At 40.2% G+C, this 144,179-nt stretch overlaps 3 protein-coding genes across 3 annotated transcripts; 1 reads left to right on the forward strand and 2 right to left on the reverse strand.

The window, feature by feature from the left end:
- Window positions 1–22,545: 22,545 nt before the first annotated feature.
- Window positions 22,546–57,657, forward strand: CCDC93 (coiled-coil domain containing 93). Its single transcript, XM_053947811.1, has 23 exons — window positions 22,546–22,658; window positions 23,718–23,831; window positions 25,501–25,595; window positions 28,095–28,206; window positions 30,674–30,772; window positions 31,829–31,885; window positions 35,281–35,381; window positions 36,489–36,528; window positions 37,935–38,027; window positions 38,487–38,537; window positions 39,506–39,592; window positions 42,634–42,750; window positions 44,168–44,230; window positions 44,412–44,485; window positions 45,040–45,121; window positions 46,225–46,296; window positions 47,389–47,460; window positions 47,740–47,848; window positions 50,362–50,444; window positions 53,521–53,558; window positions 54,455–54,539; window positions 55,194–55,307; window positions 56,494–57,657. Exons 1-23 carry the CDS (start codon window positions 22,617–22,619, stop codon window positions 56,545–56,547), a joined length of 1,854 nt encoding a protein of 617 aa, XP_053803786.1. The 5' UTR covers window positions 22,546–22,616; the 3' UTR covers window positions 56,548–57,657.
- Window positions 57,658–61,044: 3,387 nt separating this feature from the next.
- LOC128790663 (5-hydroxytryptamine receptor 5B-like) lies at window positions 61,045–69,516 on the reverse strand. Its single transcript, XM_053947610.1, has 2 exons — window positions 68,638–69,516; window positions 61,045–61,844 (listed from the first exon to the last, which is right to left on the reverse strand). The coding sequence occupies exons 1-2, from the start codon at window positions 69,409–69,411 to the stop codon at window positions 61,512–61,514; spliced, it is 1,107 nt and encodes a 368-aa protein (XP_053803585.1). The 5' UTR covers window positions 69,412–69,516; the 3' UTR covers window positions 61,045–61,511.
- Window positions 69,517–74,159: 4,643 nt separating this feature from the next.
- On the reverse strand, window positions 74,160–84,470 carry DDX18 (DEAD-box helicase 18). The gene is made up of 14 exons (XM_053948043.1): window positions 84,310–84,470; window positions 84,006–84,194; window positions 82,891–83,025; window positions 82,227–82,362; window positions 81,819–81,919; window positions 81,522–81,721; window positions 81,322–81,436; window positions 80,357–80,496; window positions 79,997–80,158; window positions 78,960–79,112; window positions 78,201–78,314; window positions 77,718–77,774; window positions 76,560–76,737; window positions 74,160–75,922 (listed from the first exon to the last, which is right to left on the reverse strand). Exons 1-14 carry the CDS (start codon window positions 84,425–84,427, stop codon window positions 75,780–75,782), a joined length of 1,941 nt encoding a protein of 646 aa, XP_053804018.1. The 5' UTR covers window positions 84,428–84,470; the 3' UTR covers window positions 74,160–75,779.
- Between the last annotated feature and the right edge of the window lie 59,709 nt (window positions 84,471–144,179).

The following is a 144,179-nucleotide window of genomic DNA, read 5'->3' on the forward strand; positions in this document are numbered from 1 at the left end:
AGGCACAGCAAAGCCTTTTCCATCACCACTGGAGAGTGGGATGAATAAAATCACAAAAGCATGGGAATATAATTAGAAAATGAAGGACTGTCTCTCTCTACTTTTTATTTGGATTTACAAATACATTTAGAAATGGTTGTCAGAGTTCAATTTGGCAAGATGCAGTTGAGAACATCTGGAAAAAAATGTATTTTGAGAAGAAATGTATAAAGTAAGTCTCTTAGATGACTCAGTCCCACAAACCTGAGTATGTTTTTGATCTGGCCATGGCAAAGCAGAAGATTTTCAACAGATGACAACAACTAAGAGGATTTTGGATGACAGCAGCAAAGAAACACAAAGGGGTGGTTAATTGTGTGACCCACAGGGAGCACTGGAAGACATTAATGGGTATAAAGAGGCCATATTTCCATAAGTGACCATTAGTCTTCTGCAAATGTTCCTTGAAATATAAAGGGATGATTTTCTCTCTCCAATTAATCATCCTAGAAATCCTCCTTCGTGTAATCTTGAAAACACGGGAGAGGACTTAGTATCAGTAAATGTTGCCAGATGTACAAAATGGCAGAGTAATGTCTTGTATAAAATGATTTTGGGTGGCAGAAACTGGATAGGAAGCCAAGAATACTGCACCAACATTTGAGCTTTTCTGTGAGAGGCATTGCCAGCCTCGGGAGGGAGCACTGGATAATTTATAGGTTAACATTTTCTTTTTATGTGAATAGCATTTTTTCTCATTTATAGTTAATTAGGTTAAGCATGCGTGGGGAGTCAGGGAGGAAAGACTTAGAGAGAGAATCTAAAAGATTAGTAATTTGAATGAAGTAAAAGAATCTGCTAAAGGATGTAGCTCTGGAATTAAATATGTTGCTATAACAAGTGTAAGTATCAGATAGGAATTTTAAAGGTTCTTACATTAATTATAGCAGCAGCATAAAAAGAGGTAGAGCATATTTACAGATTTGGCACATGCATTCTTTTCCCAAGTAGCTGGTGTTTCATTTTACTAGAGGAGGAGAAACTATTTGTCCCACCATTCCCACCATTTCACAGGTTTATATCTTTTGCACACATTTCTTGTCTCGGGGGTTTTGGTTTACATACAAGATCAGTTAAGGTGAATTACAAAGTAAAATGAACATTTCATTAACCACTGAGTTTCTTCAAATCTTTTTTCCTGCATAAAATCCTCTTGACACTTTCTGGTTGGATGAATATTTTTTTGGCAGATTCTGTGTCCATCTCTACTCAGGGACTGGAACAGTTTCATATAGGTCCCTCTAAAAATTTTGCACCACATCTAGTCTGGGACAGACTTTTATGCAGACACTCAAATGGCTCAGGGTATTGAAATCACTTGGGCTGCAGTTTGTTTACTGGTGCAAAGACCTGTCAAATCCAGCATGGTGATGGTGAGGGTTACACTGTGGACTGGTATCTCCCACCACAAGTGGGGTGCAGTTCTCCTTTGCAGCGCTGCGTCACAGGCTCTGCCCCATCCTGATGTCCCATTTCCCTGGAACAGCTGGCTGGTTTCAACCCAAGCCTGGCTTTTTCACCGTCTGCCTCTGTTGAGTGATCCAGAACATAGACGCTGTGGCCAGAGACAGGATTTTGTGTTTCAGGATATCTGTGATGAGCATTTTCACCTGGAACGCCTTCCACTGTGTAATTTTTCAAAATGCTTGAAACAGCTTCTAACCAATTTTCAGTACTCTTAAATGTTGGGTGTAGTTTTTAAATGTAAGCATAGAAGTTCAAATTTAAGCACTTTTATCCAAAGGATCTGATGTACAAAAACTCCCAGCTGAAGAGTGTGCAGTACTTCTGATGACCAGGCAGGACTTTGAGTTAGATACTAAATATAGATTTAACAGTTTATCCCTTGACACCCAAATAATTCAAAAGGTGAATGATTTATGATTTCAAGAAATGAGTGCTTATTTATACTGGAAAACACTGCCATTTTTATTGCACATGAGCAGTTCCACATGGAGAGTTATTCAAAGTAGTTTAATACTTGTGCTGTGTACATAAATGCCAGTTTATTTTTCTAGACAAGGATCTTTAAAATATCCTAAAGGAATTGAATTCTGATCCCCAGTGAAAGTCAGGGAGAGATAAGCACAGAATTCCCTATTATTAAAAGATCCCAGTGTTTATTGGCTTACCCCAGCTGAGACAACATTACTTTAGGATAAATTTTGGCTTCTTCTAACATGACAAGTGTGGTGCAATGAGTTTAAATGCCCTGCCTTGGGTGACCCAGGGAAGCAGAAGCAGACACAGTAGAACAGAGGCACTTGACTCAGAGCCCATTCACCTCCTGAACCTTCTCCAAAGCCAATGGCATTCTTTCACATGTGCAAGGAGAAATGTCAGACAAAATAACAGTTCAGCCAAGCTCATAGTGGGTTTGGATAAATAGGTTTTGGCCAAGCAGCCCATGCTGAGGAGCAGAACCCAAAACTTTAGCGTTTGCTTCCTGGCTAACTGCAGCTGTGCCTCTGGTGGCTCCTGGCAAATCCTTCAGCTGAAAATCTGGGCAGAAACAACTTACTGAGTGGAGAATTAGCTAACTAACACTGTGCAAGAGCTCTGCCCTCAGTGGGAGACCCTGAGACATGTGCTGTCTCCAGCCTCTTGCAGGGTAGGCTTGAATTGCACGAGGGCTCATCTGTTGCTGCTGAGGTCATTGGGAGGTATTTTGTTGCACCCTTTAGCCCCTGTACTTGCCCAGGCAGCCCCATGAGCTGAAGCTGACTGAGACAGGTGCAGTTGAGGCATTTTGAGCATCAACCAATTCCCAATTCCTAATTTGAGGGCAGCTCAAAAAAGAGTTGCAGTGATCACTGCTGCCTGTGGAGCAGCACCAGGTCTGAAGAGCAGCATGAGCTCTGCCACACCTGATTGCTGCACCTCCAAAGCATGTCCATAGCTCCCCATGAAGGAGTTCCAGCACAGTTGGAATGTTAACAGGACTTGTTCCTCTGCCCACATGTTGGGTCCCATATGCAGCAGGAATGGTCACAGCAGCAGGACCCAGAGTAACCACAAGATCTTTATTTCCTGACATCCCTTCTGCTTAGAGAGGTCACTTTGCAGGAAGACAGCTTTGGGGTTAGACAGGTGGACTCTGCAGCTGCTGCTTTATTTGTCCCAACAGAGCATCAAATGTCTCCTCTCTTCATCTGAAAGATGGAAGAGAGGTAGGCATATTTTATCAGTGATAAAAATGGCAATACCCAAGGAGAGGGCTCAAGGAGAGATGAGAAGGTGTGGCATCTCTTCAAGACCTGGATCATACCACTGGCTGGTGAAATGCTTCTCCTTGGACCAGTTGGCTTTCCCATCTCTGGGAATGGCTCCTTCCCTTCCACCTGGGCTTTGTCTCTTCTCCAATTCTATATTTGATCATCAGAGGAGTGAGAGGTGCTGGGTGCACTAACAGTGCCTGGAGAACTGCATAGCTCTGAATGGCTTTTGCTGTTTCCTTGTGGAATCTATCCTGGAGCCTGTGGCAGTGGATGTTCCAAGGCCTGGCTCATAGTAACATTCCTTTGAGAAATAATGGTTTCACTGGTAGAAGTTGCCAGTACATTAAAAATGTAAGAAGAACAGCATTTTTCACACAAACACTTGCTGTCAATATGGATAATGAGCTATGTGCTGCTGGTTTCCTTCTAGAGGTGGGAGACAAAGGAGAGCTGGACTTTGTGCTGAATGGATGCTTGTGAGAATCACTATTCAGTGATTCACGAGCAGCTTGCAGACATCAGGAGTAAAGGTTCGTTACATCTCTAATTTTTTTCTTCCTTTGGGCAGGTGGCCTAACAGCCCAACAGCTGATCCTACGTTTTAAATTTAATTCTAATTGAATGCACTGTTAGAGATGCCTTAAATTGACTCTTTTTGTTTGAATTTCCTAAGGGAGTTTGCCCCAAGACCTCTATCCTAGTGATAACTTATTCTGGCCAATGGAGCCAGTGTGTATTTATTGTACAGCTCTCCGTCCCCTCTCTGGCTCCTGCTCTCATGAACACTGCAGTTGCTGATGACTAGAAAATTACTCAAGTGTGAACTGTTTCACTGTCTGTCACTTTGCTCATTAGGCTAGTGAGAAAATGTATCTATGGCTCTGTCACACACAGCCCTCATTAGGTTAGCAGCACATTGAGATCATTGCCTTTTTTAAAGATGGCTGCAGGAAAATGGCTGGGTAGTTTGATGCTCCTCAGTAATAAGTGGAAGTAGCAAAACCAGGACTCGCTGCATTCCCTTCTGAGATAATTGCATTGTTTGCAGAGCCTGATCAGTAGAATGAAGTGATACTGCAAGGCAAGGCAGCATAATCCCACTTCTTACTCTGAGTGGAGAGGGCAGAAGGTGCTCAAGATAATTCAGTGTGCAAAAGAGATTGAGGATGAGGACACTCCATTTTTTGCATCAGTTTCTCCTTGTGCCTGTTAAGCTGGAGGAGCCCCACTGGGGGTGGTTTGCTATTGTTTGAATTAGCATGAGCAGAGTTTGGGTCTATCAGCTATAGCTCTGACTGGCAATGAGGACTTCCAGGGGTTTCTAGTTCCTACCTCCAGCAATTAGCCAAAGTAGCACTAATCAATATAGAACCATTTTAGCCATTCCTAGAAGACTGCATTTAGACACTCTCACTGGCAAGTGTCTGTGCCGTGCCTCTGCTAGAAAAGATGTGCTAAATGACCATATGCCTTCTCTCTGATTAGTGCTTTCTTTCTAGTTTACTTCTTTTCCTAAGCAAAGAGTGCCACTGACTCCACACAGCATTTCCCCTGAAGCTGATCCATTAACTCTTCTATGCTCTGGAAAAACAGGTCGCTGTTTACTCCAACCACCAGAGCAGTAGTGTGGATATTGTCAGTTCAGTCAGAAATAAAAAGAGAAAGATTTCTGCCAGGCTAAGCCTGGGGAAAAAGTCAGAGAGGAATGTAAACAATCTATTATTGCTTTCCGTTCATATTGTTTATAGATATGTTCTACCACACTGACCTAAGTCCAGTGTACCAATCAGGTGAAATGTTTTTACATTAAGACCAATGGAATTAGTGTTCATAATGTTCTCTGTAAAAGAGAGAGGTGCTTTTGAATAAACATTCATTCGCTTTCTGAAATCATACAAGTCATTTTGCCCATCCCTGGCTCAACAGCATCACAGTAGGACTTGCAGTAGGACCACAGTGTAGGATGGGGCCATTGCATTGATGGGAACTGCTGCTTGCTTTGCTGCAGAGGGCGATTCTGGGAGCTGCAGCACAGCCCTTTCTGCCACAGCTTTGGTGTGGACAAAGTCTAGCTCAGCATTTCACTAGATACTCTTAGCATTGGCAGGTGACGGTTTGCGTGTCACTACAATTGCTCAGAAAAGTAATTTTACATGAGGAATTTCTTCTATGCTTTCATTGTAAAGTATTTCTAGTGGTGGTTTGTTTCTGTGTGGTGATCCCCAAGATCTGAAAAGAAGTTTAGTCATAAACTTTTGCATCAACTGAATCTTTGTAGATGTGTGTGGGGCAGTGTCTGGTCACCCCATTGGACCTGCAGTGCTGATGATCCATCTCTATTCCACCACAGGAATGTTCATTAGGGGATCTGTGGTGTTCTGTAGCTGATTAGGTTCATAGCAGATATGTATCCCCTAGGGATAAGATGATGGAAAAAACTTAAGGCCTTTTTGCTTATTTAAAGTTGATATCCAACTCCAAGTTAAATTGGATATCAAGTACTTGACTTGCTCTGCATATATTCTCTTCAATTCCATATACATAGTATTCTTCTCATTATCTGCATTTACAAATTCAAAGGTAATTAGCCCTGAAATAGCTAGAAATGTAGAGAAAGAAATGTTTGAATTTTTATTTCACATAAAGTTCACATTTTCTTTTTCATTTAACTTTAATTTCTTTTGAAGCACATAAGACAAGTGTAAAAAAAAAAAAAAAGAACGTCCCTCATGGGACAGGAGGCTGAAAAGGACCATTATCATGAAATAGAATATTTGCTTCCTAGGCTGGTGATTCAAATAGTCTTTGAGAGGCTGAGTCTATATCCACATGTTGAGAGTTCTGGTGCTGGGGTGGCTGGGCTCTGGTGTTGTGGTTCTCCTGGCAGCTGAAGCTGGGCTGGGAGCAATGCTGGGTGTTTCTAGAGCTTTGTGTGCTCAGTACCAGCCTACAAGGTCACCACAAAGCACCTGCAGCACCACACCATCTTCTGTGTCCAGCCCGTCCTTGCCATGGCTGGCGTTCAGCTGGCTCCACAGCCCCCAGCAGGAGCTCAAATTGTTATCCAAGCCAAGCTTGGGAGATACCTGTGCAGGAATACCTGTATCCAGTCAGAGGCTGAGTGGGTGTTAAGGAACGTGGGAGCAGAAGAAAGGGCTCAAACTCTCATTTAAGGCATAATCCTGGTGTAGTCTATGTGAAATAGGCCTCTCCAGTTCCAATGCAATTGGTGTCCCCATACTAAGGATGAGCAGACAGAGAAAGCTTGGCTCTCAGGAACCCAGGCCCTGAGCAGCCACAGGACAGGGGCCAATTTCTTGGATTTTTCCTCTGTGTCAGAATGGAAGCAGTCTGGTGAGCAGGAAAGCCTGAGCTGTGGCTGCAGTGCCTGGGTGGGGGGCAGCTCTGGGGACCTGTCCCCACTCTGTGCCATCACTACACTCCCTGCAGACCAGGAACTCCATCCCTGGGCTTGTTTCACAGGGCTTGTCCCACCTGGCCACTGGGAATAACAGGTTCATGCTCTGTATTGATTTAGCAATTGTCTTCAGTTTTATATTAGTATTTATGTTTCCTTCTCATACATAACTTGTCTTCAGAGACACCAGCTTTTCATGAAAGTAATTAATTTACAATATTACTTAGTTCATCCAGCTGGCTAGTTGTGCCTTATTAGTGCTTAGGAACAAGACTGGGTTTTTTCTTCATTCTGACAGGGATTCTTGGAGCCTCAATGAGCAATTAGTTTAAAAACGCTGTCCTGGGGAGACAGAATTAGTACTAAAAAGGCCCAAGACCTAACTTGAAAATCTTTGAGATGTCTGCAATTTTGTTCTTCTTTTTATTTATCAAAGGATACATTATTAACTAACAATCTTGCCCAAATACATATCACCTGTTAAAATTAATAACAACTTTTTTAAGGTTTACAAGTTAATTTTAATAATTTTGATTTTAAGTAAAAATACAACATCATATTCCGAGAGATTAATGAGTGCCCTTCTGAACAGGTGATGCTTCAAGTGTTGTTTGGGGTTTTTGGTAGAATGACATTTTTATAAAGGAACTTCCCAAAGCAGAATTACTGCAGGAGTTGACTTTCAAAGTTGACAGTTGGTGGCATCAGTTTCTTCTTTTTATTTGAGCTGGTGGGACCCAAGACTAGACTGTAGACTTTTTAACTTCTGTAAACTCTTTAATATCTGCTGCAATAGGAAAATAAATAACCAACAGCAATACATGAAGACATTATAGGTAGACATTCAGGACATGGCCTGAACTAGTACCTCACTAATGTGTACATAACCTGCTTTATAAAACCATACCTTATCCAGGCTAAGGACTTAATTATTATTGATTAGTTCTGCCCACTCTTCCAATATCAGTCATTATTGAAATAATCTCCATATCCCTCATTAAACATGCATCTGTTTCCATGGGAATGCATTTTTAAATATGAAATGTTATTTGAATATTATTGGTTTCACTGGTTGTTCAGGCACTTGATACTGTGGTTGCCCAATCTGTCATAGTTAATCAACTCTCATCTCTTAACACTGGCTGCAGTTATCAATGAGTTGAGGATTAATATTCTGGGCGAAGCAGATGATAAATCATTTGTATATAATTAGTGTACAGCAAGGTTACAGCTGACATGAATTTTTATCTTAATTATGAGAGAAATTTGTTCCATTAATTTAATTTAGTTTGCATGAGTGGCTAGACACCTAACAAAGTTAATCTTACACCTGTCATTACAGCAGTAAGGAGAGGCTCATTTTCAAGCTGTAGACACAGAAACTCTGGTATATAAGGATAATGTTGCTCATTCTGATGTGAAAATAGATGATCGTAGACAGAAGATACAGAACCTACTCTCTTTAAAGGCTTCCCAAAGGATTTATGTGTGAATATTACAGGGACTCAAATCTGGTTGCTTCTGTACCGAGCAGACTAATTTTCCTGCATTCTCCTTCTGTACTTCTTCACAAGAGAAGCATGCAGTGCCTACAAACAAAGGCAAAGATTTTCCCTTTATTTTCATTTTAATTACTTGAACTATGTACATATAGTTAATATGTGACAATACCATAAGCCTTGTGTGACATAATATCTGCATTAATAGCTGTGGGTGAGGAAATTGTGCTGCCTGCAATCCAGCCTTCATATTTATGTGAAAAAGAATTATTCATAACTTCATCTACTACACAAATGGCAATTATGCCAGCATTTCTGAGGATTCAGCAGACTGAATAAACCTAAATTCTGTGTTAATTATCCAAGCAATTATCAAGTCTGATAAATCATACATGATTGATAGATAAGGTGGAGCTGTTTGGGTAAGAGGATATGGTGTTAGTTATTTTGCTGATAATTAACCAAGCACCGAAATGAAAGAAGACTATTTGTGGCATCTCTTATAAAAATGTTTATCTTTATAGATTTGTTGATTATAGTTATTTTATTCTGGTAGGATGACATGGAAAAAGAAAAGCCAATACCTGAATCTTTTAACAGCTAATGAGATGAGACTGAATACAGTGGAGAGAGAAATATAAGTGAAAATTTCATTCTGTACTAGCTCAAGTCCAAATACATATTTGTAATACAAGCCACAGTCTCCCTCACATTTGCAGCATAAAAATAACCCTCAAACAGAAACATTAATTGAACAGTAACTCAGATTAATGTTTTGTAATATTAGTTCACAATTATTACTCTCAGCTAAGGTCAAGAAGTATATAGTTGGATATTCACAAAGAAATGACTGATTTAAAAACAAAGAGCTCTAATGGAATTCAATAGTGCTTTTCAGTCATTCCAGTTGGCATCTCTATTACCTGAAATGATTCACAGTCCATTATGGGAGCTTCCATGCTAATAGAATGTCTATCTTCTGTAATACAGACACATCAGGGCACTAACTGAGAATCTGTCACAATGAATTTCATCTAGATTTCACTTCATCTCTTCATGGACTGTAAAATTTGCTCTTGTACAATGCCTAAATTTACTGTGGGTAATTGAGAGAGATCTATAGATGCAGCACACAGTAAAAAGCAGTTTTCCAAAGATCTATTGTAAATTGTGCAGTTTTGGTTCAGTTGGGAAAAGATTATGAAATGCTGGACACCACTGGCTGCTAATTAAATGTTTTTGGTGAGCTCTGAAAATATTTTGAATGGATCACGATGAATAGAAAAGTGAAAACGGCAGCCTGGGTAAAATATCTCTTTTGCAGCTAGAAAGGCAATGAAAAAGCTTTTGAAATCTAAGAAAAAAAGAGAGAGGCAAATGAGTAAAAGGAAGCTCCATTACCCCTTGTAAGACTTATGGATCATATCGAGTAGACCTATGATATTTTTTATCTCTCTTGTGTTTACATAGTGCAAAGTGGGATATTATCCATTTAATCTGACTTCTTCTAGTTCTTTAGAAAATCCTTACATAGGCAGGCAACTCCATTTTATTTTTGCAACTGAGAATATCCATCCTATCTGAAAATGTTGATGTTAAGTTCTATGCATGGATTCTTGATAAAAAATTAAAATAACGTTTAATGCGCGGTTCATTTTTTTCCCAGATGAATACTTGCTCCTCTGCTCATGAAATAGATATTCTGAGCATTTTCAACCATTTTTTTTATTTTACTTATTTCCATTAATAGCTAAACAAAGTTATTGATATCTTTACTGATCACAGACTTTAATATTTGTTAGCCAATTGCAATTGTGATATATTCTATAGCTTTTTTTTCCTAAGCCACAAACAGAATAATAGCATCACGCTTCACTGCAAGTGAAGTGATCTCAGCCTTTACATTAGGAGAAAATCAGAATGGTATGACTGCAGTTCATTACTGAAATAGGTAACTGATGAACTGAAAAGACAAAGGGCATTGTTAAATGAAATGTCATTATTAGAGCTGCTCATGTTTAACAAATGTACTGTAAGTTAATTCAGTGTTTTCTCCAAAGTTCTCTGTAGGACATTCACCATTCATGCTTATGTTTTCACATGTTCAAAGGATTTTTATTTTCTTTGTGGAAATAAACATTAACTAGATCTTAAGTAAACACCAGTTAAACTGTTGCAAAAAATGCTGCATCAATTTCTGTCCAAGGTTTACTTCCAGAGCTGTGGCTCACCCCGTGACCTCTGAAAGACAAAGATTTTTGAATGTTTTTGGAAGTTTATATATATTATGTTTGAATAAATGCCTTATTTTCCTTGAAGAAAAACAGAAGGTAAATTCAGAATTTCATGGGAAAAAGATTTAGTCTTTAGGCTCCCATTCAGCAATTTGTGACTATGCAACAAAGCACTTTGGCACGTGTTTAATGTCAGGACCTGAAGCATCTGTTTTAATATGTTGCTGAATTGGGGCCTTAAAGCACAAGCAGAATCTTGGACCTTGTATTTTAAGAGCTGTGTAAAAGTGGTGTTCTGATATAAAATAAAAAACATATCATACTTTCAGCATCTGTGGGAAGCTGTTTTCATTGCCCCAGAGGTGATAAAAATAATTTATGGACTCGGTATTTTTCACAACAAGGAAATGACCTCAGCTTTGGCAATCTGAGGTAGTTAGTGAAGCTTTTCTGCTACATTTATAGATTTACTTGAGCTACATATTCTTTGACCTGTATTTGAGATTTATTGGCAGATACAGAAGTCACAGTGAATAACCTAAAAAGAAATTGATGCTCTGTGCATTTTGTGCATGGATTGACTGACAGATTATGAAGGGCTGCTTCTTCACAAGTGATTGAGGCCTGTGCCCTTGCTTGTTATAAATATGTCTGCTGGGGTGTCATGTGAATTTTTTAACTAAAAGTTTTAATACAACAGGAAGATTAAAAGCATATTAAGACTATAGCATGCGTGAATATGAGCTTGAAAAAAGAATATGTGTTATGGATGTCACAATAAGGCATCAAACCATCAAACTCCTGGGAGCAGCCCTCCCTTCTCAGAGCAGTCCCACTGGCCTGGCACCTCTCTTAAGAACAGGACTGCGGAGTTCCAGTCTGTATTGCAGAGCATTAGTGATCCAAAAGAAGAGGGCAAGAAATGTTCCTCTGGTTCCTCTCCTCCTGCTGTCCTAGTAGTGACACTCAGGTCAGCACTGAGAACAGCCAAGGCTTCACCCAGAGCTTGCTTTGTCTTGAAGGGGTTTTGAAATGAAGTTCTGGGCCTTTGAGGTACATATTCAAGGCACTCCTCAGTGCTTTGCATGATCCTACAGGATTGAGTGATTACCTTGGTATGTGAGGGAGGGAGAGTTCTCCTGGGTTTCCTCGGGTGGATCGAGCACAAGCAATAAATAAGGGAAGTAGATCCTCTATTTGATGGTCTAGCATCTGACTGGAAATCCCAGACCACACAAGCACCTTTTTTTCATGACACTGCCATGGAACTAAGCTATTAATGACATTATGTAGATATCCCTAATATCTTTTCATCCCTTTTTCACTTTAGGCAAGGAACTTAGAAGCTGCAATCAAATATCTGTACTAACAGTTCCATCATTTGCCTGATGGAAATTGCAAAACAAACAGGCCTCTCTCCCATCCTGCCACCAGAAGTGAGGCTAATTTAAAGTGTAAGGCAAGACTGTAAAAGTTTACTCTCAATCTCTGTTCTTTGCTACACAAATTTTTGGTAGCAAAAAATAATTGGAATGTAAAAGTTTTAAAGCAACCCATATGCTGTATCTTCATTGTCTCGAAGCACAAGACATAATAAAGAATAAAAATTTACTCACTTGAAACTGAGCTTCATCCTCATATGTTCAGCTATGCATAAATTTTAAATGTAGGAAGGAAGGATGTAAGAAAGAAATTATAACAGATTCTCTCTGTTCTACTGTCACCAAAGACATCATAAACAAAATAAACATGACTTGGACTACAAACAGCTATGGATAAATTAATATTTTCTGCCTCCTGAATATGCTACAGGAGATCTCTGCATAGGAAATCAACCTTGCACTGTCTGAAAATGCCCAGAGCTCTCTGAGCTATCTGCAGCAGCACCAGCTACCAGACAAAACATATTTTCTCGACTTATTTCCACTCATTTGTTTAACTTCACTGCCATCTGCTGTTAAGTAAGAGAACCTGGCCTGCAGGCCTGGGAAAGAGCTCTGATGTGCTCAGGTACGGCTTGCCAAAGCCCTTCCAACTCTAACACAATTTTACTGTGTTGTAAAGGACAGAAAGGAAATTTGTGTTCATAAGATTTGTGTCCTGTGCCTCCTTACTTCATCCAAGAGAGCGTTCTATTCCTGTCACACCTTGTGAATACTCCAGCAACACCAAGCTAAATAATGCCACCATTCTTTGGGCACATTTTCCTTCTTCATCTTCCTCCCACTTTTGCTCATGTTCTTTTTGACTATTGCCCTATGTTCCTTCAAACAGATCCTGGAAAATCACATTTTTCCACCCAGCATAAAAGTACATAGAACAAGGGCTTGAAAAGAAATCAGTATTTATGCCATCTCTTATTTTGTGCAAGGGAAGCACCATCACTTTATCAGGCAGAGAGTGCTGGAGCAGATGGATCGTCATCTCCTTTCATTCCATATATCAGGAAGTTCCTTCAACTCTATTTACTTGATCCTGGCATTTTCACTGCATCTAAAAAGTAAGACTCAGTGTGGATAATGGGTTGCATCCTGGAAAAAAAAAAAAAAAGACACTCAACTAACTGAACTGCATCCACTCAAAAAAACCCCAGAAATACATATGTATATTTAGGGTATGAATTAAAAAAATAGTTTGCTTATGGAAAAAGATGTCAAAAGTGGAATATATTCTGCTACTGATGAGTGCAGTTAGAGACAGGAAGTCTGTAAAAGCATGACATTTTCTATTGCTTCCTATGTTTCCAGCTTTGACTCAATGACTTAATTCTTTGGCCTGATTTAATACAAAACAACAAAACTTTCCTTTGACTACAGCAGGCTTTGGCTTGAGAGCACTAGCAAAATTACAGTGGAAGATAAAGTGATACTTGAAGATTAACATAAATGTTGTATTTAGATAATCTAATGGCCTTGAAAGGTAAATGATATTACAGTTATGTATATTTATTACAAACAGTATGTTTTTACTCTACCATGTCAAGAATAGGTTCTTGTCAGTGGCAGTTTACTACTCTGGTATTAAATCTTTCCTCATGGCAATGCTTTCAATCTCCTTGCTTTTCTGATTTTTTTTTTTTAAGTACTAAAAGGGCTGATGATCAGTACAGATGTAGAAAAAGCAAGATATAGTCTATGTCTTCTTAAGTCCAAACAATAAAATTGCTGATATTCTGATCTCAGAATATCTGCTGCTATCAAAGCTAAGTTATGAACTATACAGCTGAAAAAAATGTAGCTCAATTTTCAGATACTGAGTTAAGTGCAGACCAGGCAGTTAGAAAGTTTCATTCTGCTTTATAAATGGGGTGAATTTGATATGGAGGTCAGTGAAGAAGCATCAGAATGGAACATCAATGAGGTGGTTCCTTAGTAGAACAACCTCCCTCAGGGCAACAAGATGTATGTGAAAAAGTCTTGTCCAGCATTTGGGTAGCACAGGAATGTGGTCTGGTGGGCAGAACGTAGTGACAGTCAAACTCATGTCCAGATCTCCTGAAAAACCTCAATATGAGATGTGGAACAAAAGACTCTGAAAATGAAAGAGTTATATAAAACACTTTGCAAAAGAGTTGGGCTAGAGTTGACCATTGTCTAAGGCGAGAGATATTGATTTTTTTTTTCCTTTATGCTTTATTTCTCCATAAAATATTTTAAATACTTGTTCTGAATCTAACCCTTTCCCATGCATTTCTTTGTTTCCTCAGTTTCTCCTATGAAACAAATGGATGCTCTCCTGAGAACATCTACTCTTATGCACAATCACCCAGCATATGTGGAGGAAGACTTCATGAGCTAAAATCTCTTCAAAACTGGTTCAACAATTGAAATTCTGTGTGTTGGCAAGTTCATGGAAAATTACTGGTATTTGGTAGTTCTAACTTACTGCATGGCACAAGAGCCACTGCTGTCCTTCTCACTTTGGAACTCCCAGTTCACTTTGTCTTCCTGAAAGCAGGCTTGACTGTTCTGTCTCTCACAGACCAGCACAGACCTGTTTTCTCTGAGCCACTGTGAAACATGCTGCTTCACTTCATTTCCAGAAATAAAAGCAGGCGAATCCTGATGTGATGTTCTGATAGAGCATATGCACACAATTCATCCTACTTTCTAAATCAAAAAAATTGCAGGATTCTTTTTTGCTATACAAAGGGAAGAGTACAGTCAATGGATTGACTAGATGACAGCCAGTTAAGGAAGAAAAGACTGACAAAAAGGAAAATGCACTGTCAGATTTGTCCTTAAATCTGCAGTAAAAAGGGAACTGGGAGATAGTATCAGCAGAAGAGATGAAGACAGAGAAATAGCTTTAAGCTCAGTATAACAGTAGGCAAGGTAAAAGGTTAATTATTCCTTTGGTGGAAGCGATAGTCCCTGAATTAATGGGAGCAACTTCATCTCCTCCCTAGAAGCAGTTCTTGGATTCAGTCATTTCTGCTCCCCATGGCTCCAGTTATGGCACTGCTCCATGCTCACTGCTCAGCTTCCCACCAGCCCCAGGCTTCCCAAAGTGAAAGGAAGTAATTTCTGTTGAGTCCATCTGTAGGAAATGAAGAGTTTGGCATGGCTTTTTAGTTTACAAAAAGTCTGAGTAAGAGAAGAAACACATCTCTACAGCTGCAGACATCACAGCCTGGAGTATGGGAAGTTGTTAGAGCAAGGCCGAGAGATGGGAAGCTGGAAGAGGTTATTTTCCCTCACAGAGACAGATTTAGGAACCAGGATGTAGCTGCATGTCTATTTCTTATAGTGAGTAAAACTAACATGGATCCCAAGAAAGAAGGCAGCAGCAGTGGGCAGCAGAGCTTGCAGAGTCTGTAAAATTTGCCTTGTGACTGAGCTGTGGCTTTAACAGCCATTCCAAACAAACTGTGCTGGGCAGCACATGGCATACCCCAGGTGTGTGTGTACCTGTAGGAACTTTCCTCCTAATTTCAAAAGTCATGGAAATTACAAGGCATCCTTTTCCACCTTGTTTCTAGAAGGCACAGTTCCAGATAAGAGGGCATGCCTTGGAGATAAGCAGTGTAACTCCAAATGTATTACTTCCAGACTTTCAAAATCATGAGGATATGAACTACTGGAGACAGTGGAGGATTTGCTAGGAGAATTCTACAACAAAAGACTTCATTAGCCTTGAACTACAAAAAAAATCCAACACAGTCACTGGAGTCAGCCATGCTGCTGCTTTTGAGGTGACTGATAAGAAAAATGCTGACAATCTTAGAGGTAGATCTTTCTCCTGAGTGGCCCTGTATAAAGGATGTGAAGTTGCATAATAAGGCATTGACAATTCTTATCGTTATTATGAGCCTTGCAATATTTGATGTTTGTTTATAGCCTAGCTCCCAGAATCAAGGGATTAGGTGAAAGTCTCTGTTTTAATTAAGAAACAAAGGTTTTCTTCAATTTTTCCACCCACTGTTGTGAGATGCTGGGAGGAAGCACAACATATCACTTTTCTTTCATGGTGATCATGAGATGCTCTGTGCTGACTTATTCAGACATGCTATTCAGTTTTATGCTAGGTGACATTCTGAGGACTATCTTTACACTTTGGAGATGTAATGCTGTATTATCTTACTAAATAAAAGATGAAATCAATATTATGTGAACCAGATTCATATGGTAAATTAAAAAATAATTTGGTAATTACATGACCATTTTGTCACGAACTACATACTTAATTACAATTAAGAACTTCCATGGTTTCAACATTTTTTACCTTTACCTAGTTTTTTGGCAAGGTTCCCTGATGTTTAGGGGCTTTGCACAACTTTTGAAGTGTGAGAGAATCAGTCTGCACAAACCCCAGCCTTAGAAAACCAGTTCTTTGCAGACTAAAATTCTAGAAAGTGGTTCCTAAAGTTATTATAAACACTAACTGCTTTTATTAACTCCTGATGAAGCTCACATTAGCCTGCCCTTGAATTTTAATGAAATGGGTGCCATCAGCATTGAGATGAAGAATCCTTTCAGAAAAAATGTTTATTTTATTTGTTAGTGTATTTGGGTTCTATTTGTACTGAAATGAGGCATGATTTGCAAATAATAGTTAGGTTAAGATCCATCCTTTTTCCTTACTTCTGAATAGCTAGAACAGCAAAAGGTAATTCATTTTTCTTAATAATTGCTTCTGTGGAAAAAGAAAATCTTTGAAAAGACAGCTCAGCCAAGTTTCTTGAACACTGTAAGAAAACACTTGGATCACACTGAAAAGCCTTGAACTGTCCACTGCAATAAAACTTGGGGCTGCATTTCATGGTGCCCATAAAACCTGCTCCAAAGCCTCCTAAAAATGTCTCAGAACAATTCAGAAAATACTTGATTCAAATTACAAGAACTCGGTGATTTAAGAGACAGAAGTAAGGTCACTGTCATCCCTGATTTGTTTCCAGGACGCTCACTCTTGTACTCCTTATGTATAACCGAATAATGAATTAAAACTTACTAAATGAACCACATGCAGAGCACCGCCCGTACTGCGGGAAGCATTTCCTGCTGGCAGCAGAACACAGCGGTGTCCCTGCTGTCACCAGAGGGTGCTCTGCCACCATTTGTCAAGTGTCTGCCTGCGTGTAAGCAAGATTTGATTCTTTAAAAGACACGTGGCTCTACTGGCAGTTCTGGATTACGCCAGAATCCCCTGCTTAGAATCCCCTGCTCAGTCTGAAGACTGAGGGAGTGGTAGTGAATAGCAGCAAAGTTTGCTTTTTCATTTAGGGTTAAGTTGCAGTCAGGCTAAAATTCCTAAAAAACATATCTTGGTGGGACTGTTTAATTTCAAAATGCACACATGTATAAATTACTGATGTTAAACTTAAAGGCTGGATGTCTATCCAGATGGTACACAGCCTTTTTTTTTTTTTTCTGCAGGCTATTTTTCTTTTTGCTTAGCTCTGCCCAAGGTTACACTTCCTTCCAGTGCTCACCTCGCATCTCTACAGTTCTGTCTTTTTTATCTTGCTTCTCTTACCACTCATCTGCCTTTTCAATTCTCTTTCAAAAAATCAACATGGAAGAAGACAAGCTAAAAAGACTCCTCTGTCTTAGATCATCATTCTCTTGGGAGTGAGGTGTACCTGTGAGAAGTCTGTTACTGTTTCAGACTCTCTCACTCCATTGGGAAATTAAATTTCATTCTTACAACTATTTTAAGTGAAGGATGTGTCATAGTATTATGGCATGTAGAAGGTAAAGTCTAAATCCATATATTTTGCCTAAGAATGCCACAGTGAAAATATACACCTCTCTGCCCCTTTGTAAGGATTTGTAATTCAGTAATCCAGTGACCTGTAGTCTCTTACTCTTTGAACTTCAAGTAAATCTTACTAGAGATTCTGTTCGGAGAAGTTTTACCTTTCACAAATATATTATAAGTTCCTGGGCATTTTGTTTTCCAACAATTCCATATCAGATTTGCTCAGTCTCAATTAAAAAATGAAGGAAAGCATTTCTTCACAGAGCTGTGATCTGAAATTTAATATCCTGGCCCAAATCAATGAGTCTGTGATGCACTTACAGTGCAAAGGTTCTCATTTTGTTTCTTCCTTCTCAGGTCGAGGCTCAGTGAGTCACATTTAGTTAGTTGTCACATGGATAATATAATATGCGAGTTAGAAAGATCCACTTCATTCTCCTGGAGATTAATTTATTTTGAGCACAACAGCTACAGGTGACCTGAGACTTTCAGGACAGATGTGCAAAGGCACTGTCCCAAACAAACATCTCTGTGGGTGACTACTTTGTGTCAAGGTGTGCTGTGCCTGTCCTTGCCTGGACTTTGCAGTGTGCCCCCACGTAGAAACTGAGAAACTCCTCAGCAGCCTGATTTTCAAAGAGAGCACAGTAGCACTCTCTGAAAATCCAGCCTCTCAAAAGTTGAAATACCCAAAATTATTGGCTACTTGCATATTGTGACTACAGTCTTTGAGTTATATGATCAAAATCATGACAATACAGAAAGAGAAGTCTGGTAAAAACTTTATATTCATCACATATTTAATTATAAAATTCTCATTACTCTCCAGGCAGACTTCTATGTCTGGCACAGATGAAATTGTAGAGAGGACCAGCCACCAGTTCTGTCAAGTTCTGTCATGTAGACTATGAGGGAGCTGTGATTTTGTTTTCTTACTAGAATCTCAATATTTCCATTATTGGATTACCTTTTCCTCTACAAATTCCACATGCCACAAAGTCTTTCCTCTTCCAAGTAAATGAGCTAAAAATGTTTGTGTTCATATTGCCAATCTTACAAAACAATATTAAAAATGACACAAACATAATTTTCAAGAAAAAAAAAGTCTTCCTGTCTGCCTGTATTTTTTAAACTATTAAGTGCTGAAAATAGGAATTTTTCAGAGGAGGGACTAAGCAGGACCTTGACTGGACTGGACCATCTAAATGTCACCCATGGGTACAACAGTGTGCATGTTTAAAACACCACTATTTCCTGTTATATGTGAGTGCTGAAAGGACACAATACCTTACAAAGAATATCAGCTGGTCTGATGGGATGCAATGGTCTGCTGCAGCCCCTAACACAGTGGCCTCTGTAACAGGCCTGTGACTTTTTCATTTCACAGTGCACAGTCTCACTTTCACTGACAATAACTGGGAATTTGCAATTGCCCACTGAATGTTTCTCTATGCCTACGACATCTCAGGAAAGAGATGAAGGGGAACTGAGTAACTGTAAGGAGATGGGATACAACCAAGACAACAAAAGAGGAAATGCATGCAGAGGAACATACTTGTGCTCTAGCCAACAGTACTGCTAATTCCAGAAACCTGGATGAAAACCTTCATCACAGGAATCATTTCATTAGGGATCAGGATGGAAGTGATCTCTGTGCTGGGACTGCTAGGCAACAAAATGAGAAGACAAAGAGCCCACTCAGGATATGAGCCACAGAAAACAATGCAAAATCTGATACTGAGTTTGGAAGGCTTGGGCTTAGTTCCCTACAAGTGGCTTCAGCTTCTCCTGTAAGTAGGAATCTAACTGGGAAGATGCAGTCATGGCAGTATCGAGGTCCATGGCCTGATACAACCACTGAGATCCTTTCCATTTACTCCGAGATTTGTCAGTGACACTTTGTTTTATGGTACCCTTAAAAGAACACTGCACCCTCACGAGAAGATGCTGTACAAAGGACCATTGCACAGGAAGTTATACATGCTTTATTTTATCTATCATGCAGAATGGAAATAAATCTTTTAGGCTTTCTCAGAATAGAGAACATTGGAAAGTCACTGAAGTTACTTTATCTAACTGTGTCTGCTGTACAAACAGTGGGGCCCTTGCTGCTGCTGTTACAACTCCATCTGATGCTTTTATTCTTATTACAAGAAGAAAGAAATATGTGCTAAAAGATACAGTGAGATCTACTGCTACATTTTCAGTGGTGACTGAGTTTAATGTTGTCACAAGTCCAGGCTGAGCAGCAAAATTAATCACATGGCTATATAAAAAATGAAGAAGCTTTTTAGCTCAGCTTTGTGGGATCAAGATTAATGAAATAGAAAAATCAAGACAGGATTGCTGAAAGCAGCTGCACCAAGAACCAGAGCTCACTTACCTTCACAGATCAAAATAAAGTAGGGAAAGGGAAAAGTAAGCCTAAGCTGAATCTGCTAGAGATTTGCAAGCACAAAATCAAAAAATCTGAAGGAATGGAGGTTTTTCTTTTTTTGATGGTACCTCTCTTGGGACTCTTTTTAAAACTAATTGGTATTTAGAAGATTGATTATCCAAATGTCATAGGGGACAACAGCTCTGTCTGGGTAACTGAGTGAATTTGCATCACAATTAGGTGATGGGAAGCAATGCTTTTGCAAAGTATTTTATTGAAGTTCAAGTGATCCAAGATGAGTTGTAATGACCACAGATTTTTGTATTTTCATACCTTTTTCTTTTCTTTCCTAACTACATGAAGGAAAGATGCAGATGAAGGAAAATTCCAGCCTATAAAGGAAAAAAATGTTTCCAGTCCTTGTGGTCTCAAAGACATAGAGCGAGTTAGAAGAACCTATTACATTTCTGTAACTGCATCATTTCAAGTCAGCTTTGTGATTTCGGGGGGCAACTGCATGAGTTTTAAAGTTCATAGGAGTTAACTGCCCCTGTCTCCCTCCTTTGCCTTACTGTGCTTTAAAAAGCCAGAGAAACATCCATTTCCCAGGGTAATTTAGTTCCCTCCCTTGTCTGATACTCAGTTACTACTTAAGCCCCTAATTCATACTACCTTTGGCTTTTTATTTATCATTTTTATTTATTGTGTTTCTTTGAAAATGAATTTTATGACTGCATCATGGTTCAGAAAAAACTTTTTTAAAGTTGATGCTTCTTCTCAGCAGTTACCTTACAACCTGCACTTGCTGCTTCATCTGAAGATCATCTACATCCCTTCCTAACACTCTCCTGTTTCAAGCCTTCTCTTTGTCCCTGCTTTTTGACGGCTTCAGTCTTCCTCTGCATGGCATTCAAATTAGAGCCATACAGTTCTTTGTGAAGAGAAGGCAGACAAAACACAGGAAGCCCGTATTGCTGTGGTGACCACATTAACCTCTGGGGCTGTGGAACAGTGTTTTGCAACTCTAATTAAGATGTGGCCTGTGGTTACACCAGTACATGGCCTGAGCTGGTCTGGCCTATTTCTTCTATTATTAGTAGTAGTAGTAGTAGTAGTAGTACTAGTATTAGTATTATTTTGATCTACTGCCTTCCAAAGGATGGGAATGCTGCACTCCTGTTCCTTCACCCTATTGAGATGCTTCCAGCCACAGCTGAGTGCAAGGTTATTTTTTTTTTTAATATTCTGTGTGTGGCGAAGAGTCTGGAAAGAGAACACCTGTGATAGACTTGAAAAGACACCCCTGTCGGGTATTTCCTAAGCCATCGCCAACAAGAATGCTACCCATGAAATGCTGCCATGGTTTGCTCTCCAGCCGTTCAGCCCATCAAATCGCTGTGCATTGGTGTGATTTTATTCACGAATACAACGTGTGTTGGCAACCAGCCTGGGCACAGCATCCAGGCCCCAGCACACCCATCCTGCTGCAGGGTCTGCCTGATCTGTAGCAGGAGAATGGTGTTTTGGTGCTGCCAAAGCCAGGGTGGGAACCCAGGCTCCAGCACATCCACCTTCCCACCAGGGGATGCTCAGACATGGCCCCGTGACATGCCATGAGCCACAGCCAGCACAGATTGTGGGGTTTCTTGCTGTGGGACTGGAGCACAATCGGATGAGCAGCAGCCGAGGGAGTGGGGGGTGTTTGGCCTGGGGGAGGCCCAGGGTGACCTTGTCTCCCTGCAGCTCCCTGACAGGAGGGTGCAGCCAGGTGGGGGCCGGGCTCTTCTCCCAGGCAACAAGCGACAGGATGGGAGGATGTAATCTTAAGCTGTGCCGGGGTGGTTTAGCTGGGTATTAGCAAAAATTTCTTCACAGAAAGCGTGATTAGATATTGGAATTAATTGCTTAGGGAAGTGGTGGAGACACCGTCCCTGGAAGTGTTTAAGGAAAGCCTGGAAATGGCCCTTGATGCCAAGGTCCAGTTGACATGGTGGTGTTTGATGTTGGACCTGCTGATCTCAGAGGTCTTTTCCAACCTAATGGATTCAGTGATTCTGTGACCTGTGTGCAGGGGAGAAAAACCAGAATTAAATCCCACTTCAGCTGTTAGGTCACCAAAGGAAACACGGCTGGCAATGAGAAGTGTCAGCGCCCAGCGGGGCATGAGCGGCCGTGAGGCGCCTCGCAGTCAGAGCGCTCAGTAACTTGTCCTCCATGCTGGCGGGAGGCCTCAGGACCCCTTGCAAAAGGAAAAAAGGGAGGAAAGAGCGGCGGGCGAAGGGCAGCGCCGCGCAGGGGAAGTGCCCGGGCCCCGCGGGGAGGAGCCGCGCTCCGAGGGGCCACGGGCACGGGGGCACCCGGGGGTGCCCCCAAGGGCTCAGCCCGCGGGCGGGGCCGCGGCCGTTGCGCTCCGCGCAGCCAGTCAGTCACATGAGCCGCCGCCCTCCTTCCCCGGCACCCCTCGGCCGCGAATGGCACGGCCCGGATGCGCTTGTACGCAAGGAGGGTGCGGGCGAACCATTGAGCGGGGGCGGGGGAACCCGGCAGCCGCCGGCCGGGAACACCCCTTCGCCGGGGCGCTGCGGCGGCGGGGAGAGGACGTGACAGCGGCGCGGCCGGCGGCGGAGGGCGATGGGGGTCCCGCGGGGACAGGAGCGCCAGGCCCCGCAGGAGGTACCGGAGCCGCGTTTCTCCCAGCTCCCCGTCCCCCGGGCGCTGCCGAGGCGCGGCCGCTGATGCTCCGGCCCCGCCGCATCGGTGTCCCCGGGATCCCCGCCTGCTCCTTCCCCTGGGTCCCGGCCCTCGCCGGGAGCGCGGGGGTCGGTGCCGCGCAGCGGGCTGGGCGCGGGGGTCGCGGGGAGGCCTGTGGGGCTGCCGGCAGCGCTATGACGGTCACCTTCGGTGCACCATCGCCTTCCCGTGTCCCCGCTGCCAGCCCGGCTCGCCGGGTTCCCGTGGGAGGGAGCGGAGAGAAGGAGGGTGCCCAGAGGGTTGGAGGTGGGGAGGGTGTGCAGGTGGATCCCTGCAGCCCCTCGGGGCAGACCTGGAGCCCTGTTACCGCTCTCCGGCCTAGGGCCGAGGTGCTTGGGAGCTCTGTGCCTCTAGGAAATCACGCGTGTCCCCGGAGCTGTGGGGTTTCGTCCTGTAAGGTGGGGACAAAAGCCCTGGGACGGGCTGGCTGTGCTGGTGAGGCTTCGGAGCACTGTGGCGGTCCGGGCTGCCCGTCACACTTTACTTTTGTTACTGCCGTGCTTTGAAATCGCATTGCCCAAAAAGTGGAATTCTGTGTGAGCGTCTCCTCCTGTTTTTGTAGAAGGATTAGAGAAGCGTGTCCTGGTTTCGGCTGGGATAGAGGTTAAATTGAGGTGTGTGAGTTTATGAACCCTGAAATTGAAAGAAATCTGTGAAATGGAGAATAAATTAACTGGCTTATGGCAATAGGACAATCTTAGTAGCTAGAGGCAAGCAGTGGACCAGGAGTTTGAATAGCAAAAGCAGATTAAAGTATTTAACTGGGTGAAAATATGTGATGTTAAGTCCATGTAGAAATGTGTTACCTGCTTCTTGAAAGTCTTTCAAATGAACAACCAAGGTGCTAATGGAAGGCAGGTTTCCCCTGATATGTGGTCTGTGCCAAGGCTCGGAAAATGCTCATTCTTCAAAATGAATTTAAATTAGAATTCAAAATGAGTTCAGAAAAACTGAATTACTGTTTTGTTGTTTGTTTGTCAGGTTGAAACAAGAGAAGATGAGGAACAAAACATTAAGTTGACTGAAATCTTGGAACTGTTGGTGGCTGCTGGGTATTTTCGAGCAAGAATCAAGGGGTTATCACCATTTGACAAGGTGAGGCCATTACAATATTTCAAACCCCTCTTTTAGGTATAAGAGACTTTATAAAAGACAGTTGCAACCTATGAGGCTTCCCTGTGTGAATAATTCTGCAAATGACCTAATTTCAGACAGACAGGACCTCCTCAGTCTTGAAAGATAATTTTGTGCAGCAAGGCCTGTTTTAGAGGAGACAGTTGGATGCGAACTAACTGCTGTCTGCTTTTTTTGGGTGCCATGGCCTATACTAGAGTTGTGTGCAGGGAATTTTCCTCTCTCTCCCAACAGCAGTTAGAATAGCTAGTCTTTGGATACTTGGAGTCTTTGGACACTTGGAGATAGCATGGTAATTTTAAAAACAGCATTGATGAGAAATGAGGAAGTGTCTGTGTAAGAATGGAACAGCCTGGTGAGATTATTTTGGGGCTGTTTTTACATATCTTTAAAATGTCATATTTGTTAACCTTTCATTGTCCTAGACAGGAAGTGTGTGATGCTAACAGTGAGCAAAGTTCAGGTTGAAGAGAAATTTCTGAATTGCTTTAATGCTGACTCTGTGAGAAATTCCTGAACCAAGCTTTGAAAACACAGAACTACAGCAGCCTTGAAATGGATTCTTCTGTTTTCTGCTCTCTCTTTGATCATAGCACAGCCTCACTTTGCAATTCAATTTTATTTTATTTTATTCAAACTCCTTGGTATTGCTAACAGTCGCTGCTCAGGAGTCTGTGCTCACAGACAGAGAAGTTTCAAGGAGACTGCCTTAGGATGTAACCTTGTTGCATTTATGTGCAGAAAACACTTTTAGTTACTTAAATAAAATTGCAAAGTTACCATTTCCTGACAGTGCCCAACCTCACCGAAATGAGCCTTGCTACTGAAAATGATCACACTACTAATGCAAAAGGGATATGTAGGTTATCATAGAGGGGGGAGTGAGAGGGGGAATATGTCAGAAACCTTGTTAAAAACCAAGGTTCCTAATTTGTTGTGTGATTATGGCATGTTATTCCACATTTTAATCCCTTTTTCTTTTCTTTGCCTTTGCATACGTTTAGGTTATCTTGCACATGTTTATACAAGGTTGTCTTTAAATATTTATGTAAAATTGATGAAAAGGCTCAGGAGTTTAAATATGCCCATGTCAGAATAGGGCCTGAAGTAGAGATTTCTGCAAAGCTGGGGATTTCTTTTGCTGTGCTGATACTGTGTCTAGCACGTTGTGTTGCATGTGTCAGGAAGCAAGATATAATAGTAGCAAAGGTGTGTATAAAAAGGTAAATATAAGACTGCAGTAATTATGATCCTTGATAAAACTTTGATAGGGTCACTTTTTAGAGGTCATGACATTTAACATACTGTTCTGTTTTATCCTTTTGTTTCTTTGGTTTTCTTTTTTCAATCTTACAGCTGTTTCAAAACTAATATATAAAGCTAAGAGAGGACTTTAGATTGTCAATAACTGCTGGATTAGTTTCTGTCTTCTTGTACACGTGTATTGTGTATAGTATTGTATGAAGTTGGTATGGTTATGATATCTGAGTCTGTCTTAGAGCAGAGAGGATACTGAGGATGGTGAGATTACTGAGATGTAGTTTCTAAAATAAATAAAGCCTCAAAGATGTATTTGGGTTTACCTCTTCAGTTTAAAATGGCCCTGACCATTTTGTTGCTCCTTTGCCAGGTGGTGGGAGGCATGACGTGGTGTATCACTACCTGCAGCTTTGATATTGACGTGGATTTATTATTTCAGGAAAACTCTACTATTGGTCAAAAAATGTAAGTTGATTAAATGGCAAGTGTGGGATTTCTCTTCTTTTTCTTAGAAAATAAAAAGTGGGTGGGGAGGTGGAAATTACCTGCTGTGTTTCTAAGAATGAGTTTTAGTTCAAATTTCCTGCTTTTGAGGACTGCCTGTTTACAAAACAGTGCACACGTTTCTGCGTTTCTCAGACTGTAATTCCACAAATTCTAAATCTAGAAAGAAGCTTATTTCAAAAAAGGCAGGGCTATTCCCTTTGGGCTGCCATGTTCTTATATCCCTACTAAGCACTGAGAGCATTTATGTGGCTCCACACTGAACTGAATTGGGAACTGATCCAAATTAAAACCTACCAAAAAAAACCCCAAAAAACCAAAACCCAAAAGAAAAAAAAAAAAGAAAATAGTTTTAACATGAATGAATTCCTGGATCCAGTTCTCTGTGCAGTTGTACAGATGCTTGTGCTGGCACAAGGGGATGATGCAGAGGCCAAAGCAAAGGGCAGAGGGAGACCACGCTGCTGGAAGCTGGAGTGCAACATTACAAGACCTTCCCTGAGTTCCCTGTGTCTGCAGTTCTACTGTGTAAATAACCTCTGACTCCCTTTTGTGGTTCTGGGTTGGAATTGTAGGCATCAGCAAACAGAATTTAAAGCATGTCACTGTTGCCAAAATAGTTACCTGCCCCATACTGAGGAGGAGGATTTCCTTCCTCAGGGTGACCCAGTGAGAACATTTTGTTTTGATTCATTTCTTATGCATGGAATTTGCTCATAAGCTAGCTAATTCCTGTACCAGGGTGGTTATAGACATTGTTTGTGCTGGGAATGGGAACACATTCTAAAGTCCATTATTTCTGTATGCGTATCTGTGATAAAAGAGCCATAATTAGAATTTGCAGGAAATAAGTTTAGCCTGATAAGTTACAGTGGCATGAAGAGACTTATTTACTCAGTGTAGTTAAAAAGAACATCTTTCTGTGTTTTCTTGAAAGTCATAGAACATTGGCAAGGTTTTTCAAAATAAATATTTGTGGGTATTGCAATTGCATTTGGGGACACTCAAATCACCATAGATAACTAATTACATAAAGCATTGCTGAGTGCAAAGAACTAAGTGGAGACTAGGAATGAAAATGGTAGTGGTAGTATTTTATCACTGTTATCCTTAAAAACAACAGGGTAGGAAATAGTTAAGTTGTTCTCAAAATCTTCTGTTATTTTTCCAGCTGACTGAATGCAAAACTGGCACAAAAAAAGCAGGCTTCTCTCCCAAAACAGCAACAATGATTTATTTGTAAATCTAAAGTCTTCAGAATCATAGGAGCATAGGCTGTTTTCATGTCCATGTAATGTTTGTGTTGGTTGAGGCTCAGGGCTTCTGTGGTGATTTCAAGCTAAAAAAAAGTTAAATTGTGTTTTCTTAGTATTATTACAAAGTGATGGTGTTACACCATTGTGATGGTGTCCTGTTATTTAATTGCTGGGCTGAAATAAGCATGGAAGCATACATTAGGAGAGGATCTTGCATCTATTGATAAATAGTTTTTGTTTTAATTGCATTTGCTTTGATTGTGCTTCACTTCCCGTTAGGAAGTAAAACATTTCAGGTTCTATTCCCAGATTTTGGTCACTGTCTCATATCTCTTGATCCCCTTTTGTTCTTCCAGGATCTTAGTTGTCCATTTGGACAGTACTAAATATCAGTGAGGTCAGTACTGGACCAGTTCATTTTTTTCCTTCATGGGGAAATAGCTTTGGTTTTCTAAGTAAAGTTTTCTTTCTCAGTAGTTACACCTGCTTTAAAATTGTACTTGCCAACACTGACAGCAAAAAAAATTCTTGCCTTAAAATTAGGTATTCAGTGGAAACAGGATGAATTCCTTGCAGATGGATCCCTTGTGGCAGGGTAATCCTTTCATTTAATCAGCTCTTATTGAGCTCTAGAATGAGATTGCTGCCAGCAAATTCAGTTTTAGTCACTTGAAAAGTATGTGAAGTGTGTATTTAGCTTTTAAGTGCAGTATGTATTTAAATTCAAAAAGTTTCAGGAGTAACATCAATATTTATTTTGAGAGTTCTGCTAAATAAAGTTTTAAGTCCTTACATTTGCTTCTGGACTCCCTTGGAGTGCACATCTCTTACTTAGTGTAACTGTTCTTAAAGCTACTGTCTCTTCATTTTGGGTGTACCCTATAACATGCAAAGATGTTTTTAGGTGTATTTTATATGGATATTTTATCTGTCCAGACATACAGATCTTGAAATTTTCTGTAGTAGTTAAATGAATTTCCAAGGTAGGAGCCTGTAAGTAGGGCTTAATCACCTCTTCACAGACTGATGATATAAATAGTGCCTATAAAAGCTGTTTTGTAAAGGAGTTTGATTGCTTTTCACTATATATAGTGGAAGTTACTAGAGGGAACCTTTGAACTACTATGTTTGCAAAAATAATCTGTAATTTACAAAAGAAAATTGTAGCAAATATACATCTGTCTTTTTGTTGTTTTTATAATAGTGCCTTAACTGAAAAAATCGTGTCAGTATTACCAAAAATGAAGTGTCCACATCGTTTGGAACCACATCAGATCCAGGGACTGGATTTCATTCATATATTTCCTGTTGTACAGGTAATAATTTCATGGTGTATTGATACTTTGCTGAAAAAGGCCATAAAACGTGCATAAAAAATAGAACAAAGCTTTGAATTATTGTTTGACTCTTTATTTAACTTCAGAATAAATAAGCACAGAGAAGTAGTCTGAATTAATGTTTTTAAAGAATGAAGTAACATTATGGATGATAGAATTTTTAAGTATTGTTTGATCCATGTTTAGAAAGTAAACAAAACAAACTCTCTGAATTCTTTGCAATGGAGTCAGATTGTGCCTATTGTGGAATGCTTGCTTAAAGAAACCTAAGTTTAATCTTGTTGTGGAATCTGATAGTCTGCTTGGGCAGACTAGGAAATAGAGCAAATACCTTACAGTCTGTGTTTAAGCTTATGGAGTAAGTTATGCAGGTAGACCTTGAATCAGAAGGATATGAGTAAGGCAAAAGCCACTGGGGTCATTTCTTTAAGCATAATTCTTCCTTATTTCCTGTAACTTAAAAACTGTGCTCTGTCAAGTGATCCTCTTACTGTGTATTTGTGGAGCACCACTAACTGACCATGTGCCTCGTTCTCAAGTTTATTAAGATTGTAGCTAACACTTGATGTATTCCAGTTACATGTGGTATTTTGAGAATCTTTGGCATGTTGTTACCATTTTTTGATTTTCCTTTCATCTACACACAGAGAGGTATCTTTGACAGATAGGGAAAATTAAGATTGTTAAGCAAGTTTCTTTTCCATTAAATATCTCCTTACCTCATGCTTGTAAAGGAATTTAGCAAGTAAGAAGAATCTAAATTTCAGTCTGTAAGAAGTGGGGAAAACTTCCTGGTGCTCTTTCCTGTTATCTTCTAGTTGGAGGCTCCTAAGGAAAACCACACTTAACTGCACTCCCCACAAAACATTCTGTGGTGTGTGCTACTCTTACACAGCTTTCAGGCTCTGATGATGTTGCTTAAAGTGGAAAGTTTGTATCTTGCTAATGTGAGTTTTTTCTTCTGAACCCTTATTTTCTACACAGAAAAAAAAATCAACCTAGGTGAGTTTCTTGCCCTGGTCACTGGATGGCAATGAATGGTTACATTTATCAAACACTAGGCTTCTTTCCTAGGAAATATGTTCCTCCTCCTGTAAAAACAATAGCACTTGGTGTTCTTTTCTCTCACCTGCTTTATCCCAAATCCTGGTTTGGGATATTGCTTCTGGAAAGGAGAAATACTAATTCCAAACAGGGAGGAAATCTACTTCTGGGTTTCTCCAAGAGCAGTATTTGTAGCTGGCCAGTAGGTGGTAGAGATGACCCATACAAGTCTTTTTTGATGTGCTTAGTTTTTGGTATGGAGAGGATCTTGGTTTAAAAATTGTGGCTTTCTGTCAGGTCCCTGTGAAGTTCTGCATGCTCCACATACTGCAGGCTCCTCATTTCATCCCAAACAAGACTTTCAAGAAAACTTGTTTGTGTCACCAGAATACTGTGTTCTGAAAAAGACCATGCGAAATATAAAATGCTGACTACACAATGTAGGAATTATGTATTTGATAGTGGTACTTTATTCAATGCCCTGTTAAAATCAAGATTCCACTTGCTATCTGTAAATCTCAAATCAGTTTTCAAATACTGCAAATGCTTGCTCTTAAGTCTGGCACTGTGTCCCATTAGCTCTTGCACCATGCAAAAATTTAGATGGATCCTTCCCTACAGGAAGAAATTAGGCTGAGTTGGCTCACTGCCATAGACTGCAGCAGAACTTAAAAAAAAAAGGTTTTAAAAAAATCTAACAAATATTCTGTTGGGCAGAAATATTGTTGTTCTTCCTAATAAATTCTGCAGATGATCACAGGCAAAAGTATGTATACAGTCTTGTGTTGAGATGTGCTTGGTAATTAATAGTCTTCATTTTCATCTCTTGTTGTCATCATGTTCCCCTCACTTTCCAGGGGTTCATGGTTATAGCACAGGAAACAGTTGTTGGTTCAAACTTGGATCCCACAATTGATCTCATCTCTTCTGTGACCTCCTGTACAGGCTGTCAACAGCCTGCAAGATTTATCTTCTCCAACATTGTTTAAAATGTACTTCAGTATTTTGTGGCTTTTTGTGTGGTCTTATAAATGTCAGAAGAAGCCTTTTTTCTTGCACAGGCATGGGTTCTTCATGAACACTTCATAGGCTTGAAGATATGTCTGTTCCTGGTGGAGCTGTAGTCTAATTTTAAACCAGTGAGTGATCTATAGTAGGAGGATTTCATAGGAGAAACATATGCACAGGAGAAAAAGAAATGTTTATATAGTAGCAAATACTGACACATTTTGTTAGGATTAGGCCAAAGAGTTGCCATGTTTACAAATAAATCACATGCTCTCATTTCTGTGCTTAAAAATGTGCTTTTAGCTTTTATCATGTATTAAAAAATTAGGCAGTAGTTTGGTGCTTGCTGCTATTATTCTTTTGTTTTCAGCTAATACAGTTTTTTTTTTTTCAGTGGCTGGTGAAACGTGCAATAGAAACAAGGGAAGAAATGGGAGATTATGTCCGTTCTTACTCTATATCACAGTTTCAAAAAACTCACAGACTGCCAGAGGTAAGATCAAGGCAGTTCTTCTTTCTGTTATAATATGTCAGATGTTCAGTTGCAGTACCAGCCTCACAGCTCTGAAATCTGCACACTTCACCACAGTTGCTCTTGCCATTGTTTTATGAATTAGTCCTAGAGGAATCCCCTACAAATTTATCTGGGAAAAAAAATGAGGCATTATTGTGACAGAAATTTTGTAGATTCTGGCTAACTTTTGCCTAATGATTGCCTTAGTTTTCTGCAGTATTTGGTATTTTTGTGTCTTTCTAGCTGTTCAGAAACACCCAACATGCTGTGGAGAGGCTAATGTAGTTAATGGAGAACTAATTTGCTGTTAATATTCCATAATTTGGGGTTTCTTTCAAAGTGCTGAAAGAGAGCTCTTGTCTTCCTATATCCAAACTCCAAAATTTGTTCTTGAAAACTAGATTTGTAAAAAACTTCATTCAATAACTGTTCTTCAGCAATGATATGAAGTTTCATTGGTAGAGGAGGAGAGATTAAATGAGCTTGGATATGTGCCTGTAGTGCAAAGCCATCAGTTCTGTTCATACATATCAAAAGGCAATTCCATTTTTAACATCTAGAACCCAAGTTTTGTCCCTTAGTAACACAATTAAAGGCAGATGTCCATTGTATTGGGATGCATCGATTTTATTAACTTGGGGTAGTTTTGATTTTAATTTTTTTTAAATTATTATCTTTAATGCTTAGAAACTAAACAGTAGAGGAAACTTCTCTTTTCCATATCAAGTCTATCTCAGCTTCATTTCTTAATAGTGTATTAAAGATTGGAGATCCCAGTAGTGGGCTGGGACTGCTTTTGTGTCTGCCTGAGCAGAGAGCAGCCAGGCTGCTGATCTGGACACAGTTTTGATGATCTATCTCCCATCTGAAGGCAGAAGCAAGTACTTTTCTTGTTACAGCAAATCACTAACATTTCACCAAATCATTGGGCAACTCAGAAATTGTTTGACAGCTTTGTTTCACAGGATCGTTAGAATGTTTGACATTTAGTCTCCATACCTGGTATTTTTAATTATCACCACTAATGTCTTTCAGGATGATGAATTCATGCAAAGAAAAGAGAAGGCACTCAAAACGGTTACTGATATCTTTGTAAGTATGTTAGATTTCTTTTTTTATGGCCAGTGAGTTGTTTTAGTAATGAAATGGAGGTGGTTAATTCTGGGTTAATTGGGTTTTCTCATGAGATCCCAATTAAGTTACATGTTGATCTTCATTCTTGAGTCAGGTCTCAAATGCCAGTATATCAGATTGAGGTGTGCAGTGTATGAGGAGATAAACCATATCCACTGCCTGCATGGGCTGCGTGGAACCCTACACTATGAAACAAAAGTCACAGTGTAGCTTGCAGACTATTAAACCTTCAGCAGACTTAAATGTGTGTTTGAAGCTATCAGCAGTTGTGCTGTTTGTCTTGAAATCAATTAATATGGTGATGATCTCAATTATCTGCATTTCAGAACTTGACTTTTTCACTTCTTGTAATTAGCAGTGAAAGTACACACCCTATTTCAGAAATGTTTCTTCAAGTAGCAGATGTTGATTGGGAAAGTGGTCTCACCTGTGTTCTCCCTGTTCACTTGCAAATCTTCTAACTCTTGGATAAACTGTTTGTATTTATTTTTTGAAAGCTTGTTCATGAATGCTACAGAGAGGTAAAATAGTAAAATACCTAGGCTCTCTCACACCTGAATTCAGCTGTCTGGCTGGCAACTGGAGTTTCTGTTCTTGCTTTCTAATTTCCCTCTTTGCTTGGGACCATCAATTCACCATTTCTGACTCACAGTAGTTTGCTGCTGCTTTGGGGATTTTTGGACCATCTTGATAAATTCCAGGCCCGCATTTGACAAGAGAGGAGAAATCTGGGTTTGCTTTGAATGGGACGTTTTCAAGGCTCTTCAATAGAAAGTGAAACCCTGCTCTCCTGAGAAAATCAGTTTTTTCAGACAGCTCTAGCCAGGCACCCTGAGCTCTTCATGCATAGATGGAGGTGCTCAGTGCTGGTCTAAGGAGCCACATGAGAGGTTGTGTAATGGGCCAGACGAGTCACCTTACTCTTTCGTCAGGTTTTGGAGGGAGGTAGTTGTTGTTCTGTACAAATGTCCTGAGTGCTGCTGAACCTGCTGTATGTGGTTGAATTACAGCATGTGTTTGTAGAATAACATTGCAATGAAAGTCTCCAGGTGATGACCAATGTAATGCCTTTGTTAATCTATTTGAATAATTGTCCTTGCTTTGGAAATTTCAATTACAGTTTCTAAAGAGTTGTTCCCCATTACTTGATTGGATTTTTTAATTATTAGCAGACTTACAATGAGTCTTTAACTAGAAACACTTGCCTTTCCAGTGAGACATGTATTCTGTTTTACATATTAACTCACCCTCTACACAGGTATCATTGCATCATTTATGCACCTGTATAGCCCTGCAAAGTGAGAGACAATGCAAACCTGTGTGAGAAAGCAAATTCCAAATGTATGTTCTATCAAGTAGTACCTGAAACTCATCTGCTTATTTTCAATTTTCAGAATAATTGTCCTGATTTTTCAAGTCTGCCTTTTACCTGCATTGTCTTTAAGTTGCACTAAAGAGTCTGTATCCAAGTGGCTGATCTTGACCTTGTCACTGAAGAGGCAGAAACAAAATAATCACAATACTGTTACGGGACACCAGTACCTAAAATTTTCAGCGTAGTTTATAAAAATAAAGAGGATATTTAATTAACAGTGATGAAGAGTTGCCTTTGGTTACTGAGAACCAGAAGTGTTTGCAGGGTTTAGTGTTTATATTCTATTAATTTGTATTCTGTCTTCTACGCTGTCTCACAGACCTCTAGTTTGCAGGTGCAACTTCATGATACACAAATTTTTTACTTTCGTTCATCATTACTTGGAGTGTTATTAGCCAAACACCTTTTCCTTAAGTAGATGAGCTCTCTCAGGATCATGTCTTCTAGAGCTGGCACCTGATCTTCTTAATGAAAGATTAGATCACGAGATCTCCTAAGGCATTTAGGCATGAGTGCAGTCTAGAACACACAGGATGAATTTTTCAAGGCAGAATGTGCACAAGCTTTCCTATCTATCCATAGGAACTGGAAGGAGGAGAAGGTGGCCATTAGATGAAGGTTCTTTTGCAGGTCACCTTTGAATCATTGTGCACTGGAATTGGAAGAGAAATCCACTCTCCTAAAGGAGGATCAGCAGGTGTGAAAGATTAGTCAGTTGTGTGAATTCATTATTGTAACTGAGCTAAGGACCGACCCTTTTTCCTCAAGGGGGGAAAGATTCTACACTAAGATTCAAGGTCATGATCTAAAGGTAGGAAAAGGGCATGTTAAATATCAGTGATGGTCATTGGAATAAGGACTACTGCTGCTGAAAGGTGACTTGCTGGTGAATTGAGGTTGTCTTGCAGTGGTTTTCTTCAACCACTCAATTACCTGCTGCCAAGACTATTGTTTATGGTGTGATGCCTACACTTCATGTAGCACAGGTATAAAATAGAATGTCATCATAAAGCTGTAATTATTTTTATGACTTACATTGCATTTTTTAGATGTGTACATTTAGTGGGAAATCCTTGGTCATAAAAAGCTTTTTCTTGTGACAGTCAAAAGTGTAGCAAGATTGAATAGCTGCAAGCAAAGATACATTATAAATGAACTAAAAATTGTAAAGGGCAACTGACAAATTCAGGAGATGCTTGCCAAGGAATATTGTCAATTTGTACTTGTTTGAAATCTCCACTTTGGGATTACATCTTTGAAAAAGATGGAAAGTCATTTCAGCAGTGTTATGGTGCAGGAATTGTTTGTTGAAAATAATAGTTTGTGTGGTATGGAAAGCCAGATAAAAAAATAAATGTTCTCCCTTTTGTTTTTAAATTGGAACAGCTCTATTGGTACAAAATAGTAATTGTGAATTTTTGTTTTATTTGATGGGCTGTTGTTGAGCTATTGGATTACACTTGGATAACAGGAGATTAAAGTCATTTTACTACCAAACTTCTTGAGACATTTTTTCCCTTAAATTGTAATAAAATCTGCTTTACTTCCATTGTAACCTGTGATCATTGATTATCAATGTAATCATAATAATTGCATTTAATTATCTAATATGAGTTTAAAAGTAGAATTAACTCACAAAGAAGGTAACATTTCTAGACAGTGGCATTAGCCAAATCATTTTAATAGATGTTGAGTGTGTTACTTTTTACTCTTCTCTCAAACATGACAGAGGAGATGGTTGAGACATTGTTTCATGTTAAATAGTAATTTATAATTTTTATTTAAACTTAGACAATTTCTAGAGGAAATTGCTTAGAAATTAATTCAGTAAGGTTGTATAATGTAATTCCAAAAAGAGAAACTGAAGGATGTTTATGGGTAAGTATATTGACTTGGAAAACAAGCCCTTTAGATGACAATTCCTCATTTATTTTAGAAAACCCTTTTGCAAACTCTGAACTCATTCACTGTCTTGCAGGAGGTTTACAAACCCCAGAGAAAATACAAACGTCAGACAGGAGCTGAGGAGCTGCTGGATGAGGAATCAAAGGTTCATGCTACACTTCTGGAATATGGCAGGTGAAAAGCTTCATTTAGCTCTCTCTGGGTTTTATAGTGTGTATTACAAGCAGTACAGATAAAATTTGGATTGTGGTAGAGCTTTTCCTACTACTTCAGAATTGAGCTATTTCAGATTTACTCCTGTTTGGTTTCAGATTTTGTTTCCTTACCCTGTAAATTCTCTGGGGACTGGACAGTCCTCATATTTGTGAACCATATTTTGTACAATGGGAGACCTGGTTTTATGCTCCTTCTAGGGTGTGTTTTTTTAACATACCAGTTTTTTATAAAAATGGCTTAAATACATCATCCTTCCAGGTAGTGTGTGTCAAGCAATATTAGGTTTTTGCAAGCAATCCACTGAAAATTTGGTGAAAAAGGACCTGCAGTTGCTGTTGCTTCTTTTTCTCATTCTCATGTGGTTGCTGCATGAGGAGGCTGCGTCATGGTTGAATGTTTTGTCTTCTCACTTTCCTGCAAACTTTCATTTGGAGACAAAGTTACCAAGGTATTCACTTTTCCATTATCTCTGAAAGTCCCTCTGGTTTACTGAGATCTCCAAACACATAAAAATGAAGTTATAGAGCTTCTATTTCTAGTTTCTATTTCCAGTTTTCTTTTCACAGTTTAGTGGTAAGGACATCTTGTCTGCTGTCTGAGCTCTTAATACTTAACAAGTTCAGATTACATCTGAATTCCATTTTGTATCTTCTGGGGCTTCTTTTCCCACAAAGCCATAGATTTTTTGATTTTTTTTGTCTTACTGTTTTGAGTACTTTCCTTTTAACAGTAACATGGACTGTAGTGTAATAGCTCAGGATTAATTTTCAAATGGGAAGAGGGCATTGCTTTTTCCTCTCGTGAACTTTCCATGACAGTATTTTATGGAAAGTCAAGATTTGCAAATGTTGATGGAAGGAATATGGAATGTTCGGATGATGGATCTGAAACCATTCTATAAATATGCTCCAGTACTTGCTTATTTAGTTTACTTGAAACATTTCAAAACTAAATTGATCCTGGCCCTTGTTGCATATCTTATGTTGAAAATTGATAAAAACTTAATGTATTTGTGGAAGTCATAAACAACAGTATTTTTCCTTTATATTACTATTGTTCTTTTAGGAGATACGGATTTAGCAGACAAGCAGGCAAAACAGAACAGGTAAAAATATACTAATTTAAAATATTCAAATTGTGGGAAGAACTGCATTGTTGAAATGTTGGTTACTGTTAAATCTTAAAAGAATACAGCAGAATGAACAGCTATAACATCCACTATTAACAGATTTTAAAAATGGCTAACTGGAACTAAAAATCTGCATGCCATGAAAGGTGGAATTGATTATACTTTTTAAAGGATTTCCTTCATCTCTGCTCACAGATCATATTTTACAAACTTATTTTTTGTTTAGAAGAAAGAGGGTTTGGGCGTTGTGTTTGTTTTGGTTTGACTTTTAGTGTTAGGTAGTGACATATTTTGTCTGTTCAGTATCTTTTAACTGAATGTTCCATAATGTGATCATTAAAGGGTCTTTCTTTTCAAAAAACCATTAAACTTGGTAAGAAATATTGTAGACATTTATTACAAAACACTTTGTTTAATGTGATAGAGAAACCTATAAATAAATAAAATTATAAATAAAACATTATCCTTCTTGAAAATTAGTATCCTTTCTATGCTTTTGATGATTATGGGATCTTAAAATGTCCATAAAATGCAGGGTGCCTGCAGTTTTGTGATTTCAGTGCAGATATTAATTTGGCTACAAGCTTTTATTACAGACAGAGATAATGAAGATAATGCATTAAACACATCATGGACCCAGCAATACATTGAGTAGATTAAAGTTGCTCTTCTTCATTATCTCAATATTCCACATACAAATGTCACATTTAAGTTTTTATAAATAGAGATATTTTGCAATCTAGGCATGCCTGTTTTCACCTCAGAGTAACCACTAGTCATGCTTATAGAGTTCATTTTGTTTCTTCAAAAATTCTGTTGCCTTTGGGTTATTGCATATTAGATGTTCATCGTGACTGCTGTGGCAGCTGAGCTTCAGTAAGGCAGAAGTGGACAGTGAAATATGTTAGTGGTGTGGTAGGGTAACCTAGAAATTGAGTCTGGCTGTCCCCAGCTCTCTTTGTCAGTGGTACAAATTCTTCTAACTGAACCAGGCATGTTTGCAATTTTTATGTTTATGTTTGTTACTCCAATATTAAGTTACAAAAATGATTTATTAAAAAAAAAAAATCAGTCTTGTCCTGTGTAGTAGGCATCATAATCTGGGTTGTCTCCTGAGGCTGGCAGCTCTCAGAAGGCTGTGGAATAAGGAATCTTCAGACCAGATAAGTCCATAGGAAGTCAGAGACAAAGTCGGAATACTTGTGAGAAATCAGGAAGGCTTACATTTCAATTGGCATGATTTGGAGGGTGAGGATGTTCCAGTAGCTGAAATGTATTCTTATAAACAGAACAGCTACATTCCAGTTTTCTCCTTGACGTCTTTCTTAACACCTTAGAATATTGGAACTAGGTATAATAATGTCTTAATTTTTCTTTAAAAGGCTGAAGATAAAAAAGCAGTGCTACCTCCTGGGCTTGCCGCAGCAGGGAAAGCTGAGCCTTGTGATGAAGATGACCTTCAGGCTGCTGAAGAGGTGAGCCCCAGACACAGTAGGCATGGGAGTTAATAACCTGGGGGAGAGACCAGCAATTTTCACTGCCCAGTCGTTCTCCAAAAGAAGGAAAATTTCCTTGGTTAGTTGAAGTGAGAGTTGCTTCCCACAGGAGAATACAGAGCCTGAAACTGATGCACAAAATTAATGCTTGTTTAACACTCAAAACCTCTTTTTTTTTTCCCTTGAATCTGAGCATTTGTTTAAAAGATTGAGTTTTGGTTGGCAGTAGGAGCTGAATAGTCTGAGTGAAAGTTTACTTTAAATTGGTAACTTCAAATTTGGTAGCTTTAGCTGCCTCTTCTTTTCACAGATTTAGTGCCCTATTACATGTTTTAAAATACCCATTATATGATACTAATTATATGTATGTGTCCCTGGCAGAAACATAGCTAAATTATAGCAGTTAAATTGTGTATAATTCTTCATATTTTGCTGTAGCTTCGCATTAAAACTCTGATGACTGGAATGGCTGCAATGGCAACAGAAGAGGTCAGTAGCATTTAAAACTGATACAGCTTTGTTTAAATTATGGTTGATTGTGGCAATTATTCTTAAAATCAGACTGCTGATTCGGGTCTGAAGTCATGGAATGACTGTGTTTAAATTTTCATAAGGAGAGTGCATAAAAATGGTTGAATTAGGAAGACAGTAAATTTTACAAGGCTAATTAGTTCATCATTTGCCTTGAAATTATAATGACAGTATAAACAAATGCCTCTTCCAAGTGGTTTTCACAAGAATTTCAGGGGAAAGATATCACTCTGCAGCTACCCAAGATGCACTATCTTTATTCAGCTTGTGAAATTATTCAGAGAATTACTGAGGAGATTGCTGGAAAACTGTGCCTTTCAAGGTTCTTTTCAAAGCACTTATAAATACAACAACATTAGTCTAAGACAAAGAAAATACTGGATATGTATTTTCTTTTCTTAATTAATTGTATTTAATGATATAGTGGAACTTGTAGTCTGTTCTTTGATTTCTGGGTGAAAGGACTGGATATCATTTCAGTTGTTAAACATAGTTTCTGTTTATGCTGGAGTTGTGAAAGAAAAGGTAATAATTAGTCTTGTCTCAGAGTTGACTGACATGCTTTCTGCTGAAATCCATTGTGGAATTCAGGTCTGTTTGAAAACTGGTTTTATACATGCATTCAATTTAAAGGTGAATTCTTGCACATGCCTGCATGCTTAGCGGTTTATTAAGCAAATGCAAAATTCAGTATAAAGAATAAAAAGTTTCTGAAATATGAATAAAAATTTGCTGAAAAGATTTAAGTGAGAAATTTCTATCAGCAAAATTATGTTTGGAGGTAGAAGGTTTCCTGGACTTTTCTTATGATTAGAGATTTTTACTCATTGTGCAAATTTGTCTTCAAAATTAGAACTTATTGGATATTGTCATGTAAAAGTACAGGCAATTCCAAAGCTTCAAGCATTTTCTTGATACAATTGCAGGGCAAACTGACAGCCAGCACAGTTGGCCAGATTGTTGGGCTCCAGTCAGATGAGATCAAGCAAATTGTGTCTGAATATGCTGAGAAGGTAAGTGTGTTACCTAAGTGGGTTTAACCATGGGCGTGTTTGATAGCTTTTTAATTTAGGCTTTAACCTGCCAACTTCATTGCCACGATTCTCTTGAAACACACTTTAATACATGCTGTGGGCAGCAGCACAGCCAGAGTTCAGGAAAGTACTTTAAAGAGGCTTAAACATACCGAGGCTTTTGGTGTGATAGTACATATCCCTAAATTGCATTTGGACTAATTTGGGTTTAAGCACCTGCCTGAATGCTTTCATGGAGGAAGAGGGGCCTAAGTTCTATCTATTCAAACTAGAGGCCTAAACTCTTGATATGCTTTTAAATGTTCAGAAAAACATGTTCTGTGCTAAAAAGCACAGAAATACAGTTCTGTGGACCTGCTCAGAGAAAAGTCTAGGCCTCCTTCACTCAGATTTCCAGATGTTTGCAGTGGACTCCAGTTCTCAGTCATGCCCTGCATCTCAACTTTTGAATCTCATCTCATCAAACCCAAACCTTTGTTGCTTTGAGAAGTCAAAGCAATTAAATGTGTGTGTTTGCTCCAGTTACTGTGTTCAGCTGTGATTGTTTTTTTGCAGTAATGTGAAAAGAAAATCTGGCTCCTCAAGCAATTAATGCATCCAATACATCACTGCCAGATATGAGTTATAGGTCGCTCTTACTTGTCCAATAGTCTTCTCATATTTCTTCCTCTTTGTTGACACATTTGAGGTATGGAGCTTTCCCATTTTGGAGATAAACCCTATAGCTCAACAGCAAATTCTTGGCCTTTCTTTATTATAAAAGATTGGAGGAACAGAAGCCCAAGGGTCATATTTCAATGTTACATTTCTTCTGTTCTGAGAGGAGAGAGCAGGACCTTGACTATTATAGTAGAGCAGTGATTAATACTCTGCAAAGTAAGAACTGATTCAAGTCAAACCAAAAATAGATCACTTTTCAAATCTATGGGATGTGATAAAAAAAAAAATAGAATTTCTGTGCACGTATGCATGCACCAGGAAAAGAATTAAGGATGTTATCAAAGAGTTTATCCAAGCATCAGCAATGTTTGGATATAATTCTAATAGTCTTAGCCCCTGGTAACTGAACATAGCCTGAGAAACACAATAGTGCCTATTTGTTTACCAGAGTCTTAATAGAATCCACAAGCCCAGTAAAGATACCTGACAAGGCAAATTCTAGGTCTGATGTTGCCATGGGCCAGGGCCTTTCTTGTAAGAGGCATTTTTGCAGAAGATCAATGCTTAGAATTTTCTGCATTTACCCCTCCATTCTGCTGCCATGTTAACCTGCTGAGTGAACTGGAAGAAGGATTGTAGTGTCATTCCTCACCTTCTGAAAATACTGACAGAAAATTATTAATGAGTAGCAAATTGATCGTCTTTAAACAGTCAGAGACATGAGTGATGATTCTTTCCCATTTTCAAAAAGCAAGACATAAAGTTCACTTCTTGAAATATGATCCACCTTTTTGTGCCAAAGCTGTACTACATGAATTTTTACTATTTCTGCAAACATTAGTCTCAGACTGGTTTAGCTCATGTTTCTTTCTCTCACTTTTCCATTTTTCTCCATTTGTATCTTATGCTTGTGAGAGGCTAAATGTGGTGGTGAGAAGGATAAGGTTTTGGAATGCATAACAAGATGAAGGAATGTAATTTGACTAAATAATTAGAGGAATAAATAAGACTGAGTGTGTATTTGTTGAGTAGTTCAGGGTCACAGGTGTTGCTTAGAGGCATTTCTTCCTTTCCTAACAACAAAAGCAAAGAAAGCCTCTGAATTGTTGGGTTAAGCCATCAGAATTGGTCTTTTCTTGCTGTGGATGTAAAAACATAACAGATCATTAAGCTGCTCTTCAATAAATTACATAGAAAATGTAGAGGAGGAAGACAGGCTTTGCCTCTTATTTTCATTTAAAATTAAGCTGCTTACCCATCTGCCTGGAGTGGAACCAGGAGCAAATATGAGTGAAGAGTATATCACACTTCTTGTAGCATTTTAGCTGATTATGCATTGTAGCAGTTGTCAACATTTGGTAATTATTCAAAAAGCACTTAGTATTGAAGTCTTTGACAGACTATAAATTAGCACTTGAGGTACTTGAAAATTAACTGGTTTTCTAGTGAAATATTGGAAAATGGATTAAGTGAAAAAAAGAAGTCTGAATGCATGAAGCAAATTACAAAAACAGATGGATATAAGTATCAAAGTAAAGACTTCCAAAAGGTAAAAATAATTTTTAGGCAAATAATCCCTTACAGATCAAGATCTCACTGCTTTTTAATGATTCTTTTGTCTACTGCAAATATACAATTTCTATTCCAAATGTTATGTTTGATAAAGAATGTTTCTGTCAGCTTTGCTTTCACAATTCAGAGAGAAGAGGAGACTGGATCCAGATTGCTGTCTCTGTTATGCATTTATGAGACACTCTTGGCAGTGCATGCTGGGTGGAGTAGTTCTCAAAGGCTGGTGTCAGCAGTACACGTGCACACACAAAAACCCTCCAGAGTGGTAAATGCATCTACCACTGAGTATATCATTGTCATTCAGCATGGAGATGCATCCAAGCCTCTATTTCAGAATACACTATTGTTCAAGGCTTCTGAAAATTCTGGAGCTACTTGTTGGGGTGTGGAACATCTCTGATTCAACAAGTTCAGTGAATACCACAGCTTAAGGTGTTTTAGTATGCTTGTATTTTTTCCATTGAAGAACTCTACCAGGTTTAACCATAATGCTGATGCAAAAAAAAAAAAATTGTCAGTCTTCTAGTGTACTGTAGTATTTTCCACCTGTCCCAGGGCACCTGATTCTTTTAGTTTCCTTTATTTGTAAATTTTGGAATATAATTCAGTTGTTCAGCTGTTTCCATATTTTGCTGTGAGGTAAGTCAGTAAGTCATTCTTTTGGACAGTGGGACACAGTTCTTAATAAGGAATATCATAAGTGTGTCCCACTTTGGTATTTCCTGAGCTTCTGAAGAAGCAGAAAACAATGCTGTGAGGTCCAAAGGCTGTTGTTATGGTTTTTTCAGCAATCTGAGCTTTCTGCTGAGGAGCGACCAGAAAGGCTTGGAGCTGCCCAGCAACACAGAAGGAAGGTGGCATCCCTCAACAAGCAGATTCTGCAAAAAACCAAACTCCTCGAAGAGGTAAGTATTGTGTGTGTAGTAAAGAAGAAAACATTGATTAAAGTGGTTGATCATAAAGTTTTTGCCATCCAGAACATACCTGCAAACTATCTTCTGCACCAGCAATTTGTCATGCTGAACAATGATTTCTCTGCTTGCATTGCCCTTGGATTGTGAGAACAGATTGTGTTCCTGGGGGCAGTTAGCTCAGCCTTAATTTTAGTGAGGACCATGCCTTTGCCATTTTAACAGTTGAGGGCCCTTTAATTCTCTGCAGCTTGTTTTCAGTACATAACAATCTCAGTGCTGTTTTTATATGGGGAAAAAATGTACTGACAGCTGTAAGCCAAATATAATCCTTTTATCACTTTACTAAAGTAAGAATTTCCTGGCTGAATTTTATTTACCACTTGCCAAAAGCAGCTTTGAAATCAGTGACAGTCAAGAGCTCTGTCTTTTAAAAAATATTTATGGAGTTCTGGCTTCAATACTGCAGTAAATTTTGGCAAGATTTCTCAAAACTAACAATTCATGTCAGTTTTCCTGAGATGTGGACTGCAGACATAATTTTTTTTTAGTTACTTAGAATAAAATTTATTGGTGAAAAATTATGAAAAACAATGAAAAAGCTTTATTTTTATAAATCTGTCTGTGGAAAGGGAAGAGTGGAGCATTAAGTCACAGCCCTGTGTTGTGAACAGCAAACTAAAGCAACGTGAAAGGAAGTGGAACTGAGCTACATGTGCATTTTTTGTTTGCTCACTTTTGCTCCACTTTTGTAAACCATGTCCTATTTTTGTTGTTACTATTTGCAATGTTACCTTAAATCATAGGGAATTTAAAGAAGGATGTTCTTCTAAAATTAGCCTCTGTAAATTAATTGACAAATGAAAGATCTGATATTTGTTTATAATGTTTTGCTCACTTATTAGACTTTTCATAGTGACACAGAAGAAAACAATAAAGCAGCTTGGTTATTTGGTGTGGAAGTGTCTGTGGTTTGGTGCCATGGTGCTTCTGTGCAAGTCTTGAAATGCCCTGACTTATTTGGAGAAGTATAAAATGGGACTCATTCTTAGCCTGGTGTGAAACTAGGCCAGTACAACCAGACTAGAAAAGTTTGAGCAGTTTAGAAGAGATTCTGTCCAATAAGTCACCCTTCTGTTGGCCTCGATTTTGTAAAAGCTGTTGTTTATTCTGGGACTTTATACACCTAAGGGATCAGGTGGTAAATGATTGCTATTAGTAATTAAATATTCAGTCAGAATTCTTGCACTCAGATGCAGGAGTAGCTGACAGGAAAAGACAGTGTTTGTTATGCTTGGCCTGCTGTTTGACAGACAACCATTATGAACAGCTCAAATATTCTCTGTTCTCCATTACAGGTGTAATTAGTGTGAATATAGAATCCAACTCTTTTTTTATTCTTTTGTAACAGTTGCAAGCTAAATGTGCTGATCTGCAGGCAAAATGTACCAAAGCAAAAAAGACATTAACAGAGGTAATATTTGTTTTTTTCTGTGCTGTTTGTAGCTGAAACTTTTTTGAGAAATTCTGTTTGTGAAGGAATGTATTAAACAGTGAAGATGTTTGCCAGCTTAAGTCACTGATCTCATGGTGTGGGACAGTCAATTTATTATTAATCTATTTAGTATCAATTTGTTATTAATTGTAACCTTTAGGTTAAGAGTTACAGTGAAAAGCTGGACAAGGAATTGGCAGCCTTAGAAACAATAGAATCCCAAGCAGATTCTAGGTAAGTTTCTTCCTTTGTTACCTTTGAAATTCTGAAAATAATGGTTTTTAAATGAATCATTCAACGTTTCTTGGTTTGTCAACCTTAACAACTAACTAAAATTAAAAAATTAAATTATTCTCCAGCTTGCTTTCCAGAGACTGGGAAATATTGCAATAGGATTCAGTCAGAATGAAAAGTGTCAGTCTGTAGTTCAAAATAATTGTAGGTTTTTAAAGCAGGAGAACCCTAGACACATCTGACAAGTAGATGAGGCCTTCTTGATTTATTTTGTTCATATTTGAAGCCTTCATCTCACATAAATTAAACAGAAGTCTCTAAAAACTTTCACAGTAATGAGGTTAAAACATAACAAAGCCATCAGAATATTCAGTGTAACACTCCATCTTTATTTTGACCTTGGTATATCAGTGCTGATATTTGGGGTTTTAATTTACCCAGGTTTTTATTATAAATTTATTTAGAACTAAGTTCATTTTAATATATATTAATTCTCGATCTGTTTAAATTAGAAACTAAAAATATAACATAATTTACTGGATCTTCAAATTTAGTATATTACAGAGTCTGCGAGCACTGGTGGCCATGAATGAAAACCTAAAAAGCCAGGAGCAGGAGTTCAAAGCACATTGTAGGGTAAGTTCCAGTGTCTCCTAGAAGGAGTCATCTAAAACTTGGTAAATAAGGACTTTCATGGTCTGTTGTTGTGCTGTGTGTCCTTGTCTGTCATCTGTCCCACACCCCCAGGTACTGCTGACTCCAGGTTTATAGTGAGTATTAGCACCCCTGGAGCAGGGAGGAGTGAGGAAGGAGCTGAGCTGGTGTGGCCTTCCTTAGTACAGGGCAGGTCCTAGACACCACACCTGCCTTAACCTGGTCAGAGCTGTGGCTCTTGTGGCTCCTCTCCCTCCCATTCCCATTCTGCTAAAACCAACATGTGGGGCTGGGCTGTGCTGGACACCCAGCTGTGCTGTCACAGCCTGGCATGGGTCATCTCTGCCTGGCTCATGCAGCCAGCAGTGACCTGAGGGGGCCAAAGAGGAGGGGTCAGCAAGGCCCCACCTTTGGAGCAAGCCACCAGAAGAGACAAGAACAGGATGGAGCTATTGCAGTTTTCAGAGCACATTTGAGTTTCACTGCTTAAGTGCTGTGTTTGGTGTCCTGCTACTGCTGTGTTTATGGATTGCCCAGAGATTGGATCAGAGAGAAGTGTTTTCATCTCCTTCTGTTCAAACAGTAGTGGATGGAATTTAATAGAATGAAAAGAAGTAAATAGTGTTCTAAGGCCTACACTGAGTATAGAACCTTGTTTTCCCATATGTACTTCTTGGGAAAGCTCTCAAGGATTGTACTGGACGCTTCCTTGCAAGGAACTTTTTGTTCATTCATTTCTCCAAATGCCATACATCACTTTTCCATGTCACACTGTTGTAATGTTGCTTTGCTTCTTCTGTTTCATTCTCCATGTCACTCATTAGTTGTCTTAGCTGGATCTGGTATATTTGCAAGTAAGGAATGAATCTGTTCCCATGTTTGATAAAAGCAGACAGTTTAATGTAATCAATATTAATGGATACCTTACCCTTAAGCAGGGAATGCTATTTAATCTTCCAAATTTAAATATTATGTGTGTGGTCAGCTCTGAAATTTTGTTAGAAATTGTGTTGTCAAGATCCTTCCCTACTCTCTTAAGAGAAGAGGTCTTAGTTAAAAAAAATCAGCTTTTGTTTCTTTTAAAGGAAGAAATGGAGAGACTACAACAAAATATTGAGAATTTGAAAGCCGAAGCAGCGGAAGATGGGGAGGAACAGGTAATAGCAAAAGTGTAATTTCTTATTTTCAAATTGCATTTTGGAATGTATGTTTAAGTCTTTCTGACTTCTGGGACATTCTTCTAAGCCTTAAAGTATCTGCTGGAATATTTAAAAAGCTCTGTAAAGCCACAGTTCAGGCTAATAATCCTAGAAATAGAGGAGTCTGCAAACAGTAACAGCATTATCTGTTCTTTTCCATGGGGCTCTGCTCATAGATGCTTTTGTGCCTTTTACTTTTTTCTTTGTAGTACCAGAGAAGAATCTCTGAGTGTTGTGCTAAAAGCATATCTCTGACAGAAACACGTCTTCCTCAGAAAGAATGTCTGGTTGGGTTGTTTTTTTCTTAGAAGTGGGGTTATCTGAAGGATGAAAGCACGAGCTTTCAGTGGCTCAGTGCACTGCATGCAGTGAGCAGCTGTCAGAAGTTAGACTTTAACACAAGTGCATCCAGACTGATGGCAATGAATAATGAATGAACAGAAAAGGAAATGCTTCAATTACTTTATTTTCAGTGGATAAACATTTGATGCATTCATGTCTCTGGAACAAGGCAGATTACAACTTCCATGATGCTGCTGTCCTCCTCAACAAAGCATGAAAAAAATTAAAGTGCAGACCGAAATCTTAAATTTTTTAGCAAGAAAAAAGTTACCTTGAAGCCCACACTGCAAGAAGTTTAGAACACTTGTCATAGGGTTTATGTTCTGTTCAGGTGCCTTGTTTATTCTTAACTCCTCCACTGAATCAAAGTATAAGCACTCAGACAAGGGGTACTGACAATCTTTGAATTTGTATCTTCATTTAAAGTGTGACTGTTGTAAAACAGTGCAAAAGCTATTGATAACTCTTAAAAACTAAAATATCAAAAGTTAAAAACCATCTAAACATCCTTGTTTAGAGTAAATTATGTCAGGCTTTTAATACACATAAAGAATTATTATTTTAAAAAAACCCAAAGAATGAATGGTGGTGTTATTGTGGGAGTCAAAGATAGGCAAAACCAGAAAACAAACCCAATGTGCCCATTTTTGCACTGAAGCTCTCATATGCTACTGTAATACACAATTGGTTTGGGTTCTCATCTTCCAGGAGCCAAATAAGATTATAGAAGAGCAGTACAAAGTTGAGAAAGAGAAACTTCAGAAGATCCGCCTGCTACTGGTGAGTTACTCTTTGTGTCCTTACTTGTACAAAATTGTTGATGTTTGTCTTATCTTGTAACTTCTAATACTTGGTTTTGTTGTTCTAATTTTAACAAGTCTTCCTGTCACAAATCAATTGCAAAAAAAAAAAAAAAAAAAAAAAATTGATCCTCAGCCAAACCTTTTTGTTTTTAAAATCAGTTATTTAATAACAAAGTATCGCTGGGGGGGGCTTCATCCATTTTAAGAAGAGAACAAGAAGAGGCTTTGTTTTCTCCCCTCCTAACTTTCTATTCAGGCACGAAGAAACAGAGAAATAGCCATTTTACAACGCAAGATTGATGAAGTACCCAGCCGAGCTGAGCTCACACAGTATCAGAAGAGATTTATTGAACTTTACAGTCAGGGTATGTATATCAAGCAGGACCATCCTGCTGAAGGCTAAAGCCCTGAAAGGAGGGCAATTGCATTTTAAGCATATGGCATGTAACAACAGCACCTACTAATTTGGTGGTATTTTAAAGGTTTTTGGTATTCATGTTACACATCACATTTTCAAGGTTTTGTAAGCTGGGCTTTAAGAATACTCCTGAGGGTGAAACTCAGTGCACAAGATCTCTGGACAAAATTTTGTCTGCAGCAGGTTCTGTCATTTAGGTTAATGGCCAGTATGTTCTGAAGTCCTTAATTCACCATTTACAAATGAGATTGCTGTAAGTTTGAATCGTGTTTAATTAATTTGCCTTACCATTAGACTGCTTTTATTGTTTCCACTGACATGACATAACTGGTTGTGAACAAAACTATGTCGAGAACTACAAAGTAAAAAAAGTCTCTTGAGGGGATTGGTTTCTTTCATCTTATATTAACACAGTCCTGCAATATCTTGGTAGGAGCAGAATACAAATTGTCATTAGCTGTTATGGTCAGAAATTATAAAATTGGAAAAGGTGTAAATGGAATAAAATTTCAAAGTTGTTCCACTAAACTGATAACAGACCAGTATGCTTGCTGGTGTATCTTTAACTAACTTGTGTGGTAGCATAAGAAAACCTGGCTAATGATTCAGAGGTATTCTGCATTTATTAAATATATGTGTGAAGCAAGCTCTGGAAGGGTGAGCAGTTCCAAACTGGTTATCTGAGTGGGATCCAAATCCCCTGCCCTGGTGAGACATCTCCAGTGGCACAGTTCTGTGCTGTCCTCCACGTGTATTGTCTAAATACATGAAATAGATGTGAGTACAATTCCAGTACTTCTTCCCCCCTCTTTGCTGTGCCATGCAGTTTATTTAATCAAGTCCAGCTATAAAGAGCTTTGTTGTTTTTCCTTAAATTTTCTGCACATTCTCTGTCATGTCTAATTGTCATGTCTGGTCAGAGCTACCTGCTCAAAAGATGGAGCTTCCTTTGTATCTGAAGAACAGAGACTAGCATCAAAGAGAGTTGTGCAGATTTGGGTGCAGATTTAAGATGCTTTGAATTTTATGGGACTTTGTTTTCTAAAGTACAAAGTGTGAGTAGTATCTCAGGATAACACACTGTTCAGTCATGGTTGGGAACCTGCATTGCACAGGCTAAGCTTCTAGAGAAATGAGCTGGAAATCTCTACCCAGTTTTTCTGTGAACTGTTGTGTTTTTAGAGGTACTTAGAGGCTTTTCATTTAGCTGGATTCAGGTGATCTTCAGTTGCCAAAACATGTTTTTTTTGAACTTTGCTTCAAGGGGTTAGACAGGACAATCTTCAGTACTAATTTCAAACCTTAGTGATTTTGTGGTTTTTGTACCAGAATCCTTTTCAGTTACAATATTCAGTGTTTTGGTTTTGACCTAACTGAGCCTCTTCCATTGAAAATGTTTAAGAGAATCAATGAACCAATTGGTTCCCTCTTCCCTCCATGGGTTCTGGTGTGTGCCCATAAGGCTCCATAAGTTGGCACAACTTTCCAACACAGGTGAAATCTTGAAAGGTTTTCTGAGTTGTTTTGTGGAATCCACTCATGAAAGACATGTGATCAGAACTGCTGGAAAAGCAGAAGGAGTTGCATGAAGGAAATGGTTTGGGAAAGGCCTCTTTCATTTGGCAGCAGTTCTGCAAATCCCAGACTAATGAGTAAACTTTCACCGAGGTTTATCATTTTTAACCCGTACATTTTTTCCAGCTTGTGGTTTCTAGCCAGAATTACTTTTGTTGCCTGTTGAACTCTTTCCTCGGGAGTCACAAATATATTGGATTTCCTTAGGCGTGGAAGAACTAAAGACTAGAGTAAGACTCAGCAGCTTTGAGTATCATCTTGTAGGCCCAAAGGGAAGGCATGTCTGAGCCTTGCCTTAACAGCTGAGCTCTGACCAACATCTGCTGTAACCACCTAAACGAGAAAGTATTATTTAATTCTATCACCACACATAGATTATAAGAAGATAAAAATACTTTAAAACAGGAAAAGCTTTGTTGGGGATCTTGAACATGTGTAGCTTGACATTTATAGTCTAATGCACTTTTTTTCCACACAGTATTACCAAAATTATCTGTTCTTCCCTGTTCCTGCTGAGCCTGTGCCCCTCCAACACCACAGGCAAGGCCACTGTGAGCAGCACAGCTGCCTGGGTGGTGTCAGGGTAAAGCTTGGGAAGGAAGCACAGACAGGCAGCTGACGGTGCCAACATGGGTTGGCAGAAAGAGCTGTCAGCAGCTGGGGCTTAATTTAGACACTGAGCTCTGTTGTTTTTACAAGAGATGATAGCTGGAAATCCTGCTGAGAGAAACTCTGAAAGGATGTTCCCTCTGCCTGTGTGTTAGCAAGTGTGTTCCATTATTGATAGTGGAAAATATGTTATATAAAGCCTACAGAGTATTTTTACAGATTCCATTTTACCTCATCTTCTTTTATTATTCTACCCCCTTTTTTTTTTGTTTGCAGTCTCAGCAACTCACAAAGAAACAAAGCAGTTTTTTACTCTTTATAATACACTGGATGATAAGAAAGTATATTTGGAAAAGGAGGTAAGAAAATGTTATTACTATTTTCTAAGTATTCAGTCTGTGGGAAAGGAAATGAAAAGTTTTTGCTTGGCTTTCACCATATTCAGTCCTGTCAGAGCAGACTTACTGGTCTTTGTCAACAAAGATGGAACAACTCAACTGATTCATAAGAATATTTGTAATCTTGGAAGGGCAATGGTCTGTGTTGTAAAAGAATTGCTCTTAGTACAGCATGTTTAAACACTCACTGTGCTCTCAAAACTTAAGTAGCATTTGATCAGCAAATATCTGTAATCATAGTACCAAATTACCCTTTTCTCTCTTTTTAGTCAATACCTTGTATTATCAACCCAGACCACAGTCAGTGACTTTGGAGAGCAAATTTAAGCTGCTGTCAGCAACATCAGATTTAGTTCTCAGGGTCTGAGCTCCCTATACTTAATTTGCTGGTGATTTTACTTGGTCAGAAGAGTAGTTTTCATGAAAGAATGTTTTTTCCCCCTCCTCTTTCCCATCTAGGTAGAGTTCACTTCTTTCTTGGACAAAACTGAGTGATTTCAGTCTTCTTTTTTTGCAATCACAAGTGTCTGATTTCAGTAAAGATGGAAAAACAGGAGGAAACAAGAGGAAATAAAAATTACAACTTTACTTCTAAAATACAAAATGTTTTGATACCTCAGATTTCTGTTTATTCTAATAAAACAAGAACAGATTAGTGAGTTTTGCATTATTTAGATATATTTCTTTAGTTTGTGAGACAAGCAGTGGTCAAATTTCTGACTATGTAAAGACACTTTTTCAGTGCCCTTTCACATCCTGTTTTGGAGATCGTGAGCAACCATTTCCTTCCCTTAAGCAGCTGATTCTAATGCATGTTAGGTAGTTTTCATTCTTTCCATTCAGAAAAGTCATATACCATATTTAAAAAACTGCATGAAGTACAAGCTATACTACTTAACATTACTATAACTTCTCCCCTACATTAGCATTTAATACAGATTTATTTGTTGGGGGATTTGTTTTATTTTTGGCTTGGTTTTTTTTGAGGGCAAACCTGAAATTTTAAAAATTATAGATAGACTGATTTTGAAATGGGGCATAAAAAGCAGATTATAGAGAATATAGAAACAGAATTTAGAACAGATTTACTTCACTGTTGTATAAACTGGGAGTACTCTGGCCAAAATAATTCAGTGCCTTTGGGGGGCTCACAGAGGGAATTCTGAATATCTTCTGATGCCATCTTAACTTGGTTAAATGTATAATATTTTTGTGTTCTCCTTGAGATGCATTTAAAATTAGAATCAAGGTTTCAGCAAGTAAATATTGTCTAATAGTGTATAAAACATGTCTTTGGCTTCTGTGCTTCACAAAGATTTCTGGAATATACTTGCACTTTGTCTTGTTCCTGGGTTTTGGGGAGATTTTTTCCCCCCTTTTACCTCCCCAAACCAGTCCTTTTGTAAAGCACACTGAGCATCATTGCTTTAAAACAACAATAGTAAGAATTGTTGTACATTGAAGGTTTGTACATTGTTTGTACATTGAAGGCTATGAAGGTTTTACTTCTGACATGAAAGGTCTCTGTGATCATGGCTCATATTTAAGCCTATTTTGAGAAAGATGCGTTTTTTTTAAAGGCTTTAAAAAGAATTTTTTTTCATAATGTCTTTCAATTTTGGGGTGTGTATGCTGATTTCACTGTAGTGTAACACATCCACACTCTTCCTATGCCATGGTTGTGCAGCACTGCTGGACAGGGTTACTTTTCCTGGCATGAATGTATATAAATATGTATAAACTGTAATTATGTTCTCAAGCACAGGCTTAGTGAAAGTATCTTGAGGCAGGGATGTGAACATGGCAAATATTGATGAGTAATGCAATAATTTCACTGCTGTAAATTACAGGAATTCTTAAGCACCTTGGCTGCTTGGGAGTCCGTTCAGAATGTGTTTGAATTTTCCAAGGGAAAGTCAGGAACACCTACAGATTCTGCCATGCCTGCTTATTGCTATCTTATTCAGGTGGAGGATTTTAGATTTAGGAGAGATGAGTTCAGCTTTCTGTGGCAGTGGGGCAGGTGATTCTGTTTGCAGCCCTTGGGTTTGCTTAGTGCAGAACTCTTCAAGTACTCATCAAAAGGAGAAACTGCTTGGAAGGCTTAACCACAGGAGACTTGCAAGATGTATTCAAAGCTGAGAGAAAGGATCACATTAATTTCCAATTGTTGAATTTTAATGCTCTCAGCAATATGTAAAAAACAGGAAAAAAATCAAAGGCAGTTACATAGGATGTATTCCATACAGTTTTTTATTAGTTGGGGGAATTTATACAAGCAGCAAAATATTCCTGGGATGCTGTTATAAATGTCTATTTTTGTCTTCATTCAGTGCAATGTTATGGTCTTGTAAGAGAAGCCACAGTTCTGAAATGCCATTCTGTACTTTCCATGAGTTCACCTTTTAGCACCCAGTAAGATACACATAAGCAAAGTAATGATGCATGGCTGGGTAGGGAATCTGTAGACCTCATCTGCACAATAAAGCAGTGCAGGAATTCACCTGCTGCTCCTGCACTGCTTGGAGTCTCCAGAGCCCTTGTGTGGAAACAGAATCTGTTGAGTGGTTCCCATCTCAAAGGCAAAAGTGGTTTTTTCCTGTTTATTTGTGATGTGCTTGTGCACATGTCAACAGTTTCTGGAACACTGGACCAGCATCTGCTTTTATGTCAAATTCCAACACATGTTGAACACATGTACAGGCCATTTTAAATTATTGCTTTAGTTTGGGAAGGCATCATGCTGGAAAACTCTCAGTGGTATAATTGAGTGTCAGTAAAATTAAAAATATCAGTTGTGGTCCAACACTTCTGCTTCTGTCATTCAACCAGTAGGATAGATTTTACTAAATCAAAAGGATTGTGGTTTACCTTCTGAAAGAAAACTCATGGTGATTTTTGTACATCTGTCTACTTTTGAGGGCATTATCTATATAGTAACATTTTTTAAAAATAAAATTAATCTTATTGTCTGTGAAAACTCATACCAGAAAAGACAAATATGTATTTTCATCATTTTTTTTTTTCCAACTCACAGGTTAACTTACTGAATTCTATCCATGACAACTTCCACCAGTAAGTTATGGTTCTTTATCTCATAATAGTTGCAAAGAGTGGTAGAGTTGGTTGGACAAATGGGAGTGGGCACCAGTTATAGAGACTAAAAAAATTCTTAGAAGATTTTATAGTCATAAACTGACTTACAGAATAGTTACTAACTCTGTTTAAGCCAGTTTGGAGACTCATGGACTTGGAATTACATAACTTTTATAGCCAACATATGTTTTTAATATCTGACTCTTTAGATGTGGAAATTCAGTCATAATTTTCCTGGAGTTAATTTAAATATTTTCCTCCTTTTTGTGGAGTTGTGGTTATTACATTATGTACTAAACATAAGACTGGGACATATTTTAGACATGTTTATTATAAACTACCTCTGTATTTGGAGATTTTGATATATTGTGGAATCTATGTAAAATTGTGGTTGCCTTGGAAGTTCATGGTCAAAGATCAGTCTGTGAATCAGCCAGTGTTTGTTTTTCTCTAATGATTTTGAGGTCTAAAATGACTTCTAGGCTTTCCCTGTTATAGTGTGAAATTGTACATTTGCTGTTCTCCTAGACCTCTAGTCACCTTCTTACTATTCACAACAGAGGCTTTTCTTAAAAAAATATGTTTTTATTTAGTTATTAGCAGTTGATTTCTGTACAGCACATGAGAGCAAGGAACAGACTTGAGCTGATAGGAGCACACCTGTGATGGGCTCTGAGCTCTCTCTGTGCCCATCTCTTTGGTAGCTTACACAGCTGAAGAGCTGCACTGTCAGTGGTACCAGTGATTAAAAGGATGGATTTTTACACAAAACACTAAGCAATTAGAACTTTGGACATGGGTAGATGTGCAAGACAGCAGCAGCTGGGACACAGTGTCCCACATCCCTGTCAGGTGTTCCATTTTCTTCTTTCCAGAGCCATGGCATCGTCCGGATCTCGGGAGCAGTTTTTGCGGCAGATGGAGCAGATTGTAGAAGGCATCAAACAGAATCGAATGAAGGTCTGACTCCTCTCACTTTCTTTGCTAGAACCTGGGAATTATCTCAGTAAAGCCTCTTGGAACTTTCTATGCACAATTATTGTCCATTACATGAGGTGCAAATTAGGCAAGCAACTAAAAAGTATTATTTCTTTTCACATTCGTCAGAAACTTCTCACCACTAAATGTCAATGAGTAGAGTAAGAGAGAGGTGTTATAACATCTCTGTCCTGACAGGAATCTTATACCCCTCTACTTCATTACTGGCAGTGTAGTGATTTAAATGCCTGAGACAGCTGAATGCCACTGAAATCAGTGAGAACTCTTCCATTTGGACTGTGTGGGTGCAATCAGACCTGCACTCAGGCACAGTTTCTCAGACTGTGGGAGCTGACTGAAGCTGCTTTCTGCTGCTGAAGAGGGTCAGCAGCACCTCAGAGTCCCAACCATCATGTGCCCTTGTCTCAGTTGCACCTATAGTGCCACTGCTACTGAGACTTCAGCATTAGGCTTTTAAGAGCTGACCTAAATGTTCATTGCGTTTCAAGCACGAGCCAGGGGTATCATTTATGGAGTATCTGTCTCCCCTTGTGTGTTATAGAGAGCTGTTCCTTATGCAGTATGTCCATGTGTATCCCATTCATATGATCTCTTACCCTTCCTGTATACCAACAGATGGAAAAGAAGAAGCAAGAAAACAAAATGAGAAGAGACCAGTTGAATGATGAATACTTAGAGCTTCTAGAGAAACAGAGGCTTTACTTCAAAACAGTGAAAGAATTTAAAGAGGTAAGAATGCTTTTGCTATGTTCAACTGTCCTGTTCAGTGACCCATTTTGATGTGACTTGTGCATTAATATATGCACAAGATTTCCTGATATGATGCTTATCACACCATGTTCATGATGTACCTTGGTTGTTTTCTCCATGTGAATCTTGGACTCTGAATTTGATTCTGGGAGTTCTTTCACTGCTAGATTGGCACCTCTCCATGTTACAGGGAGAGGTTATCAAGCAAGTGGTGTATTTAGGCTTTCAAGTGGAATCTCTTGAAGGTCTGTGAGCAGTTAGTTATTGGAGCAAAGACGGGTGTGGAAATGTGTGTGAATAAGGAGGAAATGCAGAGTCTTGGTCATTAATCTTCAGGAACCAGCCTCGTCGCCTAACGACTGTGAAAGCTCTGTATAACACTTCATTGATTTAGCCTTTCCCAAGCTTTTAATCATCATGGGCTTCTGTTACTTGCTGTCTCCATGAGAATGAATGAATGAGAAGGAATGCTGCAGGCAAAATTGTCATTTGGCTTCATATGTTCGAGGAAAAACATCTTTGTGTAATTATTCCCGCTTTGTTCTGAGACAGTTCCTTCCTGTTTCAGACAGCGTACTCTGGCAGAATGACAGGGGATGTTCAGCCACTTGTCTGACAGGCAGAATTTTACATCCTACTTGCAGAATTTAGGTAGATTTATTGTTAGGTTTTTTTACCTATTTTTCTTCCCTTGCCATATGAGGGAACTTCTGCTCAACTCTGCTACCCTTAAAAATAAAAAAGTCATGGTTGTGGTACTGAACACAGGTGTACCTATATTTCCTGACTGAGAGTTGTTCCCTGAGCACTGACTCTTTTGCAAAGCGTCCTGTGAAGTTCCAGATCACCTACAAGTAATCTCCATTTCAGATTTATTCTACTTATAAGTAAAAAGCTAAATTTGCTTTAACTACATGTAAAAGCTTCAGATGGGTGGTCAAGCAGTGTTCCTTCTGGCTTGCATGTCATAATGTTTAATTAATATTGCCATTGGAATAACATTACGGATGAATCAGAATTATCTTCAACTCATCACTCACTCTAGGCTGCTTTGGATTTTGGAGATGTTTCAAAATGAAAGAAAGGGTTTGGTTCTGTTGATGTGGAGATGCAGGTAGCAGAGTTAAGAGCAATTCCTGCTTACATGTTTGCTCTCTGTTAACAGGAATGCCGTAAGAATGAAATGCTGCTGTCCAAGCTGAAAGCCAGTTCTTCCTGAAGAGCTCCAGCTGGGGAAATTTATAGAAGATTGTTCAGTCCATTGAATCTCTCTTGTGAGGTGACAGTTATAACTGCAATGTAGATGTATATATATAGATATATATAAAAAATATATATACACACAGCTGTAAAAGTCTGTTTTTTCCAGTATGTGTTCAGTTTACATTCCCTTATCACATGGCTGTATTATTCATTATTGCCTCCACTACACAGCAAAGAGTTAACACAGTACAGCAAAATAGAAATACTAATTTTATTTATTTGGGTTTGGTTGGTTTGTTGTTTTTTTTTTTCCTACCATAAGGACAGTGGGAATATTTTTATTTGGGTTTTAGCACTGAATTAGGTGAAAATTCTCTAGTAAGTTTACATGTACTGTGTAGTATGTCCACCACCCCACAGGATGAGCACTGCAGAATGCAGTAGTTTGTTAATTTTGGCCCAAAAAAACCCCAGAGAATAAGATTCTTCAAACTCACTTTTCCAGCCAATAACTTCACATTATTTTATACTCTAGCCGTATATAGGATTACAAAGGATAACAATTAATTTCTAATGGCTAAGAAAATGAAAACTTACCTTGGATAATTCCTGGTGTAAAATTACAGATCTATATTTTTATAAAGTCTAGCTGTTGTATAAATTTCTTGGAAATTTCATTTTTATATATAGAGAGTGTGCTTGTTAAATTAATAGCTCCAGGAAAAAAACACCTTAATACTAGGATCACCATGTTATCCCTGGCTGTGATGAAAATCAGAGTCTGTGACCTGTAATATAGGAAGATAAAGATTGAGATATTCTGCTCTAATGAACTGATGCTCACCTTTGAAGACAACAACCTACTTACCCTGCTGAAGATTTGCTCTTGAAAGTTCAGAAACTTTGTGGGACACTTTCTGAGACATTTTTATATCTGTATATACAGTATTTTATAATTCAAACAGTTGCTTTTTGTACTTAACACCAGGATTTTGGACTGACTTCTTAATGTACATGACATCTTCAGGAGAAGACCCCTGTTCCTTTTTCCCACTGACACTGATGACAGCGCTGTTCGATTACTGTCTGTGGCAGCAGATATAAAATAAAGAATGTTTGGAATCCAGTGACATTCTGATATTGTGTTTTTTAAGGTGGAACTTGCCTCAGAAGCTTTCCCAGGCTCCTGCATTACAAGTGCTTAAAAGATGAATTGTGTCCATAGTCAAATGAGTCACTGTGTTTGTGATGTCCTGTTCCTTCAGCACAAGCAGAAAGAAATCCTTCCCACTGAGCCAGCTGGAACCCTGCTCCCCCACACTGGTTAGTGAGGGAATAGATCTGGGCTGCTCCTCTTGCTTCTGTTCAAAAAGTCAATCTGCCCAGGGCTAGCAAAATAATGAAGGCAAAATCAGATTCCAAGTCCCTTCAAAGAAGGAAAAATTTAGATTCAGCATTCCTTCAAAGAAGGAAACCTGCATCGAGTGCTGCTTGCAGACTTTCTGTAGTCAGCTTTGATGTTAGGAGGCATTATTTCTGTCCACAAACTTTGCCCTCTATAAAAACTCTAAATTGAATAACTAAACTTTGGCACCAAGGAGACCTGCTTGTGCTGTGTTTGTGTACCATGCAACTCTGAAAGAATAACTTGAATGGGCATTTCAGTTTGGGATTTATCATTTTAATCATTTTGGGATTTATCATTTTTAGCATCAAGCAAAATTTCCTAGGTAGGATAAATAATGAACTTGCATGTAAGAATAAGTGATGTGATTATTTGTTCAGTATAATGTTAAAATGTATGTTTACCTGCTACAAACACAGTAACCTGGAAACTTCCATGAGGAATATAAAAATGTGAGGCCCATTGCTCTGACTAGGAGCTTGTGATTTTGACTAAGGTAGATATAAATCTGAGGTTTGTAGAATAAAGTTGTTGCTCACAAATTATATATCAGAGTCCAGATGATAACTGACTGTCTGCTGTAGATAGAACCCAGGGCAGATGGCCACTACCTTCGGTGTGAGGCCCATGTGAAAAGAAGAAAGGAGGCTGGTGAGGGTGTGAAAACAGTTCCTTGCTTTCTGGCACAGGCTCTTGGGTGCCATTTCTCCTCATACCTGGGGAGGAACCAACAGCAAGGAAAATCTGCCTTAATTCTGCATCTCAGGTGGTTGCAAGTGAGGAACTGAGACTTTCTCAGATTTTTTCTTCGGTATTGCTGGATTTCCTTGTTGAAAGAGAAAGGTCTTGCCCTGAACTCATTTGGTGTTACCTTGTAAGGTTTGTTGTTTGTTTTCTGTTTGGATAGTCAAGATACTGTGTCATTAATCCTAGTAAATATAGGAGCATCCAGCAGCTTAGGCAACAACCACCAACAATATATTTTCTTTGCCCCACAGTAAGCTGTTAAAAAACAGAATTTAAAATCAGAATTTTAAATCCCAAATATGTGCTGCTGCTTTTCTAAATGCAGTCTGCATTTAGAGCTAGTGTGGGAAGCTGATTTTGTTGAGAGCTTTCTAAAGCCACTGCAATGAAATGAAAGCTCTGCTTGCCTCTCGTTGCCTCTGTGTGGCCGCTGTGTGAGCCCGTCACTGTAACACTCACTGCTGGCACAGATGCTTGTGTGGGCAGAGCACTGGCTGCTTATTTTCAGAACTCCTCACAACAAAATTCCGGAGGCCCAGCCTCGCCTCCTAAGGGAGCTAAATTCATCCTTGAGGAGGAGGAGAGCTGTGTCAGGGCCCTGCTGCTGCTCTCCTGCTTGCTGAAGGCACTCTGCTGCAGGTCAGTGTCTGCAGCGATGCCCTGCACATGTGCAGCTGCAGGAACTGCACAGGGGCCTTGCAGCTCTGTGGTGTTCTCCCAAGTTCCAGAGGCCAAGCTGTAGTAGAAGGTGCCTGCACAGCCTGTGTTGCTCCTGGAACTGGAGCCAGGTGCTGCTCCAGTCAGTTGGAATGTGCAGCTGGAGATCACTGCAGCTCCTGCAGCCAGACCGGGATGGGCCAGGGCACCAGCGTTGGCACTGGATTTGTGTGAGAGTAATGGCTTGGCTTAGCAGGCTGAGGGAGTACAGGCACTAAAATCTGTCCAAAACATGATTATTAGAAACTTCAGGGTGCCACATGCAGAAGATTTGTATGCTTTTCAACACCAGCTTAAGATGACCTCTGCATTTCCTCCTTCCATGTCATCTATTTGGATTTTAAAGGTTTTACAGCAGTGACTCTCTTACATGAAAAAAAATCAATTGACTTGAAAAATTTGTCAGTGGTTCTGAATGAGGCTGCAGGTTTTAGTAACATTCAGTCTCTTACATATGTGCCTTCCTTCTGGTTTAATTAAGCCTCCAAAGCCTGGTTTGAATGGTAGCTATTCCATGTGCAGGCAAGTTGAGAGTCACAAGGGAAAGTTATTTAAATCAGCATTTAAGTCTGAGTCACTGTCTAACAACTCTTTGAAATTCTAGGTTATTAAAACTTCTGAATTCCCACTGAAATTGAGGGAAGCATCCTCTGCAGGAATGCAAGACACACAGGTGGCTGTGGCTGTGGGCACAGCAGGTCACACTGGACTGTCACAGCACTGCAGGTGTGAGGTACAGCACTGCCTGACCTCACCATACACTGTGCTCCTGAGACGCAGCCAAGCTCCCTTAAGCTTCCCAGGACTCTGTGTCAGTAAAAAGCTGCCATGCTAGAAATACTCAGAGATGCTGTCAGCTCTGCCACTCAGAGGAGAGGAGGAAGTAAAACCCACCAGAGAAACAAATATGGAGCAAGATGGACTTGGCAGTATGCAAGGAAAGGAAACAGATTATTTATGTATATATTGTTGGGTCAAGGATGTTTGTAAGATCTTGGGAAAATTATTTAAGGCTTGGGTTTGAGTCTCTTTGGGTTTTGGGGAGTCACTTAGACCTGATGCATCAACACCTTTGTTACAGTAGGAGGAAGTTGATGCTGACATATTGTGGACTTTACGCAGACTGGGTGATGAGCACATTTATAGTGCAAGGGCCCCAGACACGGTACAGGCACTCACCTACCACTGCCAAGCAGCCACATGTTGCTGCCAGCACACCTGGTGTGACTGAACATCCTGTTTGGTGTTTGTAACACAGATGCCTGCTCAGTTTTATGGTAGCATGAAATAACCATGCACAAGTTCCCCTTCACTTGGAGGTGTTGGTGTCTATCTTGAGCTCACCTAGGTTTCATAAAACAGGGTGAGTCTGAGCCTGGCAGAGTGAGAGAGGACAACACAAGTGAAAAATCCTCACTAGATCCTCCTGTGCAAGCAGTGAGAACACATTCTCAGGGGCTCTGAATAATTCTATACTTGCCTCTTAAGTTTCACCTAACCCCAGGGGACACAGTTGTTTGACCAAGCCTGCCCATCAAGCCCTGCTGCTTGCAGAACACACAGCCCCTCAGTCCTGGCAGGGTGTGTTTCTGAGCTGCTTGGTCATCCACTTTAATTTCATATCAACTCAAGGACTGACTGACTACAGCATGTTTATTCCCTTCCAAATAAATCTCAAACCCGAAGCCACCATCCTGCCCATATCACAAACATGTCAGTATTGCTCAATTAGCAGCTCCCACTGGTGCCTTTGCTGATGAGGAGAGCTCCAGCACGGCCCCGGGGCTGGCTGGGCGGGATCAGCCGTGCTGGGTGTGACAGCCGCGGCACCGGACACACACAGCGCTTCGCTGGCAGACCTCAGCCTGCGATGATTGAAGAGCAGACGGGAGGCGTTCCCTGCTTCCACCTTCTTTGCCAAACACTGGCGTAGCACGTATGTATTTCTAAAGGGGAAGTGTAAACTCTCAGTAGGTTTATATCCAGACATCTTCCATCTTCTTTTTCACTGCTCCTAAATCCTCTCAAGTAGCTCTTGTGCATGGAAACTGTAACACAGCACAGGCACGTTTCCTATTATGCAATAATAATTTTCTCCTCTGTGTCCCCTTTTATCTTTGTTTTACAAAAAGGTTCTTGAAGGCATTGTTGTAATTTTTGTTAAATGCTGTATAAATTAGAGGATTAAAGAAAGAATTTGAGTAGCCAAGCCAAAGAAAGATGCTTTTCCAGATGGGTGGGATGTTGCAGGAACAGAGGGGACTTATTAATTCCGTGATGAAGAAAGGGATCCAGCACAGTACAAAAACTCCAATTAAGATGCCAACCATCAGAGCTGCCCTTTTCTCTTTCTGTTCTCTCCATGTTTCTCCATCTGTCTGGAAAGTGATAGCTGCACGACGAGCTGTAAACACCATCTGTGGTTCCTGAGAAGCTTCCTTCACCTCAAACAAAAGCAAACAGTTTCTTACCAAGACAGTTTGTTTGAGTGAAGTATTACTTTTAAATGACAGCACAACATCTGTGCACCTACCACAAAAGACCTGAACTTCATTCCTTCCATGCTAAAAGAAAGAAAATGCCCCAGAGTGCCAAACTCATTACACTGGAAAAGCTGCCAAGTGTAACTGACAAACAGAGCTAAATAAAGAGTACCTGGTGCCATGTGTGTTGTGGGACTCTTTTTCAGTTTATTGTACTGGATGCCTTCATACCTAGGGGGAAATGAGGTTGTTGAGGCAGGCTAACAAAGGCCTGTGTCTGCTGCCTATCCCTGCACCAGACTCGTGCTGCGACATGGCCTTTAGACCCGCTCTAGCTGAACTGCTTCAGCAGGGCTTTGACTAGATGATCGCCAGAGGTCCCTTCCAAGTCCAACCATTCTGTGATTCTGTACTTTCTCAAAAAGTACACCATTGCCAGAAAAACACCACTTCAATTGACCTTCAGTTCAAATTCTGGCTTCAGTAGAGGTTATACGAGAGAAGAAAAAATTTCAGCTACTCCAGGCTGTCAACAGTGCTGTTTGTCTCCTCTCACTAAGGGCAAGACATTCACCTCTGCAGTGAGTACAGCACAGTGCTCTGAGACAAACAGCTTCTGGGCAGAAGTTATCTGTGTGCTTTGAGTCTGACCAGATGAAGACACTCCCTAGAGATTTTAATCTGAAGATTGAAGTGTCTGTGATATTAAAGTTCTTCTAGGCACTACAGTTATGACGAGAGTGCAATAAAAGCAAGAGTTTAAGGCTGCAAAATTTGCCTGAGTGATAATTCACAGGCACTCCAAATATGGGCCATTGTTAAATTAGCTACATATTGCACATTCATGTGCTACCTTGTAATAGAAGGAGGGCCTCTATTCAGTATGAGCACAGCAATTCAGACAGTGAAGCACTGGCAGTGGCTGAACAATCACTCTTCAGGATGGATATCCCTGTCTGCACCTTCAGACACGAGATGGGGCTGCAGAATGTAAGAGCAGCAGATTATGGGCACAGGCAAATAACAGAGGAAAATGAAAATCACATCTGTTCTGACAATTAAAATGGGACACCCCTCATGTAGCAAGGATCACACCATTTGTCTGCAGAAGGACTTGCTCTGCACGTCCTTAATCACACTCTACCAAAAGGGATGAATGTATGACACGAGGACAAATCTGTGACAAGCAACCCTGAACGATTATGTCTTGGCCCTGAGGAACAGTTATGTAAGTGTCTCTTGGGAACAGGCATACAAAGGACTTCCTCACGAGCATCAGACGCAGTTTGGTACTCTATTTAACCTTCAACTCTTGCTCAGAAGATAGAGCTTGCTGTGTGCCATCATCAAATCACAAAATCAAATCAGAGCCTTCTCACTACTTCTGACTGCAAATTTACTAGCAGTGACCCTTTTATCACTTAATTACATATTGTGAGAAAAGGTTATTTCATTTCCTTTGCTAGAAGATACCTCAGTCCTCAGGTGTTTTCCACAATGAAGCCTGCATTTACAACCTGGTCAAGCTCCTACTGAAGTAAAAGGAGTTTTTACAAACTTCCCTGGTTGTTAGGTCAGGCTTCTGAAAACAAAACAGCAAGTGAAACTAGATCATGGTATGTTTTGTAAATTACTTGCTAGAACTAAACGCAGCTCTAACCGTATCAAATCTGCAGTTCCCAGTGCCAGCCCCAGAGGCTTTTCATGACTTCAGTTTCCAGTGTAAGTCATAACAGCTGACCTTTATCCCCATGCCACACAGAACAAAGGACAAGTATAGTACCTTTGTCCCCATTTTGGGCTTACTGATGAGCACTGGCAAGCAGGCTGTGACAGAAGAGGTGGTCACAGACTGTAAATTAGAGCAGTCCATGGAGATGCCTTGGGAGCCATCTCTGCAGTGCTGCACACTGCTCTCACTCAGCATATAGCAGCACACTCTGCCTCGGGCACTGATTTTCTTCCATCTGCCCAGGCACTGCTCCAGGAGCTGTGAGTCAGGAGCACTGGGGAAATAGCTGGCATGAAAAGACTGCTCCTCTGAGGCCAGAATTTGGTTCTGAAGTCATGAAATCAGCTATTTCCAGGACAATGGGCTGTGAGAACTGCAGAGATGATTGCTGTTCTGTGAGACTAATAAAAAGTAAATGAAGGAAATGAGCTCAAGTACAAATCCTTCTACAGTCACAAAGGAGCTTGGTTTTAGTTCCAGAATTTATTCTTCTGTACACTGATAAGCAATTACAGTTCAATGCCTCTTCTCTTGTTTGTCTGTCCCCAGTAAATTACTACTCCTAAATGGATACATGTTCCTAGAGCTGTATGTTCCCAGTTCCTGTGTTCCTAGAATGTCATAGAAAACATGCCACCAAGGAGCTTCTGACAAAATCCCTTGATTTACAATGTTCCTTACAGGCTTAATGATTGTTATTACTGTTCCTTCCTGACAGGTGCTCTGTGTGTGCCTGTCCTGCACCTGCAGGGCCTGCAATAACAAAACAACAGTAATGATAAACATCAATCAAATCTGGCTTAGCACCACAAATTTAGAGCTTTGCCTATCACAGTGTGGTTCAGCAAAGGTCATTACTGCCTCAGGGCAGCCCTGGTCCACTTCTTGCTCTTTGAACAAGAGCACAAGAAGCTAAATGCACAACAGAGGATCAAAACAGAGAAATGTCTACACTGTCTGGGATGCTCCACCAACATGACAAACAGTTCATTTGACAGGGAGAAGAACACCTGCTTTCTCTCCCAGGAATTTCTTCTGCTGTAAGCAGGACTAATTGTATTTCTCCCAGGAAGTCACTACCCACTCCACTTTGCTTCCTACCTCACTCTTTTCTGGACATTTTTTGTACCTCTTCTGGACAGCTGAACTTTATTTCTTATTTGTACCTCTGTACAAGTAGAAGAGATGGGTTGGGAAACAAAAGGCCCATGACCCCTTCAGAAAAGGAGAATCTGTTTTTTTTTCTCCCACATTGTCCTGACTTGGTTAAGTGAATTGGACAAGCTGAATGGGCCAAGGCGCAGAGCAGCACAGCACCTCTGGAGCTCTGGGGCCTGATTTTATCCAAAGTGGGAAGGACTCTCACAAAACTAAGCTTTGGATCATGCCTTATGCTTTTATACACTATATAAGTAATTTGAGAGGGGAGAAATTAAAAAAAAAAATCCCCAACAAAACCTCCACCAATCATCAACAGAACTTGATTTTTAACTCCTCACATGAACATTTAAACCTGATTTTGCAATTGCTACATGTAAGTAATGCAGACATTCAGATCCCATCATCCTTGGTTTTGCTGGGCTATCCCTATGCTACAAGTGATTTCATTGATTTAAGAGGGCACTATCCAGAAACATCTGCTGGTTTTCAAGCAGTCTCATTTATTTCAATTGGACTGTTTAGAAAGAGAATTATTGCCTGCTGTCAACCAGGTGTGACAGAGCATAGCTCTCTGTCAGTGATGATATGTCACTAGGTTTTTAATGAGGGTCACCCACGTCAGTGTTGCCTGCAGAATTCACTTTTCAGGGAGTTTCATAATTGGCAAACAAAAAATTATAAAAGCACCAGCTTAATTTAGGATCCCAATGTGGCAATTATTTTATTTCAAAGGAAAGCAAAAACCAAGCTTTCATTAAAACCAGAAGCATCTCAGATGTTTCACATCCATCTCCCTCACCTGAATTTTTTCAAAGGTTTTGAAAAGTATTTTTCAAAAACACAAGTAAAATTTTAACCAAAGGATTACTCAGAATAGTTATTTTCTACCTATCCTATTCTGCAGCTCTGTAAGAGTGTAGGAACATAAGGTATGTATGCCAACTCCCAGTTTGAAAGGAATACCCTTTCTCTGTGAAAACAACCAAACCATTATATTTTTATATATATATATATTTATATGCAACCTGCAAAGCACTTTGGTGCCTGACTCTGTTGGCTGACAAACATCAAGGTATCACCCTCACTGCTCAACTTGGTGCACTGGTTTTTCCAAGACATCCCTATTGGCATTTGAGTGCTATCAACTCAGACCTTTTCTGTCCTTAGACTTGCCAGAATTAACCAGCTGGTTGTACCTCAGGCCACCAAGTGCAGCCCTGCTGTGCAGTTCCAGTCCAGCACTACATGACAGCTCATTCCTGAGTGCAACACAAATGTCTCTCCCAGCAGGGATCACTGCTATTATTGCTCACCTCCAGACTGGGAAGCACTGCCAGCCTTTGGCATCATGTGCCAAAAAAACCCTGCTAATATTTCTCAGATCAACTGGTGCAGGGCACCTGGAGTGAGGACTGACATAGATACAGAGGGGAATTCACATCCAGAGTCACAGTGACAGAAGGAAAATGTTGCCAGGGTGAGCATGACAGGTGAGCATTCTCTGAAAACAGAGATGGAAGAAAATAGAGGGAGGAGAGACATCAAAGGAGAATGAAAGGGAAAATCAGAATGAGCTGATGGGTAAACCATGAGAAGCAGAACAGAATTCACCCCATCAGAGAGGACAGAGCTGATGCTGACAGCCTGATCACCCCTGCATGCAAAGAAGCAAAGCTTGGCAATGTTACCTTTGTGTTTGCATGTTAAAAAAAACAACAGGGTTCTTGCCAGAGAACAGTAGTGATATGTGTGAAGATTCCCCTCCAGAATTCACTGGGGAACTGCTACTCTTCTTGTGAAAGTGATGGATCCTACTACCACAAACTTAAAAAGGATCAGGGTAACACTTGGTGAGTAAATCTCAGTATCTTAATTTAGAAAGAAAACAAGAAATGCATCCTGACTGCCAGCATGCTTGATCCACGAGTTCATATAATGTACATGTGTGCAGCATCAGCTCTTCCTTCAGGTGAGGAGCAAAGTTTGCATCTGAATCACAGAAGTCAGCTGCTGGGACAATAGAGGAAGTTGCCACTACACACCAATTGCAGACTCAAGAATCCCTGTTAGGAGAAGTCAATCACAGTTAATATGTCAATCACAACAATGAGAAAGAATGATGCTTGAGCATCTGCTGGTATTGCAGTAACCGCTCCAAAATGGGTGTGCAGCTCACTGTGACAGAGCCCTTTTGTCAGTGCAGCCTAAACCAGCCCCCAGACGTTGCATGACAAAAAGCACTCACCTGGCAGCCATGCTGGGCCCAGGCAGGGCCTCCTGCAGACAGAACTGTGACAATTTGCAGCCAGACTCTGTCTTGCTAAAACTGTTATGTGATGTGTCTCTCCACTGGCTTGAGCAGCAATGCCTCATCTCATTTCACTTCCCGGAATTTTAGATTCCAAACTAGTCCTGGATGGCTATGTGTGTATGTAAAAGATAGAGCATGCAAAATACAAATAATCAGCTGGCTTTTGTGCTTGAAGGGATTATATATTAACTCCAAGCAATACTTTCATCAAACTTAAAACAATTTGAAAGAAATTTGGTGCAAACTAGGGGCTGAAGATCGTAGGAAAAAAAAATGCCACTAGAGGAGACATTCTCTACTGTTCTAACAGATTTTTTGCTTTTTCATAGAAGATAACCTTCATAAATCAATATATATTAGAAGTAGCTTCAGGCCATTATGATCCAAATCTGTGAGTCTAATCACACATAATTGCCAGTGCAATTATGCCAGTGCAATAATGCAATTATACCAGTGCATCTCTTGCAAGCATCTGGGGACACAACCTACAGACTCTTATTTGTGACCATAATAATGAGCTTCCTTGCCTCCAAATCAAAGACAGGATTTTGCAGGGGAATGAGGCTCTGCAGGATTAACCCAAATGGAACAGAAATGTTCTCTAACATCCACACAGCTCATCTTTGCCTACTGGGGAGGGACTGGGCTTAGGAAGTGCAACATGCACTCACAAAAATATAAAGATTGGCAGGAGTGAGAGTATGTGACAGAAAGCAGGGAAAGTTTACAGAGAGCACAGCCAAGCACGGTGGAGACATGGAATGGGCGACAGCAGCATCATGCAGAGAGCCTGACTTAGGGAGCACAAGGAGCCAACCCCAACCCTTCTGAAGGGACACAACTTTCCTGTCAGCAAAGTGTGTCCCCAAAATGAACGAAACCTCCCAAATGGCTAGGGCACTGCAGTATTGCAGACCATCTTTGGGATAAGGAGAACATGGTATTGAAGCCAGCAGGTAATTTTAAACCAGAAATGATTGCTCATTGCTTCAACACTATGCAGTGAGCAGCATTCAAGGAAAAATAGCCCAAGCACATCAATATATATAAATCTATATTGTGAATAGTGCCTAATTTGCTTACCAGAATGTATTCAGACACGCAAAGTCTGTGCTGGCAGATAAATGCAAATTTATCTCGGTACAGGACCTGGGGATCTGTTTATGTCTTTTTTTACCCCATCAACACGAGAAGAAATATAGCGAAAAAAAAAAAAAAACACCACCAAGGAATGGCAAATTCAGAACAAAGAGACAATATTCAAATGTCTCTCCGGTCTGGCAGTGAATGCACCTGTCCCTTACTCTTATAACACACATGGAAAAAGTGAGAATAAAGCTCTTCTCCAGGAGCTGCACTTTTTGACTGGCTAATTGCTGCTCACGTCTGGTCTGTGACAAAGTCAAACGCACACGGGAGCCCCAGGGCCCTTTGCAGCCTTCTCGCTGTGCCGAGCCCACCATCGCAGGGGTGAGGGCCGGAGCTGAGGAGAAACACGATGGCAGTGCCTGGGGGAGCAGCGGTGGCTCCCTCCCCTTGCCCAGCCTTACCTGGGCAGCCTCGGGCAGGGGCACCACGGCGTTCCTCCTGCGGGCCCCCATGTGCAACTTGGACGCCTTGTAGATCTTCCAGTAGACGAAGAGCACCACGCAGAGGGGCAGGTAGAACGCCCCGCCCGTGGAGACGATGGTGTAGGACGGGTCCTGGCTGAGCTGGCAGCGCTCCTGCTCGGGGCTGTAGGTCTCCCCCCAGCCCAGGAGCGGGGCGAGGGAGATGGCAGCGGACAGCAGCCAGGTGAGAGCGATCATCACGTTGGAGACGCGGCGGCGGGCGAGCAGCGTGTACTGCAGCTGCCGGGTGATGGACCAGTAGCGGTCCAGGGCGATGGCCGTCACGTTCCAGATGCTGGCCGTGCAGCACAGCATGTCGAAGCACACCCACACGAGGCACAGCTCCCGGCCCAGCCGCCACCGCCGCCCGGCCGACAGCTCCTTCACCAGGCTCAGCGGCATCACCAGGGCCGCCACCAGCACGTCCGACACCGCCGTGGAGGCCACCAGGTTGTGGGGCACCCGGTGGAAGGCCTTCACTCGCAGGATGGTCGCCAGCACCAGCAGGTTCCAGAGGAAGGTGGCCACGGTCAGGAGCACCAGCAGGGTCAGGATGAGGACGGTGAAGATGGAGAAGGGCTCCCGGCCCCTCCACGAGCTGCCGCCCACCACCGAGGAGGAGGCGTTGGCATCCACGTTGGAAGACGAGGTATTGGCGACCATGCTGGGCTGGCACTGGCCCCGTGGGGAGCAGGAGCTCAGAGTCTCCGCCATGCCCAGTACCAGGGCTCGACTCCTCACCGCTGCCCCTTCCCAGGCCGCCGGCACCGTCCCCAGCCCCGCTGCCGGCGAGCGGGAGCCCCACACCGGGACGCGCCTCCGCTCAGCGGCCGCCCGCCGTGTGCCGCCGCCCCAGCGCTGCCCGCGGCTCCCGCCCGCGCCCGCCGCTCCGCACGCCCATCCCGGGCGGCTGGAGAAGGGAGGCAGGCTGGAAAAGGGAGGGAGACACGGCGGGACCGCGGCGAGGCTCCGGCATGGGCAGCGAGAGCGGGCGGCACCGCCGCTGCCGCCCCGCCCCAGCGGCCGCCTCGGGGGCGGCGGCGCGGCCGGGCCGTGTGGGGCGGCGGGAGGCGCCGCCTCCCCGGCTGCTGCCCGCGGCCCCGTGAGGGGCGAGACGCCCGCTGCTTGCGGATCTCTGGGTGCCGGGGCTGGAAGGGACCTCTGGAGATCGTCCCGTCCCAGCGCCCTGCCCAGGCAGGTGTCACAGGAGCACGTCCAGGTGGATTTGGAATGTCTCCGAAGAGGGAGACTGCACGCCCTCCCTCCCTGGGCAGCTTTTAGTGCGCTGCCACCGTCAGTGTAAAGAAGTTCTTCCTCATGTTGAGGTTAAACTTCTTGTGTTTTAGTTTATGGCCATTACTTCTTGTCCTGTCGCTAGGCATCACTGAGAAGAGTCTGGCACTGTAGGAGGAGGGGTTGGGGAAGGCAGTTGGCACCTGTCTTTGACATCTTAATGTGCATTAATGAGATCCCCTCTCTGTCTTGTCTTCTCCAGACTAAACAGGCCCATCTCTCACATTCTCTCCTCGTGAGAGTGATGCTCCAGACTCCTTGTGACCTTTGTGGCCTCTGCTGGACCCTCTCCAGTAGCTCCTTGCCTTTCTTGTACAGAGGAGCCCCGATTTGGACACAGTGCTCAGATGTGGCCTCACCAGAACCAAGCAGACAGCAATAGTCTCTGTCCCCACACACCCAGGTGGTGACGAGACACCCCCTTCTCCCCGTGGACCCCATGAGGCTACGGGACACCCTCTTCTCTTCACAGCCCTTTTCTGCCCAGTGCTCCCACCAACCATTTCATTGCTCTTAAAATAAGCAATCCAATGTGACCAAGTGCTTGGAGATGGACAATAAAATCAACAGTGAATACAAGAGAATGTCATATTTCCATCTGGATGTCTGGTACTTTGTGGCACTTTTGAGAAGTCTGAGGGATGCAAAACACAAAGGGATGGAAACTAGCAATCTCTTGTAAGTCTAAATACTTTACATCTTCCTTTGCATCTGTTCTCACTTTTTCCTGTTGACCTCAGAATTAATGAGAAAAGGACTTGTGACAAAGGTGAAGAATTGCAAAACATATTTCCTAGTCCTCATCACTTTACCAAACATCACTTCAGGACTCTCTTTAACTGCATCTTCTCAGATTCAGACTTACCATACTATTTCTTTCTGTCAGTCTGAAAGTTCTTAACTTGGCTTAACCCTCCCTGCATCCTTGTAATTCGTATCCAAGCTCCCCTTTGCTCAGCTGTGCTGAGGAGGTGTCTGTCCTCCCCAGGGAGCAGCTGCCCAGGCCAGCTTTGTCACAGCACCATTTCCAAGCACTGACAAGGACAGCACACAGCTTAGTAACAGCTCTGGAGGGTGATGTTTCATCCAGATATAACAGAATTCCAGCTCATTTTGTGAAGTGATGCCGTATTTTTATAGCAAATATATAAAATTTAATGTTACATTTTCCAGAAGTTTGTTTTTATCCATTAGAGGCAGATTATTTTTAGACCATTATAAAAGGACTACACTGAACTTGACTCTACATATTTTCCATTTTTTGTTTTAGATTCAAAAGTGCTAAAAAGGGTTCTAGCAGATGGTTTTATTCCATCCTCTTTAGTAGAAAATCAGCCTCCTATCTAAAGTATTTTTAAGAAAAGTCAGTTACATAAATCCTGCAATTAATTTAAGAAATACATAGAAAATTTCAGCTCAGGACAAAAAACAAACCTTCCAAAGTCCTTTGTCAGCTGGTTCCATACTTTTACAACTGAAAATGTGATGGAGAATCTAGGTACCATATAGATGCCGGTAGTAGTGATTTTATTAATAATAAAAACATTCACAGGTGATTGCAACCACTCATAGAGGAGCCCAGAAAGCCCTGGGTGTCTCAACATCTTTAAATGATAGTCAGAATAGAGAGGAGAGTTTGGAGGTTTTGTAACTGTTATACAAGATTTTGCAGAGCCTACAATTTTCCTTTTTTTTTTCCTCTTTAATTTCTGACCAACTGGGAGAAAACAGTAGATGGTTATGTTTTTCAGTGTTGCAGCTTACAAACGTGTCTGGGAAGATGGACTGCTATTGAGGAATATGCTACGGTTTTGGGGTTTTTTTTGAAAAGTGAATGTAGTTCTTAAGCTGGATGACACCCATATAGCAAAGTGAATGTGTTTCTAGACAGGATCCTGACTTTCCATTTGTCTTCCCTTCTTCTAATGGCATTTTTCCTCTACCTCTCCTCACAACTCCATATCAAAAGTTTATCATGGTGGCTAAGAGGAAAAACCAAAAGTAATCTCTTCCCCACATGGCTGTGCAATAAAGAAATCTGACAGAAGCAACATCATGGTATTTATGACTTTGATGCAAGCCAGCAGATTTTTTAGCAGCTAAGAGCATTCCAGCTCAAGAGGCTGGATTCTTATTGTCAGGGCTCAACATCTTCTATAAATCTAAAAGCATCAGACAAACAAAAGCCTCAGTTAGCGTTGCATTAATTCTTCTGTCAGTTAAAATCCTGAGAAAATCAAGCTAATAGAGCAAAAGCCAGGATCAGTGATAGATTTCATTCTGTATGCTTGATTATAGGCTTCTTTCAGCATTAATTTGGAAAAAAAAAAAACAAACCCAACAACCAACCCACCTTTCAAGGGCTAATAACTGGATCTTTTCTGACTGTTTTCATTTTTTCTGTAAAATCCCTTTTAAGTTTTGGGCACTTGGAAGTGACTGGACAATGATCTCCTAAGCAGGGCAGTGGTAGAACTAAAACCAAAAGTCACAGACCTGTGCAGTATCCTGTCAGCACCATGTCTTCCTTCACAGTGGGTTCTCTACTAAAATGTTATTTTTAAAAATCACATAGCCCTTTTCACCCTTCCTGTGAGTTGCTTTCCCTGAGCCTCAAGTCACTGGCTTGAAAGCAAATCGTCAGAGCTTTGGTAGCTTACTTAAACTGAGTCATCAAGTCATACATCAAACAGAAAGGCTGATTACTGCTAAAATATAAACGTACTTCTTATTTACAGCAGACCTCAGTAGATAATACCTTACTCAGTTCTCAACTACTCTTGCTCTACAGTGTCAATAAAGGTGCCTTCTACCTGTGACATTCACCCTGAAAAATTTGATGGCAACACTTTATGACCAGTGTTATGGTTGTCTGTAACTCAACAGCTTTATGGCACAGGAAACTGGGATCATGACAAGATTTTTCACAATTATAGCAGTAACTTGGTGGCAGAGTGCTCCTTTATGGGCCTGTTCCAGGAACTGTCAAAAACATCTTCCAGTTCAAGTAGGACAGTTCTGATCGTCCCCTTGAGTGGTTTAAAGAGTCCAATTTCTTTGTCAAGGTTCTCAGAGGAAGAAAGCAATTTCTCAAGGCACATGATTAGTCCCCAAGCGATTGGGAACTGTTATGAGACAAGCCTTGAGAGCCTAATGGCTGAAGTCTATTAACTGCTCACAAGATTGATAACAGGAAGCTGCAAAGGAAACCTTAGATTTCCAGTTTGACAATCTTTTGCACTTTTTGCAATACCATGTGGAATAGATGCTGCCCAAAACATAGATATTTCATCAGAAACTTTGTTATTTACGATTTCATAAACAAAGCAAAAGGTAATTGCATCTGCACAAGACAGGAAGATTTTGATTCCCACTTAGTCCCAGCTAATGAATTTCTCTTCTGCTTAATCAGGAAATTAGAGCTGACTTTGTAGCTACTACAGGCAGGGTGGAGCCATTACACATCTTTGTTTAAGTAACAGCATTAACTTTTCTTCAGTGTAAGCTACTATGACTTTAGAGCAATACCATCCAGTCCTTCTGTCTCCTACAGAAGTTTGTTTTAAAGATTTCTTTGTATTAGAAAATTAGATAAATACAACCCAAGTATCACAGGGAGGAGTTGTGCAGACTCTTTGTCAGTTTTCTATGTATCAGACTTTAGAAGTGGCAGAATTTTCATGCACTTTTAAGCCCAACGAGGTCTGGTCATGAGCACATGGTCAGACAGATAGATGGTCACACTGACTCCATATCCCAAATTTTTCCTGTTCCAAACCAATACTCCACACTACTGCAGCCACTACTTGCACCCACATAACCAGACTGATCTTCACAGTGCTTTACTGCAGCTTTGCTTACATCTCTTTCCCAGTAATTAATTTTGCAGTTCATCTAATGAGTCCCTCAGTGTTTCTTTTGCTTTAATGAAAGATAATTCCCATACAGTAACTCCACAGCTGGCAGGTATAAACATAAGCCTTAAACTGTATGACGATGTACATCTCAGAGAGAGCTCTTAAGATGTGCTATGAATAAAATTAAAATTAAATGAATGACATGGAAATTAGTTTGATATCTATTATTTATAAATTTTTAAGAAAACCCAGAATCAAAGATTAGAACTCAATGAGACAGGCATCATATTTAGCACTACTTACACTTCAGAGAAGATTTTGCTATTTCATTGCAAGCTTAGAAGCACAAAACATTCAAATTCTAGTAACAAAATTATTTTGACATGAAAAATCTTAAAAGCCCATTAGGGTCTAAAGTCAGCCATTTCATAAGAGGCAAAACCAGACAGTGCTCCAATCTGAATGGTGGAAGCACTAGAAACAGAATGGTCCTATTATTTCTCCCCATCTGCTTTCCTCAAGGATGAAAAGGAAGTCCACTGATTTTTAAAAAAGTATTTCAATGTATCAGTTTCATATCTGACAAGCTACCTCAGAAGACCTAAGAAATAACAGTCCAATTTATCTTGGAATAGCTACTTATGCTTTTGTATTTGTAACTGCTCCTGGGTTACATTTTAAATGTAAAATAAAAGCTGTTTTACGGTGATCACAGATGGCCCACATTTCTGGATTTTGTGACATTTTAGTCTTTCCTTGACACAGGAACACTTTTTGAACACTTCTCACCACCACTGTAGTCTCTAAAGAGCGGTTACCTAGTGCTACAATGGCAGAGAGATGGAAATAATGTGTAATACAATTACTCTTTTACCCAACTTATGTACTCTTCTTGTACTGAAGCCTCCACATTTTTTCCTGTCTGCAATGTGTATTCCATCCTTTTCCATTTCAGTTTTTATATTCCTCCTTCCCTTCTAGTATATTTATAAGCCATTTCAATTTTTCACTTATTGAGTCTCTCCACCTCCCCAATCCTGTGGCAGTATCTGACTTTGCTCATTGCTGATCTGATATAACAAGACTTGAAAGCAATTCACTTTTGTAATTTACAACTGCAGAACTTCTCACTGCATCAAGGTTATGAAGCATCTTTAAAAAATACCTGGGTTGAGTGCTTTCATTTATGTAATCTGCTTTCCTTAATTCTTTGCAGAGTACACTAAATGTCCCCAGATTAATAAATTCAGATTTAAACTGGACATGAAGGAAAACGAAATATTTCAGTATAGTGTTACCATTGTATCACATTTAACCAGTATTAATCATGTACCAGAACGATGTAAGATATTTGTTTTATTTTGGACACTGTACTTGTTATACAGATACCATGTCTGAAATTATTCACAAGCTCATACAGCCTTAATTATTCATCCATGGTTCAGTTCTAAAGGAATCTCCCATTATTCTTCAGCATATTTGATGGCCAAAGCAGAGTTCTGTAGCATTAAAACCCTTTGCAATAATTCCTGTGAGCAAAACCTTTTTATCTCACGATGTCCTTTTGTTGTCCACTCTAACAATTTTCAGAGGTATGCACACAAAGAAGGGTAAATGTAAAGCAAATTCTTCTATAAAACCTAAAGGTATTCTCCCTTTCCTTAATAAAAATCTCTGTAGTATTGACTTCAGGTAATTTAAATTATCTTCTTCCTTACAACCAGTATGGCAAAATTCCCTGGCCATATTCTCCTTTAGCCTCAGTTCTGAAGAGTCTTCCTGAGGTGAAAAACAAAAGATGTTCCCAGAAGAGAAAAAATCCTTAAAGAGACCTAAAAATGGGAAAGGAGCTGTTTAAATTGGAAGTAACTGCCAGATGGTTTTGATCAAGGCAAGCTACTTCACGGCCCCAAGGCATTTTAATGACCAGAATTAACGAGAAAACTGCCGATTGTCAGATTTCTTGCTGATGTGTTTGAAGATTTTTGCTTTGTGGACATTCTTTGATTTCTGGTAGCCAAATCCCCCACCTCCACCTCTTTTCTGTAGTCTTCTACCATGGTTGCTGTTCACATCTGAAATTTCATTGGTTAAGGAACTTAAAAAGGAGTAAATTGAAATATTGTATTTTGGGTTTATTAAGGGTTATTGATGTGAGAAAAAATAGAGAAAAAGCTGAGCTGCCTAATTACAGAGGAACCCAGAATTTGTGCTTGTGGTTCTAAATATTCCTCCAGCTGTCCAATTAACTATCCAATGCACTACTGCTTCAAATTCCATCCACTGTCAGGTTTGACAGCAATTTAGATACAGTCTCCTAGTTCCTGCTCTTGCCTCTTTATGTCACTATTCTATGACTATGAAACTTAAGCAAGTATATTTCAATGAAAATAATCTTCTGTGGAGGAGAACAATACTTTGGAACATGGATGCATTCCAGAATCTGCCCAACAGCAACTGAAGCCTGTACACCATGGACATGTGCTAAAAGAGATGTTTTTAGCCATTTCTGCAGTTATATTATTTGCAATATTTACATTTTCTTTGATGAAATACTGTTGGAGCATGGTTCCTTTTTCATGATTATTAGCAGAAGAACTGCAACCCCAAAAACAAAACAACAGAACTTGAGGTACCATAGGAATTCAGCAAGTTGCACTGAACATTTATAATGCAGAAATTCAGCTTTGAAACACTGCAGTAAAAGGATACTGAGGTCAACAAATGGAGGCACTTTAAAACCAAACGAAAGGCAGACTTTTGGAAGATCCAAATTATTGACATCATAGATCTGCTTCAGAGAATGGGAGTCGTAAGCTCTGATATAAGCTTTGTAAGCCTCCTGGGCTGACTTGTGAAGGAAGTAGTTCTTCTCTATCAGTTTTTCCAGCTGGTGAGGGGAAATAAAACCATAAGAGACATAAACAATTATAGCTGTTAAAAGTCTATACATTATATTCAGACATTTTTTACTGTATGAGTGGCAATGACATTCACTCCTCACTACAGCAAAACTGCCCTGTGACATCAAAGTGTACATTCAGGTGTAAAAATGCTTTTATAAACAAGTAGAAGGACAAAAAAATCCTGAAGCTGATTTACAATACAAACAAAGCCTCAGCAATATGAAAATTTACAGAAATACTACACTGGGTTGTCCCAAACAAGTTAATCAAGGACAATACGCCTGCAGCCACACCATGAAACCCTGTGTATGAGAACAGCCAGCTTGACACCTGAACTGTGTGACTCCATGCAATTCCGTGCACAGCCTGATCTATTATGGTGCCAGTGTATTGTGACATCAGCAGTATTAATTCTAAATCAAAAATGGAGATACACCAGACTAAGACATTTCATTTGATGTGGGCCAAGTTCCCCATACTCATTAGATCCCAGTGTTTCATTTGATGTTACGTTAATTCAGCATTCTAAAAATAAGCTACATTAGGCACCACTTCTTCCTGATTATGCTTAATTAGGAACCTCTCTGTAAGGACTGTCTTCACTGCTTCCTATACTTGCTATTTTAAATTCAAGTTACTGCAAAGAAGCTTTACAGAACTCTTATCAAAATAATGATTCACAGAAGTAATCAACAATAGAAATTCGTATCTTCAGAATTAGCTATGCTATTCCACTCAACTCTCTGTTCCTTGGCTATTTTTGTAGTACAGGAGCACAAAAGAAGTTTAGCTGATGTTGGGCTTTATTAACACCAGCTAATTAAAAATACACATGGGCTTATATAGTAATATTCCTGAAGAAGCAAACATATTTTTGAGTTGCAGTCATCATAGACTGCAACATTCTCCATGCAAATTATAACAAAGATATTCAAAGTAGTTGAAGTGTAAAAACATGTCATACCTGAGACTGGATGTCTGAGATTTTTGACCAAGAAAATTCAAATTCACTAAGCGGTACCTTACAAACAAAAGAAGAAATTAAGTATCAACATGATTTACACTGTGTAAATATAGTGAACGTGTTTAAGACCAAGGACAAATAGAAAACAATCTGCTAGATAACAGATTTTTTTAACACCACAGCTGTATCTGTAAAGTGCCTTTACATCAATACGACAGTATTATCACTTCCTTTAAGCCAGAGTAATAGAGACACTCAGTATGACACCATTTTTTACCACTTTTGTTTTAGAAGTTAAATCACTTTAGTTGAAAGTCACAAAACAAGTCCATAAGGACAGCAACCAAGCAGCTCCATGCAGTTCTGTTAAAATGATTACCTTTAAAAGAAGACTGTGATTCTTTTCCAATTAAATAAAATGAAACTGATCTTTGAAAAACCAAACCAACAGGTTTTGCCTTTAAAAACTCTACAGAAGTTTACCCTGGCTTGTTTAAGATAACGAAGGAAGCCCAGTTCTTCTGGTCGTAAGATGAGCAGAGCATGTCCTCTTCCATTTATTCCTCTGGCAGTCCTACCAACACGATGGATATATTCCTTTTGGAAAGAATAAGACAACAAGGTCAGGCAGACTTAATCATCAACAAAAAATACACCAAAGTTAACCTCAATATAATCTAAGGCATCATTCACTATTTGGTAAAACTTCTTCTTGGCACTGACACATGGATAAGGGAAAATAAATGCTGAAGGTACAAAGCAACATCAGGCTGAGACAGAGACCCTAACTAAAACATTTTATCTTTCACTGAAGAAAAAAATCTCAGTCTGCAGAAACTCAAAATTAAACCTTGATTTTATAGATTTTTGAATTTTCCTTGTCTACAGTAGACTTTCATTCAAGTAAGAATATTATCTTTAAATAAAAAAAAAAAAGCTCAGGGATGCATATGTAAACTCACCCTCCTCTTGACAAGCATTTGGCTGTTTAGCTGATTAGATTTTAATTTCACAGCACAAACAATATTTTAAAATGCAATTCTTAAGAAGGCAACCAAGGACTTGGCTAGGAGCAGCATTTCCTAGGAGCTGGTGAAGGGCAGTGAAAGAAACCAGCAGTGGGACATGACCATGGCTGTATCCTGCCCTCTGTCAAGAAGCAGTTTCAGCTCTTCTCTGCAACTAAGTTTGTAGTCAGGATTTGCTTTCTTGCTGTGACACTTGTCTATTTCCTTAGCTTACCTTTGGATCATCTGGAGGGTCATACTGGACAATCCAGTCCACCTCAGGAATGTCCAATCCTCTGGCAGCCACATCAGTGCACAGCAGTATTCCAGACTCTGCATTACAGAACTGGAAAAACGTTGTAGTACGTTTGGTCTGTTTCTGCTTACCCTGAAAGGAAACAAACACATTGGGGATATATCAACTAAAAAAATAGTTTGAGACATCTTTCCAAAGATGGTTTTGTACAGACCAAGCAGGACCATTTTGAAGTGAAGAAACAAAGAAAAAATAAACCACACAGGGTTACAAGAAGTGGCATCCCTCAGAGGTTACAATGTATCTCTCAAAACATTAAAAATTACATAAACATTCTTCTCATGAGCACAACATGCATGTTTCAAGTTCAAAAAAAGGACATTTGCATATATTAGACACATAACAGGTTATAAAAGCAAACAACCAAACAAAACCGATACTTGTCACAGTTCTATCAAAGAATAGCAAGACATTTCTCCCCCAAACAAAATAAAAAAGGACATTTATGATTAGTTGCAACTGTTTCATAGACTTTCAGTCAATTCTTTGTTCTAAACTGTACATTTTGTGGTTTTGACAAAAAATTTACAATAGTCATCCAAATGGTAAGAATTGGCATAGTAAATCCAAACATCACACCGGCCTTAGGAAAAGCATCAAACACTTCAGGCATCAGACTCTGGATTTCTCTGACAAAAAATTTGCTCCACATATTGAATTTTAGTGCTTGTGAAAGGTAACTTCTTGGAAGAAAACAGAAATGTTGCTACACAGAGAGCATAAATTAGTATCAGTGTTCAGTGCTGGTTCAAAAAGCAGCAAGTCTGATTACTGAAGTGTTATATAATCTTTGCATTATCTCCTTCCTCTACAGACTAATCAAGACCATCATCTGTTTTGTGAGCAGGCTGTTTATTAGAAACTGGACTGAAACAAACCAGACAAAGGTAAAGCCAGTAACAGCTTACAGGTGTTACCAGAATAGTTCAAAATGAATCAATGAATAAGATACTTACATGAATGGCCAAAACAGGCAGATCAATGTAGTTGAGTAATTCATAGTGGTACTTCACTGACATACATGAAGAAAAAAATACCATCAATTTCTTCTTCCGGTTCTTCTTGAGGAATGTGAAGAGCAAAAGGAATCTTTTTTCAGATGGACAGACCACATAACCCTGCAAAAAATTTAAACATTGTTAAATAAAAGTAGTAAGGAGCAAACTTGTGTTTTAGGAACACAATTACATCAGGGAAGGGCTACTTTGTGAAAAAATCCTAACCAAACAGTTATACATCTGAAGCATCCCAAGTAAAAAAACCACAGGGCTTGGTGTGTTCAGAGATCTCAACCCTCCCACTAATGTTTCTCTTACCTGTTCCAGACCATCTACTGTTGCTGTCTCCTTGTTGTCATCAACCCCAACATACAGTGGCTCTTTCTTCAGAGAGATCTTTGCCAGATCTTCCACCTTTCTGGTTTGTGTGGCGGAGAAAAGCATCGTCTGTCTGCGCTCTGCAAAATATTTGAAAGACAGACTCGCTTTTTAAAGAAGAATTCAAATAGTGATTCTGTAAAATCTTAACTGCAAACTTCCCTGGGTAAATCTTCCAATTAAATTCTAATTCAAACATACTGCTACTGACAAACAAAGACGTGTAGTTATATTATGGGGTATACACCATGTTTATTTCAGCTGTCCCCACCCCCAAAATCCTAATCACTATCAAAACACAATGTTCTTTCTCTGTAAAAATGTTAATCATTTGCAATCCAATTCAGACACAAAACAGAACTGAGATCAATCTTCTAATTCTAAATCAATTTCCATGAATTCTACAATATTTTTGTTTAAAAAACCAATTCAAATTGTGTTTAATACATCAATTACAAGGAATAGTTACATGAAAAATTAGGAAAAGAAAAATTTAAGGTAAATACTTAAACTTCTCCAAGATACTGGTCTTGGAGCTATCAAAAAAGATTGAACTACAAGTCAGAAGCCCTTTTTCCTTGAATTTAAACCTTATTTGGAAATAATGAATTGCAGGAAATAAACACACAGAGGAATGAGAAAATGGAAACATTAAACTAAAAGGATTTTATATGAACAGAATTATATCTCTGAAGAGCATTTGAAAACTCTGTTCTTTAGATAAATGATGTTGAATAAGTAATATATATTAGCTAGCCGAAAAAAGGACAGAATAAGAAAACCACTATGAAGTTCATTTACAGAACTATAAAAATTAATAACTTCTCCTATAATAATAAGAGTCAGAAAGAAGACATAATGTTAGTCAAGTGGTTTCCAGGAAAGAGAGATATTTTTTTTCTTACTTGGTAAAAGTTTTATGATCTGTTTCATTTCTTCTTCAAATCCAACCTCCAAGATTCGATCTGCCTCATCAATTACTAAACACTGCAAGTTCTTGTACATGAAACCTGGAGTGTTCTAGAAGATTAACAAACTCACAGTCAGACACAGAAAGGAGTTTTATTGTTTTAACAAACAGATTAAACATCAATATTGTATCTACCTGCATATGATCCAGCAGTCTTCCTGGTGTCGCTACAATGATATTGATTCCATTTCCAAGCTTCTGTGCTTCTGCTGATCTGTTACTGCCCCCCATTATCAGACCATAGGTATGAACGTGATGATTCATAAGTTCTTTAAGAACTCCGTAGGTTTGCATAGCCAGCTCTCGAGTAGGAGAAAGAATAATAACACCCGTTCCTAAAAAATACACCAATCAGAGAGTCAGTTAAACCTCCTCCAACCCCCTAAAGGGCTGCTCTGCAGTAAGATTCAGCTGTGAAATGAAGAGCCTTACCATTCCTAGGCATGAATTTCAGCTTGTAGATGAGCTCGACTGCAGGAATGAGGAATGCAAGTGTTTTTCCACTGCCTGTTTTTGCAGCTGCTAAAATATCCCTGCAAGCAGCAATAGAAAAAGAAGTATTTAGTTGACCATACCAAGAGAAGAGCAATCTCACTCTGATCCATGCTGACAATGTAGAAAACTAAAATGGCTTAAAGAAGACCAGTGGAGTTGGTATGAGGAGCTTGCTGGCAGAGGCAGGTCACAGCAATTAGTGAGTGGAAGGCCCCTTGATGATCGTGGAGGTCTTTTCCAACCTTAATACCATGATTTGATTTTATGATTCATGTATGTAGTTTGCCAGCAAAATTTATAAAACATCTGGGGTCATTAGAGTGACTAAAATGCCCTATTTCTTACCTGCCTTCCAGAAGAGGCTTAATACTTTTATGCTGAATTTCAGTCATGTGTGTAAACCCCATGTCATTTATGCCTTTCAATGTATTCTCACTGACACAACCAGCCAGGGAAGCAAAGGAATTGTCTTCAAAAGCACCTGAAATGAGGGGCAAAATAAAAAATATTTAAACTTATTTCTTCTATCTTCTCTGCCATCTGAGATTAACCAGTTCAAAATTACCTATATGGAAAAAAAAAAAAATCAAAGAACTTCTTATTGCATTCTACCACAAAATCCAAAGACACGGGCAAAATACTCTGTATTAATGAGTTCATAAGAAAACTACACAGAGTTAATAAAAATGAAGAATGCACTGCTTCTTCTGTCAGATTTACTAGTTCTACACCTCCAGCTTGCTCTTCAAGGACTTCTTCCTTTACAGATAAGCATATGTGTACATAGGTTTAAAAAACACTTTCACGAGTAATTGTAGGACCAACAGATGTGTATATAATGTAAATTTCCAAGAACAGCAGATGGGTGAGTGCTGTACAGCTGCCAGAGTCACATCACATATTCAAACACCTGACTCACAAAGCTCACTTGAAAACTGCAACTTGCTCTGGAAGGAAAGTGTTAGACCTTGAGATTTTGCCCGTGCATGAAGAAGAGAACACAAGATACCTGTTACACCTAGTGGCAAACTGGGCACTTCATCTTCTTCCTCTTCCACTTCTTTCTCTCCAGAGTCCTGCTTATCTCCATCTTCTGCCTCTGCAGATTCATCTTCTTCAGTTTTTACTTTTTTGGTTTCTGTATCTGGAGTGTTATTTTTACAGAAGACAAGTCAGTTAGAAATACAAAGGTCATGGTTATCATGAAAAGCTGTTCCACAGACTGAATTTCCTTTAGTCTGTAAACCATGTACAAAGATTACGATTTTCCATGGGCTGGAGGAGAGACAAGGTTTTATGGAATTTTCTGAGGCACAGAGTAAAAAGTCCCCAAGTTCCTTCCACACAGCCCATTTTGCATATTGAAAAAATTAGCTTGATGTATATCATATGACATCTTGTGTGGAAGCAAGATAAATTGTCCTTAAATTGGTTAAAAAATTCTTTCCCATCTGCAATGCAGACACCAAATTTCCCACACCATTTGTGCTCAGGATATGTGAGAAGTTGCATTTTAGGAACCTGAATCTTCAGATATGAAAGCACATCTTCACTGGCATAACATGATGCATGTCCCAAAAATCAAATAATTTCAAAATTTTGAAAGCTTCTATTCCTCATGTATGTCTAGATATGTATCTATAAATCCATACATGTAAAAACATATGCAAACCTAGCAATATTTGTGTGGTGCTTTTTGGGTTTTTTTGGTAGTTTTCAAGTATACTTCAGTTTCATAATACATAAATGTTGCCAAAGCCTGCACATACTTCTACAAAGCTGTATTAGCTGCACGGCCAAGTACAGAGGGCACCCGTCTACCAGAGCCCTGAAACACACGGCATGTATTTGAATAATAAACAAGCAAAACATCCAGTCAACGTTACAAAGCACAACCCTATGAAACAAATAAACTGGCTACTAGTATGAATTAAGAATTCAAATATCGCAGCTGGAATGAAACGGGTAAATCTTTAGACCTCAGGGACTTTAAAACGCACACCTGTCCGGCACATGGCATTTCAAACTTTCCCCGACGCTGCGGGAACCCTAAGGAGGCGCTTGTGGGGTCTCCCAGACTAACTCAGCCCTGGGAAACACGCTGTCTTTGCTAAGAACACGCACCATCTTCTCCATTGGCCACCGCTTTTCTCTTTTTCTTCTTCTTTTTCTTCTTTTCGCCGCTGCCGGGTCCGGCTGCGTCCGCAGGCTCCGCGCCCTCCTCGGCCGCTGTACCCACCTCTGGCACCGCCGCATCTTCCACCTCCTCCTCCTCCGGGGGTTCCTGAGAAGCCGCCTCGTTCGGTGAGGGCACTGCACGGCGGAGACAGAGCCAGAAGGAGGAGAGAGAGGGGAGAGAACACGAAGTTAGTCACGGCTCCGCCGGCGCTCAGCCGGGGAGAGGCTCCGCGGCGCCGCCTGCCCGTACCTGCCCCCTGGGCCGCCCGCAGCTTCAGGTTGCGCTGTCGCAGCTTCAGGTTGCGCTTGTGGATCTTCCTGCGGAGCAGCCGCATGGGCAGGTTGCTGGCAGCAGCCGGCACCGACATCGCGGCAGCGGGAACGCCGCGCTCCCGGCACACACACGTGGGAAGGCCGCGGCCGGAGCCGCCGGAACCGCCGCCCGCGGGGCCTCACGGGCACCGGGCAGCGCCCTCTGGGGGCCCGGCGGAGGCAGCGCCGCGCGGGGCCCGGCCTCGTTCCCTGCCCTGCGCCCAGCCGCGATTCCCGCCCCAATCCCGACCTCGATTCCTGCCCCACTCCCGGCCCCGATCCCCGCCCCGCTCCTGGCAACGCTCCCGGTCCCGATCACCTTTCCGCTCCCGGTCGCGCTCTCAGCCGCCGAGGCGGAACACGCCCCGGGTTTCCCTGAGGAGGGGGCTCGCCGTGTCCCACACAGACCCCCCCAGCTTCACAACACCCGTCTGCCCAGTGGTGCTGCCTTCACCCATGGTTACATGTGTTCAACGGGAGAAAGAGACAGAATTAAAGAATCAGGTTGGAAAAGAACTCTGAGATCATCGAGTCCAACCTTCGACCAAAATCACTATGTAGACTGTCCCATGGCACTGAGCACCATCCAGACTTTCCTTAAACAGCTCCAGGGATGGGGACTCCACCACCTCCCGGGCAGTTCATTCCAATGTTTAATCACAATTTGTGAAGAAATTCCTTCTATTATCCAACCTAAACCTCCCCTGGCGCAGCTTGAAGCCGTGTGCTCTTGTCCTGTCACTGTAGCATGGGAGCAGAGCCCGGCCCCCCCAGCTGTCCCCTCCTGTCAGGGAGCTGTGGAGGGCAGAAGGGCCCCCCGAACCTCCTTTTTTTCCAGGTTAAACACCCCCAGCTCCCCCAGCGCTGCCCTTCAGACTCGTGCTCCAGCCCCTTCCCCAGCCTCTCTGCCGTACTCTGCACTCACTGCAGCCCCTCGGTGCCCTGGAACTGAGGGCCCAGAACTGGGCACAGCACTCGTGGTGTGGCAGCACCAGTGCCAAACGCAGAGGCAGAGTCACTTCCCTGCTCCTCCGAGGAGGATTCCCGGAGGCTGACCCGCGGCGCCCATCGCTGCTTCCTGACAGCAGAGGGCACAGACAGCACAGGGATGTGCCGCGCCTTTGCCGCCTGAAACCAGAAACCAGCGCCTTCTGAGAGAGCCGAGACTACAGACTAAGGTTCAGCCCTTGATACTGTGAAAAACACCAATCACTTGTTCTAAATTTTAAAAAGTTTAATAGTAATAAATTAGTTATAAAAATAGTAATAAAAATTAGAGCAATAAGAATTTGGACAATTAGAGTTACGACAATAAAGGACAATAAAAGAAAGAATTACAGACGTCCGGATGCTCTTGGGCACTAAGCCACAAAAGCTTACTTTGCTAACAAAGGATTACCCCTTAAACGCAATAGCCTGTTGCATATTCATAGATCTCATACATTATTCAAAAATCCGTTTTCAAACAAAGGATGTCTTCTACTTAGATTCTGCCTCCCTCCCCCCCCCCCCCCCCCCTTCATCTTGTAAATCAATTTCTTATCTCCTAGAACTCTGGAAGAAGTCTGAACAGTCCCGATAAGGAGGCTGGATTTTGGTGTCTTGTTGCTGTTATCTGTATGCAAAGAATTTCTTGGTTATCTTATCCATTCCTTGAGCTAGTTACAAAAAGTATCTTACATCACATAGTTTCTGTTTTAATATTATGCTATAGCTTAAAAACGATATTTATCACTCTACTTAAAAGAGATTAATACAGCATAACTTTCTAACATAACACATATAGTATTCATTTTAATATTTGCGAAAAGCCAATGATATAATATGCACGTATAACAATACCTTGCTGTAAAACAGAATAAACTGCATAACTAATTCTATATTAAGAAATGAAAGTAAATTTTCACCATCTGAAATTATTGTCTTCTGTAGGTTGTTTGGATCACCAGGATGAGAATTTGTCTTACCAGAGCTTCAGACTGTGAACCATGCCATCCTGTCCAGACTTTCACAGAGTGGCTGATATGTCTGCCACTTCTTTAACAAGTTGAATGGATTATTGCTATTTTCATCAGCTGCATTTGAAACTAAACTGATCCATCCTCAGCAAGAAAGGCTTTTGGTACAGACTCCAAAGGAACTCAGTTTTACCTGCTTAATTTTAAGCAGGTGAAAGTTCCTTACTGCAGCTCAGTGTAATTTAGGTTCTGTGCCTATTTTCTCCTTGGCTACCTTATATTGTATTTGCAGAATATATTTTTAAGTAGACATGGGTTTGCTCTTCCTAGTCTGTACTGATTTATATGGATGTGACTAGGTTTACTGTTTGGATCCAGATTTAACCTGGGCAGTGCTTTTTTCTGGAATATGGTCATTGTGCAGATAAAATGTATAAATATCTGGACAGCAGGGAGCACTGAGGGAGGACAAAGTTATGTCCTTTGGGTATGGCATGGGTCTTCATGTTCCCATTTTAACCAGTAGTGCCAGGATCATTGATATTTTTGCTTTCACCCACGTCATCACACCCCCAGCTCTTCCAAGAATTAGGACCTGGTAAAGGTAATCCTGGTAAAGGATTCTGGTCAGGTGAAAGCCTTTATATAAAGAACTCACCTCAGTGTCCATGCTGGGTTCTGGCTGACTTGGCAAGTCTTTGTGAAATCACATTAGTGTGGCACAAGGCCCACATTGATAAGCTGCGGGGTTATGTCTGACCCCACTGACCTGCTGTCTGTTGGCTACAATCAGCATGGCACACAAGGGAAACTTTATAGACAAAAGATGGTCTTGCATCTGTGTACACAGATGTCAGGGCATGCTGTATAAGAATTCAGAAATTACAGATTTTTTTTTTTTAGGTGGCAAATTATCATGAGCTCCAAAATTGCTTTCTCTCAATATCTTGTAAAACATGTTACTTGGAGTTAACAAACAAATGTGATTCTCTGGAAATTTTAAAACGTGTTTTTGAGCTTCCTTCTTTAACATCTATTTGTTTTTCTTCAAGCTTCAAGCTCTTATTGTGGAAAGTTGCAAAAAAAAAAAAAAAAAAAAAGAAGACTCAGAAGATAATAATGATAATATTATTGTGACAGGTCTAGACAGTAATTTAAACCACTAACTCATGTTAATAGTTTTTTTCTGAATTTTGGCATTTCTTAGATAGCATCTGAATCCCCTCTAGTACAAGTGTCATTTTTGTCCAATACATTCATTCCTAATTTCTTGAGTTATCAGGCAATCATTACTAACAATAGGATGGTCTCAAATGGTTATTGAGTTGTTGTCAAAATGTCCCAAATTTTCTGCACATGATCTTGCAGGAAGGTTTGTAAGGAAACATGTTTTGTGTGACTAACCTTAATAGAGCTGAATAAGTCCATATGAGATAAAGATGAATATTTTTAATGGGCTGCCAATGTCAGTATTTTATCTCCCCAAGTTAATTCATCCTTATAGCCAAATTCAGAATATTTGTGCCTACTTACTATAAACTAACTCGTGTTGATTAAAATGTAACACAGAAGTAGTCATTGATTTCAGTTGTATCATTTGAAGTAGAAGGTGCAATTTATACAAAAGGTGCCAAAATCCCATCTAGAAAAGGCCGTGAAACAAAAGTGTGTAGTCATTTTTTAATACAGGATTTTGGGTACAGAGCTGAATTAAAGAAAATAAGTTTTATTTTCAGAAATCAGAATTTCTGAGGAAATGCTTTTTTGATGTCTGAGGTTGAACATGAAGAAAATCAACACTGATGTCTTATATGAACATCTGCACCATTTCAGCTAAAAGTTCTGAACCAGAAAACTAAAGCCTTTATTGCTTGCAGCCACAAACTGGAACACTGTTCAGAGCTGTCTTTTAATTTTTAGCAGATTATTATTTTCCATGCTACAGCAAATTTATCTGTCAGACAGTAATACAAAGGGACTTGGTTTAAAATCAAAATTTTTTTTTTCAAATGTGTCTACCTTACCAGTCTGTGTACATATGCAAATGATGGATACAAAGGTGTCTGTAGAAATAATCAATTTTCTAATTTAATGGAGATATATAATTCTGAAATGTGGACTTTGATAGAGAAAAGTTACCCAAATCTGAACTGATATAAATGGCATAGATACAGATATATTCAGATACATCACACAGAGAATAGATGACTTGATTTATAGAACATGTCAATGTTAATGTGAGTTAGAAATTGCTGGTACAAATCATATCTTTATAGGGTATCGCTGAATATCACTGAACCTGTGAGGGAATTCAAAGTATGGCTTACAAGGAAAGTAAGGTATCCATGTTTGGAAAAAGCAAGGCAGGCTACCATAATCACATCTTTTTAGGGGGTTGGTTTAATGCTGCTTTCAGCTAATGTGTCCCTTGTGCCATGTGGCAGTCTGGTCTCAGTTATAACTGACAGGAGCAGCACTTTGTAGTCATGGCAGTAGAGCTGGATTCAAAGCACATCAGTGAATTTTTTATTTCTCATTCAGCCCATATTTTACAGCTGGAACTGAAACCATTGCAAGTGTTCTAATGCATGATCTCCTCTTTGACACACAGAGGACCAAAGTCCAGGAACTGTCAAAATCAGGAAATGCCACCTTGTAGGAAATGTTGGAGTTCTTCCTTGCAGTAAGAGATTATTTTATGTTTATCACCTACACACTGCAAACAAAAAATCTTCAGGAAAACAAGGTGCTATACACATTTTTATCCTCACAGAGGCAATGAGAGAACAAAAAATGCATAATGCAAGAGCAGTGCACACTATGTAATGTACCATTGGCAGGCAGGAGGGTACCTTGAGGATAACTGAAGTGCAAAATTATGGCACACAGCTGAAGAGGTTAGAATTTATTTTATTTTATTTTATTTTATTTTATTTTATTTTATTTTATTTTTATTTAAAGTTTGTTTCTGGTATTTGCAATTTAAACTTACAAAATATTTTTGGGGTCCTCAGAAGCTGCTTTTCTGAATCAGATGAAATAATATTCAAATATTTTCTGTTCTATTTTAGGAGGCTGTTTACAGGTCTTCTTCTCCTGTTCCACAAACCCTAGCAGGTGTTGATAAATAGCCTGTTTTGCACATGACAGTAAGCTACAGCCACTTTTATTAAGACAGCATGTAAATTCACAATATTCTTTTTTTACCTACAAAGATCCATTTTTTAACTCCTGTTTTTAGAAAACTTAGTGAAGGTTTCTCAAAATGCTGCAAAGGCTACAAGTAGGATCAAGTGATTTATTAGCAGATTAATCAAACTGCAGGTATAGCAACAAGTTTATAACTTACAGACTGACAGGTTCATAACCCTTAAAATAATAATTTTCTCAGGCATAAAAGGCATTCCTTTTACAGTACCCTCATTAATTTAAAGAATCCTAGTACATATATTACTGTCTCCTATTCAGAAGGAGTGTATCTTTTATATTGCTTCATCATTTACAGATCTTCATTTAAAATAGCTCTGTTCAAATGATATAAAGTCATGATTAAACTCAAAGAGAGTATGAAATTTGATACAGTAAGGGAAATATATAGGGTCAGCTAAAATTCTTTCAAGCTCTTTTGAAGAAAAAATTTGAAGGGGAGGGATATTCTGGGTGCATAGCAGCTGGGTGGAGGCTGATTAGTGGCAGTTTGTGGTTGGAATGAACACAAGATGTCACCCTCGCTGTGAGAGAGCTCCAGCACACAAAAGCCCTTAGTTGAAGAGGAAAGACAAGGAAGGACTGAGGTTACTTTTTTTTTTTAACAGCTGTCCATCACGTATGTTCCTTCATTTGCCTATCCTGGAGCACTGTTTCACTGCAACATTTTCTCCACCTTGCTGAGTATTTACAGGAAAATCCTCTCATGCCATTTATAATTTTTTAAATTGCTTTTTAAAAGTAGGTTCTGAAATTTGGAATCAGGTTTTACTTCCTTGAGTAGTAACCCTATGTTTCTTATACTGTTAGTGAAAAAGATGATGGAGAATAAACTGCCATATATTTCTGAGTTTTCTTCAGTAACATTAATTTTCATACACTTACCTGGAAGTTTTAAAGCTTATGGAAGGATGGAATGGTAACTATTGTGAAAAACTTTCAGATAGTGTCATGAGCTGAGTTGTCACATTTCTTCCTAAAATGTGTAAACCATTTTGTGCTGAAGAGTAATATTTTCTGTATGTAACAGTTTGAAATTCCCTTTACCTTTATTCTAAACAATACGAAATTCTTCCTTTGAGGAAGATGGGGTTTAAAATCTTGAATTAAATGAAACATTGATTAAACAATGGTATTAGCATTCTTCTAATTCTAACTCCTTGAGTTCAGGCCTCTGAATTCAGTAATGCAGACATCAGGCCTATGTTCAAAGTGACATTTATGCTTTAAATGTTTGTGTCCTTGAAGACATCCCAAGTGTGGGACTTGTGAGGAGAGACCTCAATGTCTTGTTGAGTTGTGGGTGCTCCTGTTACCTTAAGTGATTGTTTTAATTTCATTTATGTCATCCACACAGTGGAATATCTTTATCAGTAAGGTGAGGATAGCCATATTTTACTCCCACTGCCTGTTTGTGTTTATATTGCAAGGCCTTGAAGAAAGAACTATTTTAAAACAGGTATTTGCATGGGACCTAAAGAGACAGAGTCTGTATTGGACAGAGAAGGCCCATGTGTATCAGGGAGCTCTGGGCACTATTGTAATATCGATTAAACAAAAGTGTGTTATTCTTAACCACCAAAGTTTAAATATACAAGTGATAGTAAAATACTATTTTATTGCAAAGTATTCATCTAGTGGGAACAAATTCTCATCAACCTGGAGAGAGGAGAAGACTAAATAGGGAACACAGACCATGTCAAATAGTCTGTGATACCTCCAGCTGGCTGTCATTTTACTCCATTCTTGAACAACTTCAGGAAAATTTCAGAAGGGTTCATTCTCACATTTTCCTTAGAGTGGCTCACCCCTCCCTTGCCCAATATCATTATTATGCTCATACATCCATAGTTTTACTGTAGTCTTCTGCTCTGCATAATTCTGCATGTCCTTAAACCCGGTGTAAGTCACTTTTATTCGCAAGACCCTTTCTGATTGGCATTTAAAGGAGATTTAATATCCCTGAGAATGAGAATGATTGGTTCTTATCAACCATTATGATATTGTTTTTTTCTGATTGAAAGTCAGCAGAAGATTGGAGAGTCAGCACTCCAGAAGAGAAGGTTTAAGTAGCTTGTATTACTGGGCTCGGAGCCTTCACGGTTCAGGCCTTTATAAACTGTGTCAAGCTATGATAGTTATAATTATTGCACACGTTGGCTTAACCTATATCGTGCAGTCATAATGCATTAGCCTTTCCAGCTTTCACTTGCCTGTCCTTTATTAACTGTGACATTTTCCCTTAAAGGTTTAGAGCAAGCATGACTTTATGATCGACCATAAGCTTTAACTAAACCCACTCTTTTTTCCCACGGAAGGCTGTTGTGGAAGAAACCAGGAGATGGCAGTCTTTCTTAATGGATCACGGTTTAATCTGTTAGTGACTACAACTTCTGTTCTTGTGCCCCAGGATAGGCAAAAAATCTAAAATGAGATGAAGGAAGTGCCACATTTCTTGTCTTGTTGGCACAGGAAACCATTGCATGCCCTGGTATCTTCCCGAGGCATTTCTTTCAGTTTTCTTTCAGTTTTCTTTCAGTTGTCAGATCTTGAACTGCATATAAATCCAGGGGGAACAGTGGTTCACATTGCCCTTAGTGTAGTTTTCTATCTGGCTGTTTCAACATACCTGAATTTCAGTTCTCTGTTCCCTGGTACCACAGAGGAGAAGCCAGTGAGTAGCCAACCTTTCTGAGACCGTGCCCTTGGTCTGAAGGCAGGCCATGTCACAGAAAACCAGCTTAGAAACAAAACTCCATCCATTCATCTATGTTTAATCAGCAAAAGCATAGTAACCCAGAGGCTGTATGACCTAATCTGTCTCGCTGTCAACTTGTCCCTCAATTTATGAGTCGCCATTCTTGGACAACTCAGTGTCTCCTCAGGGGATCAAGATGGTTTTATGTGGCTGTGGTGCTTTTGATCTCTGTTATGTAATGTGACAAAAGGCAGTGTCACATCTGTTTATAACTCAGTGGCATAACACTGTCCTGGTGTGTGATTGTCTGTTCTTACTGGAGAAATAATTACTTCATGGCAGTATTACATACCAGGTTATTTTGAGCTGTTGGCTGCAAGCATGAACAGAATCTTCTTACCTTTCTATATATTTTTTTTGCAGAGTAAGCACCAGAAAGTGGCACAGAAGAGGACAAACATGGCTTAAATTAAATCTTTGTCTTTATTGACACAGTGCAACTCAAACAGAGCTTAGAAAAACCATGATCTGTCTTCAATTATTTATTAGAACCTGTGATAGATTTAATTCTAAAAAACTAATAATCTTGTATCTCCCCAGTCATCATGGCCTTTGGACTCCCAAAGCTGCCTCTCAGCTTTACCACTGCTTCCCTCAAACTGCAGTAAGATGCATGGGAATGGCAAGTGTGGAAAGACCAAGAGCAGTTATTATTCATAACCACATCAGGCTCAAGCAATACATTGTTTGGACCAACACTTTGTCTTTCACTAGGGCAAATTCTTGCTTTGCCCTTTAAAAATAGCTCAAATTCTCGTAAACAACACATAGCTGACTAGAAGAAATATTATAATAATAAAATTAATACATTATTTTAGACAGTGTTAAATAAGGGGAGCAGATAGAGAACTCAGCTAATGTTTATTAAGTATTCTAATTGCTACCTGAACTTGTTGCAGAACCAAACAGAGCAAAACCAATACATTGCTCCAAATGTCCAGCTGTATTCTTACTTATCATATTTGTCAGTAGTGTAAGGGAAAGGTTTTGGTTTTTCAAGTTAGTGATAACAGACCTCCAGGTCATGTTTTTGTGTAAAGGTCCTAAACCTTTCTCCTACTGCTAACCTTATTCACTTTGGTGCATGTTACTCAATGTCTTGGCACTGTTTTCCTGAGCATCCATGCCTGTAGACATCCTGAAGATGACTGGTTCTCACAGCACAGCTCTATTTTTAACTTGGTGTGCAGGAAGATGATCTGTTCATATCTAGAATGCAAATGTCTGGATTTGCTAGGATTTTGCAGGTGAGAATTGTGTACATGCTGAAGAGTATCTGGGTAGAGGTTTGGAATTCTGAAAGTTTGGATACACTGAAAGTGTAAAACTATTTGGTATGGCAAAATTCCTTGACATATGAATGACACTGAGTGTATTTACCAAAGTTTGTTATTTTATTGCATCACAAAATAATCAGAAAGAGTGTATGACATTTCAGTTGCTAGGCAGCATCATGCTACAGGCCTTTAAAAGCCATGTCAAACATTTAGCTTAATCATTTGCCAGAAATGTTTAAAAGCATAATGTCTCAATAATTATTAAATCATTGAGTCATTCAAAGAGAAATGTTCCATCTCTACTTTTATAGTGGTAAAACACAGGTCATTTACTGGGTATGCAAGAGCACACCAGGTATTAGAATTACAGAGCCTTATTGGAGGATATGCATGAATCAAAGAAGAAAGCCATGGTATACAGACTAGATTCTACACTACCCCATTCTCTGACAGCTCAAAGCATTCTCATGTAAATTGATAGGTGTAAAGAAACAACATTAATAATATAACCAAATGTCTGTGCTGTCTGTAGGACTGGAACCCAGAAAATACATGTGGAGCTTCTACCTTTGCTACAGACATGGTGCATGATTGGAATAAATCATTCATGGTCTCATTCCTGCCGTGTAACCATGGACAGTGTCAGAGAGCCTGTGTTAAAGCCCTCACTCCAAGCAGTTCCAATGTCACATGAGCTCAACAGTGGTGCCAGTCTCTCTTCATCTGTTGGGAGTACTGAGTGAACAGGCTTTGAGGGTTCCCTCTGAGCAGTTTGGGAAATCATGCTGGGTGTTCATCTGGGTTTATAGGTTCTGAGTTTTACCTGGTTGAGTTGAAATGCTGTACTGCCCTAGAGTGTCACTGATACCATTTGGATAGAGTTCAGTAACCATTATGCTTGCTTATCCATGAAATGATCAATCCTTGACTGGGGTCCAGGACATGTAGGGAATCCTGTACACTGTTAGAGACACGGTCTGCAGGGCTTTCCTGTGTCCTTCTGTGAAGCCCTTGGCCTCTCAGGGATATGTTTTGGCAGTTCAGACTTAGGGCACACACAGATCTTGGCCTCCTCAGAATAGACACCCCCTTTGAAAGCACCATTTTCAGTTGTATTCTATGTACATGATTTTCCAGTACCCTGACTCTGGCTGATGTTGTACAGCTATTTGTTGGTCACTATGAGGCTTTCTCCAGAGTCTGATTATTTGGGATAGGAATTTATCTGCTAAACTAAAGACATTTGTGTTTGTGCCACAGAAATAGTGTTACTTACTTCATTGGCCTGACAGAAGATAAGGCATTGAATAAGTCTGGCATTGGAGGTGATGCTGAGAGACACTGGGAGATATATCAAATTGAATTCCCTGGCCAGCCTGACTGAGTGAATATGTACTTCCTCCAGGGAAGTTAAACCTCACCTCCACTGTGCACTTCTACACATCTACACCTTCTGCAACTTTACACCTTCTAGATAGTTATCTATCTTTAAGAAGAATAAACAAACTAATTGTAAACGATTTTTAATTACATAATTTCCAACATCATGTTATCGTTCATTTAAACAGCACAGCTTTAAGAGAGACACAGACCTGTGAGACAGCAGGTGTGGATCTGTTAATCTTTCCATCACAATTATTGTGTTTTTTCACTGATTTTAAGACAGATTCTGTGAGTTTCATACTCAAATCATCTAGTAGATTAACACACAAGATTTTAAGTGTGATTTGAAAGCTCCCAGTGTCTTCATCTGACTTCTCTGATTTTGCCTTTCTATGTAACAGTGAAAGTGCAGAATGAAGAACTGATCCTCTTCAAAATTCTGCTTCCCTCTTGTTATAGTACACTTAATGGGAAAATGTATATAATTGCAGCATGTAATTTTCTGCTATTCTCAGACAGCTTTAGTGATATAAGCAGTACTCATGGTGTGTTTGAGAGATACACTTTCATCAGTAAAAAACAGTCTAGTGAACTAATGTAGAAAGAAGAACTGTAGAAAGATTAAGATTTTCCTATGCTATTGGAATGGAAATAGACCCTTGAATAAAATATTTCAGGAAACAAATCCAGTAGGGTCCAATTTAAAGAGAAAGTTCACTTACTTGGATAAGTACAGGTTTCTGACTTTTCCTCTCTTTCAGAATTTCCCCCTAACTTATAAAATAAGAATAATTACTTCAAGCAAAATTTTCTGACCATTTATTCTACTTGGATTTTCTGGAGTACATTTTCAGATCATGGATTATAGGTCCTTTTCTCATTATCACTAATGAGAATTTCAATGCATGAAATAATTTTACAGCGCTATTTTGTCTGCCTTGTATTACACCTGTCAGTCTGCTTTCTCCTGCTATTTCATTAATATTTAAATATTAATATTTAAAGGTCAAACTTAGCCTTCAGTGCTATTAAAATATATGATTCCGTTTCATCTGACTTTAGGAGAACATTTCTGGGACAGTTCTCAGTAGACAGGGAAAAAGGCAAATCACCTTACACTTTGCTGCCTTTTTAATCCAGGTTTTTTCTTCTCTTTCCAGCAGAGATTGAACAGTTTCCATCTCAGAGGGGGAGGAGAGAGGTTTGTAAAGGAATGAAGTGTAATTCACAGTGCAGTCAATGGGATGAGGTACCACTCTTCTTTGTGCCTGGAGAGCCTTGCAATAAAGCAGTTGCAGAAGTGAAAGGCTTCACGGGATGTTTGTCCAGTAGAGTTTCTCAGAGCACAGCTCAACAATATGGCATCCTGGAATAAAAGGAAATGTTACATTTTTAGTGCATTGGTGTGAGATAAATGCAGTGCTCCAAACTGAGCAGCACTTTTCACACAGATGTATAGATAGCTGAACTGTGTTTCAAATGTGGGATTTTGCATTTTGAGCAAAACTCGATTATCCCAGAAACTCCTTATCTGTGTAAATATTTGTGGCATCAGAATTGAAGGTTATAAGGCCTTCAATTTGCAGGTTTGCAAAGAATTATGAATATGAGGCGTGAAATCCATATAACAATGTTCTCTGACTCAAGACCATGCTAATGCTAATATTTTCATGTGACAAACCCTGAACAAGGCCTTTATTTACTTGTTGTGTTCCAGATATTAGTCTGGTGCTGCTGAGAAGGTGGAAGAGGTCCTGCAAACCATGGGATGAATATGCATAGATAATATTCACGGCATCAAAGCTGCTTCTCCTGTGAATTTCAGGGATTCTGCCATGAAAGAAAGGTAAATATTGAGCTGTACATATGGTGTGTGTGTAGACTGTTGCCTACAGCCTGCACGTGCAGGAGTCCTTGCAATATTTGTTCATGTGCACACAAAAGGATCTCAGAAAAGACCTTGTAGATGAGAAGTCTTCTTGAGTTCAGCCACTGCTCCAAGAGCAAGAGGGATATGTGGCAGCAGACAGCTTAAATGTAGCATATCTGTCCTGTCAGCGCCGGATATTGATGCAGTTGGACTTGTGCAAAGGGGCACCAGGGATCCAGGTTTTCCCACTGTCTTCTTTCAGTACACATCAAGGGATTATGCAGATTTAAACCCAAATTGTGTCCACACAATGTGGACACAGTAGTGGTTTGGACTGAGCACAAGATTGAGCAGATGTTGGTTATAAATAGACACACCTCTGGTGCTGGGAAGCTGTGTAGCTTGATGCATTTTATTGTAAAAGACTGTCAAACAACAGGGAAACTATTTAGTCAAAGTGTCAAATCTCTACCATGGATGTGAAGAGAAACATAATTGTTCACTTCAGTGGAAATAAGATCAATCTCAAGTGCCTAACAGTGAATAATCCTGAGCTGCTATCCTAAACTATCCCTTGTAGTATTTCACCACTGCTGATTGCTAGGCTGTATTTTTTTTTATCATGGATCTACATATTGTACCATGTGAGAACATATTGGTCTTCCAATGTAAAGAGATCACAGTCTTTGAGCCTTTGAACTTGCCCAATGCTTGGCTATAAGGTGGAAAATTAAAGTGGACTCTATTTCATTTGTCTGCAACTTTTTACTTAATCTGAACATGTTAGAATGTAACTTTCCTTATCTGCAACATAAGTTGTTGATTAAAGCTCTTGCCATCAGACACAAAAGTAGAAATTGCAAATGCATATAACTTAAATTGGAGAAATTATTTTCAGCTATATAGCTGTTTATCCAAACCCTAATGTCATTCTCATCAACCTAGAGCTATCTGCTTCTGAAGATCTGATGTAAATTATAATTAATTTTGTGACTCTCCTCAGCTTAGTATCATTATTCAGTGTGGTTTTCTGACCTAGGCTGGTGCTGGATAATCAAATGCCCTTGCTGTATTTCCAAACACCTCTTTTGAAACACAGAACAGCAATAAGAAAGTACAGTTGCAGACACATTGAAGCAAATTATAAAAGTGAGATATGATAACAAGTAGCTGATCTTTTGTCACTTTTTGCATATTATCAAAGAATAAAAAATATTTTTTAATAAGCTAAATAATTCTTCCTAAATTCAATAGTTGAATAATTCCTCTGGGAGGGTGTGTATTGGGAAAAAAACCAACCCCTTCCTTTCTGCTACCATAGAAACCAATCTTAACCAGAATGTTATAAATAAAAAGAGCCCCCTCTGGCTCCATATTTATGTTGAATATGCATTGCTTTTTAAATAGGAAAAAAGACAATTTCTCAAGCAGATAGTCTGTTGATCCCCCCTTAGATTTGTCTGTATTTGCAGAAACAAGCTTAAGAAGTGATTTTTGACTTAGATCCTAAAGAGTTTGCAGAGGCAACCTGAGCACCCCTACAGATTTTTCCTGTACAGCCAGAAAGCACAGGGCACAGCAGAGTGCATCTCTCCCCTTGCTGTGCCTTCATCCTTCATCTACCTGTCATGGACAGTGGGCTCTCATCATTTCAGGTATTTTTTGTAATAAATCAAACATTTTCTTGGAGTGGGGCAGCTGACACAGCCAGTTTCCTGTAGCTCAGTACTGATATAAAAAGGAGTGACTCAGGCTTTCCACAGAAAGGAGCTAGTTGGTGCTTTGATTGATGAGTGTCCATCTGACAGCAGTATTTGCATTGTAAAGGAGTATGTTTCATTGAAGTGCCACAAGCTAAAATCCCCACAATGAAGGCACTGAAATGACAAATGAAATGCTCCCCCTACTGGCATGGGAATTTTGGCACATATCAATTGCTTCTTGTCAAAAAAAAAAAAAAAAAAAAAGGATTAAATAGTACATTTTTGCAAAAATCATGTAAAAAGTTGCAAAGATTTTCAGTTCATTTTAGTGTTGACTCTACTTGTTTAAATCCCAAACTTTTTTTTTTTTTTTAATGCTGAAATTACCTTTCTTTCCTCTGTATGATTCTGTCATACCTCTATATTTCTAGATACAATTTAAAAATATGCCAGGTTTTTGGAGGCAAATCTCTGCAAACTACTAATGCAGCTATGAGCTGAATTAGGAGCTGGTAGTATCTTTCCACACATTGTGTGTGTTGTCTGTATATCTGCTTTTGGTGCACTGCAAAATTGCACATTACAGATAGAAATTCCAGTGCTCTGTTTGTCCTTGACACTGAGGATGTGAGACTGGGCTGGACTGGGAGCACAGCTGTGGGCAATGAAGGTCCATCCCTTCTGCTCAGTGCAGCTGTACTTTTCCAGCCATTTATTTGGTTTCTACATTTTATTCCAGAGAGAATATATATAATGCCAACAGAGGTTAAAAAGGCTTTATGCCACTCACTCCTGCTGCTTCTGGAGGGACACCTGTCTGATTGCTGCAGCTCTCCAGAATAAGCTGGAATGCTTGTTTTAACATCTAAGAGTGAATCCAAGAGACAAGGCTGGGTACAGCCCATTCTGGAGAGCTATTCATATATACATTTTTTTGTGGGCTATATGTAGTCCAGCTGCACCATTTTAATGAGAGGACCTGGCAAAAAGCACAGTTAGGAAGGATCCTACTCTGTTTTTTGTCTGCTGTCAATCATACAACACTTCCTCAAGGATAAACAAGTAGGTGAAAGCAGCCAGATTACAGCCTAGTTAGTTCTACATATTTTGCATATATAATGGAAGGCAGTCAGCCTCCTACAGGCTGGGTAATGACAGTGGCTGATTGTCAGTAGGTACAAAATGCTGTGTCTGTTGCGAGAAATGTATAAATATATCCTGCAGTCACAGCAGGATGAAACTAGCAACATTCTGTATGGAAATCTGCTGTTCATTTATGTAGGGTCTGGGTCACCCATCAAGGCTTTGAGAAGGACGTGTGCTGAAGCTAGTTGCTCATGCTGCAAAAGAAAATATTTCATGATAGTCTTGTCTTTTTTGCCATTGCTGGTTTCATTCCAGATGAAGCAGCATTTCTTCTCTGACTGGTCTTTGTGTTCTCACTTTCAAATACATACTTCTACCCTAAAATACAGTGTAGATCAAAAAGTATCTATGTAGCGATTGCCTCTTCCTTCTCGACAAGGCTGCACTCAGAGAGTATATATATAATACTCACTGGCTAGCATGACAAGAGACACCTCAGAATGATTTTTCACTGTTAGCACAGTGCCTGTGAGGTTTGCTCAGCTAATACCACAAAGAAAAACACTCCTCTCCTTGTCTCTCTTTAGCATCAGACCCATTTGCTAAGTCACAGCTGTGCAAATACACTGACAGCCAGGGTGTTACACCGGGGAAACCGGGCACCTCCTGCCACCTCCACAGCCTCCCCCTCCATGAGAGGGTGGTACAAGAAAGAGCAAGGCAGTGTAAGCTTTAGATCTTTCTGCTTTTCTACCTAGCAAGCCTGTTCTTTCACAGAAAGGCATGGTTCAGTTCAAACAAGAATTAAGTGCAGTCTCTGGGACAATTCCAGGAGCTAATGGCTGGGGTGTGGCATAGGATGTGGATGCCAGGATTGGTGTTTCTCAGGGAGAAACAATGTCAGGGATGAGACAAAGGCAGAATGTGGGGGAGGTAAAGAGGTGTTATACCCATTTTATCTCTTTGGTAAATGCTTGTTTGACCCGTGGGTTGGGGGTCTTTCAGGGCTCAGTGATACCTTCTACATTCAGAAGCAAGCACAGGCAGAACCCCATGGCATGGGGCTGCGGGATTAGCTGCTGTGTCCACAGAATGACTAACAAATTACTTTGGGGATGTGAGCTTGGGATAGGCAAAAATTAAATATAAGTTCTGTTATTTACATTAATTCCCATTTCAAAATGATGCTTGTCTGTATTAACAATCTACTTTTATTTGGAGCAATGGAATTAATTAAGACAGTTGCTTAGGCTGCAAAATTAAGTATTTTGAGTCTGAAAATTGCCAGATTTATGGTTGTCCATGCAACATTAACTATATGTCCAGTATCTTCAGTTATAACATCCTATTTTATTTCTTTACAGGATATCTGCCTTATTCAGTGTTCAAAAAGTGAAAGGAACCAGAGCAACTGAACTGGCCTTGACTAATTGCCTTGTGCCCAACTTTGCTCCTAATATTTCCCATTTCACTTGTTTTATATTCAACTTACCAACCACCTATTGTTAGGCTGGTGACACCAGACTGACCTTCCACCTGAAGACTTCAGGACCTTTATAAATGATAACCTTTGCAAGCCTTCTGCAAATTAAATTCTTCATTTTACAAAGGCAGTTAGATACAAAAAAATGAAATTATATACTTGGACCCACAGTCACCTAGACTCAACCCAGAAATATAACCTAGGATTGTGGGTTCCTGACCTTCCATTTTAATAACAAATCTCTTATCTTGTGCCTAGTTATTGATTTTCAATACAAATGGGAATGAGAAATCTATGGTCCCTTTTAATTGATCTGCAGTAAACTGCTGACATTATATTTCATAAAATTTCACGTAGGGTGTTTGAAACAGGTAAAAGTAATCAATCAGGACCAGCTCTAGATGTGTCTATAAATTGCTAAGTGACAAAATCTGAAAGTGAAATCTCTTGATATATCCAGCAATATTAGTGAGAGAGGAGGCTTACATGGAAATTATATTTCTTTTAATGGTTACACCCAGTGAAACTACAAGTTGGAACTTTAGACCCATATCTTTGTCACAGTTCCATCTCTCTGCTTTATTCTGCAGCAAATGCACTTCCCATAAATCCTTAAGAAGAAATTGTACTGTTAATCCCACCTACCAAAATGTGAGTGACTCTGTGGAGGTGAAAGTAGGATTGTGACTGCATTCTACCCAGCAGCCAGCACAGCTGGTTAGGGTGGGACTGGGAAAGCTCTAGATTACAGGACTGCCAGAAGAGCAGAAGGAAATATGTTGACAGCTCTATATGGGATTGTTCATGGTGGCAGTCCAGGTGGATTTTTGCTCGAAAAGTTTAGTGTTTCATTAAAGGCATAAGCTACCAAATTTTTGGCCCAGATGAAAAAGCTTTAAGGGTCAAAATAAATACCTATAATCCTCAAAAATAACATAATACAATTATATATAAAAAGTCTGATAGCACCGAAAAGAAAGGTCTGGCTCTGGGAAGACTTTGATTTGTATTCTTTGCTCAAGAAAAGCTGGTGTTGTCTGAGCAGAGAGAGGAGAACAATAGTAGAAGTTGTTCTGGCTCTAATGGAGGCTTGTTTACAGAGTGAAGGATATGTTTGCATGTCTGTGTGGAATAAGGCTGCCAAAATTCCTGCCAAAGCATAACCACCAAAAATAATCATGCTTGTGTCTTTGGTATTTTCTAAGCCAATTTCTTTACTTAGCATGAAAGTCTGCAAGGGGATATCCATTTACATAAAAACCTACTGTGTAATTTAAAAAATAATATTTGTCCTAATCCTTTTTTCCTTCTGTCTCCTCTCCCTCTCCCTTCCTGTCTCATCCCTGCTGCAGAATGCTGTAGTTCTACTGAATGCTGATGAGACCACACCAAGCCCAAGCCCAGCAACTCGCTATTGACCAGCTAAGTTGGCACCATATCAGCATTTGATACTTCTGACAGGGAGGAGATTGATGGAGAAGGCTAGTCATGATATTGAATTTTCTACAGAAAATGGGACTTTGTTTCCTTTTTGTTTGTTTTTTTTTTTTTTAATGTATTTATTCAAGTCCTCCTTGATTATATTCCCTCCCCATCCTGGCAAAGTCTTCCTGTGTTCAGTCATCTCAGTCTGTTTTCTAAAGGTGCACATGCAGAGAGAAGTCAAGACCTTCTTTCAGCATGCAGTGAGAGAGATTTATTGTTCATATTTCCTACTATTTCTGTCCACCTGTGTGCTTTAGTTGAAATGCTTCTTGATCCAAGGAAGTTTATGGATGAGACTAGCAGATTTATAAAGGAAACCAAGGCAGAGAAATACCAGAATGGTAGGTGGCATTTGTAATTCAATATTTGTGCTATTTGAGACACATATACACTACATTTAAGTAAGATCAATCAGTACAGAATTGCTGTTGAGATCATACTAAAGCTAAGAGGAAAAACAAAGAGGCAGTGGTTGCTGTTAAGCAGCAACTGAAGTGTTTGCCTGTGGGTGAAGCAGCTCTTCAATGAAAAATATGGATGTATTAGAGGGAAAAAAAGGTGATCCTTGGCTCTGAGAAAAAAGTTGCAGAACTTAGAAGCTGTAAGTATTATCAATAACATGTAAGTGCTGGTATCTTTGAATTATGGAAGCTTTAAAATATATAAAATATGAGTTACAGTTTCTTTGTGCATTACTAAAGAGGCTGAACTCTTTCCTAGGCACATTACTTTGGAAAGAGCAATGGCATCCATTTTTTCTGGTACTTCTGTGTAATAACAGTCCCTAGACAGTAGGAGCAGTCACACTAATGCACTGCAATATAAAGTATACTTCAAAACCATTTCCCTGACTGCAGCTGTCAAACACAGCATCAAATGTGTCCTGCCTAGTGGCATACACACATTTCTTAAATTAAATAATAGACTTCTCACAATTTTGTTGAACTAGCTCACTGAAAGATATGTAGACAATTAACCAAAATGGTAAATTCCATAATCCCAGAATGGTTGAGATGGAAGGCATTTTAGGAAATCCAATCCTGCTGCCCTTCTGAAAGCAGAGACAGCAAAAGCAGATTGCTCAGGATCCTGTCCAGTCAGATTTGGAATAGCTCCAAGGATGGACACTTTACAGCCTCTCTGGGAAGCCTGTTCCAGAGTATGAGAACCCTCTGAGTGAAAAAGCTTTATCTTATTTATACATATATTTGTATTTCAGTTTGTGGCCATTGCCTCTTGTCTGATCACTGGGCACTGCTGAGAAGAGTCTGAGTCCATTTTCCTTACTCTCCCATCAGGTATTATTATGCATTGCTGAGACCACCCTGAGTATTCCTTTCTTCAGCCTGAAGAGCCTCAGGTCACTCAGCTTCTACTTGTATCTAAAAGCCCTTTTTAGTCCTTGTTGACAGATTCAGAGCATCACATGTGCTTTGTCTGGAGAATCCAGAGCTGGACACAGGACTCCAGATGTGTCTCATCAGCTCTGAGTAGAAGGGAACCATCACTATAAGTCACAAGTATGTATGCTCTGTCCAAAATATGAAGTATTGCAGTCCAGCCTGTCAAGATAACCCAAAATGTAATCCCTTGTTCTGGAAGTGCAAGAGTGTGGCTTGTATCATTCCATGCTTTTCCTTCCTGGTGACTCTGGTGTGTGTTTCTCTGCAGCTGTAAACATCTCTGAGCTTAGTAGCACATTTCATTATCAGAACTATAGTTTTAGAATGAAATCCAAATCATTTATTACAGAAGATCTATGTGTGCTGCCTAATGGTGGTGTGCTGCACTGGTCTGTTCAAGGCAGTTGAATTATGCTGAATCAATTCTTATCAGAATGAGATGAGAGTATCCTCTCTATTCCTAAGTTTTATGATAATTTGTGTAGAGTCCCTCTAAATTAGAGAACAAACAGATAGTTGCTTAAGCAATCTGAATTTCTACCTGAGAGGCTAACACTATAAACCAGATTATCTGTACTGCTTATATTTTCCTATTTCCTTGGGTTTTCCTGTGTTTTCCCTTTTCAAGAAAAACTTAAATGGTGTGCATGACACTGTGGTGCAAAATGCTTCAGTTGCTGCTGAATCAAAGCTACATTTAGCTCTGGCTGAGGCTTTTGAAAAACAGTGTTTACCTTGATCTTTATGCACTACTCACTCGCTGTGGCTGTGGCTCTTTTGCTTCCTGACAGATTTCTTGCTAGTCGTGTGAGAAATCTATGGCAAATGATTTGCAGGGCTTTCCTTCTAGGTCAGCAGTTTGCAAACACTGTTTCAAAAGTCAATTAAAATGTTCCATTTTCTCATTGGCATGAGGATAGTAAATGGAAGAATTTCAAGGCTTAATATGTCTCTCTCTCAGAAACACGTTAGCTTGCACAGCTGTGAGCAGAGGCGCTTTATCGGAGATTAGTTTGTTCAGATTTCCTCCTGAAAATTGTTAACTTGTTGTGGGGAAGGAAGCTAGAAAATAAAGGCAGTTGCTGGCTATTTGCTGAAGGAGTCAGTTAAAGTAATAGTATCATTTAAAGTTGCTTTGGAAGTCCCTATTTGCTTAATTTTAATCTTTTCTGATGTAGCATCAGGTAAAAATAGAATTCCAATATGTCCTGCACTTCAAGTTGCTTCTGCCTTGTACAATGTCTTATCTGTATTGTCTACAAGGGAGATCCAGCATTGGAGAGGGATGTCTGTGCCTCTCTTCTGGCAGACAAATATTACTCTGCTGGACAGTTCCTCACCTTGGAGGGGAAATGCTCCCTCTCTCCTCCCTGTCCCACAGCAGCCGTGGGACACATTTCAGCTCACAGGCACCCTGTGTCCCTGGCAGCCTCTACAGCTGAACTGTACGTGTTTTCCTGCACTCACAGCATTGCTGTCAGAGCCATGGCTTCACCCAACAGTATTTATTGCTCTGTGCAGCTAATTCAGGCTCAGTTAGTCAGTGCCTGTCAGCACACAAACTGTGCTGTTGCTGAAGAAAAGTTTTCATTGAATAGAATAAAAGAAGTGGCTTCCTGCTTTTGTCTGCCCCTCACTGCAAAGTATGGGACTGCCTCCTGCTTACCCCAGCTCTTTTCACCCAGGTATCAGTGATTTTCATACGGCCTTCCTCAGTTTTGATACGTTTCACCTCAGGTTGATTATGTTCAGCCTTCCATGGGTGTCCCCTGGATTGTTTTCTCCATCAGAGGAATTGTCAAGCTCATCACTTCTTGCTGCTCTGTCTGAACTTTATAATTAGCTCTGCCCTAATGGCTTGTGAGCCTGAGGAGCTCTGCATTGACCAAAGTGGGTTTGCTCGATAGGCTAAGTGCAAATTTTCTGAGTCTCTCCTGGTACCTACCCAGCCTAGCTTATCTTTGCATTGAGCTCCCTCATCTATAATTAATACATGTCAGAGATGAATCTCTGCTATGAAATTTTCTTATGAGGATAAGTTCTTCCATGAAAAAATTTATCAAGTTCTGCTCACCTTGACCATAGCAGTGAATCCTTTGTTCAATAATTCACAGTCCTGTGAAGGACTCAAAAGTTCAAATAGCATTTTAATCACAGATTGGGTGCGATATGCCATAGGCTTTGTACTTTAAGTCTGTCTTCAGAAGAATTAAAGCATTTTTTTCATGGCTGTGTTTTGATTTTAATTACTTGAAGATAAGTCAATACTGCCTCAGAATTAGTTCTAAATATGTGAAATTTTAGTGCAGGGATATTATTAACTTGACTTTTCCAACTGTGCTTTGTCTGCAGCTTTCATTAACTTCAGAGAGACTTGCAGTCACCTGTACTTCCAACCATAATTTTCAAGCTTTCTTGACTCATCAGTGACAGAGGTGGGAGAATGAGTCATATTTTTTCATTAATGACTGGTGATTTTGAATATATCAAGGCTTTAATTTCCAGAAATCTCACAAGAACCCTTTTCCTTTGCCTGTCTTCCTTCCAGCCTCCCACCTAAATAATATGGTCAAAGATCTTGTTTTGAAAAGTCAAGCTTCTTTATTTCCAGGTTTCAGATTAAAACTGAAAATGCAAAGTTCTGAAAAGCACCTGTCACTCACAAAGGTCCTGGCAATGACCCCTTTAATCTATTTTCATCTCCAGTGTTCCTCACAATTCACTCTGCCAGTTCTGTGAAGCTGAGTCTCGTGTTTTCATCCCATCCTGCTAAATTGAGAAGAATATTTCTATTGATTCTGAAAGCAGGAGGATTAAGCTCTAGTGCATGCTTTGCTCCATTGTGCCAGGGAGTGCCTTATAACCAATTTATAGCATATGCAGCTGTGGTTTTCTGAGCGAAGTTCCAATATCTAATGTTTACATCAAGGGTGACTTTCTGACACAGAGGGTTATTTTATTTTTTTATAAATGATACAGTCTTTATGGAAATTAAAATTTATATTTTTTTAATATCTGCTGCAGCTGCCTTAGTAAAAACCAATCAGTTTAAGAGCACCTCTTAACTCACCTGAGCAGGGTACAGCTGACAGACACCTGCTTTTGGCACAGAGATAGAGCCATAAGGTCATCTGGGTGATCCTTTTCTTCAGTAGCCTGTGCTTGGAGAGCTTGTGCTTACAGTTTTCAATATTCTTCCCATTGAAATAGTGTGATATTTGAAGAGCTGCTCTCAAACCAATAGGATTAGGAGCAGTGCTTGCTGTTGTATATTTTCTATTAGACTGAGACTGCTCACTGGGCTGTTTCTCAATTCTGAGTTTCTACAGACCAAATAATTGAATAGGCAAGAAATTGGTCACTGTAATGGTTATTTTTTGAAGACTCTGATAAAGGACCTTTTCTCAGTTTGATTATACTTAGCAGTATATATTTAATCCAAGCAAAAATTCAGCTACAATAATTCCTTGAGGTGAAGATGAAATCAGGCTAAATCTGCTTAGACACATAAAACATAAACAGTAACACAAAAATATGTTACTCTGTTTGCAAATATTTGGGAAAAAGAGATTTACAAGTGTAAGTCAGCAGCTGTTATTCTCTATCTTGGGCATGGATGGTCCATCCCTGGTAGAGAGGACTTGGGAGGTGCTGTTTCATCCCTGTTTCTTATGTTTTCTGTTCTCCCTAGTCCCATAAGTGTAGAATCCTGGGGAGCTGATAATCCAGGCCATGGCAATGGGGTTTGGTGGACAGAAGAGTGGGCTGGAGGCCTGGGTCTGCCAGGGAGCACTAGACACCATTTCCTTGTAGCCAACAGGAGCATTCCTCTGCTTCTTGGGAAAATGAGGCTATGTAAGGCATGCAGCCTTAAGAATGTACATGGTACAAGTACCTCAGCTCAGCACTTGCTGGAATATTCTATGTCCAAGCAAGAGCTGCCAATTTTCCCTGGCTTGGCACGGGGCTGCTGCATCACTGTTTTCCTCAAACATGTGCCTGTGGAGGCTCTTTCCTCCCAGGTATATTCCTGTGCACATAATCCATGGAAACAGAGATCACAGGGCTTCTCCTTGCTCCTGGGTGTGACTTAGGCTGCCAGCCTGGCAGTCAGACTGATAAATACCAGTGGAAATGAGAAGGCTGTGAGCACTGCAGGCTTTACACAGCATCCCACATGCCAGGGTGCTGATGATGCAAAGACCTGGAGTGGGCTACACCTGCAGACTCATTGCACCTGCACCATGAGATGTTACCCTTTATTGAAAGCTGTGCTTGAGAAACAACTGATTAATACCTAAACGCATGGGATAAAATGGCAGAGATTGGTGCTTTGCTGCGCTGTGAGCACTCTTTGGGAAAGACATATTTATCTCAGTTTTGAAATGTTTAGTTCTTCGTTTCTCTTTTTACATTACACAAGGAGGAGAAAATGGGAAAATGATCAGAAAAGTTGCCTGAATACATTTTAATAATAATTTTAACATAAAAAGGGAAAAGTCATAATTTTGTTCAAGTAGTTCATCTCCATTCAGACAATACAGAGGTTATTGCAGAGCTCATGCCTTTGATTTCTTATTTTACTTTGGTTTGTGTACCAACCAATTCTTGTTAAATATTTATGGACAAGATTAAAGACTTTATAAAACTTAGCAGCTGGCAGTTGTCCTCGCCTAAAGGATAATGCAGAGTTTTCATTTTAATTGGATAACTGTGTGACTGAAATATGCAAACCCCAAGGGAAACACGAGAATTGAAATATGTAAAATATTTTTTTAAAGAAAATACTCTTTTACATCGTGTACTTTCTTTTTCTCTTAGTAGCTTTTATCTGAAGGTGAAATTGCCATTTCTTTTCTGCTTCTTCCTTTTTAAAGTTGGTTGGTTTTGGGTTCTTTTTCCCACTGAAGTGAAACTTTTTTGATGGGGTTCCTTCTGTTTGTTACAGGCCGGGCATGGATTAATATGCCTGTATTCTTTCTTCTGAATTTTTTCTTCTTTCCCTACACTGTTTCCCTTTTTTTTACCCTCAGTTGTGTCTGGTTTAGTCTTCACAATTCACATAAAGAGGAGGAACTCTGCAAGACCAAGAGAAGCAGGGAAAATCAGAATATTTGATTACTTGGCAATGCTATAAAACCCCATTGGCTCTGCATAAGCCTTACATGATTTAAAAAGGAGATTTAGTGTTTACTTTGTTGCTGCAAGCAAAATCTCTGTATTGCTTTGACTCACATGAGTTACACGAAGGACTATAATACACTGGTGAGCTGAAAATTGTAGTTAAGGGTTCTGTGGAGGAATCTGCTGTGCTTGAGGATGCTTGAGAAAGGTGTATTGTAAAGGTCTCTGAGGTAGAGAGGGGTAACTCACAATGAAAGGAATTTGTGGGTGCTTTGCAGCAGGAAGAGCTGACACTGATTAACTGCAATTGCTCTTGACCCAGCCTCTCTCCAAGGCCTCTGGTCAGTCCCTGAAGGACATCAGTTTTATCCTGAGGGACATCTTCGTTCCAGTCCCATTCTCATGACTCATTAACTCAGCAGCTTGTAGCACTTGGTGCCAGCTTGTCGAGGTCTAACAATAGATCATCTTCAGTCCTGCCACTGCCTTCCAGCTGCCATCTGTATCTACATTTCCTGTCTTGGCTGCATCCCACCTTTGCAAACTGGCCTGTAGTTTCAGAGCCACTGAACAATATTTAAACCAGGAAAGAAGTCCCTGATGCACAGCTTTTCCTCCTGCTTTCAGCAGTTCTTCAAGGTGAGTACAAAAAGCTTTTCAGAGATGAGCTGTCTGCATGTGAACTGTCATCTCTGAGGACAGCTCTTTGCAGTTCAGCAGGACTTGGGAGTTCTGTGAGAAAACCGGATCCAGGGCTGTTGGAAACAGCTCTGGTTTTGAGCTGTGCAATGGAATGAAATGCCAGCCTTGCCTGGGTGGGTTACATGCAACAGGGAATGACAGCATCCCCTCACCACAGGGAATTGAGGAAGGAAGATGTGACCAAAGGAGAAGTAATGAAATATCTGGGAGATTTCTCATAAAAGAAAAGAGAAAGGAAAGAAAAATGCCAGTGCGGAAAAAAACAAACAAACAAGGTGGAGGGATAAGAATTCCAGAATTGGCAGAAATATGGAAGACATAGAATAGGGAGACAAAAGTGGATCAGTGATATTGAAAAGCCCCCACATCTTGGGGGGCCTGCCATACAGCCTTCAGCCTACAAGAAAGCTCCCTACTGCTTAAAGGAGAGGCATTGGAGCTTACATGACCCACAGCAAGATTTCAATGAAATTGATAATAAGTGGGTCAAAGGAAAGAAAAGAAGGTGGATTTTCTTTTGTCATTAAAATCCTTACAAATGTACTTTAGTTTTCTCTCAACTATCAGCTTCTACTTTTTTCATTTTTACATTTAGGATTTAATTATCAGGCAAATTTAGCATATTTCTTTTTTTTCTGATCATTCAGATGGAAAAGCAGGACCTACTTTTTGACTTTCAAGCCTTCATGCTGAATCTTCCTCAGGGCTCAAGGAAACTTGAAAAAGTGATTACTTTTCTGTTCTCACCCTTCTTCCCCTACCCTGAAATTTCAGTAGGCTTTTGTCACTGTACATTCAGATTGAAAATGAAAAAAAGCAATTAGAAGAAATACAGCATATGCCCTTGGGTCCCCACAACCTTATTTATCTGTAGCCTTTGGCCTTAATAGCAGAAGCCCAATATCTGCTTTCTGCCACAGCTTCCAAGGATGCTTATGCATAATAGCACTGGCATGGGGAAACTTCTGAAATGAGGAGGGAACTATGACTAAAGACCCTCCTAAGGCATTGCCTTGAAAAACAAGCTCAAGATGAAATTTCTAGTTGCTCACAGTTGGAATAGCAACACTTAAATGTATAGCATGAATTTAATCAAACTTTTTTTCTTTTTTTTTTTTGGTCAGAATACATGGCTGTAGGACAGCTCAATTTCTGTTATTCCCAAGTAATGTTTTATGAGTATCTCATATTTCTTAAGTGGAGAGTAGAAAGTGTTCCAAGTGCTTTGAAGATTGAAAGAAAGATACAGTGTCAGTATCAAAGGCAATATCAGCGAAAATAAACACAAACAAACAGAAGAATACATCCATTTTGGGCTTTGCTCTACTGGACAGTTGTTTTACATCAGGGAATTTTTTGTCCTGAAAGCTGAAGTAAAACAAAAGAGTAAGTAGCAGACTGATGATAAGGCATTCCTTCTATGGACAGTAAAAGGCAGAAGCAGAAAACCAGAACTTGGAGTTAGATGTGTCTTTCTCATCCCCCAAAGGATCTGTGGGGAAGAATGTGGGATTTAGAGAACACTGTTTTTATCTGTTATCTCTCACCTGCTGTCATGGTTTGACACTGGCGCAATGCCAGCACCCCCATGAAAATGCACCTTCCCTAAAATAAATGCTGTGAGATGTTATCAGGGACAGAGCAGAGCAGGCACAAGCTTAATAACAGAGGAAAAAAACTTTATTAAACTACTACTAATACAGAAAACACATAAACTAAATCCAGGATGAAGACCTTTTAAAACCACCCCTCCTCCTCCCAATTCCAAACACACCCAGCCATGAAACAAATTACCACCCTTCAGGTAATCTATGCTTAAACTATCAAGGGAGAGAGAAGTCTCTCTTGCACCACAGGCCCCCCAGGAAACACAGCTGCCCCCCTGTGTTTCCCTGTCACACATGGCAACCGCCCGGAAGAAAAATCTGCCAGTGTGACACTCTCCTTTCCATGTCACAGTGCTCTCACCACCGTGCATGGACAGACTGCTCATAGGGCTCCTTTAAGGATGCTTTGCCACGGACCCAAAGATATAACAGTTCAGTTTCTCATCCTGGGACTACAGTCCCCCCATTTTCCCCTGGGGCCGAGGGGTCCAAAAACAGGACTCATCTTCTTCCCGAAGACAGAGGGTATCACCATTCCCTCTTCAGCTCTCTTCGTTTCTCGCCATTCTTGTGCTGTTCGAAGCTGAAACAGGTCTCCCTGGGTCACCACTGCATCCCCCTAAAATGCAGTCTCTATTGCAGGAGATTTTGGTTCAGTCCATGGCTAACAAGAAAAGTCCAGCTAAAAAGCTACTTCATCATCTCCTCCCACCTAAATATTTCTTCTTCTAACATCTCAGGTCCCGGACTATCTCTCTTCCACTACAAATCAAGGAGGAGTAATACTTTCAAAAAGCCCTCATTCCCTCGAAAGGGTTAAAAGTTCAGACTCCCTGGACGGCCGATATCTCAGTCCGGCATTCCGCCTCCCACTCTGGGCATTTCCCCCCCCTTCTCCTTCTCCTCTGCCGGCAGATTTCCAGGTGCCGCCAGGCTCTCCGTCTCTTTTTCCCACATGGGGGGGGGCAAAGGCATCTCCGCTTCTCTCCACCCTTCCGTCCACAGGAGCTGGCTGGGTTCCAGACCCTCAGCCCCCTCGGCCTACCTGGACAAGGCCGCGTGGCTTCCCCTCCCCCACCCAGCCTAAGGCTGGGCAGGGGGGAGTCTGCACTCTCTGACGACCGGAACCAAAAGAGACAGTTCTCCTGGGAGTTCTTGCTTTTAACCCCCTGTGTTCTCAGAGGCGTGTCCATACTTTCAGTGGTCACTCCAGGTGCCAATATCCAAACCTGACCACTGATTGGTTTGACCCAACTTCCTGGAAAAAAATTCACTTCCATGTCAAACCACGACACTCCACCCTTCGCCTCTGAGAACACACATTTCTAAAATTATTATCAAAATTACATTCAACACACTTATACATAAAACAATAACCTATACTAACCCTCCACCTCTATATTGGCACCATAACCTAATACATGCTTTGCTCTTATTCCTTTTGATCCCATCTCACAGCTCTCATCTTATCTTCATCTCATCTTGCCCAGAATTCGATTCCCGGTCAGGGAACCAAAAAATGTCATGGTTTGACACTGGCGCAATGCCAGCACCCCCATGAAAATGCACCTTCCCTAAAATAAATGCTGTGAGATGTTATCAGGGACAGAGCAGAGCAGGCACAAGCTTAATAACAGAGGAAAAAAACTTTATTAAACTACTACTAATACAGAAAACACATAAACTAAATCCAGGATGAAGACCTTTTAAAACCACCCCTCCTCCTCCCAATTCCAAACACACCCAGCCATGAAACAAATTACCACCCTTCAGGTAATCTATGCTTAAACTATCAAGGGAGAGAGAAGTCTCTCTTGCACCACAGGCCCCCCAGGAAACACAGCTGCCCCCCTGTGTTTCCCTGTCACACATGGCAACCGCCCGGAAGAAAAATCTGCCAGTGTGACACTCTCCTTTCCATGTCACAGTGCTCTCACCACCGTGCATGGACAGACTGCTCATAGGGCTCCTTTAAGGATGCTTTGCCACGGACCCAAAGATATAACAGTTCAGTTTCTCATCCTGGGACTACAGTCCCCCCCATTTTCCCCTGGGGTCGAGGGGTCCAAAAACAGGACTCATCTTCTTCCCGAAGACAGAGGGTATCACCATTCCCTCTTCAACTCTCTTCGTTTCTCGCCATTCTTGTGCTGTTCGAAGCTGAAACAGGTCTCCCTGGGTCACCACTGCATCCCCCTAAAATGCAGTCTCTATTGCAGGAGATTTTGGTTCAGTCCATGGCTAACAAGAAAAGTCCAGCTAAAAAGCTACTTCATCATCTCCTCCCACCTAAATATTTCTTCTTCTAACATCTCAGGTCCCGGACTATCTCTCTTCCACTACAAATCAAGGAGGAGTAATACTTTCAAAAAGCCCTCATTCCCTCGAAAGGGTTAAAAGTTCAGACTCCCTGGACGGCCGATATCTCAGTCCGGCATTCCGCCTCCCACTCTGGGCATTTCCCCCCCCTTCTCCTTCTCCTCTGCCGGCAGATTTCCAGGTGCCGCCAGGCTCTCCGTCTCTTTTTCCCACATGGGGGGGGGCAAAGGCATCTCCGCTTCTCTCCACCCTTCCGTCCACAGGAGCTGGCTGGGTTCCAGACCCTCAGCCCCCTCGGCCTACCTGGACAAGGCCGCGTGGCTTCCCCTCCCCCACCCAGCCTAAGGCTGGGCAGGGGGGGAGTCTGCACTCTCTGACGACCGGAACCAAAAGAGACAGTTCTCCTGGGAGTTCTTGCTTTTAACCCCCTGTGTTCTCAGAGGCGTGTCCATACTTTCAGTGGTCACTCCAGGTGCCAATATCCAAACCTGACCACTGATTGGTTTGACCCAACTTCCTGGAAAAAAATTCACTTCCATGTCAAACCACGACACCTGCTGGGAGCAATATGCCCAGTTCATGAATATTTCCACTTGTATTTCTCAGGTGTGCAATCCAGTGGGAGTGCAGAGACTGAGAATGTGCTTCACTTTTCCTCACTATCCTTGTCTGAAAGGATTAAGCAGAGGCTGGTGAGATTTGCTTTTCCCTCTTTTATGTCTCCTCGAGAAGGCAAGGTCTGAGGAAAGCCACAAGCCACAGTTTAGCAGAGCTGTGGGGGCCTTATTCCCTATTTTACCCTTTTGCCACCTAGGGTTAGACTATTATCTGGCACAACCAAAGCAAGGCTCTGGCAGTCCAGATGGAAGTTGGCTTCTTCTTGAATGTAAACTCTCTAAATACTCCACTGGCCATTAGGTAGCTTCTGCAAAGAAAGCAGCTTTCTGTAGAAGTATCTTTGCCAGGTGCTTGTCTCCTAGTAGGATTCATCCCTCTTCTTAATACTTGCTGGTGGCAGACTGAAAAGGCTTGCTATAGATTAAGCAATTCACTGATAACTTTGAAGTCTACAAGGTGAAATTCATCTTTCTTCATAATCCATTCCAGATGAAAAAATTAGATTTTCTTCATAATGATGCCTTGCTTTCAATTTTCTCTCTCTGGCAGTCCAGATTCCCAGTCAAGAGACAGACCAGTTCTATTTGGATGTGGAAGAGTTCCCCTGTCCCAGAAACAGGAAAAAAATAATTGCAAGGTGGAGAAAGTACCTTAAAATCTTAATCTGTGGATTGGAATGCTAAAAGAGTTCTCAAAAGATCTATCATGATTTGTTTATAAGAGAGCCTGGCTGAATTTTTATTGTGTGGCAGCTTGTCTGTTCACTCTCACCAGGTGATTTTTCTTGCACAATCTGTCTCTTTTCCTAACCAGGGGTCCAAGGTGGTCTGGTACAGCCTTGAAGATTTTGCTGCTGGACAGAATTGCTCTTGGCAGCTGCACTGGCTGTATTAAAGTCATTTGGGTAGGTCTGCGTGTGATGTGTGCTGAGGTGCTGAGGTACTTTGCAAACCTCCAGGGGGAGCACTGCTTGTGTGATTTTACGGGATTTCTCAGCAGACCATGTTCCTCTGTATAACCCTGGCAGCACTGTGGCTTGGGCACATGCCCTCACTGCTCCTCTTCCTCCCCAGCTGGACTGCCTGCCTGCAGGGCTTGGTCCCAGCCTGAAAGAGTTAGCAGGGTTGTTGAACTGACATTTATCCTCCCCTCAGGCAGTCAGGGAAGAGGCAGGGATGTGGTTATAGATTTTGTTTGCTGCTAGAGCAGCAGCTTGGCAGGAGATGAGGTCGGTATCAGGATCAGAGAGCTGTAAAGCACCTGTCATGAGGAAGAGGTAGGAGAGGGATTATGACTGTGATGAAGTGTGGATTATAACACTACCTGTTATTTGTGACTGTGCCTAATGACAGGATGCAGCTCTGTGAAGACCAGAAAGAAAATATATTGCCAGGAATGTGTGCTGGGGTGTATATCCTCACATTCTCTCTTCAAAATCATTGGCATGGGGGTGTCAGAAGATGTCATTTTAACCCAGCAGAGAGGCAAAGTTGCAGCTGGGTGATTCCCATCCTCCTTGAGCATCATATTTTTTGTTGTGCTGCAACAAATAAAGCAGCAGGCTGGAGCTAATGAGAGGCTACTGGAAAGCAGCATGTGAATAATGTAAATGCCTTACTATGATAAGATGATGTATTTTCATTAGGTTGGAGCAGCATTGACAGGGCAGCTGAAGGGCCCTTTGGCAATATGAAGGCTAATTACTTGCCATGAAGAAACGAAAACTTGTCAAGTGGGAGCTCTGTCATTGCTCAGTTCAATAAATCAAGGCAATAAATCATGCTCAACAAAGTCCTTGTGCCATTGTAGGCTATCTGAAATGTGTGTGGGAGTGGAGATACCAAACACTGAAACAAAGTGTAATCTCAAAAAGGAGCTGATTTTATACAGTTTATGAAAAATTACAACCGCACTTGGATTTTATTGGGACTTTTTGAGTAATGCATATGCATTGACTGGGGTGGAGAATGGTGAAGAGGGCCCATCTGTAGAGTAATGTAAAGGGAAAATGGACATACATTGGATGAGGTTTATAGTTTTCTTAAGTGCTCAGGATAAGAATTTTAAACATGCTACTTGATTCTGGCTCCTCACTATGCACCCTCCAGATTAGCTGGTCAGGAGTGCTCCCAGAGGTACAAATAGCACCTCTGGACAAACTGATCAGGGGGCAGTGGTGCCTCTGCTTTCTGATTGCCTTCTGGACCAGGGGACCATGGAATATCACTGAGCTGAGCACTGCTGTTCCAGCTCTGCTGCTGACCCTCCCCACCTGGGCTAACACTGCTGCTCTTGTGCTGTGGCCTTTGGTAAAATGAAGGAAATAACATAAACTCAATTTCTAAACTTACCTGAAAACTAAATATTAAGACGCCTCATAAAAATTAGTAGCTAAACCTTCTTTATTGTTGTTTTTATTGTAAAAGAGGTTATTAAACCAGGATACCTAAATTAGCTTCACTAGTGTCACAGAGCTGGATTAGGTTCAGACTGGAAGAGGTTTCTGTTACCGCTTCGTGCTTGTTCCATGGTCTGATTTGCAATTGCAAATGTCCTCTGAGGAGATCTGAAAAAGTCCTTTTTGATCTCTCTGAGATGGTCAGCTTCTGCTGTGTCTGCCTGTCAGTTTCTAATTGAAACAAACAATTTAGGAGTTCAAAGAGAAATGTTACTCTTGCTTAGTTTTGGCTTTTATTTTTATATTTGTTCTGAACAAATATTGTATTGTGTATTGTTTTCTCTGTCAGTGATCACAACAATTTAATTTCCTCACAAATTATGAGTCTAATTAGTATGTGGCACTCTTCTGCTTCTGTGGTAATGTTTATTTATTTGCTTAAAAAATTTGTTACAGCTGGAGATGAGAGGATCTGGAATTAAAAGTATGTAAAAGCTGTAACTGTCAAAAATAGCTTGGATTCAAGAAAAATGTCTTTCTCCTTTTCCATTGATTTTAAAATATTATAAATATTATCTCTTTTCCTACTGCAAATGAGGTGTCTGTGGAGATTCCCATTCGATTTTTAAGGGGGGTGTGATAGCTGACAAGTAAGATCTTTGTGTTATTGTATTGGGAAATGCCCACAGCTGTCCAGTCCCACACAATCCCATCTTCCTTCCTGGGTACAGAGAATAAGCTGGAGAAGAGGAATGCTGGTGACAGGAACTGAAATACAACTGGAAAGCAGGATCCTATGGAAAGGGGATTTGCATGGCGCAGAATAAACATCCAGAGGGGTTCATACATAAGGAAATACCCAACATACTGATAATGACCTGAAGGTAACATCAGAAAAATCTAGATCATGAGCATTACCTGAAATTTCTGAGATAAGACTGTTGATCCTTTTTCAGGGACAAAAGGCTGAAGTGTTGTAACTAAATGCAATGCTAGAAGAAAGAAATTCCACATTGAGGTTATTTTGCCAAGACTTGCACAACGTACCCTGGAAGATGCATCCAATATGTCAACTTTCAGTGTTTGGAATAGCAAGATTTCTGCTCCTGAGAGAAAAGCATAAAGGTGTTTTTGTAACTAGCACTATCGAATTGCTACAAGAGGTATTAGGTCTAATTTAGCCCTTCTGTAAAACCAGGAGAATGACAAATGTTTTCATGGAGATGTGTTTAGTCTATTGTGATATAACTGTAGTTGTGGAACAAGAGAAAAAAAAGTCCCTGTGAAATTCCCTTATCTTTACTGGGTAGCTCATTAAAATCTCATTAATGGAATAGTTCAAGTTTTGTCAAGTTCCTTGAGGCAATTATTTTTATGGAGATAGCAATATTTGGTTGGCAACTGAAAGGTGAATTACCCTTGGGTAAAGCATGGAAATATCCTGAGATCTTTTCACAGTGAAAAGACTGTATTAGTGGTGAGGTTTCATTCTTCTCTGCTCCTTTTCTTAAAATTAAATTGTTGGTAAGGAATTTTAAAAGCATTACTATATATCATATTACAGAGAGTCCATCAGCAGTTCTATGATAAACTTCCATTTTTAGGTTGGGTTGTATAAAATCTCATTTTAGGCTGATAGTCAGCAGTAAAATAAGTTGGAAACCATGCTGCATAAGAGCTGTGACATATTTATCTCGTATTTCAAAATCACTTCTCAGAAACTGAAGTCCTGTATTTAGGTCATCAGGAAGGTCTGAGTGTAAGCCTTTTGTAACCAAAAATGATAGTTCCTAGCATAGAGAACAAAAACCTGATGGGCTGAGGCTAGGAAAAGAGGGCTTGCAGGATCCCCTTTTGAGAGGTATTTAAGCTCCCAACTCATCTCAAAACAATGGGAGGCATCCATGTAAATACCTGTAGAGTACTGAGTTGCAGCTATGGCAAAGCCTGTGCTAATATGGATATCCTAGTGCATGTCCCAGTGCCTGCAGGAGGTTCAGGAATGCTGAGTCAAACACAGGAAAAGGGGGACCATAAGGCAAGCTGCTTCAGGTGCTGCCTGACCTAGATAGACACAGAATTTGGGTGTCTTTCAGTCTTGGATTCAGACCTAAAAAAGGATTTGGGGAAGGCTTTCAATAGGCTGCTAAGCCAATGTTTTAGTTCAAAATTTGTTTTCTGAACAGCGTTTATGCTTAGGGAGGTGCACTGGCTTTCTGTGGGATAAGGCCAGTGTCAGAGCAGGGTGTGTGAGAAGCACTCAGCTAAAACACAGGAGGAGACAGTGGAGCTGGATTTCAACACTGAGTCAGGAATGCTCAGATTTATTCATGGGAGCCAGCACAGCTACAGTGCTGCACTGTGTTTTGTACCACCCAGTGCCTGGGACCTCCTCTTACTGTGTGACCTGACTTTCCAGTCAAGGAAGAGGAGAGGGCAGGAGCCCTATGGCCTCATGCACAACTGTACCCACCAGGAAATGCGGCTCAGCAGATCTCCTTTTGCATGCAGAGGAATGTTTAATGTGTTCTGCTCTTGCCAGGAGAACACTGTAACCACTGTATTTCAGAGGTGTCCTCCCTCTTAGCCTCCCCTGCTGGAGCCATGCTGGTGCTCAGTGGAGAATCTGGCAGTGCTGAGGTGGTGATGGAGAGCAGCCCTCTCCAACAGTGGTGAACTCTCTAACCCTGAGCTGGGTAGGGGAAGAAAGGAGCTTTCTGAGTCTGACACAATGCCCTGATCCAGCCTTTGAAAATCCCAGCCTGGGCTATTTTTGCTCACTTAGGCTTTCAGCTCTCATCTGGGACCACAGATACTGCTTGAGATGAAAGACCTTGACATATGGGCAAAGCTGTTCACTAGAAAACTTCAGGACCTCCAATTTGTTTCACTGGCCATCATGCTGCTATAAAACAGTAATAAAGTAAAACCTGGATAGATTATCTAATGAAGAAAGATCTATTATCTCTGAGATGTTATTAATCCCAGCTCATCCAGTCTAAATATATTTCAAACGAATTAATATTCTGAGCTGTAGCTATAAGGGGCATTCTGTACCCCTCTCAAGCTTTCCATTTATAAGCAGGCTAAATTTGCATCCACAGAGTGCAGCTTGAAGGCAGGTGATTTTCCAGTGCTAACAATAATTCTGTACCTGGTTTGCATGCACAACACATTATACAGCCCAGCCAATCAATGCTGATTACTGAGAAGCAAGAAAAGAGAAATCTACAGATAAGATATGAAACCACTTTCAGAAAAGAATCCTCAGGACTTCTTAACAAAATTTGCATAAAAGACATTATTTTCTCCTATGTAGGCTATGTATTAGCTAAAATTTTTATGTTGTGTTTTTGGTAGTGTCTGATGTACAGGCATCCATCCACACACACACACCATTCCCTCTAGCACACATCCTGGGAAGTTCAGGAGATCAGCAGGGCCCCTGTGTCTCTGATCACTCTCAGTGGATGTAACTGCAAATGCAGCAAGGACAATGAGATAGGAGCTGCTTTTTCCATTGGAGGCTTTATTGATCCATCTGTACTGAGAAGGTTTAGAAGTCAATAAACCCTTTTTTTTTTTTTTTTTTTTTTTGAGCAAATAGGTCTGATCGAACAGTTGAGGAGATAAAGTAGAGCAAGCTTTTGAAAATGTCTGGAAGGGAACTTAGGATATGGGCCTTTCATTCTTTTGAGCAAGGTAGATTTGGGGAAGAGGAATCAGTTTTTCTGGGTTTTTTCCTCATAGGTGGCTCTAAAGTCCCTCAATCCTTTGTGCCTTGTATCAAGAGAAGTTTTTTTTTTTTCCTGATTCTGGGAGTGTCATTGAGTGGAAGGCTTACTCAAGGAAAATGAATGCATATTTATCAATAAATTCCATAACACATAATTTACTGCTTGGAGTGTGGATTGATAAAAAGGTGATTTGTCTTTGTGGTAAAAAATAAATAAAAAGGCACAAATCCTTATCTTCTGCTCTTTGCAAATCAGCTTACACATGCGTCTTGGTACCCCTCTAACTCTGCCATATTAATGAATATTTTTATGCATTCTAGTAAGAGGTCCCAAGGAGCTCTATAGAAATATAAAGTGGTTCTTGGGGATCTCACTGTCTAAAGCTGGCTGTGAGTCTTAACTTCCCACACTTTAAAAAATATTTTATGTCTGGTCCAGAGTTGGAATCCAGGAAAGATGAGAAAAAAGGCTTATAAATGACACATGATGGATTTCATTTTGTGAAATGAAATGTGTTCTCTGTGATCTCCAAGAGATTAGAACGAAAAGCCATGTAATTTATCTCATTTTAGGTGAAACATCACTCTCCAAAAAGCACCTGGCTGCTGAATAATTGGATCTTATGACTACACACTTGCAAATATGGGTTTTGGTAGGCCTGAGATTTTTGAATTTTATTTAATATTATCATCTTGGAACAGAAAGCTTGTAATTTTTAAGATCAAAATTTTATGATAGAGAAACTAGATCAGTGAAATGCCAAGCACTACCTTGACCCTAAATTCTTTGATTCATAGTGGGATCCATAATGCTTCTGGTGCCTTGGAAGCAATATTTTAAAAATTTCCAAGTTGAATGTACTCCAAAGTTGAAAAGTCCGACCCAGGTTTCCAGTAGAAAAGCTTTATAAAATTTGCAAATCTGAGCCTTCACCATGAAACAAAATTTTTTTAGAACTAATTGTCCTTTTTCAACAGAAGTCTGTGTCATCATAAGGCTTTGACTGCTTGTAGTCATAACCCTATGAAAGGTGACAGTAGTGTGGGAAATTACTTCTTTTAGAAAGAAATAGCATTTAAACTGAGCAGAAACCATTCCAGCTGCATGAAAGAGTGCTCAGAATCTCTGAAAAGAAAGCCATTTGGGTTTAGGTTCTTCATTATCTTTCTGGCTACAGCATTAGAAGAATGACCAATGATTTCTAAAACACTGAGATTTTTATTCTGTTGTGGTCAATTATATTTCTTATTTTTTATTTTTTTCTTTCCTTCTTTACTATTCAGAGTCATTTATCTCTGACTCATATCCAAATCCCTCATTATTTCATTGCCTGGCTTATTTCCAGAACAGCATGGACTCACAAAACTTTGTGCTTCATGATGATACAGGGTAATTATTAAATTCTAGTGCTTGGTAAAATAGCAGCTCAGTGACAAAACTGAAATGTATTAAATTGCTTTTTGGTTTTATTCTTCTACAATGGCTCCCACGTTTTGAATACAGTATAAATATCTTTCATATAAATAACGTTAGTACTTTTTAAAATGTATTGCAATTTTTATTATACATAGAAAGGTCTGAAACCCTCATTGTCTGTCTCTTCTTTACATTCCTTACTCCAAATAAAGGTAAGTGACTCCTAGTAGTCTGTCACTTGACCATAGAAATATTCTATTGTCTTAGGTATAATCAGGTGCTGCCTTCTGAAAATTCCTTTGCAAAGTATGCAGAGTGCTGCATGGGGAGAATTGAATTGCAAAAAAAAAAAAAAAACCTGTTCTGCTGAAATTCTAGGCAATCCTGAAATGCCATAAAACAGTTTGGGGAAGTTACTGTACCTTAGAAAGCCCTGGGTCCTTATCCTAATTAAGCTGCATTTCCTCCAGAAGGGGGTCCCAAGGTGTTTAATGAGCCCTTAATTCTCCTGTGCTGAGCAGCCTCTGCTGTGCTGCCACACGACCTCCAAATCCAGGAGAGTGTCTGAAAAGCTAAAGGGAATTACGTGTATGGAAGGTAATGCATTAGAGACAACAGAAATTACAGTTCTGTTCCTCTTCAGGTTGTCTCAAATAAATGTGAGACCTTGTCATTGTTACCCTGCAGTACCAGAGGCAATGCTGTATCACTGCCTGCTCTGGATTCTGCCACTGGTGAAGCACAGAGATAAGTAATTATACTAATTGAGAGGGGAGCAAGGTACTCACCAGCTCTGCACCTGAGAGACCCAGGTTTAATGCACCTAGCAGGAGGGTGATCTTTTTAGTCTGCTTCAAAACACACTAAGCAAAGGTATTTAAATGTGTGGTCTTGGAAGACCAAAATAAGCAGGAATTTCAGAAACTAGTTACTGATGGGAGAGGATGGAAAATGTAATAGTAGGCTGAAATAATTTATTCCCTGATACATATATGCAGACTAACAGGCACTCTGGCATTAAAATTAGTAATGCTGAGGAAATCTCTGACTTTTTCCAGTGGTGTTCTTCCTTTCATAATTGTCATCTCAGGTGGGGCACTGATACATAGTGATGATAGCGACATTAACTTGTTCTTGAAAGAAATTGAAAATGGCACTGCTAATAATGCCTGAACTGCTGCAGCATCCCTGCAAATTGCAAGAATGGTTCAGCAGCATTAGAAGAAGATGTAAATTGAATGAGGTCCCATATATCTTAATATCAAAGGCATATGATATTTGTCTATTTTACTGATTGCTAAGTGCTAAAACCTCGGAGTTTGAAGAAAAATTGCCCCTTGGAGAGGGCTATAACAAAACACAACTTAATCACTGAATCTGGCCCTGTAAACAGAGGGAAATGTCACTGAATTTCTAAAAAAGCAATATAGGCCAATGAAAAATTATCAGTGCTAAACAGAGCCGTACTCTGGTTATGGATGCAGAAGAATTGGAAAATATTGGTTTATAGACAGGGCAATCAGTAAATTTAATAAGTCACTCCTGTAGTTAGTCAAAGTAATTAACACAAGGGCATATAGGGCAACTTGAGCCAGCAGACTCTGGCACTGCAAGAGAGCCATTAGCTCATGATTAAGTAGTTTATCACCAGAAGTCAGCTTATGTAGTCATAAGTACTTATTTATAACTATTTCTGACTGGTACTGGGGTTACACAGGGTATTGCATTGCCTGGGGAAATTGAATACACTCTGTTTCATATGGGCAGGTTTTCTGCTTTGCTTGTTTCAAGCCAACATGAAGTTTTCATATTCCTGATGAAATGGGGTGTGCTGCCAGCAAAAAGGAAAGATTTTCCTCTGGTGATCAGGGCAGGAAGGCAAAAAACTTCACAGGCAGCATTTTCATTTCCAGGTTTGTGTTTTTAGAGCTGATGTCAAGAGGACAAGACAGAAGGCAGGAATGTGTTTCCAGGCTGGTGTCTGGAAAAAGGCTCTGCATATTCTGAGAAAGAAAAGTTGCTCGGATGAGCATGTTTTACCATTAGAGATACAACTGGTATGTGACTGGGATATAGCAAGCGTGGTATCTCCAGAGATGATGACATCAAAACCCTTTAAAATGGGTTAGAGAAGTCTGAATGCAGTCTTTGAATGTAGGGAACCTGTACTGAAGTTCAGGAGTTTCACTGAACTGAACTGGAGTTGAGTAAGATCATACAGTATTTGCCAGATGAGTTTGTGAAGAAAAGAACACAACTAGGGTATATCAGCAGAATCCCTCTTTGTTAAACTTCAGTCTAACCTGTCATCTGTTCTGCGAAGATGAAAAAAAACATTCTCTGATAAAATGAGATTCACAGTGCCAGCTTGTTCCTGGAAGGTGGAAAATTTGGGAGCAAAAGAAGATGTTGTTAACTATTAATAATGCTTCCTTGTCCCAATTTCCTTTCATGTCTTCTGAAAATGCCCACCTGTAATTTGAGGCTATACATTCCACTGCAAGAGCAACCTTTGCATAGTCTTTCCTTGAGTTTTAAATGCAAATAAACTGTATCACTCAGAATTTCCCAGGTTGATGGGATTATTGTTGCACTACTTTATATTGTTATGGGGAAGGAAAGAGATTCCTGAGAGCAGAGCTCATCCACAGAAACACACCTGAAAATTTGTCCCACTTCTTGTTCCTGTCCAGTATAATATCTGTGAATTGTAGTTTCCTCTGAATTTTGCTCGACCAATATGAGTCATATCAAAATGCAGTGACTCAGTTGTACACTACAGCTGGGTGTGGATCTGGGAAGATTTGTGTGGACCTATTAGAAATGGCCAGTCAGTTAGAGAGACTTGAAAGAGAATGAAAAATGGGAAGGAGTGAAGACAGCAGGTAGATCAAGAGGAAGTTGTAGAACAAGTGGAAGGAGAAAGCTAGAAATAAGAATATAAGGTGGCAAGAAATATATTGAGTTTGCTAAGTATTAGGCAGTGGTAGTTTTACTGAAAGAAAACTACATAAGAGACCACATGGGGGCAGGGCTAAATCAAAGATCAATATCTCTGTGAATATTCCTAGTATTTATGTTAAAATGGTCATTTCATGTGAATGGACCTCACTGCTGCTGACTCTTGGTGCAAATAAGGTGTGAGTAAAGTCTTATGTAAACACAGAAGCATCACTGATGACATCTAAAATATCTAGCCTCTCATAATGAGCTTTATTTGATTAGAGTTCCTTTCTGAAAGTCCTACAGGGTTTTTTCAATGTGCCATGTGCTCTATTGACCAGTCTCTGTCCGGTGTAGGAAACACAGCTGGTATTTGTTGCCTAGTTTTGGTTGGCCATAAAAATGGCTGATTGATATAAACAAATTATCTTTCCATAGCCCAGTGGAACTTCATGGCATACATGTCTCCAAAAACTTTACTTTGATACAGTGTGAGAGTAGTAAGAAAATCTAAATTGATAGCACATACATTAGGAATCACAGATTTGTGAATTTCTAGAAATTGAGTCCTCAGTATTGAAATAAGAGATATTTTCTCTCTTGGGGATTTTACTCTCTGCAATGTTTAAAGAGAAGTTACAATCATTCAAGCTCGTAGGAAGTAAGAATTAATTCCCCAGATTTATTGTTGGAAGCACAGTGCATGTTATCCCTTAACGAAAAGAATACGCAACATGAAACAGATAATACTGCATGTTTTCCATAACACTACAAGCACACTAGATCCAGCCTCCTGAGGCTGTTGGGATTTTAAGGGATTTTAAATGTTGGCTAAGCAGTGATTTTCATGTTATGAGTCCTTTCTTGAGTTGCTGTATCTACAGCTTTTTTTTTTTTTGTGCTTAATGCGCATCAACCTGTAATAACTAGGAAGATATTGCAATGTTCAGGAGGCTTTCTAGACTGAGGATGTCACAATTTATGGAAGCAGACCTGAGGCATACAAAGTGGCTAGAATCAAACCCATCTGCAATAGATATTTAATTCCTTAGCCTCCTGTGGAAAACCCAGTACATGGCTGGATAGACAGGTATGTCTGTACCTCTCAAATCCTTAGGCATTGCTTTAATGCTCCTGTGGTTTGTTTTCAAAGAAACAACACACTTCTGTAAGCCAGTCTACATGGATGTGTCCAATATTATTGCATCACACTGCAATTCCTACTTTTAATTGAACCAAAAAAACAGAATAAAATGCACAAGTGAAGTCACTCTCATTTGTTGTTCAATCTCAATCCTCAGTGCAGGAAACTTTCCATGCAGCTTGTGAAAAATTAGGCATAGTGGCAACTGTGAAGATCTAATTCTCCCTGCAGGGTGCTGGCAATGTACTCCAAAGTAATGGTTTTCACTAATTGCATACTGCACTGACCATGGAAACCTTTCCCTATCCCATGGCAGAACAGTAGGATTCCAATGGCTTTTCCATTTAATTGAAAATGAATAGAAGGGACTGTTACCATTGTCTTCTGAGACACAGTGAGGCTTCCACAAATTGCAGAATTTTAGACAAATGGTTAACATTTTGTTTTACTGTTAACTATCCCTCACTTTCACTTGGAAAAAAAATGAACCCTTGACATAAAATCCAAGAATTTTCAGCAGGCAGTATTCTGGAGGTGTGTCACGCTGCCTCTTCTAAATTAAATGGAAAATGGGGTTGCTTTGCTGTGGCTCAAAATTAAAGCTCAGGAACAAGAGAAAACCCAACCCACCAAGTAAAACAACGAGTAACTTACTGGAAGTTGTATGGATTTTTTTTCTCCAGCTTTTTAATAAAAATTTTTGAATAATACTTTTGCAATCATCCACGAGTGATTGTCTTAATGGACATAGTACATAATTTAGGTTCTAAGTATGTTTTCACCTTCATCAGTTAGTGCTTAATCTTCATACTACTGAATTAGCTCTGAGAAAAATAGGATTAAACTCTAATATGTAAAAGTAGTCTTGATTAGACAAGAGAAACCAAGTCTTCTGTTTAACATTATACTGCATACCTGTGTATTATATTGCACTGTGTAACTTTATAAATGTGTCTTTGAGCAGTGTAAGGACAGAACACACTGGAACAGATGGAGCAGAGCAGGTGCTTTATAGGGAAGGTGCTTTATCTGTCCCTCTGGCACTGAAACTCGAGCTGCCCTGCACCTCTTTGTGGCAGTGCATGGCTCCTGAAGTGACATTCTTTGAATACAGAGAAAGTAAAATAAGGTACATGGAGGCTGCTCTAATGTACAAGCTTGTGGAGCTGAAGATGATGTTTAATTTTCATCTGTACTGGACCAAAAAGAGATTTGCCAGAGAAGCCATTCAGTGATAGCAACAAGAAGGCAAAAGTGAATTCCACTGAGAAGAATCTGAATTAGAAAGGTGAGGGGGCTCCATCAAATGACAAGAGAAGCAAGAGATGGATAACTGAGGAGAGATCAGTTATTTTGTCAGCAGAGAAATTATGGTATTTGTTATATTTTTGTGAATATTTGAAATTTTGTCAGGTAGAATTAGGGACCTTTTTTTACTTGTTTTTCCTTCACAGCTTTGGCCTGAATACCTATTTTTGGTCACAGCTGTGGGAGTTGCATACAGTGCTGGTGTATGACTTTGATTGGGATTACTTTGAAGATTTTTAGGCTTCTGCTTGTTTCATATTTGTCCAACAAAATCAAAGGAGTTAAATACTTTGTGCATGTGACACTGTGAGTTTGTTGTCAACTGGGTCTTTTTGAAACAAATTCTGCCATTTACAAGGACAAGTAGAGTAACTTAAATGAATGAATATTTGAAAAGCCTTGAAGGGAATTACTTCTGCATGTGAGAGTTGTTTTCAGAAGCATTAAGACAAGTTAATTCTGACAAGAATACCAAGGCTTTAATATGCTAGTTTATATGTTTGAGGCAGCCAGTAATCAAATGCCCAAGTACCTTATGTACTGACATTTACAAATCACAAACAGATTTATATGTGGTGATTCTACAACTCTATCACAGGAAGATCAGACTCTATTGTTTAAAACAGATGATAGAAGAATAATTAAAAATTCACACTTATGAGAATACAAGCATCTGTCTGGTGTTTGTTATATGGGACAGAAAGTGAGAGGAATGCATTTTAAATATCTGAAATAACCTTTTGAGTAAAGTGCTAACTAAATGGTTACCCAGAAGATTTATTCTTTGCCTCTCTGTTTCCCTCCTCTCAAGGAATAATTATTCTTTCCACTATTTCTAGACTATTTCTACTATAATTATTCTTTCTACTTTCTTGCCCATTTAGGCTGAGAGGTATGCTGTGTAAGAATTAGAGCTGCATCAGAATCTTTTTCTTTTGAGGTGTTTGATTTCTTAAAAAGTGTCTCCTACTGCCCAAAGTGAAAATATCTGGAAATGCAAGCTCTTCCTGAAACTAAAAGTTTGGGTAGTTTTGTTTTGGGAATCTATTCTCAGGGCAGAAGGTTTCTGAAGTTGACTGATGTCACCTATAGCTGTCATGACTTTGTGAGCTAAGGCATTTACCTGTGGGAAGTGGGAGAATGGCTCAGCAGGGAGTTAATCCTGGACTTCTTACAGCCCAGGCAATTGTCCTCACACTGGATTCCCAAGGAGTCTGGGATTTCTCTTTTCTATTTTAGTATATCTGTAATGCATATGAATATTGAAGAGCTCTGTAGTTCTTGTCTAGTGCACTCAGGAAGCACAGTCACAGCTCTCAAAGTATGGTGGTGACTTCTCCTTTCTTTTTTATTTTTTTTGCAATACAAGTATAAATTTAGCTAAGAATTTATTCTCCTCTGAAATAACAAACAGAATATAAAGTAATATAATCCTAAAAAAAATGGATAACGTTTTTAAGTGGTTTAGTGTTGAGCAGTGTGTGGTGTAAACATGGTAGCACAGCCCGAGAGCTTTCAGTCTTGACTTGGCTTCCTGGCTTGACCTTGGACCTGCCTTGTCCCTCTGGACTTCCCCAGTGGTTGTGGGACTGAGACAGACCCTGAGCAGTGCATCTGGGCCAGATCCTGACCCCCACTTCCATCTCAGTGTCCCTCCTTCTGCTCAGCCAGGTCCTTCCACCCTGCTGCCCTGCTGTCCCCAGGTCCCATTCCCTTTCTGGTACCAGCCAACCATTGCTGCTCCAAGCACAAACCCTGATGCAGAAAGAGAAGAAGTTTAGGTTTTAACTTGTAAAATTGATGGGTGTAATATTTAAGCCAGGCACTTCTGTGGCAGTATGATTTCTGGGTGTGCAACTTCAGTTAATGAAGTGAACACGTGAGTGAATGATTGCAGTAATGGGAATTCTCCACTCACATTCAGGCTTCACATCAGAGAGTCTTGCCACAGCTCCAAATGCATGTGGTTTTAACTTTATTGTTCTCATTATTTTAATGTTTCCAGCATTTCATCATTGCCTCAGTTCGGGTTTTTGTAGGAAATGATTATTGTGCATTTATGAACATGACTAATTATGAAATCTACAGCATTTAAAATACTACTAACATTTTCCTAGTAATGGAAGAAACTAGGCTTTTTATTTAAGCAATGGTTTTTGTGGTTTTTGCTTCATCAGATATTGTCTTAGTCCTCTCCTTTTCCTTTTTTTCTTTTTTTTGAGAATTTTAGTGTATTCTGAAAGACTCTTTCTCCTGAGAGTTGCAACACACTTATTTTTAAGGAAACCAAAAATCTCTCCATACTTCTGGCTGATTGGCCAATGAGCAGTCATCAAAAAAGAAATCATAATAATAATAGGTATTATTTCTATAGTAGGTAGACTTCCTCTCTTAAAAAAATGGTAAGATTTCAATGCAAGATTAATGACACATCACACTTGCTATTATTTAACCAGTAGAGAATAGACCCACAAGGCAGACAGAAAAATAAAAGCAGAGCTGTTCCTTTGCTTCAGAGAGAGTGAGTAAGTTTTGCATGCTGCACTACAGTCCTGCTGCACCTGAAGTTTTGTCATTTATAGTTCTCCAGGAAGACTCAAAGAGAAAAAATCATCACTCAGGCTCAATTTCCCATTCTTCCTCCCAAAGCGTTTCCTGTTCATGTACTGCAAGCTGCCTCTTGTCAGAGCACTGCCCACTTTCACCGTGGGTTACCTGATAAAATGTGTTGGAATAATTCCCTGCATCCACTGCACCTTTTATCAGTAGCTAAAAAATCATTCCTGTAACAGGAGGAGTGGGAGGGAGAGGGATCCCATGGAACTGATTGAAGGATCTAATGCCCAGCTAATTTATTTTGTGGACATGATGTCAATCATGTCATTGTGTGCTTTTTCCTGTACAGAACACACAACTGCATTTGTGTGTAACTTGCTATAATTTGTGAAAAGCTTCCACATTTTCTGCCTCATCCTTAAGTTTTTCTTTCAGGGTGAGAAAAATGTTGAACAACACACTACTGTCCAGTTGGAAATCAGCCTCAGGTCTGAGATATCCTCCTGATTTTTGCTAACATTGAAAATGTGGGTATTTCAGGGGAACAGGTTTTTACTGCACTATGAGATCTGAGGTCTAACTTTACAGATCTCAAGAGGAAAAGAAGCAGCTCCCCACATTCAGTGAACATTTTCCTTTTTCCTCCCCATTCCCTTTCTGAGGACAACTTTTGACTTGATGTCTAATTCTGACCCACTGTTCCTGTGTGTGAAGCACAGACAACAGGGTAAGACATGCACAGGTATTGGCTTTGCTGAATTGGTTCCACATGGAAGCAGCCAACTCATCCCTCCATTTTAATTTGCTTTTCTACCCTAATCATGGTTTTATTTTCAATGACTAATTGTTTGGAGGTGCTCTATCTTGAGGGTCTGGGGGAATATGGCTAAAATTTGAGGCAGGAAGTTTAACTGAAAATCAAAGAATTTGTGAACAACAAGCCCTGAGCAGAAATGAAAATTTACTGTAACTATGCTCAACAACTATGTAGTCTGACATGGTTGGATTTAGGCACATTTGTATGAAAAAAAAAAAAAAAAAAGGGGAAAAACTTTCTGTGAGAGAAAGGAAGACAATATAGGATTAAAAGCATGTACATCATTACCAAAGCAATCTCCTCTGCCTTGGTACAGTGGAGATTTTCAGATAGGTTAGATATAGAGAGGGATCTGGAAGGAAAATGTCTATGGAGTAGAAAGGAGTTGTATCTCATGTGTTGGCTGCTTTTATCTAAAATGAGAATTATATCCATTGACTCAGTTTTACTCCCACAGACCTACTTACATCTGTGTTACCTATAGACAGGGCACCTCACTTCTGTCCTCCTCAAACTAAGAAGTGATGAGCTGTAGATTCTTTTGTCTCAAAAGCCTGGGAAGGAGCCTTAAATTGTTCAGAATCTATACATTAATCACAGGGTATTTGAAGCTCTCCCAGAGTTGTCTGTGTGATTAAAAATGCTAATGCTTTTCTGGTTATTTTAATCCCATGTTGGTTAAGTAGCGCAGTGTTAAAAGCTGCAGACAAAGAGGAGACAAAATAGACTTGTGAGGAGGAGCTCATCACTGCCTGGAAACTGAAGTGTCTGGAGAATTAGAGACTATAAATACCAATATGGGAAAAGGTGACGTACAGAGAAACAAAAGCAGGAAAGGTACAGATGACAAGCGGAAAGAAACCCTTAAAGGGAAATCTTCTGCTTGCTTTGGTACAAGCCCTGCAGGGATTTAGTGCCTGGTGGGATGCCATGGTCTGTAGCTGTCAGAATCATGGTGGTGAAGGCACTCAGGCTATTTGGTGTCAAATCCCAAATATGTCACAGCCTTCTTGAGTGGCGTCAGTCATGTCAGCTTGATGTGGGGACAAGAAGCTCACACATCACTGTGCACAAACCCTGAATCAGCTTGTCACCCATGTTATTTAAAAGCAAGCAGAAGGTGAGCTCAAACTTCTAATTCTGCTAAAAAAGAGCCTCGTTGGTGCTGGTGCAGCCAGGTCTGCCTTGGTGATCACCTTTGCTCTGCTGGCCCCAAGGATGGGACAGGTATTTGGAACATGTCTGTGACCAGCAGCAACTTCCATTTTTCCATCCTTCCCTAAACTGAAGCAGGCTGTATACAACTCTTGGAGAGAGACAGGCTGTCCAGAGGATTTCTAGTGCCTGAACAACAGTTGTTTTTTTCCCTGCACTGCCATCAGTATAAATTACAGAATTGTTAATGACAATGGCCCTGAAGGGTGGCTCTCCTGGTCAGGCAGCAGCTGTTCTGCAAAGCCTGGTACTTAAAGTGCTTGTTGGTCTGTGCAGTGAGCCAGCCTTTGATGTTTGCAGCTGTAAATACAAGGCAAACAAAATGAAAGATCTCTTTAATTCCAGTGTTGTACTATCAGCTTCAGGGCCTATTGCATGAGCTGTACATGATCCAGAGTTTGCTCTTGTCTCCTTTTGTTTAGAAGCAGGCCAGGCTCAGGCTCAGGCTCAGCCTTGCAGGCTGAGAGCAGTGAGGTTCTGGGAGCTGCTTGCTGCAGGGTAAGGGCTTTTCAGCTGTCCCCAGTTCCTCCCATGTGTGCAGGACAGCCACTAAATATCCAAGAGGGAAGATGGCCATGGATAAATTTACTGTACCATAAAACAGTGTCCCAAGAATCCCAGCAGCCTACCTCAGCAAAGGTAATGTTAATGTAACTCTAATGCATTAGTTCAGGGCTTGGATTGCCCTTTTCTGGTTTAAATTGGAGCACAAGTCACATGTGAAGATAGGAGCTATCCATTTGCAGTTTTGTTTCTAGTTTTACATGGTGCACATGATTTTTTTTTTTTTTTGTGCTGTTTGCACACCAACACTCTTCAAATCCCCAGCTCACTACAACCATTGATGAGAGTCTGTGTGTGTATCCTCAGCTCTGGACATACTGCATCCACTGTGATGGTTTACATTCCATCAGTCTGGAGAATCTGGTCCTATCTGCTTTGGAACAAATTGTGGGTGAATTGACATAGCTGCTTCCAGCAGCATTTCCTGGAAAAGTGCTTACAATGACAGCAGAGCTAATAGCATAGGGCTTAGCTGATTCCTGCTCCTGACATGGTATTTTATTTGCACTAAAAGCACAGATCCTGTGATAGCAGTCTAGCACTGGGTCAGCTGTGCTGATGTCAGTGTAAACCCTAAGATTTATGGCTCACATTTACTGAGCAGAGGAGCTTTGATTGTTTAAGACACGGCCTTTCCCCAGCTGTTTGTTTTTCCAAGTGCAGAGTCAGGCCAGGCTCCTGTGGCTGAGGCAGGTTCCTGTGCCAGTAGGGCCATCTGTGAGAGCTGCACCCAGCCCTCCACCTGCATCCCATGTTTACACTTCCAGTCCCTCTGACCGCTCAGGTCTGCTGGGTCCTCGTGGCAGGAAAGCTGCTCTGCCTCTTCACCCCTCTTAGTGCCAGTTACTGCCAGATCCTCCGTAAGGGAACAGCCCCACAGCACTCAAGCTCCTCCTAAATATTAAGAGGACACATGTGTCAGTCCTTTGGGAAGTGATGGATCTCTCTCTCACTATTGAAACATGGATTGTCTGTCAGCACTTGATCATGGTGTCTCTCCAAGGGGGAGAACACAGAGATGCTGGCCATGCTCTCTGCCTTGGGGCACCGCTGCTTTGGTGAGGCTGTACATGGTGTATATTGCAGGTCTGCTTGAAAAAATGTCAGGCTAGAAACAGTCATGCTGCTGTTTGGAAGAAAAAAAAAACAAAAAACAACTGTGAAAATTTTAAGAGAAAAGGAAGAAATTCAGGAAAACTCTTATACCTGAATAGCCACTTCTATCTGGCTTAAAAAAACTCCAGTGTTGATGCTTTTGTTTAATGTGTGATCATTGAGACCTGCAAGGCAAGAAGTGCATATTGTTTGTGAAAAGAAAAGACAAGCACTCTAATGGGTTTCACAGGTTCCTAGATATGCTGTGGTGTCTCTGGTCAACATCATAGTTTTGCTGGTTTTGGGGTTATGTCTTTTTGAGAAGAAAAAGGAACAGAGGAAGCAATCTAGGAGACTGCAAAGTAAATAATTGTGTTCACCAGACCTATTTGATATGTGTGTCAGAAAGGCTCCAGGAAATTAAATTTTTGCTTCCTATCCAGTCCCCTTCTGGCTGGAAAGCCCTGACTGTGAAATACAACTGTTGTCCTGCTGGGATAAAAATCAACCATATCTCTTCTTTCAGTGTCAGATGTAACCTCATACCAGGCAGCAGCTCTGAAGCTGGGCAATCAAAGTAGATTCCTTTTCAAATCTGAAAACTCAATCTCCAAAATGTCAGCTTTCTTTTAAGCCTGCAGTGTTTTCCATCAGCTGCAATGCTGCCATTCCAATCCACATACATGCTTAGGACACATGGAAAGCAGAAGTGGGAAGGAAACAAGGAGCAAAGTAAAGCTGAGCACATCCCTTCTGTTCTCTCTCCACAGTGCAGAAGGGGCTGTGTTCACAAGGACACAAGTAGGTCCTTATGAACCTAATTCAATTCCCAAAGGAATTTGTGAAGGTAACTGTTTTATAGTAAACATTTCTTTTCTTTAGCTCTGACTACACAACAAATGATAGCATGAAATCAAACATGACACCCTACCTGCAGGACTTGACTCTGACAGATGGAGCTGTATTTAAATAGCACCATGTTGCCAGTTCCAATAAAGCAAAATCCACAAAAGTTAAAAGCTAATGGGAGAACTAAAAATGTTTGGTACTTGGAAGTAGACCAGAAAAGGTGGGAGCAAAGAGCATGCAGGAAAAAACACTTGCATGGATATCAAAGGAAAAAGCTGGTCACTAGAGTAGAAAATCAGGACTGATAAATGCATTTCTGAAATACTGGAACTTGATATTATCAAAGAAAGCTCAAATATTTCAAGAAAAGCATGGTCAAGGTCCAGTTGTATTTAGATTGCTTTATAGGCAAAAATGGCACTTCCAAGATACTTTTTAACTCTGAACAGAAGTTTTACTGAAAATAACATCTCTTTTTGGTGAAGTTTTAGATCACCTTCTGGTGTCCACCAACACAGCTCCACCGAAGTCATAATATGAATTGCCAATTATGTTCAGTAAGGATCTCAAAATCTGCAGCAAGTCTGATAACCCTGGGGGTAGCTTTTGAGTCTCCTGTGTTAACGGTGAATTTAAATAATCAAGTTTAGTCATAAGCCTGTTTTGGAAATATAAATTTCTCAGGCTTCACAACTTCTGCCTTTGATACAGTATTTACTGTCTTGCTTAAGGTATCAGTTTCCAGTTCTTGGCAATTAATATGAGAATTTCAGCTTCTGTTAAGCTTTTGGGCTTGTGACGAAACTTGCAAGTAGGTATTGACTGAACCTTGGAAAAGAAAAAAAAAAATAATCAGAAGGCAAAGAGTAAAAAATTGCAATTTTTAATTGAAATCTCATGGTTCTGAAGCTTCCAACTCAGGATTGCTAAATTCTTTGGGCTAGCGACCCTGGCACATTGCTCAGGATAGCTGAGTGAGTAGTGCTTGTTCAACAGGAATAGCCAAAGCTTCTCCTCTAGGCATATTAAAACCCCAAAATACAAACTGTACAGAGTACTAATTGCATACTTTTCTTCCCCAGATGCGTGAAATTAAGTGATATCAATTCCAAGCACACAGAGAACAGAGCAAAGAACTTCTGCTCTTCACCTGCTGTAAAAGTCAAATTTAAACTTCTTTTAAGCACACTGACAAATCTTTGTATCCTCACGTGTGGTTGGTATGAGGATTTATGTTGCTTATGACATGGTGCTGCTGAGTGCACAACCATGAGGCAGAGATAATAATCCTATAGATTAAATGCATGTGAGGAGTCTCCTGTGTCCAGCCCCTGGGACAGCTGGAGCCCCTGAAGGCAAATTGCCTTGGAAAATTGGTATCATGTGGAGGGTGGGATGGAGCAGGTGGCCAAGGCTCATTACAAGAAGGGACATTTGGAGGGAGGGGTGCAGGATAAAGGGTTGGGTTTAGACCAGCAGTGTTTGAGGTATGAGTAGACTTACAATGTTCTCTCAGAACTGTGGGTGATTTTCTAATAATCCATGTTAATAAGGAGTGTAAAGAATGCTGCTTGTTGAGCTGCCTGCTGCAAGGTAAGGGATGTGCCTTCTGTTGGCTGTCACAAGCTGCTGTGGAGGTACCTTGTCTGTTTGCAAAATGCCTGTCTTGGTGTTTATTTCTTTTTCTGGAGCTCAGATGTGGAATAAAGTAGGTTGTGTGTTAGTGATTGAGCTGTAAGAACATGCAGAGCCTAAGGAGAGCCAAACACCCTCAAGCAGTGACAAATGAGACACAAAGCTTAACTTCCTGAGACTGAAGGATTTAGCAGAGGTGCTAGAACATCTGAGTACTGCATAATGAATCAGTAAGATGTGAAGGAAACTACTTAACCAAGGCTTCCAGGCTGTGCAGTGGGGGTCTGGGTTCTGTAAAGAAGGTTATCTTTGGACCTCATCTGAACAAGTGGGTGTTCAACAACTCCTTTGTGAGTTGTTGTGCCTTTTGAATTGATGGTCCTGAGGCAGAGTCTCAGCATGGGCTCCCCTCTCTTTTCTGGTATCTGCTTGTCTCTGCCCTGTTGCCTTGACCAGCAGTCCAAGTGGTGGTTTACACATCAAGGGTCCAAGGTAGAGCAAGGAAATCAGTGGCGTAAGGGTGGCTGATTTTTATCAGATTGCCTATAAAATACCACTTAAACTCTTCTGCTGTCTTGTGTGTAACAATAGCACTGAGCTGTTTAATTGTATCCAGTCCAGTATCTTCCTTGTGTGAATAGTTGTTGGTTTTGCTTTGCCTTAATTTGCATTTTTTTGGGTTATTGTTTTCATAATTAAAAGTGCTGGAGGAGCTGATGTTTCTGCAGGTACAATGGTATTTTTTTAGCACAATTTGGTAACTTTAAGACTAATAAAAAAACCATTTTTGTGTAGTGGCATGCCAGAGACAATGGAGAACAGCACAATTTTACTGTAACCATTTAGCAGAAACCAGTGTACAATGCACTGTATAATCTTCTAGCCACTTCTTGTTAAAAGCTGGCACAGATCTACCATCTTGAAGGCCTCTCTTGTAGCAGTTCATGTATTACAGCTGCTTGTTATTAAACTTGATTTTTCTTTCAGAATTATTGCATTGATTCATTTGTTCCTTTCACCTCAATAGCAAAACTAATAAAACTATTTTCTTGGACAAAATAAAATATATTACACCTTTTAAATTACCTATGACTTTTTTTTCTCCCACAGGAGCTCTTGCTTCTATTTGTACAGACTATAAAATAATTGAGGCCAGACTTCTGCTGTTTTTTTTCTGAACCGTTATTTCACCTTTGCTTTAGCTAAAGACTTTTCCTATAACTGGGTCTTCCAAGATTTGTTGCAATAGAAATTGCTAATGCTGAAAGCTGCTATTACTGGTAGCTGTAAGCACAGGAGCTGTATTGTACCTAATGCTAAGGTGCTAGTGAAGAAATAACAAGTAACTTGGATTTTTGTGACTTTCTGGAAACTTCAGCACTGACTTGGACACTAGTTCTTCACTAATACTTCTGTCTAGGAATGCTGTTACCACATTCTGGTCTTTACTGAATTTTTATCTCCTTTTGGTTCAAGTATTATTTTCTAATTTCTTCTGCTGCTGTTTCAGTGTGCTTGGCTAAAGGCTTTGCATATGACATATATAGTAATGTACTCGAGATGCAGTCTCTATTGGTGGATTAAAGGCTGCCTTTAGGTCATGATATTTTCTTAGGGGATCCTCTATCAGCTCCTCTCATTGCTGTTTTGCCTGAGGGTCTGTTTTGCAGCTATCCTCTGGATGCACTGAAGTACCATAAATGTATTTTTAAGTTGTGGGGCTCCATTTGCAGGATTGCATGCCCGTGCTGTGTTTTTCCCTTTGGTCCTCCCTGCTGTGTGGCCTGTAGACATTTGCTGTGGCACAGAGGGATGGCTCCTGGGGGGGTCTCTGTGCTGCTGGGCTGGTCTCTGACGTGGCAGGGGAGCTGCTCTCCATTAGGTGCCAACTTTGGATTTAAAGGCTTAATCCTGCAGATTTGAGTATCTTTTTAAAGAAAAAAAAATAAAAAACAAACATCTATTTAGTATCTCAAAATATAGTTCAAGTCTTTCAGTTTTGCAGGGAGCTTATTTAAAACCTGTCTGCTCAGTCCCAGCTGAGCACCTGATTGCGAACAACTGCACTGGAAGTTGCATTCTGGAGCTGCATGCTTTCTCTTTTTTCTTCCCCTTTGAGCTGTCGTGGGTCTAATTACAATCTCTGTGGGCAGGTTTGCTGGGCACAGATTGATGCTTGCTCTCCCTGGCACGACAGCTGGGGAAAGGACCTGCAGGGGGGTATTGATCTCCAGGACTTGCCTCTTGCTCAGCCGTGCTCTTGGCAGAATTTCAGCTTCCGATCACTGCACTTCATATTTTTATTCTTTGGGGACATATAGCAGGAAGGAAAGAAAACAGAGGATTTTGTGAACTAAATGGTCTTTACTCACTGACAAAGTGCTGGGGATATGGCTAAACTGAGTTATCTGTGCTCAGTTCCCCAGCTCTGCTAGTGGGGATTCCTGCTGTTCCTTGTAGAAACCCCTCGAGCTTGTGCTGCTGCTGCTTCCTCTGAGCCTGCTGATATCTGCTGGCAAATTGTGTCTGTTGCTCAGTAAGCTAAGCACTTTCTTCCAGGCTTTTTTGAACTTAAAACTTACTCTGTATTGAAAGTCAGCTCTAACTCCTTTTTTGCAGCCTACCTTTCTTTGTAGCCTCAGTGCAAGGAAGCAGAGCAGATGTGATTTCTTTCAGTTTATTTCCTTTTATTCTAATTCACTCTCCTTAAAAGCAAGTTTGCTATGATAATGACCATCAGCAGTTTCTGGCCTGGAAGATTTATTACAGTGTGCTGTTGATTATTGAATATTTCACTTCATAATCAATGTGAGAAATCTTCCCATTTAAAGCTTTTAACATCAGTTTGATATTTTGATATTTCCTAAACAGTCAAGATTTGCATTTGTTAATAGCAGTTATGGAATAAATTCAAATAGGAATATTTGGTATGACTTTTTTTGCCCTCAGGTGTAGAGGTTAAGTCAATACACTTGACAGTTTATTCAGACTTAATAAATCTGAAGCAGGAACACTTCTGGAGCAGTCTGCTCTGAGTAAGGGATATCAATGGAATCAAGGTACTATGGGAAAAATTTCTGATATGTAGAATAAGTTTTTAAAACTGAGCTTCACCTGTTAATTTGGAATTGGCTAAGAGAGTCCATGTATTTATGATGGCACCTACAGGTACTCTCTGGCAAGGAAAACCTTGTAGACCACTAAATCAATTTCTCAGATCAAAAATCTCAGCTCAAACAGAACAACATTGTCTAACAGTGAAGGTTTTCTGTCAGGAAGGAATTTTCAGTTAAACCAGAGCAGTGTAGGTAAAACAGAGTTTTTATGGTATCCTCATTTTTAATTAATGGTTCTTCAAGTTGCTCAGGTATTGTTAACTAATTAATTCTTTGCACTGTCAGTGAAATCAAACAAACCTATAACATAACTTAAGTCATGCTGAATGCCACCCTTGAAGTTAACCTGGTAGTGCTGGTGAAACTGTTCATGTCTTGAACAGCTCTTCAAGTATGATGTGAGTGCTGAAATGGATTAACCTCTTTGTATAACCTAGCACAAGCAGTCTCTTCTCTTGTCTATCTTCTAGGCTGAAGTCTTTACAAAAAGATTAGGAATATATTTAAAACATGAAAATCAAAATTGTCATTTTCCTCTTCTGTGCTTCACTCAGCCTGGGTGCAACACAAAGGATTCTGTTGTGCCTGGGCTGGGAGCAGGAGTTTTATGGCAATTTTACAGGTGCTCTGTGCCTTTCAGGGACCTCATGGCTTAAAGCGGACATATCTTATCACTGCTCTTGATAGACACTTTCCTTCTCTGAAGATGTCTCAAAACATGCAAAGCTCTGCATACTAGGAGTACTCCCTGATGTGTGAACAGGCTGATTATACTGTGTTCCAATTAAAAAGAAAAAAAAAAAGGTCAATTTAAAAAAATGTCTTCTCCACCTGCCACATCCAGTATGGAGAAACATGCAATGTTTCTTGCAGGGAAGTTATGAATCGAGTTTGAAAGCAGTCAGAAGGCACAATTGTTCTGCTGCCCAGAGGCTGATGGATTAGCACCAGCTCTGTGCTGAAGCAGGTGTGTTTAGGTGTTTGTGAGCTGGCAGCTTTTCTTTTGTTCTGTCAAAAAGGAAGATGAAAGACAGATTTCTTTGGTTGGAGATCTTGAGAGAAAAGATGCTCCTAAACAGAAGGGGATGCTGTCTCTGGCACAGAGCTAGCCCTAGCTCCCACTGATTTATGCAGATTTGTGGGAAAATCCAAGTCAGTCCCTCAGCTGTCCTCCTCAATAAGAAAAAAAAAAAAAATTAAACAACTATCTTTGTTCCAAAAAGGAAGCATAAAAAAACTTCTGCTCCTAGTTAAGCTGAGAACCTGATAAAGCAAAAGTTATGTTGCTGGACAAACTGATAAGCAAATTTGCACTGCAAAGAACAATAGTGACTCTTGGGAAAGGGAGAGATGGTAGGAGCTTATTGAAACTTGGTGTGAAATGGTGTTTGAAAAACCCACTCTGGTCTCTGGAACTGTAAGAGTTCAGCCCTTAGCTGGATGCACAAACTTCACGCACCTCTGCAGTCTCTCTCCCAGGTAGTGTGCCAATCCTGCTGCCTCCTTCCCCCAGCAATCACAGCTCTTCAAGTGATAAAGCAAAATGTTAAATAATGCATAGTACTGAATATTTATAATTACCCTACTTGTTAAACTTAGACATCATTGCAATTCTGCTGAGTTGTTTCCAGCAGTGGATATGGAGAAGTTTTCTTCCATGTCTGCTTCATGATTCAACTTCTCAACTGGGAGCAGCTGCCTGTTGCATCCTTTGCTTCTCAAACCTACTTTTGACGTTATCTTAGATGGAATCTGATGATCCCACCTGACACTGATTACCTTGTAGATTAAAAAATGGAAGAAATCTTGTAGAAGTAGTTTATTTTGAGGCTTTGTTATCTTCTCTGGCTTTTCTTTTCTATTGCAGTGCAAGTTGATATTTGCATCTTTGTTTGCAGAACCTCATACTTGATGCACACAGTGTAAGTGCAAGAATTACCATTTATTAGGGAGATGCCTTTCACCTTTTCTAACAAGAAGCTGATAGTTTGTTAAGCTTGTACCAAATAAAGTTGGCTCTTTTGTCCCTTGGTTACTGTGAGAACCAATCTAAGTCCTGATCTAGCATATGCAATGGAGAAAATACAGCTTGTGTTGCCTGAGAAGCCAGTTCATAAAGGTGTCTTGCCATCAGGGTTTTGGGAGTTGCCATTTGTCAGTCTTTACAGAATTCAGTTGGGAAGTTGTCCTCAAAAATATTAAAAAGTTAGAAAACAAAATGTGCTGTTAAGCATGGGTTGCAGAAAATTGATATTTTAAATGAATGATGATACATCACAGAGATTAGTGATGGCACAGGAGAGTTCTGGGGAAATAATGAGCTGTCTAAATGGTCAGGAAGAAATTTACCTTTGTTCTGTCACCTCGGATGCGCAGGAGCAAAAAGTGAAATAATTTATGACAAGGCTATGTACCTCTTAACACTGTAATATATCAGACTTGTGATGTTGTGGCACCAATCACCAAAAAGTTCTAGGGTTGTGTCATAAATTAGATTGTGCTGTGTCTGATTGGGCTTTTTGTGCTTTACTCACACCAAAAGGCAATTATACTGTGTGCAAACTTAATGTTACTGGTTTAAAGGCACCTGTAAAACATGCCTTGTATTTTTTCCTTTATTAATACTGTGTAGAAGGGGTTTCTACACAGTAGAAAATGAGAGATAACTAATTATTTTGTTTCTTAGGTAGTGGGGGTGCCCCCCAGGATTTAGTCTTTATTTAAATTAAAAGTACATGTAAGAGATATATTTTTAACTTAAGGGCTGCATCTGTACTACTTGCAGGAATTATCTTAAGAGTCTGTATAAATGCCTAAATGATCTCAGCAATCCAGGGCTCAGCAGATTCTTACACAAAACCGTGATGAACACCAAAACCAAATTTGTGTTTGCACAGGGGCAAGGGGGAATAGCTTTAAACTGTAAGAGAAGAGTATTAGATTAGATGTTAAAGAGAAATTCTCCCACTGAGAGCGGTGAGGCACTGGCACAGGTTGTACAGAGAAGCTGTGGGTGCTTCATCCCTGGAAGTGCTCAAGGCCAGGTTGGATGGGGCTCTGAGCAACCTGGCCTAGTGAAAGGTTTCCCTTTCCATGGGAGAGGGATTGGAATTTATTGGTCTTTAACACGCCTTCCAACCAAAACCATTGTATGATTCTATGATCTTTTTCAATATTTCTTTTCTTTTGGAAATGAAATAAGCTTGGCAACCACCAAAACCCCAAAATTTATGTCAATGAAACTTCTTGGCAGATCATATTTAAAAGGAATTATTAAATACCAAAAAGAGTCTCTACACAAGAAATGAATGACCTTGGAGTAGAGAGCGGTGAGAACAGGATCCAACTCAGCAGCCCAGAAGGCAAAGCCAAGTCTACTGAAGGAATGGTGAATATTTGCTGGTCTAAGCTGGGAGCTCTAACAGAAACACAGTGTGATGGTGACAAATGCAGCAGGAGCATGAGTTAGGAAATGTATTTCCATAGGTTGGATATTAGGAAAGTTTTTTACAGGGAGAGTAATAAAGTTCTGGAACTGTCTGTCTGGGGAGGTGGTGGAGCCACCATCCCTGGATGTGTTTAAAAAAGACTGGATGCCATGGTTTAGTTGAGGTGTTAGGGCATGGGTTGGACTCAATCTTGAAGGGCTCTTCCAACCCAGTGATTCTGTGAGGGTTTGGGATGCTCTGGTGCCAGATGAGGCCTCTGCAGGAACACAATGGAGGATGTTATCGGAAAACAATGCGGCAAGCCCCAGCTCAGGGAAGAAATGATGTCTGGCTCCAGATCAGGAGGCTGAAGGATCTGCTTTATTAAAACTATACTATATTACATTAATATACTATTTAAAGAGATACTATCCTATTCTACATACTTCTTACTTAACTAACAAACGTGTGACTCTCTGCTGAGAGTCCGAGCCACAGCTGGATCAGTGACCAATTGGTCACTGAACCCAAACAACCTTCACCAGAATCCAACCCAGCAATCACTTCAGGCAAACAATCTCCATACCACATTCCACATGGGGAAAACAAAGGAGCAGAGAGAAAGACTTTCTCTTCTTTCTGTGCTTCTCCCGAGAGACAGAATTATGTGTCTCTGTCCAGAGAATGTGCATGTCACAGGATTTGGCTCTGGGCATCCACTGCCAAGCCAGGTTTGCAGGCTGCAAGATTGTACCTGGACTAGGCTAGGTTTTTTTTTTTTTTTTTCTTGTGCCTGACTGTACATTTTCACTTCTGCTTGTAGAATAAGGTTAAAACATCATAAACAAACATGAGTGCTTAAATTAAAGGGTACTGTTGGCACTGAACAAAATTATAAACAGTCTGGGAATGTGTGTGGGCAGGTTTCAGGATGAGATTGGGAAAAATGCTTATTGAAATACACTCAAGTAGGAGTATGGGGAGAGAAAACTGGAGGTTATAAAGGAGTTACGTGGTGCTGGTTGTAATAACAAGAACAAAGTGAGATAGCACATAGCTTGTGCTTAATTTGGCTTGTTAATGGGCATGTCTGTGTGAAAAGAGGCTAAACAATGTGTTGTTTCCAAAAGTCTGTAAAGAGGAAACTGCTCAAAAAAGGCTGAGGAAAAAAATAGCGTAATTGACATGTCTTATATGGTTGGGGTTGATGATTACTTCAGGGATTGAACAGATATGACAGGTCTCAGTTCTGCACTCCTACTGCTAATCATTTAAGCTAATTTTACCAGCTGGAAGGTGCAACTATGCTCTTTTTTTTTTTTTTTCATAACAAATTCTCTAGCTAAATTCTTTGTAGAAAGCTTATTTTCTAGTTAATATTTCCTAATGAATGAACAGTTCTTTTTCCTTTGGAAAAGAGGTAAAACAAATTATTTCCAAAACTTTTAAATGGGAAGAAATTTGTGTTGAGTTTGGTTTGGGGATTTTTAGGGGAGGGGAAGTGGGGTGTTTTTGGCTTTTTTTTTTTTCTTAAATAAGTAATATTTATGTCTATTAAGCAAAATCCTAGCTATTTTTCATTAATTACTGTTCTGAATAACTGC

This window comes from Vidua chalybeata, chromosome 7 (assembly GCF_026979565.1).
Source record: "Vidua chalybeata isolate OUT-0048 chromosome 7, bVidCha1 merged haplotype, whole genome shotgun sequence".
NCBI classification, from domain to species: domain Eukaryota; kingdom Metazoa; phylum Chordata; class Aves; order Passeriformes; family Viduidae; genus Vidua; species Vidua chalybeata.

Excerpts from the sequence above, each read along its gene's own strand:
- CCDC93 (XM_053947811.1), top strand. The coding sequence starts at position 22,617 with ATGGGGGTCCCGCGGGGACAGGAGCGCCAGGCCCCGCAGGAG. Across the intron at positions 45,122-46,224 it reads AGTTCAAAGCACATTGTAGG|GAAGAAATGGAGAGACTACA; the intron begins GTAAGTTCCAGT and ends TTTCTTTTAAAG. Across the intron at positions 47,461-47,739 it reads AGAAGATCCGCCTGCTACTG|GCACGAAGAAACAGAGAAAT; the intron begins GTGAGTTACTCT and ends CTTTCTATTCAG.
- LOC128790663 (XM_053947610.1), bottom strand. The coding sequence starts at position 69,411 with ATGGCGGAGACTCTGAGCTCCTGCTCCCCACGGGGCCAGTGCCAGCCC. Across the intron at positions 61,845-68,637 it reads CCCTGCCCGAGGCTGCCCAG|GTGAAGGAAGCTTCTCAGGA; the intron begins GTAAGGCTGGGC and ends CTTTTGTTTGAG.
- DDX18 (XM_053948043.1), bottom strand. The coding sequence starts at position 84,427 with ATGTCGGTGCCGGCTGCTGCCAGCAACCTGCCCATGCGGCTGCTCCGC. Across the intron at positions 84,195-84,309 it reads GCGGGCGGCCCAGGGGGCAG|TGCCCTCACCGAACGAGGCG; the intron begins GTACGGGCAGGC and ends TCCGCCGTGCAG. Across the intron at positions 77,775-78,200 it reads GTTATCTTAAACAAGCCAGG|GTACCGCTTAGTGAATTTGA; the intron begins GTAAACTTCTGT and ends TTTGTTTGTAAG.